General features: G+C 44.0%; 1 protein-coding gene across 2 annotated transcripts; it reads left to right on the top strand.

Annotated features, from left to right (window-relative positions):
• Positions 1–64,716: 64,716 nt before the first annotated feature.
• On the top strand, positions 64,717–125,494 carry cdh11 (cadherin 11, type 2, OB-cadherin (osteoblast)). Of its 2 annotated transcripts, none has more exons than XM_035419993.1 (12): positions 64,717–65,171; positions 105,260–105,742; positions 106,562–106,856; positions 107,927–108,046; positions 109,769–109,936; positions 113,335–113,522; positions 117,305–117,558; positions 118,152–118,288; positions 119,467–119,588; positions 120,327–120,444; positions 123,366–123,617; positions 124,949–125,494. In XM_035419993.1, exons 2-12 carry the CDS (start codon positions 105,512–105,514, stop codon positions 125,446–125,448), a joined length of 2,385 nt encoding a protein of 794 aa, XP_035275884.1. In that variant the 5' UTR covers positions 64,717–65,171; positions 105,260–105,511; the 3' UTR covers positions 125,449–125,494. The 2 variants fall into 2 exon arrangements, with proteins under 2 accessions (XP_035275884.1, XP_035275885.1); XM_035419994.1 differs by lacking the exon at positions 64,717–65,171 and adding an exon at positions 95,922–95,942.
• The last annotated feature ends 18,685 nt before the right edge of the window (positions 125,495–144,179 follow it).

Raw genomic sequence — 144,179 nt, 5'->3', positions numbered from 1 at the left:
AGTCAGTTTTTGGTGTTTAGTTTGTGTTAGTTTGTTTATTTTCTCCAGATCAGACTTGTGGAAAATTGTGGAAAAAATGCAACTATTTACAAGTCAAGGTTGAATAGAAATGTTGACTGGATCCACGCCTCTGTGTGACAAAATATTTCCTGTAATGAGTGGAAAATGTGCCTCCCAGTGCGTAGAACAAGGAAACTGCGCATTAATCTGAGTTCATGAGCTGCATTCCGACAGCATTGCAAGCTGCGTTTGCCACACAGCTCAATACATTATTCCTGCCGTTTGATTCTGGTGCACTTCTGGGGTTCGGCTCCAAAGGCCAAGGGCGGACCTGCTCTGTCTGGGCCAGTTTCTTCCTCTTTCTCATTCAGTCTCATTTTACTTTCTCCGGGTCTCTTCAGAGCGAAGTCTGAAGCCATCTAACGTGAGACGGGCTGGACTGCCTTGGCGTAAGAGTGAAGGATCCATCGTGCTTATTGTTCGTTAATGTGGAGAATAATGAATCCTCGCAGATTACGGTGGATGCCAGCTCTCACTTCCGTAGGCGGCGAGCACTTCCTCCCCCCCTCCCCGATGCGCTCATTTACTTTCTACTACCAAAAAATTAATAAAAACACATACGTCCCTTCTGAGAGTGCTAGCTTTCCCGAGCACTCCTGTGATTAACTACCTGAAGTAAACAGGAGGTATGGAGTTAACGAGAAGTTAATTAGGGCCATGTTTCTTAATTAGTATTCTCTTTTTTTTTATCAACTGACTCTAATTGAATGGGGGACTTTGGACCGCTCACCTGTCATTTAACGGAGGTCCAAACGGACCACGAGGTCTTATTTGTTGTTAGTTTCCCCCCCCCGTCCCCTGTTGACAGTGGTCCAAACTCTAAAGCCCTTCAGAGGGCTGCAGAGGGTGCGATTACTCCCCGTTTTAATTATGACACAGTTAATCTTGAAGGAAAAGACGAGGCTTAGCCCTCAGAATATCCTCAGCTATCCCCCCTCAGCATGAAAGCTAAGCAAAAAATAAAATGGCTGCTGGCCTGAGTAGGTTTAAATAAACGCTTTCATGAAGAGCCAACAGCTGTTCAATAAGATGTTTCTTTTTTAGAGCGTTTTACCACCAAACTATGCTCTGCATGGCAACAGTTCTTTTCAAAGAGAGCAGCAGGACAAAAAAAAACAGTACATGCAAGTCCTGTGAGGCAGGCAGTTCAAATGTAAAAAAAAAAAAAAAAAAAGAAAAGTAAAAAAAAGAAATGTTGGTTATGAAACAGCGAGAGCTTCCTATGCTTGTCATCTGCATTTGTCTTTGAGTCTCCGTTTCCAGCGGGCTGTGCTTGTGCGGCGGGCTTACCGAGCCTCTCCCACAGGCAGCCTGGCAGGACGGCAGCCTTCCCGGGATTGCAGACGAGCGCACTGCGGAAGTCTTGGCGCCCGTAAGCAGCCCTAACTCAAACAGATAGCTATCGGGTGGGCCCGCGCTCCGCTCAGGACCCCGACGGTGGCCCCTTCTCCCGGAGTCGCCAGCACCGGGGCCTTTAAAGCGGGACCGTCATCGGTCATTCTCTACCCCCCGGTCGTCTCCGAGCACAGCTTGAAGCAAATGCTCACCAACAGGCTTTGTTAAACTCTGCTTTCTTCTGCCCGGGCCTCACATGAAGACCCGACAAAAACAGTCGCAGTCATTACCCATCGCTGAATGGGTAGAAAATACACAGTGAGTGTGTACTGCCACGGTAAAAGTTTAAAGGCACAAGAATGAATGTGGGTTTCTACTTTGCATTTCGTGCAGGTGTATGACTATGGTAAATCAGAGCAAACACAAATGGACTAATTCTTTGGCACTCAAATTTTGCTAGGTGGCAGGTTATTGATTTGACTTAATTGTTTGGCAGTTTTTTTTCTGAAAATAGACACCACAGCCTTCTAGACATTGACTTATTACTGCCCATTGGACATCAATTACTGTTATAAAGCGACCATGGACTTGTTTTTCAGAGCTTGTCCTAACATCAATTATAAAGACTGGGCAATTTCAAGACAGCACAATTTTAAGACTGGCAGCGCAGCAAGCATTTTAACAATGTATGAATTAATGAAAGGTAGCAGAATATAAAGTATTATTTACATACTTGACATAAGCAGGAAGATTACTAGGGCCTTTTACAGATGGAAATGAGTAAGCTCGGCTGAAATAATAAACTAAAAAACTGCATTGCGTGGGAAGCATACTGAATTGAAAAATAGCTTTGGGTTTAGCTAGAAACAGGATGTTTCTGTACTGGATGAAGTAACTCAAACAGAGACAGATAGAAAGGGGAGGGGGAGGTGGGGGGGTAATAATAAGACCTTGGGGCGCAGCCTGCCACAATAATCAGAAATGCAGACGGTGAGATTAACCGAATTTTAAGCCGGGATACCCAGTGCTCCAGGTTTAATACAGGCGTAAAAACAGCTGGACACAGCATTAATAAGGCTCATACAGTGAACACGCAGTGAACATCTCACATATCAAACACACAAGAAAACAAAGTAAGCACAGTCGCGATGGGGACTTCAGTTTATAGTAATACCATTTATAGCCTTTGAAACTAAGACCTCAGCCAATGGTGGTGTAAATTCAGGGTGTGTATTCTGTTTTCCCTCTGCAGAATGTTCGGCAGCGTAACTGGCACCATAAACAAAAACCTACTTGTTCATGCAATGACGGGTAAAGTGGTTCACTGTCTTTAAAAAAAAAAAATCAGGCTAATTACTACCTAAGTAAATTTATACCAAATCCATTACACCGTAGTTTCTTTTTCCAGATTACTTAGCATTGTAATGCAGCCTCCTTGGCTAAATGGAAACTGTTATTCTTCAGCTTAATTGACCTTTATAAAAAATAAATCAGCCAGCATGTTTCCGTAAAGCAATACATGGAGCCTTAATATACAAAGTGTATTTCCATGAAAGTGGAGGTATGTATGAATAAATAATCAGCTAACCTCCAGGATTTGCCACGGATTATGAGTGTGTATGCGTGGGCAGGGATTTAGCAATTATATTTAAGCTGACACCCCTCCCCCCCCCCAACCCCCTCAGCACCCAAAAAAAATATAAATAAATAAAATAAGTACATTTTAAAAAGTGAAAAATGAAATGAAGGATTTAGTATTGCAGAGACACGATGTGGACCGGCTCTGGAAATGACCTGCGCCAGGCTGTGAGGATGGAGGAATGGCTCCTTTAAAAAGCGCTCCAGTGGATGGATTCTCCGCGGATGCTGTGGGTCGGACACCGATAGGCCGATTCCAGGCCTGTGAGAAGGCGCTCAGATAAGGAGCCCGAGGCCGGAGGCACAGCGGGGCGGCGCCTTTTCAGCCAGAGCTTCGCCGCTTTTAACCCAGCGCTGGGAAGTCTGAATCCTGCGCGGGGCCTGCTTTCTGAACACCGCAGAAAGGCTTTGCTCTCTTCGGTATGCACCTGTGAATGGGTATAGAGGCATAGAGATCTAAGGTTTGTGAGTTACCCATAAACAGGTAAGGGTTTTTTGTAATTAAGAAATATAGAACGAAAGCAAGCACTTCTTGCTTGTGCCCCGTAAGCAAGGGCTTCCTCAGAAGAAGGTATTGTGGAGATAAAATGACACAACATGACGTACAGTATGCAGAGAAACATTACTCACTATACATATATAAATATAAATATGTAATACGTAAGTACGTTTCCAAGAACATATCAGCATTCATCATTTTGGCAACGGTGCCAGTTTTCATTCTATATTTGCTAATGCGACACTGTGACTCCATATTTAAGAGAGCACTGTGACACCCTAAGAGTTTCCAGAGCATGGATGTTTTTCCTCATACTTTCTACAAATACGAAATGAGAAGACATTGACTTAAGAACTAAGGGGAAAGGTGGTCAAACCCAACATTTTTCTGGGGGGGCATACGTGTACTACATCAGCGTGTATTTAAACGATTTTTTTTTTTTGGTTGTTCCGCTAATAAACTGCCTCAGGAGGCTTTGTCTGTTCTGTGGGCCGTCCTGCTGTCTGCAGACATTGCACCTCTCTGCAGCGTTAAAAAGTGGCTGGAACGGGCCGGCTTCTTAAAAGCCATTTCAGAGCTAAAGCAGACAGACAGCTCCTTTTTTCCCTTCTTCTTTCTTTCTTTCTTTCTTTCATTCTAAGGGCCACAGGAGGGGAGAAAATGCACTGGGAGCACTGCCTACTGCGTTCTATCACTAACGCCACGAGCTCCCCGGGCCCGCCAGAGAGAGCGGCGTGCCGCGATGTTCTGATGAGATTTTTTTGCGCGGAGCCTTTCAAGTGACTGATCTTGTTTTTCATCGCCAAAAATCGGGGCCAAGAGCCGTCGCCGCGGAGACGATGACACCGCGCCGCGCGCTCGCGGAGCGAAGGCGGCCGAGCTCGCGCGCGCGCGCCCGCGTCCGTTTCCACGGCCACGTGACTCGCCGGCGTTATATAAATACGCTGCGTGAATCATCGAGCGAGAAGTGTGATATCATGCCTCCGTCGTGAAGTTTGCATGAAACGCGGCTTTTTCTCCTGCGAAGGAGTGCGCAAGGCTGAAAAACACGAGGGTGTGAATTGGTGCAGGGCTGGAAATGCGTGTGAATTTTAGTCTCACGTTCATTGTCTCATCTGAGGTGTGAGCTCGAAGCAATAAATCTGAAGCAAAATACCTCAGAACTGAGTGTTCTTCGTCTAAAAACCAAGATAATCACAGAGCAACGAATGTGCTGACGCATTTCCTTGCCAATGTATGCTGTTGTCAGAGCATTTGTGCACAGAAATAGTTTTTTTTTTTTTTTTTTTTGCTTTCGTCATGTCAATTTATAATTTTCATTTTTTTTCTAGAAAAGTCCCGGTAAACCGAGTGAAACCAAACGGGGCTGTGCAAATAGGCCGGCGCATTTTTTTCCTCATTTCCCCTTCCTTTTGTTATTCTGCTTCAAGGCATCTCTTCATTGCTAGCACTTTTCTCTGCTGCATCTGTGACTGACTAAATCCCAAAAAAGCCTCAACTCTCTAATTGAGTGGAAAGTGCTTTCTGTCAGGCTGACTGACGTGAAGTCCTGGGATCAGCTTTTAAGTTTTGATCGATCGAGACTGTCAAACCGAAGCCTTAGTCACAGTGTGGGAGGGGGGAAGGGGGGAAGGGGGGAAGGGGGGGGAAGGGGGGGTGGTGGCAGTGGTTGGCAGAGACCAGAGGAAAGGAAAGAGATACTGAACTACGCGTACAAACCTACCTCCAAAGTCACTAATTAACAAAGGTGTGACAAGCTTGTCACGGATTCCGTTCCAGTGTTCTTTTTGTAACAACCTGTCAATGCTATTGGTGGGATTTTGCGAGGATAATGTTCAGTCCTTCTTCCTGTTCAGAAGGAAAGTGATGTGCCACTGATGTATAATGAGTAAAGGTGTAAGGGTTTTTTTTATGTGGAGCAAAGAGTAGAATTTCAGGTCTTTAATTCAGATGAGATTCACATGCTGGATTCAGCAAGAAACTGTCGAGAGTATTGTTTAATTTTATTTTTGAAACACAATTTTAATATATTTAAATATAAAAAGCAGAAAGGGGAAAGGTGCATATGTTTCAGTCTAAAGCAGTCGCTCTGTTTGATGGTTTTTGATAAAACCTTAAGTGCAATTCCAGGAGTATCAAAAGCTGTTAATTGTTCTTAACGAGAAGCTTTTAAGTTTATTGAATAATTTACCTTCTGAATGACACAGCATGTCACACACACACACACACACACACATTTAATTTAACAAAGAAAATTCCATATTAATATATGTTAAAGACAATCAGTCAGATAAATTCTCAGACAGCTAATGCTTTTGCTTTCTATAATGCGCTATGGCAAATTATTTATCTTGTAAGAATTTACATTTTGTATCGATTTCACAATTTATGGACCCACATGTGACGTCCTTAATGCTGAATATCTTGGATGCCTGATCACTGCAAAACTACAACCATATATTTGGAAAGCCTAGAACTCAAGGACAAAGCAAATGTTAATGAGCCGAGCCAAAATTGTGTTAAAGTCTTTTTAAGTGTAACATTACGGACCACATGCTGTCAGTAAGCTTGTTGTGGCACAGCTGTTATAACCCCCAGAGCTAACTTAATGTGATGTATCTCCACCTGATTTTCACCATCACAATTATTCAACTGCAAAAAAAAAAAAAGAAAAAAAAAAAGCTTGCACGTGTATGTATATACATTCACTGCATTGTTCTGTAAGATTTTTAACAAGCTGTTTAATTACAGGCTAATTGAGGTGAATCCATCATGGACTTCTGACTGCTGCTAGTGGAAATGAATGCAGCCTCTATTCCCTCCTCTACTCATTATTTAAATCGAATCCTTTAAGGTTGGTTAACAGAAAAGTCCATATTGTGGAGTTTTTTCTTGGAAAAGCGTTTAGGTGTTATTTCTTTCCTTTTATATTCATGTCACGGGCAAGAGAAAATGATTTCTTTCTTTCAGAAACACAAAGGTAGACCGCTAGGCTTTAATTATGTGCTCAATGTGGTACAGTATACTTCGCCCCCTATTTTGTGTCATGCCAGGCCGACTGACCTTTCTCCAAGTTCACACTTGACACTTCATGTGGTAAAGAAGTTGGGTTACTAGTTGGGTTATTTCCTCCGTAAAATATTCTTTGATGCTAGCATTTTACTTGCCTACAACCTCAGTGCTATATGACTGTACATATTTATTTGTATTTCTTATTATTTTTATACCTTTTCAAGTATTAGGCCTATATTTTACCTTACTTTTGCTGTTGTTGCTACTTTCATGTTATGTCTTTATTCATTCCTTTGAATTGTGTCTGTTGCTCCCTGTTTCTTTAAGGAGCTCACTTTAAACACACGATATGTGCAAGTAAACGCTATTAATCTGAACAGATGTAGCAAAAACATTAACTGACAGGTACAGTACTGTACACCAGCTTTTCATATGAATGATATGCACAAACGAAGCACGTCTGAAGTGAGTTCAGGTGTTCAGCAACCAGATTTGAAATATTGAAATATTTAAAAATATATATTTTGAGCAAGAGTGGAGACAGGACGTCTTTCTGCCATTTGCATGCATTGGTATGGTCATGGAAAATCGCAAATTGACAGAATTGAAGTATGGGATTTTCTCTGCACTCAGAAAGTGTCATTATTTTTTTGGTTTCTTTCCGTAATTATGTCCCTTATGTAATCTTGCCACAGAAACCCACACACATAGTTATGACTAGGCATGGCAGTTTATCAAGACTTGCTTGGCAACTCATCAAAATGTAGAATCAGTCAATTATAAGGATGCACTCTCACTTACAAGCATAAATCAAGTGAACAGGACAGCCAGTATACAATCAATTTTCCTTTTGGCACTGGAAACACAGTCCAATTTGTTGTGATCAGGTAGTCATTTGTGGAGCGACCAACCAACCATGTTGCTTGGAAAGAAAGTACTGCAATTGACTTGACTTAGCATGCATAGTGGAAGCAATACTTGTCACTGTCTACAGTACTATTACTGAAATCAAAAAAGCACAGGTCCAATTTGAGTAAGGGGCACTATTGCGCGCCTGTGCAAATAACCTTAAAATTCTGATTTATTTGTAATTTTACAGATGGTACGTGAAATGTAAGGTTTCTTAGTCACCCTGATATTCACTCCAACATGACTCATTGATTTGAGCTTAAACGAAGAAGCAGAAATGTAAAAAAAATGAGTTTGTAGATTGTAGATTTGAATGCATCTTTCATGGATTCCATGAATTGATTGTAGTGACAGCACTCCATTGCACTGCAGGAGAAACAGTGAAATTTCATCTGTCTTTTGTTTCCACCTGAGAGATTTGATTAGTCTCTTGGCCTGGAAGTTGTCGAGAGGGCAGGGTTCGCTAGCTGTCTGAAGGATGTGTGGAGTCTGGCCTCACATCACACAGTGAAGCCCAGAGCCCCAAAGACAGATCCTAGCTGCCCCCCCGATCTTCTTTAAAGAATAAAGGCTCTTAGCGCTGGGGGGGGCGGTGAAAGGCGGACTTCAGAGAAAGGGTAGAGGTGAGAGAGGGGATCCAGGTTGTAGACCAGGTATGATCATCTTGGGTTTAGACCATGATCACTTAAATTCATCAGAATATATTGTGTAAACCGGTACCTATTTAATGGATCAGATTTACATATAATGCACAAAAACCTCACAAGTGTACCTCATATAGGCCTACCACTTATTACGAGTTGCAACAGAACAGGGAACGGGGAATCATATCGCAGGGTCAGTTTAACATTGTTTCAGTAGAAATGTGTTCCTGACATTGTTATTTATATCCAGAGCTGGCTGCTGGCATAAGCACATATGTGATTGTTTCAGAACCACGCCCACGGATGGGCCACGCTATTCAGGTTTGAAATGTTTTTTGAAAGACATTTTAATTGCGCAGTATTCAGAAGATGCAAATAGCTTTTTCCAGAGCTATTGTTCTTGCGCCCGTTCCCCGGGCCTGCCATCACGGATAAATCCCCAAATCCCGTACCTGCCCTCCCAGCCCATCCGTGACCGCTTCGGCGACCCCGCCCCCTCCCCTCTGGTACGTGATTGGCTGCGCCAGGTTACTTCTTGTTTAGGGCCACAGAAACATGGTGCCTGCTCAGTTTACATCCCATGAATGCTAAAGAGGGGCTACTGAATGTCAACGTAATCGTTTAGAAAATGAATAGGAAAATACTTCGATAAGTTATAAAAATTTTAGATTATTCCAGCTTTCATAAACTGTCTCCCCCCTCCCCCCCCAAAAAAAAGTTTTCCTCTCCTTTTCCTTTCAGTTTTCTAAAACTTTCCTTCTTGCCACTTTTTATCTCCAGACTCAAGCGCATACAGGGAAGTCTTTTTAGTTTCTGAAATTTAGCATCGGCACCACCAGGTTTTAACTCTACCTAACAGTGTAGAAGAGTGTGCGCAAAAAAAGGCTGCCAGCTTTTCCATTTCAAGGTTCAAATTTAAATAAATAAATAAATAAATACAAAGAATTCTCATGCCTTATGTGAAACCACTTGTAGTCTAACGTGTGTGTGTGTGTATGTGTGTGTGTGCGTGCACGCGCACGTTCCGGTGTGTTCGTCTGTCTGTCTGTGTAATAAATAGGCAGATAGACAGACCATCCCCGTCTGTGATGTCATCCCTTTGTTCTCAGGTACATGACATCATTCATCTGGGAAGAGACAGCCGTGAGATGAGAACTGCAGAAGCAGGCACATTGGTCATCCCAGGCTTGTCTGACCGCTGGCTCTCAGCAGGGCAGCCGTAGACTTAGTCCCCATCACCTCCCTGAATGGATGGGGGTGCCGTGTGTTTGAGCAGTCAGTGGAGTTGCGCCCCTCATTCCTCCACGCTGTTGGCATTTCTTTCTTCCTCCGCTTCTGAGGCGCCGGGTGTTCATTTCTCAGCCTTTAACCTGCCCCTAGTTAACTAAGGATGGGTCAAATGCAGAGGACAAATTACCCCACGGGGTTCAATAAAGTGTATCTTCTTCTTCTTCTTCTTCTTCTTCTTCTTCTTCTTCTTCTTCTTCTTCTTCTTCTTCTTCTTCTTCTTCTTCTTCTTCTTCTTCTTCTTCTTCTTCTTCTTCTTCTTCTTCTTCTTCTTCTTCTTCTTCTTCTTCTTCTTCTTCTTCTTCTTCTTCTTCTTCTTCTTCTTCTTCTTCTTCTTCTTCTTCTTCTTCTTCTTCTTCTTCTTCTTCTTCTTCTTCTTCTTCTTCTTCTTCTTCTTCTTCTTCTTCTTCTTCTTCTTCTTCTTCTTCTTCTTCTTCTTCTTCTTCTTCTTCTTCTTCTTCTTCTTCTTCTTCTTCTTCTTCTTCTTCTTCTTCTTCTACTTCTTCTACTACTACTACTACTACTACTACTACTACTACTACTACTACTACTAGCAGGGCGGAGCTCCGTGTTGTTTTCGCGAGACCGCCCCATCCAGCCAAAATAAAGCTGTGTCGCAAACGCCCTTCTTTGAAGAATCAGAGTCATTTTGCTCTCTCTGACGCATCTGATTCTGCTGCAGTTCTTACTGGCGGCAGGCAGTGGGGTGCAGAGAGGCCTGTAGCCACTCAGCACACAGACGTGCTGTTCTGACCCCGAGAACCGTTAGCCTCCTTCACTGTTAGCGTTCTCGTGAGATCTGCTGCGGCGTGCGTCTCGTAGTGTTGTATCTGTGATGCAATGCAAATTCGCAGGCTCTCGACCAGAAAGAAGAAAAAATACAGCACTCTGTGAAAAAGGAGATGGTGGATGTGATAAGAATCTGTCAAGAAGCAAAGGTCGGGCAATGTTTTGCATCTCCTCGGGGCTATCACCTTGAGGAAACTAGCGAATACATATGAGAATGCACGGCTTCTTTTCACACATGCATGCACACACAAGCACACGCGTCAAAACTGAATTAAGGAAAAGAGGAAAAGAGATTTTTTTTCTAACATAAAACCAAATGCTTGGTTTGGTCATGCGCTCGTTTTCATCCTTCGTTGCTGTTTGGGCATCGGATGGGTGCGCTATATTTGGCCGCGCGGTTGATATTTCTCAGATGCCCTCTCTGACGTGCGTTCCCCATGGGACCGGGCCGTCAGAAACCATCCAGCGGCTGGGCGCTTCTCACGCCGGTGATCAAATGGGCGGGTTTCCGCTCCGGTGCGCAGAGTGAAGGAAATCGTACTGATTGTTGGGAATGAGGTCAGGAACGCGGGGCCGGCACTTATTCGCGTACGCCGTGTGTGCGCTCGATCATAAGCGTTAAATAAAAACAAACACGCAAAATCAATTTCGCGAGATTTTTTTTTTTTTTTTTTGCGGGTTTCCCGATGTGTCCAGCGTTGCATATGAGGATTATAGCAGGGAGATGAAGGAAGTGCTTTATCACGTAAACCCCGGCCACTTATTTTGTGCAACACAAATTTGGTTTGACAGGCCCTGGTTTCCCTGGAGTGGTTACGGATAACATACCACCTTACGTTCAGTGGAGGGAAATCCTTTGTGTTTTCAGGGGAGTGAGATAGATGTTTTCGATGGATGGGTAATTGCGAGTTCCTCTGTCAAAATAATGAACTAAAAAAAAGTAATAACTTATCTAACATAGCACTTTAGTTATTGGGTTTATGAAACTTAAAAAACAGAGTGGCTGTTCCAATGTACTAAAATGCTCAAGACAACACCTATCTGCTTGGTAACATTTTATAGTATACTAAGATGTCATTCAGTACTCATTATTTAACACCAAACCTTAATAAAAACATTATTTGTTACAGAGCCAATGTACACACCACTTCACCATTACAAATGACTTTAGGGCAAGCACTGCAAAACAATTCAATTCAACAAGTAATAACCTGCTGTACAGACTAATTGATGTTTGAAGCATTTACAAGTCATTTTTAAGGTTGAGTAGTTTGCTTTAGGACAGGAACGTCAAAACAATGAATAATGGTTAATGCCATTAATAGAAATTAATGTTTCATGAATGTATTAATTAAAGGTTAATTAACAGGGATTTAACTTAAAATATTATCATATGTTGGAACCTCACATAAAAATTAGTAGAATAAAAGTGGCTGCCGTTTAATCAGAAAAAAGCCATTTTGTGAATAGTGTGTGCCAGACTAAAGACCCTGATATTACGGATGAAATACCATACAAACGAGCCAGGTTTATGGGTGTGTCGATGCCTAATGGCACTGATCATCTTTGTAGTCTCATTCGTAGTTCTTAAACGTGTCAAGCCGCTGTTCATATCCATTCAGTTCTGTCGTCCATGCATTATTGCAAAGAAATCACAGTGGAATTATTGATCTGATTCAGCAGCACATATTATTACCTGTGTTACTGTGCATTATGGGTAGAATATAACCTGAGGCCTTATCTCTATATGTCAAAAGTGTAATAGCACACAGAGACAACTGCGGTGTCGGTGGCACTGTAAATGAACCCATCTTTCTTTTCTTTAGGCCAGAGAAGGGGGCTTGTGACTGTGCTTGTGGGTAGATTCAGCACCCCCCCCCCCGCCCCCCCAAACACGCACACATACACACACACACACACATGCCCACACACACACACACATAAACATAATTCATACCCCCGCAGCCATAAATAAGAAACATCAATTTAGCTGAAATAAATTGACCTTATAAAAAACCCACTTGTGTACGTGGGGCACCAAATCAATATAGTGAGAAATTGACTGCATCGCTCACGTCACTTATCCTCCAATCCACGACTCTCTTCTTCCGCTAAGAAAAGAAGGACAAAGAAAATGATTCACGTCTACAATTCAACCAGCTGCATGTTTGGGTGGGGGGGGGCTGGGGGTTGGGGCAAGAGCAAATTAATCTTTAATCGCTGATTCGATGTTGGACAAACACACAAGCACGTAATTAAATGTATATGCACAAACAGACAATATAAATGAAAGGTTTGCTTGTGAATGAATAATTAGTCCTTAAATAGCCCACCGTTTCCATTTATTTTCACTTACTTAATTGACACACATCTGTTTAGAATTATTTAATTATTTTGAATGTGATAAATCATTTATAATGGAAATGTTTGGTCAATACAGGATTGAAAATAGCCACAAACAGGGGCCTTTTTCCAGACTTCCTACATTATTTCTATCCATTGTGTACCTATCCATTGCTCTTTTACCTGTTGGTTGATCATATTGTAATAGCCAAACGTGCATGGTGGACACGTTCAGATTTCACATTAAACCCATTAATATGTCACCAATCTCTCATGATCTCCTTCCCAACATCATTTCAAATAATTCCAGCTGACCTTTTCTCCACATTTGCAGAAACTCTGCATTCTGGAATTCAATACGTTTGTGCTTATGTGCCTGATTCGGTTTGTCAGAATATTCCATTGAATTTGGCTCTGCATAAGGCATTGATCATTTCCAGTCCGGTTCATAAATCATTAATGTCAGTTAATTAACTGATGTCTTTCAGAAGAGGCATTGTAATGAGATCAGTTAAGGTTTGTAAGGGGTTTTGTTTGATGTCTCGTCCCTAAGGTAAACTCGGGAAAAAATGATTATAGCTGCAGTTTCATTTGAAAAATTGACAAAAAAAAAATAAAAAAGATATTTGTCGATACAGCACATAAAGACGGGATGTGGCCAAAAAAAAAAAAAAGATCAAAGATGGCGCTTGGGAAGATGATGCATTTGAGCATGCTCAGTACAGAGCACCTCGGTCGCAGCTCCCGCGCATCCCCCCCGGCGCATCGCCTTGTCCCCAGACCACCCATGCATGCATGCGTGGCATGACACAGCAGTTCCTCAGCCGCGCCCCCCCCCCCCCCCCCCCCCAAGGCCTCCCTCGTACCGGGATCATCTCTGCGAGTTCAGAGGAGAGAGGACCGCGCCCACGTGCGCCAAACCGGTCCGTGCGCGTCCGCTTAAAGCGCCAAAACGCCGCGCTGGGTTTTTTTTTTACATTCATCTAGAAGGCTGCGAGCTCACAGGCTATCCCCCCCCCCCCGCCCCCCAACGGGTGGTGGAAAATGCGCTTGTGCGCTGGTGACCGCGTACGCTCCCGGGCCCGTGGCCTGCCCACTCGAGGGGCCTGAGAGGGCATTCGTCAGGTAAATAAGCTGTTCACACGGGCGGCTCCACGCCCCCCCTCTCGAATGCCGTTTGCGGGACGTGGGGGCGTGCGGGACGGCTCGCGTTTACGGCCTCGTTCTCTGGGAGGCAGCAGGTGTACGGGCCGATGCCGGGATATTGCTGCGTGAAATTGATGCTCCAATACTATTTATAGTCTTTTTTTTTTGCAAATATATTCTCGCATATTTTTTGAAGGAAACTAGAACAGACCTCCTGAAATATACATTAGCTGGCCAGGCAGGTTTTGCCAAATTAAGCGGAGGTAAGCGGGCGGATTGATTGATTATGCCGGCTTGAGTTGGTACAGAAAATGGCATTACAAACCGTGATTTACTTAGCTTGCATTTTTATGTGTCATCAATTTTCATAGCTGGATATGTATCAATCATTCCTGGAGCGCTTTTCTGATGCATATTTACACAAATAAGTTGGGCTAAGCGCTTTGATCGGGGGTGTATTTGGTAAAGACTCCCCTTGGGAATTGATTCCACCACCTTTGGGTTGCAATCCCAGATCCTGTCGCCGGTCCTTTCCAATGAATCGACCCTGCCTGTGAGCTGAGCACCTGGGGCACACCGTCATTCCCAGGTCCGAGGATGGAGCAGACTGGATGATAAATAACCCAGCATGTGTGTCCGCAGGGCCTCGCTGCGGCCTCTGTCCGTCACACGTGCGGCGGAGAATCTGTTGTCGAAGCTGGCCTGTCACGTTGCATCACCACTGCTCTTTACGGACAGAGCGGATCTTCAAAGCCCGGCGCCAGGGAGAAGTCACGCCGTTGTGACTTCTCAAATGTTTATGAAAGGGTTCGAAAAGTCCAACGGATGTCCACTTATGCAGGCTATTCAAACTGACGTTGTGCACATTTACATGTGTTGTACATGTGCCCTATTTTATGGCCAGTGCACGGAGGTTACAGCCCATGTGAATTATCTTGATTATTGAGGACATAGAAGTTTGCAATCTACCAGAATCTCATTGTTCATGTGTTCAGCAGATGATTCGTGCAAAAGTTGAAAAGAAAAACTAATTAGTGGGAAAAAAAAAACTTTCTGATCAAATGAAATCATCTGCAAGGTCAGATATCCAAAATTATGCATGCATTTCCGCCTCTGGTTAAATATAGTTATCTAAAATTGCTCTTCTGCGATAGTGCAAGATTTCTTTTAATTATTAGTTGTCCGCCTTATTTTTTGGCCACTTTGGGATTACCAGGTGCATTCTGGGTAACCGCTGTGTCACACAGACCAATGCGAGGATCACTGCTGCTGATGCATTGCTTTCCCACAAGCTAGTGAGGACCGTGGCCTACAGGTCACACAGTACTACAGGAGGGGCATATCTTACACTGAGAATAATTGGACCAGTCATGAGGTTTAAACGAAGGAATGCAGCAGTAACACAAGAAACCCTGGCTGGCTTAAACATAAAACCCAATCACAAGTACAGGACTCTGGGTAATAGTTGGCTAAAGATAGCTCAGACGTGTAATTACGCCAGGCTGCATTCGTGGTGAAATGCCTTTTATGGACTAAGCCATTTCAGTCCATAAAAGGCAACTATAAGCCCGAAGTGTGCCTTGGATGGGTTCGGCTGTACGGCGCATAGACTGTAGCTAGATTACCACTTAATTCTTCAAGCATAGAATGACGGGCTGAAAGGACGTTTCTGGGACGCTTTTTATTCGATGTTCACTGAATGCGCAGGGCCACAGAAAATGTGAGTGGTTTATGCTGAACTTGCCTTTGTGGACGCTGAGCGGGCGCGGGCAGCAGCTGCGATTCAGAAGGATTCTTTGTGCCGAAATAATTGTGCCTCTCAAGGAACGGAACATGCCATTCGGTTTAATGCCTGGTAATAATTCTTCATTTGCAGTTGGTAGCACAGACAGGGAAGTAAGGATGAAGACTTCTAATGAGACATTAAAGGGAAGAATGGGGCTGCTTGCATCTACTGTACCGTATCCAAGCAATTTGGCCTTTTCATTGCTTTGATATTCTTCAAGGGAGTCTCAGTACTACTGAGCATCCCCCCCCCCCCCCCCCCCCCACCCCACCCCTGTTCCTCTAAAGTATCTGAATCAGACAGATAGCGGAGTCAGTCACCTTTTGTTTAACACACAGGGAAAGTGAGGGGCGCTTTGTTATGTCAAGAGGTGGCTTCGCTGACACGTTAACACTGCGACTGCGCTGTACGCTGCACTGCCCGTGACAGCAGAGTACCCGCTGCTTATTTTTAGTGCCAGGTGCAGTAAAAATAGGGCTCTGTGTTTATGGCTGACGCTGGCTGGCATGGGGATCCTCACGAAGAGGAGCAGGTCACAGGCCCCGTGATCCCCCTGCAGACTGTGGGACACGTCCGATAAAGCCGCGATTACGGACGAACACAGGTCCTTTTGTTCACCGCGTTCCTGGTGCCCCCTCCCCTCCCCCGCCCTCCCCTCCTCACCCCCCCCCCCCCCCCCCCCCCCCCCCCCCACACACCGGGGGTTCAGGTCGACGAACACAGCCTCATAGTCTTCTGCCGGTAACAGGGAACACGTTCTTATTTAATTGACCGGTCCCCTGAGACGTGAAAGGAATACTCGGCTCATTTAATCGACCCTTCAACGTTCAGCACTGTTTAATGCGAACATTTTTTTTTCTTCCTCTTTTTTTTTTTTTTTTTACCCCTTTCTGCATGCCCCTGTTGATTTTTTATTTCTTTTGCAATTCTGTGTAGAATAATTAGGTGCATTTATGTTGTTCTATGGCAGTTTTAATCATCTAAGAACTTTTTAATCTCGCTTTGCATAAAAACAAAAAAGAAGAAATAAAAAGAAGTAGTGATCAAAAAAAGAGGGCAGAGATATATTCGGAAAATAAATATGCTCTTAGTAATTTTTTAGTTTTATGTTCTTATTAATTTTACTGTTTGGCCACTACCCAATAGTGTGTAGTATGGGCATACTTTAAAATGTCCGTATGAGCAAACTTTTCTGTAATGGAAAACTTTGTAAATTATATGGTCATTTGCTAATGTACATCATTTTGACACCAGTGTTTATTATTGTTATTATTGTCTTATGATATTAACACATGTAAGAGTAACCATATAACAACAATATCCAACAGGTTATATCGATAATATATTCTAATTTATACATGGGTTTCTACTGATTCTTCAATTAAAAAAAAAAAAAGGAATGCATTAATTATTCACAGTTTTAATTTGTAAAATGGCTTAATGAATGGGCAAGGAGACAGTAAAGGTAAGCAAATTTTCAATAATGAAGCCATTAATATGACGGTTATGACCTCAGGCGATGGGACCACAGGGACGGTAATGTCTGGCTGGGACACGTTCACGTCACAGAGCTAATATACCTCTGTTCCCATAAAGCCTGCTTTAAACCCCATCTGGAGCAAAAACACCCCCCATTGTCCCCTCCGTCTGATGGAACCCTGCCAATGTCTGCTGGCAGTATATGGCGCAATTATAAATGCTTAATAAAGTATTATATACCGTCAGAGTGGTCTGTTGGTGGTTATCCAGACATTAATAAACGTTAGAAAATACGTTGGGATTTAAGGAGATTTGGCAGCTTGGCGGTTCATTTGGGATGGGGGCAGTGACAGTGGCTGGAGCAACTTCTTGCATTGAAGAAAAAATGCCCTCCTTCACCTAACAGCTGATTAACTGCAAATGAATCTATTATGCCTCACCATGAATAAATCATATGCTAAATTAGGCCTGGTGTCACCTTACAGTTAAGTAACCTCTCGTTTCACTTCCGTAAGCGTTTGATTATGTACGTCTCGTGAGCAAGGCTGACTTGTTGTGTCCGCACGCAGCGTACGCGTTGCACAGGTTATTCATTATTACTAATCATTTGGCCTGTTCTTTTTCATTTGTTGTAATGTGGTTTGACATTATGCAGCCACATGCCTAAACTGGCACGCACAGCTTAATAAATATTGTAGCTAGCCAGCTACCGAGTGCAGGATTACAGGGATAGCCGGGCGAATCAAACGTTAGCCTTGGGGGCCAGTCTGCTTAAGATTCCAGACAACAACGCTGCCAAGCCAAACCAATGGTTATGTAGGGACACCTCGGCAGCCTAGAACTCAGACTAGAACCCAGGGCTAGATAATTGAGACAACAATTGTGCCAGCTGCGGATATTATTAAAATGATGTACTGTTTTTGAAATGGCCTTTCATTCTGTGCAAGGATTTCATTTGATTGTATTTATTTCTTTTTTTTTTTTTTTTACATTAGATTTACACTTACATCTGGCTTTTTTTCACAGTCCCCGTTGTTACAGACATGCATAAAACACTAGCTTGAATAATATATAAACAAACATACAGCGTATAAATCCTGGACTGAACACCAGTAATGTTCTTTTTCATGAGGCTTATCTGAGTTTCTAATGCTTTATTTGGCATTTCTACTTGCATTGTATTGTAAAGTGCTTACAGTCTTAATTTTGGAGACACGCACTTTAACGGAAAGCCTGAAGTGGCACTGAACGTGGTGGTAAACTGGACGCTCCTGAAGGTAGCTGATGTGCTGTGCGGCTTGTGGGGTTATCGTGGGGAAAGATTCATCTTGAGAACACACAGCACAAACGAAGTGCTGACTAAAAGTCTTTGGAGAACTTTAGCATAGAAACGGCTGTCAAGGTGAATGAAAAGAGGTAAGATTGCACCAGTAAAGCATAAACACCCGTGTCAGGGGTCACTGCCTTTCATTTCCCTGCGTGACCCATTCCTGCACTCATCTGTTTGTTCCCGAGAGTCTTTTTAAAATTATTATTTCTTTCTTTCTTTCAAATATAAGGGGGCTGAACATCTGTCAGTTCAGCAAATCTGCTTGCTGGGTAATGGCCTGGATTCAATCAACTGTTGGCTTCAATCAGTGTTTGCTTAATTTTCTTCACAATGACAGTTTGAGAACTTCAGTGATCACCAAAATGTATTTTAAAAGTGGTTGCATAGAGTGTTGCTTTTTACGTCATTTTAATACAGTATGTAACTTCTGAATTCGGTATGTGAGTCATGTAGCTCTTGATAGCATGACAAAAAGCAACTGACCTTGCTTTTTTTCCTGGAAATATCAAGCTCTTTTTTTTTCTTTCTCATTAGCTTATATTGAAGATTTTGCTCGAGAAAAGAAACACAGCAACAGAATGTATTTCTTTTAGCTACAACAACTTTGCCACTTGCCCTGACGCCTATTTCTTCAGTAAAGTTCTGTGGGAGCCAGTCAATCAGGTAGTGAGTAAATAAAGAACACTGACATTACTGCGACTCCCTGTTTTTCTTACCAAGAAGCAGAAAAGACCCTGACATGTGGGATTAATATCAACATACAAATCGCATCTGAGAACAGAGTGACGAGAACTCCCCATTGGAACAGGCCTATCTAGGTGTTTTTTTTTCTTCATTGATGCTGAGCAACAGAAAATAGAAAACAAGCCCTCACACCTCTCGACACCAGAGAACCGCCTTCTCAGTAGACTCTCTACTGCTTATCATACCCGTCAGTCGTCAGTTTAATTTGAATAAAAGGTGCCACGAAGTACAGATTACCATAATAAATACAGAACTTTCTTTCTTAGGAGAATCTTTTACCACTGATTTTTTAAATACAAAAATGCTTTTGAATACCTGGCTTGAAATCTTCGCCTGACTTCATGTACAGAAGCATGTGCGAAGCATTGCCTGTGTAGACGTATGGATTTGCATGAAATGTTTTGTGAAAGGACCAATAAATGGTTTCCACATTGTTTTCATGATGGCGTGACAGCGAACATCTCGCCATCTTCATCCAAGGCAGAATAAATTAATTATTTTCTGGAGCATTCATGTAAGTGTGGGGGTTCAATTCTTTTCAGTCGCATTTTTGAATCTGCACCCCATGACTTTCTTGTTGGTGTGCATGTGATTTTTCTTTTGGACATTAGTGCAGGTACATTAAAGTGCACAAAAATTTCATAAGTAAACCAAAACAGGCACCCAGGTTATCCTTTGGAGTCCTGATTCACTGTGTAGTTCAGTAAAGATCATATGGCACTGGTCGATGACATAGAGACCAGTGTTTCCAGCGTCCTAGTAAAATGCGCTGACTTTCTCACTCTTGCCTTTTAAAAAACAAGTTTTCAGTTTTAATTGAGGTTTATACAGCAGTTATACCTGCCCACTGCGTGGAGTGCCACTTCTAGTATGTGCAAAACATAAAACAGAGAAGGCACAGATTATATTGTTGTGTGTTGTTGTGAATGGAGTGCCCTTGTGTTCCAGTCAGATCAAGGCCAGTGGTCCCACCCACAAGGACAACTAGTGTGCACATGCCTCACATCTGCATATTATAACTGCATTTTTTTTTTCAACAGTTTTCGTTCCCACGGCATGGCAATATATTTTTTTCAGGCAGGTTTGTAACCCCACCTGAATTATGTCAATAAATCACAATGAAATTTCACGTTGCCAAAGAGAGATCTGTACCCCAGTGAAACACCTGGTTTGTATTCTTATGAAATGGCCAGGGCTTCAAGTTAAAATTACATTCAAAGGTCATTCCCTAACAAGAGACTTATTCAAACCCGAGCTCCATTATTGTCCTCCTTTATCCTCCAATAAATTTCACCTTGTCTCAATTTAGCTGGATAATAATAACAAATTGCACGGGGGAAATTCACCTGGATTTGCTGAAATTCCTTTGAATGTCATCCTTGTTGCCATTTTTGTAATCAGAAATGAGCCACAGTTTTATGATGAAAAAAGAGGGATCGCGGTCTGTTTCATCTACGACTGCCAGAGCAGGTTAGTCATCATATTTTTATTTTTATTCGTTCATTAATTTATTTATTTATCCGACGGATAGCGGTTACCTTATACAGACAGGTTTAGTCATGCCCTGATTCATCGTTTATGCGTGAAAACACAATTTTCCTTGAGCCCTTAAATATTATTATGTCAGCTGTTACACCTATATGCCCACAGACATTTTCTGATTTTCATTTTCTTTTTTTTTGCTACATTTTGAAAATCATTTTATACCCTTTGTTCAGGGCGATGGTTTAAAATTATTACAGGGGCTGTCACCCTATCCCCTCTCTAAGGTTTTAGGCTAGCCATATAAACTGATGGATGGAGGTTGCACTGAGCATTCAATATGTTCAACCAATTTTGTGTCCCCAAATATGTATGACTTGGTAATTTAATACCCAATGGACACATAGTTCAGGGTGTCCAATGCTACTGTAATTGTAGAACCCTTTTATTGCCCTCAAGTGAATTTATGGGTTGACCATTTTCCTGGAGAACCTTTTCTCCTATTTTCAATGTAAAAAATACATATTTTCTCAGGAATGCTTGAAATTAGAGATCAAAGGTTGATTTACACAGTCTCAGTTTATTTAAAAATGATCTCACTATATGAAATCTGAATGTATCATTATATACTGGTAATGAAATTCTATATTATTTTAAAAAAAATATTCAGCTTTGCACGTCTGTGTTTTCACACAAAAGCACTCAACATTTTAATGAAAGAACAGAAGAGAGAATAAAATTTAGAGAATAAAAGACTAGAAATTTTGAGGTACGGTTTGTATTGTTGTAGTAATCATGGGCAAGGACTGAGAGCTATGATCGATGTCAGAGCCGGGCCTTGTACACTTTGTCACTGGGGTCATATATATCCTGCCTGGGTAAATCAGTGGCTGACAATTGCAAATTAATAATGGACCTTAAATGTGTTTGGAGAGTGAATTACGGCTCTTGAGATGAATAAGTAAGCAATGTAACCAGTGTAAGAAACTGAACAACATCTCACGTAATCTGTTTGATCCAGAGCTGGAAGGGACTGTGCCCGCACTGAGGATGTGATTTCCTGGAGGTTAGGGGAGATAACCTCAATGAATAATTTAACCAAGAAGCAAGGAACATACGGTATGCGGTGGAGAGGGGAAACATTTAAGTGTGTGTGTGTGTGTGCGTTTGTCTGCAGGTAATGGGACGGGCTGGCGGGGTTTACAAAAGCAGTTGACCCAGTTTCATTTGCGCAGCAGATGAGGAAGATGGAAAAAGCAGTGCGGGCGACGGCGTACATCCGAATCCAATCTGGAGCCGACTCCAAACAAACGCGCGACTCGAGCGGAGCAGCTGAACCGAGACGGAAGAGAGGAGGCGTCCGGGCCCCGGTGGGACGGTCGCCGGAGGACACGAAAAGGGGAGGTCGGGTCAGGCGGAGGAGCAGACACCCGCCGCGCTGTGCCACGCCTCCTCCTCCTCCTTCTCCTCCTCCCCCCCCCCCCTCTCCGAACGGCGCTCCGTCAGACTCTCCGTCAGCACGTCTGGCTGATTTGGCGGGGGAGGCAATCACCGTCTATTCTCTCGAACCCGCTGGAGCGCGAGCCGCAGGTGCGCGGATATAAATGCGGCGAATCGGCAACTCCGCGTCGGGCGCGGGGCCCGGGCCGCGCCCCGCCCCGTGCTCCCGCCGATCCTATCTGACGTCCGCACGCCTGGGCCTAATTGCTCAGGCCGAGCACGCCGCTCTTGGTTTTGTTTGGCTTCGATAAGCGCCCGGATGAGCACCTTAAAAAGGCCTCCGGGGGCGGGCTCTGCGAGTGTCAGCAGAGCAGAAGCGGTGTCGGCCCTCAGACGCGGCCGCCACTCGTACATCAAGCCCTTCCTGTTATCAGCCAACCACAGTGAGTCAGGATTATCCATGTGTGAATGTTTGGTGCGCCTAAATGGATATTTCCCAGGGCTCGGTAAATTTTTAATGATTTAATTTTTTTCCACGAAAGCTGCTGTTCCTCTTAGATGCAGATTCCATTTAGATGCAGACGTTAAGACGTTGTGCAATAAACGATCGTTGATAATCCAGTCTCAAATGTCTGAAAAAAAATAATTATATATATATTTATATGTTTTCACATAAAAATGCTAGCTTTCCGTCTCTACCCTCATTCTGTAACCTGCTAACGTGCGACTGTATGAGGTTACCACCGCAGGCGAAACGCAGAGCCTCTGAGCATCACCGTGTAACGGTTACTGACCCCCGTCTTGCGAACCAGACAGACTGCGCTCTTTATTGTACACACAGATCCCCGCAGAGAGCAGACTACAGATACCCGACTTTGGAAATCTGTTCAGACAGAGGAATTTGAGGAAGCCGAGAGGGTCACGCGGTGCGTGGCGGCTAGCTGTCAGTTAGCATAACATTCCTTTGCCCGGCGCTCGGAACAAATTCCGCTTGGTGTTAAGTGCCATGTCTAGCTTATCAACACCTGATTTCTCAACAGTATACCTCGGAGGACCTTTTTCAAGCGGCAGAGGAACGCAAGGTTGATGGTACGGCAGGTTTTTTTTGGCCACATTTAGCCCATTGCCGTGCTTTAATGTGGTGATGTGTTAAGACTGCGGCTGTTTAAAATAGCAGCGGGACAGACAAAGCAAAGCCAGGGCTCTTTGGTTTCTCAGGAACTGGGCATTGCTGGAAGTGAGTGATGTTTAAAACATAGCTTTAAATCTGCGAGGACTACAGATATGGAATCCAGACAGTTTATGATTCATTTATCCGAATCCATTTTTCATGTCGTGACTTGAGAGAGGTCAAAAAATGATCCTGCGCTTACGGCTGCCAGACCCCGCCCCTTCCCACAGCCCCGCCATCTTTTATTAAACGCTCTTTTACGGCTCAGCTGCTTTTCAATGGCCGCTCCTAAGCACCGTGTTTTCGTGAAGGCATCTGGTGGCGGCATATTGGCGGGAAAAAAGGCCTGTCGAAATGGAACGGTGAGTAATGCAGCCCACCCCGCCCGTCTGTCCGTGTGGCGGCCTGGCACCAGCCTTCTCAAGAGAGATTTGGGAGCGGGGAGCGGGGAGCGGGGGGCGGGAGGGAGGGGGGGTGCGGAAGGAGGGGGGGGGGAGACCAGAGCTGGAGACAGGCTGGAGGCGGGGGATAATTGAGCAGAACATGGCTGTGTGTGACAATGTGGCTTCCTGCAGGGGAGAGGGAGCTAATCCCTCTCTCGGCGGAGGGGTTTGGGGGGGTCACTGTCTCCGACTCGGCTGGAGATCCGACGCATGCGGGCGGCTCAGGACCTGGGCTGACCGCCCCCCCCCCTGACCAGCCCTCTGGCCAAACGCACGGACACCCTCCCCCTGTCGCTCGATACAGATTAATGAAGCGATCTTTGAGCCTTAAAGACAATACCTCCCGACAGACAGTTGACGCTACTGGCCATCGGAGTTCGGGGGAGTCTTTAGGTTGAAGACAATTTAGAGATTTAGACTGCAGTTCCCTGGCTTGCTTGTTTGTGGGGAAGAACAGGTTCTCTGATAGATTGGGGGTGGGGGTGGGGAATGGGTACAGAAACAAAGTATTTTTCTCTCGTCTTTGTAATTAGGAAACTCAGTCTTCAATAGAAGATAGAGTTTCCTAATCACATCCAGGGTCAAGGGTCAATTTGGATATTGGCTGAAAACAATACAACACAGTGCATTTGACAACCCTTTTAATGAGATCTCAAAAGGACATGCTTATCAACACACAGTAACGATAGCCTTATTATGTATACAATCCAGGTCTCTGCACTCTGAGGTTATGAGAGGAAAATGACCAATTCCCTGGACTTAACACAATTCTAACAACATTTAAGATGGGTTCAGACAGCCTGAGTAGAAATTAAATCAGGTTTCCTAAATGATCGTTTCTGACATATGTGTCATGCTGGTCCTTAAAAAAGATAATCATTTCTTGCCTGTGAAAAAAAAAAACTATAAAAATATGTATAAATGCGACAGAAGCTGTCACAATTGCTATATGTGTTCACAGACACTGAGCTGGTTTCTGCAAGTGGCACTGAGATGATCTTCCTGCTAATGAGTTCAATGACATCCTATCTCCCGTTGTTTCTTTAGCATGCACACTTCTATGTGGAAGACCTGGTTTAGTCTTAATTGGCATCCAGATTGGCTGGAAAATCTGAAAATTGATTGGGCAGGAATGGGTATTGAATGTACAATACAGTACTCTGTGTGTGTGCGTGTGTGTGCTGTGTGCACGAAATAAATGACTATCCTCTGTCATTCTCACCATGGTTATGATGGCTTTGAATTTTAAACACACTAGATGACTGGCAGCTCTCTCTTTCTCTGTCACTCAAATATTATCTTTCTCTGTACCACTCTGTAGTTACTCTGTAGGAGCTGCACTTGCATTTATTAGTAAATCATAGTTAGGAATAAGCAGGGATAAATGTTGATTGTGATCAAGGCCTAAATCTTAAGATTTTTTCCACATATGGCTTCCATATCTAGGCTTCTTTTTGGGTGAATAAATAATGACAAAGTAAAAAATGCAAGAATTGTGAGTCAGATGAGGCCAGATTTGTCTACTGTTAGGACTTAGTGAGGTCTAGATTAGGGTTATGGCCTAATATTTAAAACGATGCAATTTAAAGAGGGTGAACTCTCTTTTTCAAATCTCTATATATACATTTAACAGAATTTGTATGCTTATTAAAAGCTGTGCTGCTAGATGTTCTTGTCAGAAAAAGTATGGCCTTATCAGCACCCTCCCAGTAGTGAGATGGCTTACAAGTATATGTTTTTTTTTTTTTTAAATAAGTAAAACAATCCCTTTTGTTCTTATTTATTTTTCCACTCATGCATACCCTAATGTTCCAAATCTTTTAATTTAATATATGTATTTGTATCACAGCTTTCCAGCAGTACAGCATAGAATGTTTTGCAAAAAAATGTCATTGTCAACCTCTGCTGTAATGCTGCTTATTACCTAATGTTATTACCTTATCTCATCTAAAGGAACCTGTGAAAATGAACTTCTGGATGAAAGGGTTTTATCATCAACATTTCCTCAGAAAGTGCGATGCCAAGAATGCAAAGTTTTTACTTCATTTTGCATTTTATGCCACCTTGGGCCTCAGTCTCAGCTTAAGAGCCGAGTTGAGGAATACATTTACACCTGCATGTTTGTTTTCCTTTTCATAAAGAAATATTCAGGCACAACCAACACAGCTTTCATTAATCTCCAGTGATAAACAAGAGGAAAAATGAATGAATAAAACTTTGTCCGTCGAGGGAAAACCAATTTGCGGCGAGGTGGGGGGATGCGTAAGATCTGCATGTCTCTCCTTAATGGCGGCTCTCTTCTTCTGTTACCGACCTGCTGAGATGCCTGAAGAAAGCCTGTGAGATGCATGCATGCAGCGGTCCTGCCATCAAAGGATTCCCCGAAAATAATCTCCAATCTCATCAAGTGCTCAGACAGTGGCAGGGAACCACCACTGTGAAGGCATTGTGCACTTGCGAGAAGTTTAAAAGCGTGCAGGGAGATTTTAAACGAGCTTAGATTTAAAAAAAAAAAAAATTTTTAACGAGTACCTAGGATCCCTCTTGGACTCATATGAACTGTGTCACTGTGAACTCAAGGGCCCGCGGTTTGAGACTATAGCCAGTTCGGCAACTGCCTTGTTCAGATATTATATGAGAATTACTCATTAAGATCTGCATTTTGCATCTTGGTCTGTAACAAATCATTGGTCACATGGCTCAGTATGTGTGTGTGTGTGTGTGTAATGCAAAAGTATTCTGTAGTAGTGACACAATTATGGCGGTAGGAATTGCAGCCCTTTTAGGGGACCAAAAATAACTGGACAGTTGGCTGATCAGCTGTTTCTTGGCCAGCCGTGTGTCGATCATCCATCATGCGTAATTAAGCTAACAAAAGGAGTTTATTCTAGGTGTGGCATATGCATATAGAGTCTGTTGCTGTTGTCTCTCAACAAGAGGATCAAAGAAGTGTCAATGCCAGTAAAGCAGACAGATTGCGCACAAAATTTAAAAACAGGCCACATTCATCATCTCATACACATAGGATATGTACAAAAACAAACGTTTTCACATGTGACATGGATCTCATATTGTTTTTTCATCTGACCATTTTTAAAGACAAAATTAAGAATAATTTAAGAAAGGTTTTGTGAATGAGGCCCTTTGAGTGTGTCAAATTCAACAGTTTGATACATTGTTAATAGCAAGAATGCGCTGGTGAGCTCAGCGATAGCAAACTACCTGGCAGACCACAGAAGGACATTGTAGTGGATAGAATACTTTCAATTGTGAAGAAAAAACCCCTTTTCAGCTGTCAAACAGATCAAAAATACTCTCCAGGATGTAGGCATAAATGTGTCAAAAACTACCATAAATAGAAAACTGTAACAACATAACCTCAGAGGGTTCCAGATGCAAACCAGTGGTAAGCCTCAAGAACAGAGTGGTCAGATTATAGTTCGCTAAAAAGTACATTTTAAAAAAAGTCCTGGAACAAAGATTTATGGACAGATCAGATGAGTGTGGAAATAAGAAAGGAAGTGCTCATGATCCAAAATACCACCGCTCCCTTCCCCCCTCCCCCCCTCATCTGCGAAACATGATGGAGGCGGTGTTATGGCTTGAGCATGTATGGCCGCTACTGGAACTGGCTCACATCTCTTTGCTGATGATGTTACTGCTCATGGCAGCAGCAGGATGTATTATAAAGTGGATTTGGATTTGGGCCACAGCCTTAGAAGATGTGAAACAGAGGTTCTCTGTCGTCACTGAAGACTTGATTCTCAGGTTTAACTGCCTGCATAATCAAGGAAAAAGAAAAAGTTCTTTTTTCTTGTTTGAATGTAACGACTTTTCCAATTTTGTGTTTGTTTTTTTTTCTTCTGTAAACCTTGGCAGCACGCCTGAATTCTTCCGTGGAGACGGAACTGCCAACCAGTCTCTGCGATGTACTGTACCTCTTTCCTCCTCAGCAGTGCTCATTTCATGCATAGAATTTCAACTCAAAATTCAACACTGCTGAGTTATTTATTAGTAGTTACTTTATTTTTACTATGACTACTTAAGCATTCAGAAATTGCAGTTATTACTGAGAGCATATATATATATATATATATATATGCATATATATGCATGCAATTGTTTCTCCTGCAGATAGGTATTCACACCTGCAGATAGATCTCACATCTGTTTACAGGAGTGAGAACCTGTAATTAATCAAACTGGATGTGTAACAAATATAATTCTGGCAGATTCACCGCCTGAAAGATGCCAAAGTTTATATCAGAGAGAAAAACTATGAGAGCTCGCAATTACGTGTTCTATAAGCAGGTCTTAAAATATAACGATACAACACATTTACGAGGTAATTATATTATGTGACATAATTTGAGTATAAATGATGCTCTCGGTAACGTAATTTAGGTTTCTGACTGGCTCGGCTCGTGAAATCACCACAGATGCATGCTGGGCCGTACAGTCTAGACATCACAGGTTTGAGCCTGTGCTGTGTCACGGGGGTGAGTGAGGCACGGCAGCGACTGGAAGGGCACACTTACTTCAAAGCTGAAGAGAAAAATGGGAAAATTGAATTTGAAATGAGAAAATTGTACAAGGGTATACTGTACTGATGTGCCTCAGGGGTGCATTGCCTTTTTGGAAGGGGGCTGGGGGGAAAGGAGGGATGGCATTGCAGATTTGTTAAGAAAGCATTTCTGCACAAAAATTCTATAGTATATAGCACTGTTTTATATTTAATAGGAGATTCTAGTCCACAGGTAAAGTGATGCATTCATGTTTTTTTTTTTTTGGGTAAGCCTTTTTCCTTATTATGCTTGTGTACTGCATGTGCTCCCACTCTCTACTTTAAAGTGGGCTACATAATTTCATCTCTTAAATAACATGGATGGATATAGAAATAACAAAATTTCCATCTCCTTCCCTGAAACTGGCGAGAAACGTAACTTTCAGAATATGTGGTTTGAGTTTAAATGGGTCAAAGCCATGAAAAGTCATGATGTTGCTTTGATGGTAACTACAGTTAGCCAACTGCAGGGCTCTGTTATCCCTAACCCCCTCTTGACAGTGGAAATCAAGTGACTTCACCATACAGTATTTGATTACTCTCCACACCATGTGACACAAAACAAGGCAGAGCATTCATCTGCTATTCTAGGGCACGGTTTCCTTCCCCATAGCTAGAAACAGGAAGATAACATAAAGGGAAGTATTTGGCCAATGAGACAGCTCTAGCTCCTTTTTCCATTCGAGTACAACAGAATGGTCGGTCACCTCCCTTCTGTCACCTCAATCATCTTGACAGCTCTTCCCACCCACATTGACCGAGATAAGGGGACCACTGCAAGCTCTCTCTCTTTCATGCACACACACACGCACACACATGCACACACACACACACATACACACATATATGCACACACATGCACACACGCACAAACACATATATGGACACACATGCACACACACACACACACACAGTTATATTCAGTCCTTAAAGCTGTCAGCTAGACATCAGTAGGCTTCAGAAAGAAGGGCTATATTTAGCTTCTCCTCTCCATCGCCTCCTGTCTTCTTTTTTCTGATACATCTGAGATTTCAGTTCAACACATCTGTAACCTGCCCACCAGCCGGCCCGTCGTCACCCCGAGCCCACGCTCGTCTAGACGGGAAACGCGCATCAAACCCCGAGCGTAAATATATTAAATAAGCTTCGCTCTCATTTCTGAATCGTAAGAGCTTTGTTACTCTGCTCTTCATTACAGCGTTCAACATTTGCATATATCACTGCCTTTTTTCTTTAACCTTGCCTGTCTCGCACTCAAAGCAAACAACTTGATCAGTGAGGTGTTTCGCATTGTTGAAAAGGCAATTGTGAAGACCTCTCCCAGATGCATAGCCTGGAATACAAAAAAACAAAAAACAAAACAAAGTTTATTTGAAAATTCCATTGAGTGACTCCATATTTTCCCACTTGCAGTTAGCAGTCAAACAGCTTTGGGCTGCTGGGTGGCTCATTCTGTTATAGCACCGTGCAGTGGTGCAAAGGTGATCATGCCAGTGTCATCTGTGGCCGGTAGTTCCATAGGGCGATGTAAAACTGGTGACTGCATCGCCCAGGGTAGGGGAGGGCTTAGCCAGTTTGAGGTCTGTGTTTCATTGCTGATCAGTAGCCACTGCTGGTCAGTCGGTCGCCCGTGGACTGCTTGCTGAAGCCACATATGAAAGGTCTTCATTTGACTCCACTCTGTGAGAGTTTGCAGTGCGAAAAGAAGCAGCTGGCATTCGCATTGCAAGGCAGCCGCAGTTATGGTTGCAGATCTTTGGACAAGTGGGAATTTGCTGTGTTGTGCTCCACATTGGGGGCTGAATTTATACTGTATACATGTAATTACTGTGAAAAGTCAAACAGCTTTAACACTGTGCCCTTAACCCCCGTAGGCCACTTCCTGTTTGCAAATAATGCACGCAGTCATGACAAGACCTAAGTACGCTCAAGGACAACACTTACAACGGAAACCGTAGTAACCTCATCGTTCATAATCATACACTTCAATTTCTTTTTGGATAGGAATGATATTGAAATTTGTCATAATCAAGGTTGTAATAAGAAAACCATCGTACGGAAAAAGGCAAAAGAGTCAACTCTGCTCATCTGGGAGATGTTATTTTTAAAACAAGAAGAAAATGATATAGTTAACAGGGAGCTGAAAACCATTCTGGTGTTGATTTATTATGCATTGTACATGTTCTGTCCTTCCAAGTAGTATCCGTTTGGGGATTCCACAGGAAGCGGTGGCTGGCGGATGTTTCTCAGTATGTCAGCTTGATTGAGCTTGGCTGTTTAGTAACATTTGACAAAGACGAGAGACAAATTGGTCGTCCAACGGGCCCATCTGTGCCTGCCTCTCTTCTTCCGCCGAGCCACATTTGCTGAGCCTATAACATTCATTACATTTACAGATTAGGGTTGGAGTTGTTCAGCACATGACTGGAAGAGCCAGAAGAAGAAGAAGGATAAGAAGAAGAAGAAGAAGAAATAAATGACTCAGAACTGTGCAGATTCTTCATTTCCATCCTTGGGAATAATGTCTGTAAATGCAATCACTGCATCATGGCAGAGTGCACATTATTAAGGGAACGCCAATTGTTTTTTTTTGTACGTCGGGGATTGAGTCTGAATGCAGCGCGGCATTAATTTATGCTTCTTATCCTTATTTTTATTTTGTAGTCATTACGCGATAAAGCCGGGCTCCTTTGTTTTCCTTGCCAACAGACGAGTCACTTTTAAAACAACTGAGCGCCCTGAGACGGCGGGGAGCCGAGGGCAGCTCTAGTCTGCGGCAGTTTGTATTTTAATATGAATAAAAGCCCTTTTAAGAGCGCGCGGATGCGGAGCATTAAAATAAATGACAGAGGTAATGACTCAGTTGATCTGCATAAGCGCGCGAGGCCGATGCCAGGGGAACCCGGGATCGGTACCCGGGGCTCATTACCGAGAAGGTAATGCAAGAAAAGACCTTTTCTTCCGCGGGTCAGAGTCCCGGGCGCCGCTGGAAGAGAAAGCATCCGGGCGCACGTCTTCATTTGGCTTCACGCTCGGTCACGCCGGGTCTTATCTTCAGACAACATACTTGCGGAAATAAAAGGGCTTGCTCTCGCGCCGCCTTTCAGCTGCCCGCGCTGGGGCGAAGGGAGGTTTGTTTTTTTATTTTTTTGTCGGAGACGGCGTGCATATCTCCCGAGTTTCCCGTAGTTCTGCGCAGCGATTTCCACTCTCTGAAGTGTCTCCGCTTTCTGCACTCCAAAGAGGAAAAAAATAAAATAAAAATACCACCACCCCCACCCCGGCTGTCACTGTCCCCCATCTCCCATCTCTCCACATAGACGCACATCAAGAGCAGCTGTGCATCAAACGTCTCGATAGCACAAGCTAAATGCCACCATCAGATTTCACTCCCACCAAATCCAGACAGAATCTTCCTAACGTGGGATTTTTCTTCGTGAGAAAGGCGGCTAATGCTCTTGCAAATCACACTTTTAAACGGCTCACATTTCGAATGAGAGACAAGCAAGGTAAGACAGAATGGGAGGAGGGAGGGAGGACAGGGGGAAAACACAAATATGTTGGGGGGGGGGGCACAGATCCCTCAGCTTAGCACGAGATTCTGGGAATAAAACTCATCCCCTAACTCGTCGGTTTCCCGCTTTTGTGATAAGCATTTTGAGCGTGACAACAAGTGCATAGAATCCCAGGACTTGACCTTTTCGCCAGCCTTTGAGACAGAGTGTTTAGGAACGTGTCTGTGATTTTTCATGGATGTGTCAGCTCAAGTGTCTCCCAGATGAAATGTTAAACCAAGGTCCTGACTCACTCTGGTCATTAATGGCACCAATTTGCACAGAGTAGAAGAGGCTCCCTGGCGTCCTGTCCTCAACCGACTCTCTCCGAAACTGGCCACCAACTGTAACCTCCCTCGTTTAACCGGCTCGATAAATCCCTCCCTCTCCCCCTCAGCCAATGGGCGGCGAGTGTTCTGGTGCAAAACAGCTGCCATACATCACCCAAGTGGCTCCTACACATTAGTGGATGCTGTGTCGGGCTTCCCACAGCCACCGTACCAAGACTTTGATTGTGAAAGGCGCTATATAAATGAAACCTGGCGTGTAGCTGTCATTGTTATCCAGGGCTGTGGAAGAGGGATGGGGCAGAGGAGGGGTCGACAGTCCAACAGACAAACATTATTAAAATACATCTCACCTGTCGCAGGGTTATCGGGTTATGATCTGTCACATACCTTCAGCACAGGACAGTTAAATGAACTGAAATTTATGTGATTACAAGGCTTGTCATATGAAGTAATATCATAACCCCCCCCCCCACAATGCCATGCTGCCAAACTGTTATTATGCCCAAAAATAACACATACCTGGAAATTCCTCAAGGGTGACAGTACATAATGCAATGCACATTATGTGATTTAATAAAAGTGTCACCACATTATTTTAAATAATCATTTTTTCCAATCTGACATTTAATATTCATGCGATGTGGCTTATTATTCATTTTCACTCACTCACACTGAACCCGTCTAACCCCTTAGCAGTCTCTGTGTCTGTATGCATGTGCAGTACAAAAGGATCTTTAATCGACATTCATATTTCTATATCTATTTATCCAAATGCCAGTCCATTAATCTAGTTACCGTGTAAAGACACTGCACCTACAGAGTGTACATCACAGAAGGGAGGTGACCGACCATTCTGTTGCACTTGAATGTAAAATGGAGCTGGAGCTGTCTCATCGGCCAAATACTTCCCTTTATGTTATCTTCCTGTTTCTAGCTATGGGGAAGGGAAACCGTGCCCTAGAATAGCAGATGAATGCTCTGCCTTGTTTTGTGTCACATGGTGTGGAGAGTAATCAAATACTGTATGGTGAAGTCATTTGATTAAATTATTCAAACGTGCTTAAGCAAGCTTGTTGACTGCTTCTTAACCTCGCACATTTCAAGTATGGCTTTTAAATAATTCATAAACACACTTACATTTTCTTTCATGTCTTTTTCATTGTGGATTTTAAAAGGCTACCATATGGTGACAGTATTATAATGCACATACAACACAACATGCCCTGATGTGTAGCGTTGCTTGATTTGCCAGAGACGCCCGGGTGGGATGATACGGATGAGGACGTGACCGGGAGAATATCACATGCAAATCATTTCCTGCAGCGGTCTCTCTCTCTCTCTCTCACACACACACACACACACACAAACACAACGTTCAGTGGGCACAGTGATTTGTACTTTGGCCTAAAATTATCCCTTGGACATGAGCACAGCTGTCATTTTTGAATAAATCCTACGTGTCCTCAAAGATCTCGCGGGAGCCTAACCAAAGAGGCGTAAGCGGGCCTTCTTTGGCCACGGGGGCATAATTGCAGCGAGCCCGGGACGGTAGCGAGACTCGATTGTACGTTTAGGAAGGCGTTCCGCGGAGACCGGCCCTGTAATTTTGAGAGTTTCGCTCATTTTTTTTTGTGTGCTGTTCTCCACGTTAAAAAAAAAGGGGGGGGAGAGGGCCGCGTTTGAAAGGCAGACCGGCGATCCAGAGACGGATATAACAGCGGGAGGAATTACACGCTGGAGAACTCGGAATAACATCCCGGGCAGCTTCGGTAATTACGCAGAAATGAGACGCTCCACCGTCAGATACGCGCCGCGGCACCCGCCAAGCAGCACCGCCAAGCGCCACGTCGGTCGCCGCCGGCCCGGGCGGTCACCCGGGGACCTCGGCCTCCTCTCGGGCGAGCAAAGCTCGGCTTCCCGTCCCGGACTCCAAAACATTTTAAGGTTCTCGAAATGGACCCCAGAACCCCAAGCACACTGGACACCCGGCCTGCCAGTTAGGCTCCCGTGACGTGTTTTGGTCCCTCCATTTCTTTGTGTGTCACTGACAGATAACTCTATGGACTTAACTCTATGGATCTTAAAAATGGCAAGCTAATTATATGCAGGTGACCTTATTACACAAAGTCTTAATTAAGGCAGTTGCATAATTTGTGCGAGAACGTTTCAGTACTTTCAGTCTTGCTGAAGCTTATACATTTGTAAAGAATGGATCGCTACACTTTATTATTATTTTTTTTTTTGATATAGCACATGAGCCTTGGTGTATTTCTGTGGGGAAAAACAGCATGGAGCACAAGGTCTTACTCCAAACACCACAGCAGCCTGTCACAAGGTCACTGAGCCCATCCATCTCTGTGATGCTGAAAGCCAGGCAGCTCTTGTTATCGGCTTTGGCATGACAGGGAGCCTGATCCCAAAACCTACCGGTGCCAGGGACGTCAGTGTGGAGGACCATCTACTCCAATCAGAAGACTACAAAAATGAAATATATATATATTTGAAGGAGTAAATACATACATTATTGGCTTGTGATGTTATAAATACCATATGGATTGTGAAGCTCCGAAATACTTCTAAGAATACCCATGTTCCAAATGCAGCTGACGAATGCGTCTTTCATCTGAAAATAATATATTTTCTGATGTAGTTTATAAATACCGCTAATGTGCTTCGGCTCTCGCGTCTTCAGGAGATGCTTCTATCGCCGGCTCTCCTTCCCCTGAATTAATTTTTCATCTCAAACCAAGAGAATGCTTTTTTCCATGACGTACATATCTTATTCATGCCAGGCTTTCAAAACATAATCTAAATTATCAAAACATCCAATGTTCACCCTCCTCCCTTCTAATGCTAGCATTCCGATTAACTATAGTTCATCCCTTGTAAATAACTAATCATGCCTGTGCCACATGTGGATGAATTTTGAAGAGCCACATCCATTTTGTAATTTTGGGATACATACTGATGAATAGACATTTTGTCTCCGTCTCAGTACTGTGCAAATTATCTGGAACTGAGCATTGTCTTCCCTCTTTGTTTTTCTCACTGCTGTAGCTGTAAAATTTAGAACTGAGCGCCCAAGCAGCAATTAGCATATCAGTCTGCAGAAACCCTGTAAACAGAAGGTTGTGGGGTTACATCCCAGATGGGGCACTGCTGTTGTAAACAGTGAGGTACTTAAACTGAATGGCTACCCAACTCTAAGACTGGATAATAAGGAAACACATAAGCTCCTTTAGTTTGCTGTAGCGGTGCCTGCTGAACAAACTAATTAAAGCAAAGTGAAAATCATCATTAGTTTTCAGTCCTTTTTCTGGATCCGCTAGCTGATTAAACCTTACACATTTAATAATTTATTTTCTTTATACGTATGCATGGTCAAAAAGCAATAGAAACAGTCTATCGATGAACACCTACGCTGATTCCACATCTACGGATTAACAAATAAAAATGTGTGCTCTTGAAATCACCATTCAGACGAAGACGACATGTCCGTACCATCTGTGCAAGTTCACAGACGAATAAAGTAAGCCTGACAGCACAATTTCTTTCCATCAGTGTTTTCAGTTCGTTACATCGATGTGGCCTTGTGACACAGAGGGCTGTGGAGTCTTCGGGGAGGAGACATCAGGACTTCATTTCCGATCTTCACCCCAGGCAAAAATCTACACTTTATAAAAACACCCAGAGGAAAAAAAAAACAATAACAAAAAAAACCTTTTGAGCCCAGAAAGCTCATGAAAGCGGTGAAGATTTGGACGATTTGTCACCGTCTCTCCAGCTGCATCCGCTGTGGCACGTTCCCCTGCCCCTGGAACACAGTGCAAAGGGGGGGCCATTTCTTAGAATGCGTCTCTGTCCAAAGAAAGTCAGGCAGCAGTCCCATGACTAAAACTAAGTGGACACAGCATGTCCAAAATCAAATAAGCTTAATGCATTCACCAAAGAGCTTCTTCTCCAGGATCTCTCTCTGGCTAAAACCATTTCTCTATATGTGGCCAGTGTCCTTCTTGAAAACTTGTAACAGGGATCACATGTGGAATTGTTCTGTGGGAAAGAAAGAGGAGCTGTTACTTTGAAATAATAACCAATATATCTTCAGGTCCCCTAACACTGCCTTATGCAGTAGAGACAGGGACATGGTTTCCCTTGTTCCTGTCACCTGAGGCATAGCCCGATCACATATATCTCCTGGCTCACTGTGGTGAAATCATTTTCCTCAAAAAAAAAAAAAAAAGTATTGTGCAAGAAAGGGTTCTGTGTTTCTGGTTTAATGTTTTTTTTCTTCTGAATTTTCATTCAAGATCTCATCACAGTACTGTCTGTAAAACGCCAGTCAAAATCCTGAAAGTAGGTTAGGAAATGGAGTTGGAAGGTCTTCGCTCCAAGTTTTCATTAACTATGGTCTATAAACTCAGTATATAAGCATGAATTATGAATATGTAATGGTGTTCACATGACGGGTACAAACACACACACGTCTGAGCTGAGATCGAATGTCGATTGAATCCAAAGGTATGTTCATTACTGTAAGAGTTGTTATGCTATGTATACACCTATATACACTACATGCTGTGGGAGTGGTGGGTTTTCACAATGCCATCCTGGCATAGTCACAGCATGCAAAGCAAAGGTCATGTCAGCGTAGCTGAAGAATGAAAATAAAATCCGCTCTACCTGGCGGTGGGCTTCGCAGACGCTTTTCGGATTTTTGTCAAACGTCGGGGAAAACCGTGGCATTTAAACCGTGTCCGACAGCGCGCCCCCAGCACGTGCGGAATACCAGATTTCTCCGGCGTAGCCAGGCCCCTGGGTTTGCTGCACCCAACGATCTGAATTCGGGGAGATCGGAGGGCGGTCGCTACCCGCTGCAGAGGTGTCTGGGCATGCAGCTGGCCCCCCAATCAGGTGATTCACCGAATCACTAACTCTTGACGGGTACAGAAATAAAGTCTTACCATGTTTGTTGGTGTCATTCTCTTGTTCTCCCATTAGCATCGACTGCTAATGTTGCGCATGTCTATACGTGTCTATGGAAGTTTTGCTACTTTCTGAAATGTTCTTGACCAGGTTTGCAAACAGTGGTGGGTCTTAAATGGTGGATTTGGCTCTTGTGCAAGCTTTTACCAACATGTTGCGTCAGTGTTATCAGTGTTTGGCACACATAGGGCATCAAAGTTTGTGCTGAGAACACAAAAGGTTTTGAATAATTGCTATAATGGCAAATGGGAAGTGGGGGGGGGGGGTATCTGACAATTAATTATTAACCACGAGGGATAGGGAGAATATAATTGGATTCACTATGATGAATAATACTAATAACTGCTCAGTCAGGAGAAATGTTGTGGTAAATTATTTATGCTGTAGTGCTAGAGGTGGAAAATCTCAGAAGCTTTTGGCCTTGTCTGTACTCCGGGATGCGGGGAACCTTGAGCCTACATGTCTCGAAGCCGAATGGCAAGCCCCAGGCATGAGAAACAGGCTGACGTAGACACTCACGACATGGCCTAGAAGCCGGGAAAAGAAAAGGGGAGGGAAAGAAGTTGGGGGGAGGGGTGGGGGTTAGGGTCAGAGGTCAGTGAGCTGAAAGAGCGGCACCGTTCACCGTAATGTCTCAGTGCACTCTCGAATGAGCCCCGATTTCCTCCTTCAGCAGCTCTGATTTGAGTTTCGCGCGGGACGTGCCATTTTGTCTGTCACGTCGGACGATCGCGTGCTTCGTTACGGGCGCTGCTACGCATGTGACATCAGGTCCGCATAAATGCTGTCGAAAACAGCCAAGGGAGCACCAGGCTGAGAGCCCAGTGAGGGGTTACACGTCGTTTAAATCTCCAGAGCCCCAGAGGCTGACAATCGGGTGATGGATTCTTATGGAAAATACGGCTACGAAGTGATGTGAGCGACCGTAGCCGAGGTTGTGTGCCACTAAGCGGCAGAAGGGCATGTTTCTTGTACTGCGTGCTTATGCATGTCACAGTTCAATGACTAACAGAATGAGATTTTGCATTTCTTAGAAGCCCTCTCTTGTTCTATGCACAATTTCTGCAAAGTCAGTTTTGGTCAGTATAACTACCGAGAAGAAAAAAAGCAGAGCATTGCCAGTGTGCTTTCGTTTTGTTATCTCACAATGTTATCTCACAATGACCCCGTTTTGCAGAGTATGTCCACAAAAGTAAAAAAGAAACTGAACAGTGAAAATGGGCTGATATCCACAGTGATGCAACACAATTGATGTCATCTAGTAATAGGTAGGGTTCCTTTGATAGCTCCTACCACATATGTGCCAGGTACCGACAGCTTAAAATTGTCTATCAGTGAAATTCCTGACTTCTCCTCCTGTTATACTTGAGGCCTACAGTGTGGATACTGGTCCTTGGCTCATGGGATAGTGTCGGGAGTAAACTTCACCTGTGCATGGGTGTGGGTGATACAATCATGAAACAACACACTTGCTAATTTCAACTTCAGGGGAAAAAAAAAAACAGTACTGCTGCAAAGATCGAATGACCTTTTCTCATCTTCTCAGTCTTCTTCTTCTTCCTCTTCTAGCCATGGCTTTTCTGTTGTATTAGATTTGTGCTGACTACTGAGTCTAGTGAAAAATGTGAAACCCTTGAAAACACTTTTCCCAAGGGGTTCAAAAGCAAAATATTAAGCCTCACGCTGTATACGGCATATGCTTTCTGTCAGATTTCACCATGCATTTTTCATATTTTTAAATAGCACTGGCAGCACTGATCACCGTTTCCTCGCTGGACACTGGGGATTCGCCAAATCCATTAAATATGCATCTTCTGTCGTGGTTCTGCTCTGTTTTCAGAGCAGAACAGACGCTCAACCAGAATAAGCTCTGTGTTTCATTTGTTTACTTTCCCTTCAAACGTGAAGCGACGGAGGATGAGAAGATTGAAGAAAGTAGCCGTACAGAAAATTTCACCCAAAGGAGCGAGGAATTTTTTTTTAGGGCCCCCATCCCTCTCATTAAAAAGTACGTATGAGGAAGCTTCACAGGCACCTACCCAGAGTACAGGCTCTTTGGTTAAATGTAGATAGCTCCTACAGTAATTACGCCGTTTCAAAACAAGTGCCTAAAAGAGTAGTGAGCCAGAATTTCTTTCCCTCTGGGGCAATGGATTATGTATATTTCATTTCCTTTAAGATTAAAGGGGAAAGGCAGTACTAAAACAGCCCGCGGCAATCATTTTTTCATGGGACTACGTCAGATTAAAAGTACGTTTGGACTGCATGAAAGGTGCAGGTTTGGTTAAAAAAATTGTTATCCGTGCGCCAACCATCTTTGGAGGAGCGTGGTGAAAAATATTAGCCGGACCCGAGACGTCTTCTTTTAGCTGCGTAAGCTATGAGTAAGCTATTTCTTATCCCCCGAATATTCATCTGCACACAGAGCAACATTGGTCTGCTAACAATCGGCATTAGGTTACCATGAATCTTTTTTTGTGTGGCACTGACAAATGACTGTGTGCTTTAAATAAGTTTGACCAAACCTTTACAATATTGCTCTGAGGCATTACCTCTCGAACGACTTGTCAACCGAACAATTACCCTCCCAAGCGGCCGATTGTGCTGTTCCATATATTACCCTGAAACATGACCGCGCACGCACAGGGCAATACATCCGAGCGCCTTTTTTCTACGCGTCCCCGTTTCCCCTCCTCGGTAGGGGCCTGGCGTTCGCGGCGCGATGGCGCATGAGTCTTCGCGCGGCGCGTTCGTTGATCACCCGAGCCCCCCCGGGCGGTGCGAGAGACCTCCATCCGTCTCCCGTCTCGTTCCCCCCCCCCCCGCCCCCCCCGGGCGCCTTCACCGAGCTCTGACGCGGCTGAGCTGGGATTCGCCGGCACGCGCCCCCATATGTCAGTCCCCGCGCCACCGGCTAACGCCATAAAGCAGGTTCGCCATTTACGCCAAAGTACTTTATCGCTCTTGATTTGGGATGTTGTTCGCACGGCCTGTACAGAAAAAAAAAAAAAAAAAGAAAGACAGAGCAGGTAATGGCGAATCAGTGAGCGGTTGACCTTTCCTAACTGTAAAGCTTTTTGAGGCCGTTAAAAGGGGTGAAAGGTGCTATAAAAGTAATTCACTATCATTATTAAAAGATAACAGAAGCAAACAACACACTTTTAGTAGAAAAAGGGATTTTCTTTCCATTGTGAATGTTTCTGGGAGTTGGGATGAAAAGAAAAAGGACACTTTCTTTTTGCTTTCTTTGCAGTTCTTAAGCAGAACCCATTCGTTTAAATAACTTAAAGTAACAGTCAAAATATAGCCTTTCAAAAATATGCAGACAATAACAGAATGCAAAGATACAGTATGATTGCAAACAATAATTCAACACCCAGAGGATGACACATTTAATGCGCTCTGCTTCATAAGATAGTGGTTGCAAAATGTCAACAAATTACTAAAGAAAATTCAGTTTATTAGTAAAAGTATATGTATATCAACTTTCAAACCCTTGACAACTTTCTTTTGTCTTTGAGATTTCAAAATCAATCACATATGCCTGTGCAGGCACTTATCTTCTGTCAGTCAGTGGAACTGGCATGTCAATATGATATTCCTATCTTTTAAACTTTATTTTGAAAGACAGTATACCCAGCCATTTCTGTGTTTCTTTCACCTCAAGCTCCCATATCAATGCAAACCATTGTCAATGACGTCTATGAGATGTTGGTGTAATACATAAAGGCAGCTGTATGATAAAAATGTTTGATATAAAGCCCGTAAAAACTACGCAAAATATATTTTGTACATATTAGTGCCACACAACAATTAACATAAGTAACAAATTATATATAAATTGAAATGAGAAAATGTGAACATTAGTGTCCAGTTCAACAATAAAGAGCAACAATAATAACAATAAGAAGCTACTGGAACTTTGCAGTGCCAAATACTCATTCTACTTAATGCCAGTTCACCAATTTTCTAGGAATTAGATGCATAATGTTTAATTATTTATTGATTAATAATTTGCTGCCTTGCAGTCTATGGTACAAGGGAAATGTAAAAATCATTTGGCATGCTCCATTTTTGAAGTGACTAATTCTTTGTTCATGTATAAATGCAGCTAAAACCTTCTTAACTGCAAACGTAAATAATGGCAGTGGTGTGTTGGAATGGAATCATTTTGCATTCTGGTGAACATTTTTAGTTTGGGAGTCTATTATGCCCCGAGCCCTATCCCCTTAGCGGGCGTGGGACTCATCATTATCTTTTCGACAGGAAAAAAATAAAATAAAAAAGAGGAAGCCGCAACTCCCTCACACAAACTCCCACATGCTGAGGCAAAGCACTCAAATTTGACTGAGTCAAATAAGACTCTCTGAAGTGACTTTCTGCGAGTATCTGCCTGTCACTGTTCATTTCTATCCAAACTGATGAGAAGCCTTGAACGGATTCTCCGGAAGCATTTTCTGTCTTTCAAGACCGGTGACAAATAGTCCCTGGCGATTAACATTAACTGGCACATTCTGTGGAGGAAACGATGCGCGTGTCGTCCTCAGCTGTGCTTCGTTCCCACCCACTGGCGTTGCTAGGCGAGGCACTGTTGACATGCAAACAAAGTTGCATCAAATAAAGAGACACAACTCAAGCTGACAGTCATCTTTCAGGGGATTCTCTGCTGCCTGTTTACTTATTTAACTTTTTTTTTCCCCCTGCATGGTTGTTCATCTATTCTTTATTTGATCTGTACACCCTTAGCATTTGTTAGGGAATTTTTTTTCCTTTTGAGCAAATAAAGCTTTACACTCAATAAAGATCACTTCAAAAATCTGTCATTCCCATGAATTTCAGATCAGAGGTTGGTTGGAATAAGCCAGTCTTATATATGCCATATCATGAATTGCATTATGCACACACACACACATGCACGCACACACACACGCACACACAGACATATATATATACATATCATATACATACTGTATATACATATGTAATATACATATAAATATACAGTGAGCTCTGTTTTTTTTTTATTTGGCTCTGTACCGCACACTATTAGTTTTGAAATCAATCAATTCACAAGTGTATTTTAACAGACAGATCATAAATATTCTTCAGGAGGCAGGCATGGATGTGTCAGTGACTACTATCTACAGACTACTGACTTCGTGAACAGAACTACAAGAGGCTGCAAGATACAAGATACAAACCACAAAAACAGGATGGTAAGGTTACTGTTTGCTAAGTAAGAATATAAAAGAGCCTGCAGAGTTCTGGAAAAAGATCTTGTGGACAGATGAGACCAAGATTCACTTGTTTCAAAGTAATTGCAAAGTATGGAGGCCCGAAGGATCTGCCCAAGATCCAAAGTTAAGCCCCCCCCCCCCCCCCCCCCCACCCCACCCCACCCCACCCCATCATGCTTGCAGTAGTTTGGGCATGCATGGCTGCCACAGGTACTGGTTCACTTGTCTTCATTAATGATATAACTGCTGATAGCATCTTATCTGCTCAGATTCAAGCAAATGCCTCCAATCTCTTTGGACAGTGCTTCATCGTAAAGCAGATGGAGTATAGAGCCAAATCAAGAAAAAAAAATGTCTTTGTCACAAACATGATGGAGCTTACTGTGTGTGTGTGTGTATATATATATATATATATTCCTTTTACTAGCAACTTGAAGCTTTCAAACCAAAGTAGCATTTGAACACGATGAAGTTTTTGGAGGTGATGTGAGGTGAAAATTAAAGAAATAATACAAAGGAATGACAGAGACTACGAATTTCTCCCAAGAGTCTGAGGTTTGTTGCTATTTGAGAGTCGGAGTTATATCTCGGATAACTCAAAGAAATAACTTTGAGTCATCAAAAACGCGGAGGGGGAAGGGGGGCGCGCGAGAGTTGGGATAGGGGAAGCCGTGACTGCTGATAGGCTGTGGGAACGTCTGTCCTTAAGGGGGTGATTAGGACCTTCTTCGGGGCTGAGAGATATGGACGTTCAGCTGACACTGTTCCTGTAGCAGCAAAAAGAAGCAAGCAGCCACCAGGGAGGTTAAAAGGAAACTCCGCCACAAAACAACAACAGAAACAACTGCGGTGAGAAACAACGCCGTTCCGGCATGCTCTGAACATGGTGTGCCAGTATCCACACGCATCTCTGGTGTGCCTAGGGCCTAGGCTGAATCAATATTTGTCCTTAATCTTGGATTACAATTTTTTTTTTCCAATGCAATGCAATCAAACTGTGTCCATAATGAAAATAACAAGGCCCTGCAAAGTGTTTTTATTTATTTATTTATTTATTTATTTAACAATTAGAAAAGCCTCCATGTCAGCAAAAAGAAAAAAGAAAACGCCCCAGAACCAGCACCTTTCAAATGGCATTATATTAGACATATAAACTGACGTGTATTACAAAATGCACCCGTGTTAATATAATTCATATAATTTATTCACTTCACAAAATGTTCACATATATTTGCACAACAACATTCTGAGTGTTAATCCAACTCTAAGGCATTGTTTAGACAGGAAGTTTAATGACTCAAATCTGATTTTATTTTATTTGCAGATCTTGTATGCATCTTCCTTGAAGTATAAAAATAGAATAATTGCATGGAATCAAATATTTTGCATTTTTAGACTACATTTGTATATTTTACTTTTTATTGCTGCTAAAGGGGGTTCTATAAGCTACTAAATCACAAATTATCTGCATGTTAGTTTATTTTTGGTGAATAAATAATGACAAAGTAAAATCTGTTATGCAATAGTGAGGTTATATTTATTTACTGTTAGGTCTTGGTGATAACTTAGATGAGGGTTAGTTATGCCCTAATGTGAAAGCATAGAATTGAAATAAAGTGCATTTAATTTTTTTCCTCACCATTGCACAATAAAAAGGACTGGATCTCTATAGTGCTAATTTATGATGCCCATGAACAGGCTGTTTGTTTCTGGTGGGAAGAAAGCTTCTTAGGACATTCTGCATTTTCTTATTTAAGGTGAATATAATAGCACACCATAACAATGATATACCAAATGACTTTGCCTTTCAGATGAATGAAATGCGCGTCTAAAACTGTAAACGTGCAGGAGTCCTTCTCCCAGATTCAGTTCATTAAGTTTTGTTTCGAGACAGTATTAGTATTTGTTACTGGAAAACATTACGTTGTAAAATATCTAAACAGATTCTCTCAAGTTTAACTGCATTTGCTTTCCTGGGAAAACTTTGAGAAATTCTGCTGTCCTGGGAATGTTAAACAAAAGAAAATACTTTTTTTTAAAGCAAGCACATTTGAAATAGTGTGGATAACCAGAAGGCTTTGGAAGTCAGAAAACAATACATGTGGTTTGGTTTTTATACTTCATCATTAAATGATCTTTCTTACAATGAATTTTTGCACTGCAGTTTAATAATTAAATGTGTGGTAAACCAATCTGGGGCAAACAGTTCGCTAACTTTTTGTAAACAGTGCTGGCTTTCATTCTGTTTTTTCCTTTTTTTCAACAAATGAAAGAGAATACTTGATGAGTTTCTCTGATCCTTCAGTGAACAGAAATGCATACAATAATGAATCTCCTTGCTGAGTAGTAACCATGTAAACCAGAAGATCAACATGAACATATTCCTGAACGACCTATATCAGTTACAAAATCCTATGGTGTTAGTGCTCTTAGCATACTGATTCATCAGGGCATATCGACAGTGGGCATGGAGAAAGTCTTAGCTTTATGTTATAATGCAATCATGAAATATTGTGTTAAGTGAAATGTTGATTGTTGGTTGCTTCTGAATCCTGGTGTTTTGGGAGTCTTATCTCCAGGAAGGTTGCAGGTTTGATTCAAAGGTAGTGGTATTGCTTGCCTTGAGCAAGATAATTGATGCACAGACTTGCTTAAATTGCTTCAGCAAATATCCATCTGTAAATGTTGATAATGTGCCTGAGGAGCTGCACAAGTTAAAGATATCTTCAGAGAAAATAAATAATACAATGAATTTATTATTACTGTTTTTTAGGCTTTTGTGGCTATGTCTATACATATTGTCAGAACATTTAATCTGTTCTGATAGAAGGGGAAAAACACAGCACTCCCCTGACAAAATCGACTGAAACATTGTATGATGTGTTTTTCTGTTTTAAATATATTAATAAAGATCCAAACCACACCTGATAATCTTTTTTTGTGTAAGCCCCCTGCCCACTGCTAATAATATTAATATCTTTCACATTTGTGTTACATCTCCCTATTTATAATATGTATATATTTAGAGATATAATGAGGTATAGACACCACAAGAATCAATAGCTGTCAATAGTTTGCTTGCTTGCTGCAATTATTTCATATTTGTTTTTATTTATGGATGAATGTCATCGTTTTTGTTTTTGTTAGTTAGATATTCCTTATCATCATATTGCAATTATTACGGCACCTGACATTATTAAGCCACTCCAGAGGAAGCAGATATGTTGCCGTGTCTCCCTGCTGTGGCTAATTGAGCTGTTTTGTATCCGCGGCTGTTTATGCTCATATCCTGAGTGGCTGTCTGGGGAGGGACGCTCTCCCTTTCAGCATTAAGGCTTCAAAGGGGCTGAGTGATGTCTGAGAGGAGCGGGATCCATGGCGCACAATGGCCTCGCACAATTCCAGCGCTCAGCCTCTTCCCTGTTCAATTAATCATGTCTGACTCGCCTTGTACCTTGTCTGTGTGTGCACAGTGGTCCCACTGATAAAACATTTCCTTTCTACTTTCATTCTGCTATATTGCTGATTCGAAAAACAAAAGCACACAGGCAGACAAACACACACATTATGAACACCCTCCAACCCCCTCATTTCTTTGTTCAATTTCTTTGTGAATATTCTTTTTCTTGATGGTTTTTTATTTATTTATTTTACAGATAATCAATCTGAAGGGTTAGTCTGGTGATTTGTCCTATAAAACAATACCCCAGGTGTTACATTGACAACTTATTAAAAGCTGAGCAGGAACCCTTGAACCCTGACTATTGTTAGAGGGCTGAACTCAGGAGCAGACCGTTGAAGGATCAAATCTTTTGACAGGATTCTTCCACTGTACACATCAGCAACATATTTAAATACCTAAATTGCTTCAATGAGCATCCGCCTTTGTCTGTGTGTGATTACTTTGCCAAAGCAAACATCCAGATGTTTGAGGAGAGGGTGTAACTGTGGTATATGTTGGAATTTCTGTTAGCAGGTTTTTGTTTATAAAATGACATACAAACAGAATAGCGGTACTTGAATGCCAAATGGCAGCGATGCTGCTCTCTTTTTGACTGTTATTTGCGTGGGATCCAGGAAACACAGATGACGGAGCGGAAATGGCTCTCTCCAAATCAGTGAAATTGAAAATGAAACCTTCGTTTGGTGTTACGGCCGGCTCAAAGAGCAGCCACAAACAAAGCCCAAGTGTATCAAAACAGACATTTATTAATACAAATTACAAACTAAAACGCAAACCAAAAACAAACGAAAACCCACAAAGTCCACAAAACAAAAAGATCTCCACAAAAACCACAAACTACACATACAAAATATCCACACGACAGTCCTAAAGAAACTCCCCTCAGCCGCCTACAACAGGGCTAACATAGATGATCTCATGCAGGTGGATGCAATCAAGCAATTAAGCAATTTGGTAGTTAACTCCACCTGCGCTACCCAGGCAATCAGAGGCAGGGAACGTAACAGTCGGCTGTGCAGAATGAGCCCGGGAAGATGCACGGAACTCCTGTGGAAATTCAGGCAGAATTCGGAGAGGGGGAGCGGCGCGCAGAGCGATGGGGAGCGCTGGGCTCTCTCTGGTCGAGACCGAGCGATTTAAAGGCGTCGAGCTCGCGGGGGGCCGAGCCCGCGGCGTCCACTTCGCCCGGTGTCCCCCGCCGTCTGCGTCGCGGCAGGGAAGCGGCCGCCTGAGATCACAGCGGGCTGAGAGAGGCGCTGTCGTGACGTAGTCAGGCAGTTCAGTCCACCGGGCCCAGCGCTTTGGGTGGTGTACAACCCCACCCCCCAACCTCCCCCACCTTTCCCAAATATATCTATACAGTCACTTGCACGTCAGAAAAATGAGCTGCGATTGAGTGATAAAGCCACAGACTTGTGTGCCGTGATCTGCTTGTGTCTCCCCTCATTCGTACGTTTGTGTGGTCTGTGTTGGTGTTTCTTGGCCTGCTGTGCATTGTGCTGATAAGCTACATAGAGGGGTGGCAGTGAACAGAACCTTTGATTAATACTCTGAACCTGTTTTCACCTGTTTTGTCCAAATAATAAGCATGCCAATTTAAAAGAGCATTACCCTTTAGCAGTCAATACCTTTACATTTCTTTGTGCATAATGTGCTTAATTAAACTTTTGTTCACCTGAAGCATGAACATTGTTATAATGAAAGAAATCTAGTCTTGCGTTTAAAATGCTACAAGCTCCTTTAATACACTGTTTATGTATAAACACTTTATTAGGTACACCTGCTTGTCAACACAAATAGCCTGCTCTACCAAGCTGTGAATCATGGCTTCAGCTCAATATATATATCATGCAGACATGGTGAAGGGGTTTTGTTGTTGCTAAACCAAACATTAGAAATGGGAAAAACACATGATCTAAGTGACTTTGACCATGGTACGATTGTTAGTGCCAGGCAGGATAGTTCAAGCATCACAGAAACAGCTGCCCTCCTGGGATTTTAACACACTACGGTCTGATAAACAGAGAATGGTTTGATAAATAAATAAATAAATAAATAAAAACATCCAGTGAGCAACAGTTAAATGGGCAAAGGTACATTATTAATGAGAGAGGTCAGAGGAGAATGGGCAGATCTGTTACAGCTTACAGAAGGGTCACAAATCCTCGATTTCTGCAGTAAATGATCGAATCAGAATATGGGATAAATAGCGTGAATCCATGGCTCCATTATGCCTTGTGTCAACGGTGCAGACTAGAGGTTGTGGTGAAATGGTGTGGGGAATGGTTTTCTGGAACACATTAGGCCCCTGAATACCAATTGAGCATAATTTCAATGCCACATTATACCTAAGCATTGTTGCAGACCATGTGCATTCCTTTATGACCACAGTCTACCCTTTTTTTTTTAATTGATATCTCCAACAGGATAATGTGCCATGTCACAAAGCAAGCACCATCCCAGGCTGGTTCCAGAAACATGACAGTGACTTCAGTTTTCTCCAATAGCCCGCACAGTCCCCTGATATCAGTCCAAGTGCCTTTGGGATGAGGTGGAACAGGAGGTTCACAGCATGATAACGTGGCCCAAAAATTGAAAACTGAAACTGTGTGATTCTATGGAGTCCATAAGGACCAAACTCTCTGAGGAATGCTTCTGGCACCTTGTTGAATCCATGCCGTGGAGAATTCAGGCTGGACTGAAACTGGGTGCACATAGTACATTGTAAAAAAATCATTCTGTAGTAAAACTTAGTTTTTCATTAATATGTGTATAATTGAATACTTCTCTTGAAAGATTTTCTTTGTCATATCAATTCAATATTTTTGGTTAAGTTTTAATGAATTCTTTTGCGTTTTTTATTATTATTTTGATCTACTCATTTTTAATGGATAACTTTAAAGGGCCTCAATCAATTGTTATTAACTCAATAGCAAACATGGTTATACTTAATCAACTATATTACTTGTAATCTGTTGCCACAATTTTATTGAGTAGATATAGCGTATATATTTCATTTATGGACATTTATTTTTGACAGGCTGTGCCCTGCATGTGTAGTAACCTGTAGATTGGAGAGAGAGGAGCCATATCAGCTGGCAATGCCTACATGGGCACAATTTCCAAAAGACAGTTACAAGGCAGACAGAATAAATTTTACATGGGGCCTGCCCTTCTCCACCGTCAGAGGTGACACTGTTGATGAAGTGCTGTCCCACAGCGCACCCCCCCCCTTCCCCCCCCCCCCATCTTATTTAGCAGTAAACTGAACGCAGATGGAGGGTCCTGGTGCTTTGAAGTGACTGGACAAGCTCACAACACAAATGAAAGAATGTGAGGTCTGGGTAGTGGGGGTGGGGAGACATGATTAGTGATCCTGCTATACCCCGGTAGGGTCTGACCTTTCGTGGGCTGCGATGATTCCTGGCCTGAGTGCCAGATGAAGAAGGCTGCAGGCTGTGTCCGTGTCCACGCCACGTGTATCTGCTTTCCTGTCTTTCCCCAAGGGCCAACCAAGATGACGGCCTGTTGTCTCCCCCTGAATGGTGGCGGCAAGCGAGCCACAGATTGGGGGGGGGGGGGGGGGAACTGGCTTTGAAACGGATCATGGTCCAGAGACTGCTCTCTGTAATTAGCGAGCTTGCCAGTTTCAGTGATCACCCATCAGCATTAGACTGCTTTCTTTCTTAATGGAGCCAAATGTTGTTGCATTAACTTTGTGCCACTGTGCATTAAACAATTGTGACAAATAGCGATGGGCAATATATCGCAACGATAATTATCAATTGCAACAAATAGGGGTGGGAGAATATCGCAACGATTATTATCAAATGCAATAATGGTTGTAGCCCCTGTGCAGCGTGTTACTTTTCTTTTACTTTTTCTCTTTGATTATACCTGATGCAGTAGTAACAACCACACTTCAGAGGCTGCATGAAATGCTTCTGGAAAAAAAGGACTCGCAGCTTCCTGTGATTGGCAAAAACACATCACATGATCACATGGAAGCTGTACAACCCTGGAGTTGATTGGCTAAAGACCACAGCTGGCCTAATACTGTTTAGCCTATATATATCACATCATATATTGTATATCATGTGAGGGGCATCATTTCATAATATAAATGAGTCAAACATGCATGCAGATGGATGGCCAATATTTGACCACTTTTCCATTTGCACAGCAACACCCACAGAAAACACAACTTACCATCAAGGAGACATATGGCTCACCTCCAATGGCCACTATTGCCGGTAGTTGTGTGTAGATTGAAGGGTGCAAACTAGTCACTGGCTCATGGGTCAGAACATCTCTTCAGACTATACCTGAACTAACTTCCATCACTCTGTGTATCATTTCACTTTAAATCCCCCCCTTTCAAGACACTGATGTTACATGTACCCCCATTACAGCACTTTTTGGTAATTTGTATTTGTCCTAATACTGTAGCTTGTTCTTCTCCCTAGTTTGGTCAGAATAATGTTCACTGCGTGAACTGAACTGTGTTCTTGACTATGAATAGCTGTACGAAATTAATATTGCACCTTATTGAACCTGTGTTTTGTAGTTGTCCAATGACCATGATTTGCACTTTTTGTATGTCGCTTTGGATTTTTAGCGTCTGCTAAATAAATGTAATGCAATGTACATCAGAAGAGAAGTACTGATGTACACACAGTAAAATGTTTAGTGTTAAATCAACTCTTACAGAGTTTATTTGAGTACACCACAGCCATGTTGGACTCATATAAACTCTGCTGGAGTTTAATTAACACTGGACATTTTACTGTGTAGGTGTGGGTAGCACAGAGGAAACTTTAGACAGATAACCTATGATCGCAAATGATAGAGAAAAAAGGGGAAGGTGAGGGGAAGGGAAGAGAAATTATGATGACCAGGTGTTTCAATTTTGCCTGCTCTGAAAAAAAAGTGTTTTTTTGCCCATTGCAACACTAACAGGCATCATATCGTGTGATACGAGGCCATAGTCTTGCTCTCCCGACAGAAGTTCATATCAGGATTACTCACATCAATCAAGGTAATACAACAGCAGTAGGCAAGGTCTGGCATGAACAAGTGCTGTAATCTGTGGGTGCAAAATGGCTTGGATTTAATTTACTGCAGGACTAACAAAATATAAATCAATTATAAAGCTTGTATAGCTTTGAAGAAAAGCATGGTTGAATAAATTTACAATCACAAACTTTTATTTATTTATTTATTTTTAAGAAACAGAGGTACTATTTGAGTGCACTGGTTAGTCCATGGTAGACTACTACCATGTGCTATGGTCGATGGCTTGGTTCACATAAATTCTTATAGCACCTCTGGTGTGTCATTTTGTGTGTCATTTGTTTTTGTAATTTTGCATTTGTATGGTGTGAAACCACTGGAAAAAAGTTAGCAAATGAACTGCGATTTGCACTCAAACAAATTATCTAGGTGTGAAAGCCACTTACCAACTCACAGTCGGTATACAGACCAGGCTTCCATATCAACAGGTGAATGATATGCAAATTCAATTAAAATGCCTTATACATAAATGCATTAACACGTAAAGATATTCTGTTTTGTTTTCCCTAAATAAAAACTTTGTGTGTGCAATGTGCCATATGATAGCACAGGAATTTATGAGCTCTGCAGTCTTTTGAAGTTAGAAGTTACAGTTTTATACAAACAATAATGAAAGGACTGGAAACCCAATAAATCCTCACTGTTGGACACGTGTAATAAAAATGAAATGCTGCATATCATCTACAGTGACATCCATTCTTTTAGGTTAGGCTAGGAAAGTGGCTGCATTATGTACTACAATCTAAAGCATTGCCATAGTAGTACTAGTAGTAGAGGTACTTATAAGCAGAGGTACTTCAGCAGTATTATGCAGTTGTTTGCATCGGTAATTACCTATTGTTTTTTTTTTTTCTATCTAAAGAGGCTCCTGTCCTAAATTCAATTTCCTCATAAAATCACGTAACCTTTACTTCCACCTTACAAATAAGATCCATATGGTGTTTTACTTCAGGGCAAACATGGCTGAAAGGATGTGCGGACAGTTTCCCTTATCAGACGGATGCCTTCCCGAGCACAGCGAGAGCACATGACAATGATTAAGTCCTGGGCACACCACTGAATGCGACGGAGAATTCATAGATTGTGCAGTTCATAAAAAGTATTTACCAAGACACTGGCCTCACTGACCACGTCGGGCTCATAGCTGTGACTTGTCTTTCTCCAGTGAGGTATAACCCAACCAGACGACAGTTACTGCTCCTGACAAATCAGAAAATTGTGTAGGCTGGATTCCAACTGCTGCTGTTGTTTCAAAACCGGGACATTCTCTGGTGGTGCCTCAGTAAATTATGTACTGTTCACACTAGCCACACTTTTTGGGCACATCAGCAGGAATTTTGGGCCCCATGAAACATTCTCCCTTTGGGCCCCACCACCCCAGAAAATCCTGTGTTCTAATATTGTCTGAAGCCCCTGTCAATCAGGGCCCTTGGAATCATCCTAACTTTCCCCCAATTCGACGCCCCTGGGAGCACGTTGATCTAGCCACCATAACACGACTCACCTGCAAAAGGCAGTAGGATTACTCGGCTAGCTAAGTACAAAGAATTTCGGCTAACTTTTTAACTATTTAATCAAATCACCACTGTGTGAACTTCATCCAGAGCCATCCCATCCAAACGCCGCCGAAACAGCCCAGTTTGCTACAATTTATTCCAGTTTACTTTTTTCAGCTGAAACCCTTCCCCTTCACACACTTCACTCGCTCCCCTGTATGAGAAGATAATGAGCGTATGACTGAAATGATGGCATTCTCAGGGCATTGCTGCTTAATTAGCATACTCCATACCGTAGGCCAGGCTTAATAGACCACAGTTTCCGCTCACTGTCCTGTGAGCAGGCACGCAATAGTTTGGATTTGAAGCAACACTTTTCAGACAAAGACGCTGCAAAGTAAAATTGCAGCAGTAGACTTAAACCATTGTTTGAAACCTCCAGAATCGAAGTGCAAGGTTACTATTGTCCTCTGATGCTTTTTGTGCCAATTGGAAAAGTGGAGATTAATACAAAAGAATCCTGCTGGGGGTGGGGGAGGTGAGGGGGTTGGTGTGGGTATCAGTGTGTGTGTGTGTGTGTGGGCATGTATTACTATCTTTGTGAGAACCAAATGTCCCCACAAGGATAGAAAGATGAGGAAAATCACACAGAGGCTGTTTTAGGGTTAGGACTAGGGTTAGGGTTAGGGTTAAAATTAGGTTAAGGTTAGGGTTAAGGTTAGGCATGTAGTGGTTGGGGTTAGGGTTAGGGTTAGGGGTTACCGAATGAATGTAAGTCAATGGGAAGTCCTCACAAGTATAGCAATACAAACGTGTGTGTGTGTGTGTGTGTGTGTGTGTGAAATTAAAAACAAAACCAACTAAAACCATTAACAAAAATGTGTTGATTTCATTGCTTGTCCAGCAAAACCTGTGATGTGAAATATGAATCCATATGCAATTAATATTTACAATCATAAAAAAAACATCAATTAAAAAACAGGTCCTGGTACTTGTTGTTAAACTCACTTGTTTTAAGGGAGTCATGATTGCATACAAAGATTGATGCAGAGTGACCACATACAGTTTTAATGATACAATATTTTTCAGATTAGCCATTAGCCAAGTAATTACCCATACTGATTGTTTGTATGTATCTGAACACATATTTGGCAAGTTCATTATCATTTGTAAGTCGCTCTGGATAAGGATATGTGCTAAATGAAAGCAATTATATATTGTAATATAATTTTGTTTAGTATGCATTTTTCTCTGCTAAATGTTGTTGGTCATTTTTATTTGTAATGAAAGCTATGGTCCTGATTGATGCTAGAATTATTTTGGGATAAGACAGCTCAGTACTGAGTACATTTTAATGGCAGAGGTTGTTTGGAATATTTGAAGGTGATTTAATAATACACTAGTTTTAATAATTTCCATTCTTTATTGATTTCAATCCTTAATTAATGTAGTGACTATCATGATGTACCGACAAAATTCATTTCAAGACAACCAATAACAAAGCCAGCAGTATTCAGAATTTCATTATTACAAGAAACATGTTATGTTCTGAATGACACATATCCTTTTCATTGACCTGTGATCAAATACATGTTAGATCATTATTGCCAGTGGAACACAATGAAAAGCTTAGAAATACTTGACAATGTCCGTAAATCTTCTGGCTAATTCTGACCATTTATGTTCACTGTGGGGGCAGTCTGAATTAATTTCTGTACAATTGTAACCCTCGTCCAGTGAATGTGAAGTGTGCCTTTACCCAGCCATGCAAATAGGTCTGACTAATCCTCACTTGATCAGCCCACCTGCTAATGGTCTGCCTTTTGATATATTCACTATTACTGCTCACTTATTTGAATGCTAGCTCCAAGCAAATGTGCTTCAAATTATTTTACAGATCAAGCTTCAACCTTTTTTTTTCAAAGTACACTTTTGCTTTGGATGTGCGTAGCTGCTCCCAAGTTTCAAAATTGGCTATTTACCAGTTCAAGTCAGAGATCAATGGCCAATTTAACTTGGCCATGTGCATTTCAAGTCAGTTGGTTGCATCATGAGACAGAGCAACACTAGGAGGTCACAAACAGTCTGGCATGGCTGATAGACTGGATTGATTTGAGTCTGCCTGAAAGTAATTGAATGATCTAGTCGCTTGGTTTGGAGGCCTAAAGAAGGAGCCGGGAAAGAGGAGAAAAACATGATTTCTGCAGATTTTTTGCCACGTCCATCTCACCCCGAGCGTCACGGGGTAAGATTTTATATCGAGAGATCTACATAACGCAAAGCTGTGAACGGTGTCCTGTCGGTCCTCGGTGACATCTGGAACGCTGAATCGTGAAATTGAGCCTTTGGCCCTTTGTGCTGACAAATAAATGCAAGTAGTCATTTTTTGTTCACAACTTCACAAACAAAGTTTGTTTGAGTTCAGCAATCTCTCTGATTAAGCCTGTGAACCGTAGGCCTGTTTTCTAACAGAAAAGTTCCAAAAAAAAACAAACCATAATCAAAACACTCATGAATTATTTAAAGTTTAAACAAAATGTGATTGAATCACGGGCTTTGTCTTTGTGTATTCAAAGGTCTTTTCCGTCTCCTGAAAATACTAGGGGAGGAATATTCTGCGCTGTGCGACACCACGACTCCCATCATGCCCCTCTGTCACAAGCAGCTCATCACCTCTGTCCTTCCACCACATGGGTAACTTACAGGATACTGGACCTGCCGGCACCAGCTGTTTGGCACTGCAGTACTTTGGCGCTGTTTGCTACGGCTGTTTAGTATTGTTTGGTCTTCAGACGCCACCTCGACATGAGCGGCTATCAATGCACCGCTACCGTAATCGCCAGCACGCCATGGCTAAGGCTCCAAAATGCAGCGCATCTCTGAATGCTGCACCCGGACTTCCCTGTCATTGCCAAAATATTTGGGTTTTGGAAACTTTCCAGGTAGACTAGCACAAGGTCCAAATGTGCACAGGAGTAAATGAGGCACACACACACTTTGAAGTCTTCCATCAAAGGATGTTTCAGAGATAATTGCCGGCAAATAATCAAGCAAACTTCAAAACACTCATTGTGATTACAGGATCAGTTTAGCAGGTGACCATTAAAGAAATAGAACAAGAATCTCGCTATCAGCTTGCCTCCCCAGTAAGACCATCCTACTCGAGCGCTGACTGCCCTCTTTGATGAAACACAACTAAGAACACCAGTAAACTATTACACAGCCCTTGACTTTGATGTGCTCTGGGACAACTGAGGCTGTGTGTTGGGCTGAATTTTTGCCATTGCCCGTGTCATTAGGCCTTTCTTTTATTTTCCCATCTGGTTTACGTTAAGGGACCTTTCAACGATACCTTTATGTCTCTGTAGCGGAGGGGGGGGAGGACAGGACGCAGTTGTTTACGACTCAAGCTAAAGGGCTGTGCACACAGAGCTGAAGAATCAGAGGCAGAGTAGGACTCTTAAAATACTCTTCTGTAAACTTTCCGCAGCCTTTATATGAAGCTATGCCTGGGTGGCAAAAAAAAGTTTACCGTTCCTTTACGAGTGGATTCTGCAAGTTGTTTCCTCTGAATTTAATGCTCTGTTGTAAAGGTAAACACACGTTTAAAATTTCCTACTGGGAAACTGCGTGTGTTATAGGCTAATGCCATTTAGAAAAAATAAAATCCCTAGAACTGTAGTTGTACAGGCTAGAACACATCGCTGTAGTGAAAGAACTCTTTTTTTTCTTCTGGTGATGGCATCATGCATTTTGTTGAGATCCCTTTTGTGCAACTGCGCAATGCAGAAATGTAGGCTTTTCAAAAATGCAATTTGTGATTCAGCAGCTGTAGCCCTGCGCATTGCCATGCAAGCAGGGCGCCTGAATTGTTAACAAGGCCCCAAACGATGATCAGCGCCCATGAATTATTTAATAATTGTGGTGATTGTGTGTGCTGGGATCCAGGAACACTATGCAAACTCTCAGAATTTTTTTTTTTTTTTTGACATTGCTTCCTCACTGCCGACTGACAGTTTGGACTTCATGCATTACTTATATTTGGAGTTGCGTTTCACTATCTTCTAATCTTTATTGACTGGCTGAGAGGAATAAACCAAGAACTATCTTGTTATTTTATATTAACATCAAATATGTAGCGGTTTATTATCTTGGTTTGCAATGTCCTGTCTGCCCAGAAAATATACACTGCACCAGCGCACTCTGCTTCTACTACTTCAGGAAGACATAAAATTGATTCTCTTCCCCCTCTCCCACTCTCTCTTCCTGTCTGTCTCTAATCCCTGGTTGAAAGAACAAGGAGGGGACAGTTTGCAAGAGGAACAAGCCGGTTGTTGTTCGTTCTCTTGTCTCTGCCAATCAGTCAGCAATATTTCCTTCCAGCCATCTTTTTCATCCCCGCAATCCTACAAGCTTGCCAAGTGACATTTCCACTCCAGGAGCCCGACGGGACTCGCCAGTATATGAGCAGTGCTTTAATGAGCCCCTGCAAATGAAACAATGTCCAACCAGTGGCCCGTTCACGGGCTGGAGTTTCATGGGAAGAGAGACCGCATGCATGAGGCACTTCTAAAGCAACCTCGGGGCAAATAAATCACTCCCCCCCCCCCCCCCCCCCCCCCGCCCCCCTCCTCCCCCACGGAAACTGGAAAACAGGCTGCATTCAGACATTATCGATTGCGAGTCAAGGGGAGTAAAAGCTGTAAGGGGGGGAAAGCGTCATTCTGTCGTCACCGCTAGAACGTCTCCTGCCTGTGCCTGCCGATGCATTTTCAGCGGCTTGGAAGGAGTGGCGTGTGTTTGGAAGGGGTGGGAAGTGCATGTTTTCACCAGGCGAGCTGGGGGGTGCGTGGGGGGGGGGGGGGGGGGGGGCGGGGAGGCTTCGCCCTGCATCTGATGTTGGCACCCCCCGTTACCCATGGCAGTACGCCACGGTGCTGCGGTGGAGCTGCCCATCACTCACAACGTGCTCTCTACACCTCGCTGGCAAGGGGAGGGGGGGCGGGGAGGCGGGGGGTGTCGCCCCGAGCCAGCTGGCTGTCACCTCCCACCAGGGGGTTCAGTTTGGGACGCGGGCCGGCTCGAGTGCCGGCCTCCAGAATCTACGTTACTGTCGACTGATGCGCGAGATAAAGCGACAGAACGAAACAAAAAAAAAAAAAAAAAAATGAACAGATAAATCAAAAATGAAAAACAACAGATTAAGAGGAAATTTATGTCACGGCTCCACTGCCGCGCTAATCTGGCCGTCGCGCGGCGTCGTCCTCGGCAGAGGCGCTTGTGCCCGCCTATCGCGCCGAATAAATATTTACAAAGAGGTCATTAAATGCGTCTGCGATCCTGCGCCCGATGGGTTTTGATTTGCAACTCAAACAGCAGCGCCCCCCTCAACGGGAATGAATCATTTTCCACCCTTGCTCGGCTACTCGCTGCTTTAAGGAGGCGGTTGGGGGTGGGGGGGGGGGGTGGGGGGATGGGTGTTCATGCTGCAAAACCGGACGTGTTTCTTTCTTCGTGTAAATCAGTCTGACTGATGGGCGCTGCTAAGAGAGCACAGTCTGGACCTAGAATGGTTCAACGCAGCATTCCAAAACGCGGGGCAAGACGGGGGTTGGAGGTGGTGAACCCCTGTCATCACGCTGGGTTCGTGATTGAAATGCTGTTTTCCCCAGTGGAGATGCTCCTTCCGTCTCACGTGATTGAAGGATGCCATACGGCAGTGGCAGAAAAGCACACGCTAGCATCCCACAAAGCAACGTTATACTGACGTCAACCTGCTTGCCTTGCTTGTTCGGTCCGTCTTTCGGATGAGATGTCAGACCAAGGTCCTAACTCACTGTGGCGGTCATTGGTCACATGGTCATGAGAACCCATAACACCTGTAGTTGACTTTTCCTGCAGCGCTATCTGGCTATAGGCTAACTAAGCTGTCTAACTGAAAGCAGTTTGACGCATTCGACTCACTGTGTTTGTGCTCGGTCCATTGGTTGTGGAGGGTTCTCGTGGCTGGCTTGATGACACATAACAACAAAGTATGGCACCCAATGAGCAACTCTGAACTGTCAAGTGTCTCAGAATATGCTATCAAGCGCACACACACACACGCCACCGTGATGACTCCATGACACGGTCGAAAACGGTGCGCTTCCTCCCAATCAGGCACACTCCATACACGCAGGTGTGCACCTGTTATTACCTTGAAAGTGTATAGAGCGCCATCTATGGTGAGCATTTGAACTAAGAGTGCAGGTTAAGCGCAATGGTTCCAACAACACCGACTGAAAGAGTAGGGGGTTCCTTGGCATCCTGGCTAAATTCCCAACTTGGCTCTCAACTTGCTACCTAACCATCCCGCAGTTTAACTGGCAAAAATACATTGGGGTGAACGTTCTGGTCATCACCCAAGTGGTGATACAAGGCACCCAACACATTGGTGGTGGCTGAAGACAGTTTCCTCTCAATAATGTAAAGCCTTACAGTGTAAATGTAAAGAGCTTTGAGTGTGAGAAAAGCACTATATAAAAGCAAGGTATTATTATTATTACTATTATTATTATTATTATTACCTCCTTAGACACACACAATATAACCAATCAGTGGCCTTGCAAAATATCACTTCAGTGATTACCCCAGAATATAAAGCTGGCTGTAAAGAAAAGACATGGTTTATTGAGCATTAAGTGTCCATTTAAGCAGAAACCACAGAACACCTGTAAAAACAAACTCCATTACACAATGCCCATAGGTAATATGTTCATGAAACAATTTTATGCAGGAGCTCAGCATGAGTTGGGACTTGAGTACAAGTTGATACTTGAAATGATGTTGGGGGGGGGGGGGGGGGGGGGGGGGGCTGATCTGGCTCATTATGTTGAAAGACAAAAAAAAAAAGCTTTGGCTGTGGAAAAAAAAAAAAAGTCAGAACACAAAGTGGCAAAGCAACATTGATTGACAGGCAGGATGAGGTAACCATGGTAACCTTACAGTAAAACAGGCTGAAGAGGCAGGGGTGCTGTTTACGTGCCTGAGAGCCTGAGAATATTCTGCTGTTCCACACTGCACCAGAACTATATTTAAATAGCAGCTTTCAAAAAAGAATGTCTGTTGTATACCGTAGAAGTGTGTTAATGCTTCAATGAAGACTACATATTAGATCAAATTTAAGCCATGTTTACTTTTTTCCTTTTTTATGTAGTGCAGTTTTCTTATAGAATAAAATTAAACCACTTCTGAAATTATAATAAATATTATTATTAAATATGCATATTATTAATGATTAAATATGACCATAAGTAATGCTTCATTATAATTTGATTTTGGTAGAGCTACTAGTTGGCTTATCAGTGGACAAAAATGCTTCTTCATCCTTCTTTGAGAGATGGAGGGAATTGCTTTTTTATTCTTTTCTCTAAAAAAAATTAACATCAGAATTGATGTATTGCTTAACCACAGGGACCAGATGAGGTTGACCGAATGTGAATCTTTTTTTTTTTCTTTTTAATTATATATCTGATTGATTTTCATACTATTTCCTTGCCAGCACCAGAACCCGACAACACAAGGTGATACAGGCAGATGGTGGAAGCCACAGAGTTCAACCGCAGATCTTTCAGTGTTTAAAAGGTGGGTAGTAAGCAAGAATGCAATTATTGCTTACTTTCAGCTATATGCAAATGCACATATTGATTCAGATTTCATTACTAATAGCCTCTTCTGCTAGGTGAAAAAATAACAGTAGAAAAAGTCTAACAAATGTGCTTGTGTCTACACCAGACCTGGGACAAATGCATATTTGATATACAATAACCCTTTAGATGCTTGTAAAATAAAATAAAAAATTCTACTTACGACTGAAATTACCTGAGAATTTATTCACTTATTGAATAATTTTGCTTGGAATATTGGTGGGAAAATACATGCACACACACACACAAACACACACACACCTGGTAAAAGCCATACCAAAGGTGGCCTTTGTCTGTTGCCAGCTGTTAAAAACGATGGTGGATTGGACTTGCAACAGTATGTGTAGCCATCTCATGGGAGTCTTTACATATGATGATTGCTCTGCGTGGTTTTATAACGGCCAACCAATATGAAGCCATGTGCACCAGGTGCACCTTATGGTGAAAACACTGTTCGCTTATGATGTCTCTATATTCCAATAACGACACCCCCATAAAGGACACATTGGTAGAGAAACTAAACAAATTCATTCCATAGCCTCCACAATCACAAGATCTGAACATCCTCGAACATCATCATTTTTTGGAAGTTCTGGAGTGCATAGTGTGAAATAGATTTCCACCTCCATCACCCCTCAAGGAAACAGAAGCCTTCCTTGTGAAGTTCAGTTCAGACAGTGTGCAATGGAACATTGGACACACAGTAAATTTCACCTGTATGACAGCATTCCTAGAAGGAATGAAATTGTCCTGAATGTGAAGGGTGGGTGGTCCTACACCTCATTAGTTGCTTGATGTTCGTATATTGTTTGGTGGTTCCATTGTTTTGAGCCAGCCCCTGTGTACTGTATGTGTGAAACCCGCCTTGGCAGTCACCTGTTGCATGGCAGCCAACGTGTCCACGATGGTACTTTATGGTACTTTCACTTTTTTTCTATATATTATGTTTGCATCGCAGTCACCTGCAAAACGTGTTCGCCAGTCATGCTCTTGCTCTCCCAGAGGAGCTGCATCGATGCATGACAGCCACATGGTAAGGGCCGTGCCAACTCTTTTCAATGAATTGCATTATCTTCTTACGTTCTGGGTTTGTGCGTGTGTGTGTGTGTGTGTGTGTGTGCGCGCGTTTTTTTACTTGTTACAATGAAATCTGCTATGGCAGATTTAACTGCACACGACGGCCATTTTCCACTACTCCCCTTAGACAGATTTCACTGTATATATTTCCATTGATTTCATGTAAATGTGTCAGTGTACATGTGTTTAAAAAAACATGGGTATACATTACGCTGCTGCTGCTTTTTTTATTTATTTATCCATAACAGTTATGACCTTTGCCCTTTGAACCACTTTGAACTCACTTTTTTTTCATCCGACTGGATTATCACGTCTCGCTCGGCCAATGGGAGGCGAGGCATTAGGTGGGTACCCTTTCAAAGGAATCATTTTCGGGACTCGCCTGCCCCAATCCCTCGCCCCCCCCCCCCCCACCCCTTTTCCCCTCGGCCGACAGATCCCCGCAGGGCCCAATCCTATTTACGGGATATCACGGTCGCAGCAAGCCCCCTCCATATGGGCAGCGAGATTCACATTTCAGCCCAGCAGCCTGTTTCCTTTCCATTAGCCGGCGCGGCGCACCTCCGCGCGGGTTCATTCGATTACACCCTCTGTACCTGCCGGCGGCTACGCGCGCTTCCCGCTTTTCCCCCCCGCAGCACCGCGGCTGCTCTTTGGCTGGCCGGTTTTTACCAAGGCCGTTGCCTACAGCAGCCGCCGAACAGCAGCCGAGATGCCCAGGCTTCGGTGTCCGCGGCAATGAAGGAATGTTGTGTTCCGGTGACGGACGATCCTTGTTTACCTGTGCGCTGACGCAGTTAGGCTATGTGACACTTTTTTTATTTTTTTTTCCCCAGGACGTGTAGCCATTGTATTGGATCCATTTAATTGGTGTATCCCGGGTAAAATAATAGCATAAACACTGTCACAATACATTATATTTCTTGATGTATGGCAAAACACATGATGAGGGGAATAATGTTTGCCTTATTGATCTAATCATAAAATAACATTCCTTGTTTTACTTACAAATTCACTGAAAGGATTACCTTTCATGAATTATAGCTAATTGTATTCATTAATATTTATCATTTGTTTGTGCCATTCTGATGTCAAAGGAATGAACAAATACATATATAACCAACATGTAATTTTATTAATCTGCTTCTATACACAGTTGATCTTCCATTATTGCGAGAGGGCCATTGTGTTCTTCAGTAACATTTATAATTCAGAACACTAGTGCAAGACATCCAAGCCAGGTAGCAAAGATATTATTGAAAAACTGATACTTGCTAAAAATAAGATGCATACAAATAGATTCATCACAAACAGACTACCAATGTTCCAAGGGAACCAATATCTCCAACTGTTTAAGTGTACATTAATATCACAGGACACATTACTCTCTTCTGTGTCTTTGGGGTCATTTTGCTCTAATGCTTTTACATAGTCACATGCAAAGACAGAGCATTCAAGCTGGTAGCTTTTCGAACTTACCAGCAAGTTTCCAATTAATAGCAATATTGTACAAGAGAAACACTGACAGTGATTGTATAAAGAAATATATGAAAGGACGTCATCTTATACATTCAGTTTAACATGGGATTTTGAGACTGCAAGGGAACCCACCCCTGAGAAATTGCTTGGTTTATGAAAACAAAACAAAACAAAACAAAAAAAAACATGCCGTTTTCTAAAAGCCCTTGTCTCTTATCTTCGCAGATTGTTTTGTGTTTTGCCGCCGTCCCCTCTGCCCTGGCATGGAAGCCGACCATTCCTTATCTGAGAATAAAATGAAAAAATAAAATAAAACAAGATTTACCACCTCAAGCTGATATTGTTTCCCTCTGAGACGTGGGTCAGCCTGTCCGTGCGGCCGGCTGATCGCGAGCTTCGCTCTGCGCGGCGCGCGGCGGGCAAAGGTTCTTTTGACGCCGCCCCGGTCGGCCTCCGCGTGCTCGTGGCGCTCAAAAACAGTCAGGCCGGTCCGCGTCCCCCCAAAAAAACGTCTCGCCTTGGTTATTCGAGGAGGCACAAGAGGCAGAGGGAACGAATGCCAAACAACTCTGGTGTTCACTGACACTCGCGGTTACTGGGTCTCAAGGCCAAAACCCCTTCTGCATGCGACCGGCTACGAGGGCCAACGTGCAGTGCCTTGCTCAGCCACCCATGGACTGCACTGCCTGCGCCAGCCGAGTGTCCGGTTGTCTTTGCTGTTCGGCGTGGCAGACCTGCGGCCGATAACCAGGCAAACAGAAAAAAAACCGGAAAGAAAAAGCTTTGGGTCAGCAGCGTGGACGGACCACAAATCAGTCGGTGCCTCCACCTGATGCCTAATTTGTGCCTTAAATTGAGCTGATTAAAACCTTCCCCCGTATCGATTGCGGCACAGTCATTCTCTGTCACCTCGGATGCCGGCCCCCTTTATTTATTCCTTCATTCATAGGCGACTGCTGTTAAGCTAATATCAGTAAATCCATTACCCCAGCTACAATATTATTCAGGCGCTGAAGAGGGTAATAATCAGGTGGAATTGATTATTCACTTTTTTTTTTCGCCTGCCAAATGGACAATTAGTGGCGGATCCTGTACAAGATTATCTGGCTTTATGACAGCAATATCCCCCCAGGGATTAAATGTGAATTTTTGGCAAGCCCGGGCACATATCTCTTCCGGGTGAATGACAATGGGACTGTAATTCTTATGTGGCATGCTATTCTGGTGGAGAGGAGCAATGACAGCCCCCAACATGGATAAATTAAACGAAACATAAACACAAAATATACATTAGTACTTAACGAATCTGATACTTGAAAAACAAACATCATGCTTTATCAATTTATTTATGTGTACATTTTTCTTTTCATATGCTTATTCAAATATAATCCAGAAACAACCCAGCTCTATGTATTGTGAGGAGGGACTTGCCGTTTCAACTTCAGGTAAATGCGTTATAGCTAAAATAGCAAAACTGCTAAGAGATTTGCATGGCCATCACTAGCAGTAAGCTCTTGTTTTTACGTTCACGCCCCACTCAAAAATAGAAAAAAGGGGCTTGCTGTCTGCAAAGCATAATTATGCTCGTTGACAGGTTCACATCATAATTGCTTCTGCTGCATTTGGAACCGTAATTAGCTTACACAACACACAAAGACCAGTATTAAAGGGTTCACTAAGGTGACCTCGATATTAGTTTTCTTAAGATATACCCGATAACCCTGGGGAATTAGGAGCTAAAAAACATACCGGCTGACGTCTGGAGAAAAGTCAATGAGGCTGTGACAGGTATTCACTAGTGGGAATATTTAGCAGCTGATGAATCGGTGAAGATTAGTGAAGGATAGGCCTACTTTTGCACTCGCAAATTCAACAGATCTTTTACTTGGCAATTTGTGAAGCCTGCAGCAGCCACCACTTGATTTTCACAAACATCCCTGGCTCACTCCGTATTAGCTGCTTTGTGATATTCGTAGTGTATGATGAAGTGGGTTTGCTTTAAGGCGAAATGGGCTGATATCCACTCCTGATGTAAGAGCGAGCACATTCAGTTATCTTTTTACGTAAGTGGGAGCAATTTTATTGACATCACTCCAGAACTGGAGAGATGCGCTTCCCACGGACGCATTGAGAGGATAAGGAATTCATCCCGTATGGAATTGTGACAATTTCTCCCTTTGAGACGAGTCCCAAGCGGTGCCGCGTCTACTCGCCTATTTTGATTGGCCGGAGGTTTTTGAACCCAGTTTAACCATTCAAGCTATTACTTTGCACTTGCTGGGGCCGTGTGCCAAATGAGAAACGGCTTCCATCAAGAAACGTAAAAAAAAACAAAAAAAAAAAACGGGGCAGACTCTAGTTAGTCACCAGCGGCGAAGAAGAAGCGCCTGCCCAGCATGGCAATGAGCGTCATTTCGTTTCGCTGAGGAGGGAGAGAGGACGTGCGCTACAGAGCGGCTGCACCGGATTGATTGTGGGGGATGCTACAGTTTTATTCTTCTGTATAGTCTCGCTTCTAGCGCTTGGTCGCCTTGTCTTTATTTCACCCAACTCTGTATCAGTCTCATTTTGCTACTTAACTCAAGCGGAAGAGAAGCCTTTATTTGGAGTGTTCTTAAAGACTGATGGTGTGGAATGTTCTCCTGTCATAGAGAAACATACGCAGTATAGACGCTAATGGGACCGTTCGTTGGAACACTGAGGTGACGGAAGCATATCTGGCAGTCTGAAAAGGTAAGGGCTGTGTGCGTTTACATTAATCGTATTAATCATTTTCAATAGGCTACGCGTGCTGTGTATGAATATCGTTCATTATTTACGATGAAATCAGAAAATAATGATTCGCCACCACCTGAACAAACACAGTCTTGAGATGGAATGAGCGGAGTTTTGGGTCCTAGAAAAATGGGACTTGTCTCGCAAACTCAACGAGGATAACAGGCTTGTTACCCAGACAGGGCATCGAAACACGAACGTAGCTGTAATTGTTAGTGGAAACAGCCACTTAAATGAAATGTCACTTGAATTATATTCCGTCATAACGTGTTCGAGGAGACACTTTGTTAGAATTCTTAGGTTACTAAGCAAGAAGTGCCTGTGTCCTGAAGACAAAAGTGGCGTGTGTTTGAAGGCTACAGCTGCTAACAAAATTACGACTGCATTTACCTGTGTTTAATATAGCTATATTTTAGTTCTGTCCGATAGGATGGAACGCGCAAATATTAGACTATCAAACTGGAATATCACGTCATAACACGCGCCTTCAACCACTACACATTGCCTCCTTCTGTGCCAACCAGGTTGATGATTTTGCATTATTGTTATTTTTTTAATCGAATTTAATTAACAGCATTATTTATTTCAGTTTTCGGTAGAGAAAATGTTTTTCGTCAGCAGTTGAATCAATTTGGACAGTATGCAAATGAGCTGGTGAGGCATCGATGTGTTCAAACTTGTGGGGAAAAAAACCACTAACTGAAAATACAGCTGACTAGAATACAAGATTGGGTGAACGGGATCCCTAGCGATGGAGCAGTCTACTAATCATTGCTATGCAGAGAGTGATTTCGTCGTTCTTTCATGTTCGCTCTTCCATTCAAGTCGGTTATTCAGCTGTTGGTCAGCTGGTGATTTACATTTATGCCGATGCATGTAATTGCATTTTCCTCCACTTTAATAAAGATTATGATCACCATTAGACTACTTTACATTTGATCGAACATGCAAATGAATAAGGTCTTATTTGGTAAAATACAAAATGACAACATAATATTTACAACCATGTGAATAAAGGGTGAGTAGACAACGTGTGATGACTGTGCATAGCTGCTGTTATCGACTATTAAATGCTGAAAACAGTGTCACAAAGCAGTGGGCTGCATAGACTTAAAAATAAAACGGAATATAGATTATTCGCTGTAGTAACTCGGTCTGTCAATATGCCGTTGTTTTAAGCGAGGCATATGCCACCACTGAATTTTTACTTGTTTATTCAAACACTGCATTGATAAGACACAAGTGCCCGTAGTCGGTCATCTTGACCATCGTTTCAAGTTTATTCAGTATTCATGCCCACAGCTGAAGATAGCTTCTTTCAAGCTGGCGTAGATTCTCAGACCCCTCTCCTATCTTCACGGTACTGTTATGGGCTACCCAGCGAATGCATTCAGCCCATCCCCCATCCGCCCTTAGTTCTTTATCCCTCCGTGCGAATAATAATGGCATAAAATTGTTTTCTTTACCGTATATAGACGAATTCTGGGATGAAAAGGATATTTCAAATTTCCAAAACATACATTTAAAACTTTCTTCTTTTTTTTTGAGAGCGAGTTGTAGGTTAACTTTGTTAGTGTCCGAGGTTGACTATGGCAAGTTATTTTCCATTTACATTTCGTTATTGTAACATTTTTCCAGGTTGCACCTTTTACTTTTCAGACGAAAGGTTTATGTCTGGGCTTTAGCTTGCCTCCGATCTTTACTTGAATTTTATCCGCACATCGAAGATTATAACATAGCCTATTTTTAAGTCACCATGACTTTGACTCGTTAATATCTTCTATCACAACATAATGATACAAAAGACGTTATTTATATATTCACTTTTGTTGTAGGTACATGAGTGTGAAGTACACTGGTCAATACACCATGTTTAATTTTTAAGTTAATTCAACAACAATGTATCGGGCAATTATATTAGATGCTTATATTACAGGTAGCTGCAACACTCTGTTCTCCTAACGTTTGTTATAATAAATCCGAATGTATACCCGGCAATAGTTTACTTACATAAACAGTGGCGAAAGCAGTTTGATCAATTTTAAATGTGCCATCAGTTGCCCATTTAGCTGTCACTGGCCCATGTGCACGCTCCATTAAATTAATTCTTATATGCCTACAATAGCAGTAACAATTCAGATATACAAAAAAATTCTACTGTGCGGAGAAAAGCTAAGAAATGATACATTTTGGAGTACTCTGCAGCATTACCAGACGTCCTTGCAGACGGGACAAAACCCATAACAAATCAACCTCCCAGGTCAAACCACTGAATAACGTCGAGGCTAAAGGGGGAAGAAAAATTCCCCTGGACTATGTGCTGCATTTCAATAGAGGGTGCTGTTGTACTTTTGGAGGATTGAGAGCTCTGTTTGCAAGCAGGGTATCGTCTCTAAGGGGCATTCAAAAAGATGGAGCGCCACCACCGGCGTTACCCACGGTCCCAGGGGACGCAGAATTCAATCTCGCTGCGGCTCCGGTTAATGCTATGTCACTTTGTCAGGATTAACATCTTTCTAGTCAGTGGCTTCTGTTACCATCGGTGTCACATTACCACCTTGGAGTTCTAGAAAGTGAAAAAGAATGGAGCTCTCGTTTCTTGCTCCGTGCTACGCTCTTCCCATTTGCACATTGCTGCGGGTCGATGGAACTGATCAATCATTTTCAACAAATAAAAGCATTTGTTATTTCACTGCCGGATTTTCAAAGGAGCTTGTCCCCCCTGCTGGATTAAAAAGACGCGGGGACACGAAAAATTACCTTGAAATGAAAGTGGATCCATAGCTCTGTTGGATAGGTTTAAACTATTTTCCCCACGCGGAAGTCGGGTTGCGTAGCAGTCACACATTCATCCCCAAAATAATTATGTGTTGAGTTTTCTGGCATAATTTCCTTATGCCTTTGTGTGAACAGTGTAGGCCAACATTCAGTAATCCTGCTATTATCTACATCGATATTGCGGGATTCGGACTCCTATTAATTAGTCAATGGTGCAGCGCAAATGTCAGTTTTTCTGCCAATCCAGCGATCACATCATATTTGCGGGACACTGGACGTATTAGGTGTCATTCACTCCTCTGTGCTCCCATTTAAATGCACCGTCCGTAGATTCTTTGCAGTGGGTTTAGATGTTACAAAGTTGTGGGCGCGGTGATAATATAATCTAACTCTTTGAGGACAACGCCAAGGACAACGCCAGCGTCCCAGAACTTCTGACAACGGCACACTAATATTACGCCATGTCATTTCATAATTATAATTAGGCTGTCTATCTCCATCTGAATGTTCTGTCCGTGTTTTGTTAATTTGTTTTTACATCCAGTGAATTGGATAACACACTTCTAACTAACCCCCATTTAGGAGTTTTTACATACACATTTTGAGCACAATCTTCAAATCCTACTCCCTCTCTTCAAATCTTTGTTCCCCTCTCATTCCCACTCTACTTTTTTCTTTTTTTTGTTTCGTTTTTTTTTTTTTTTTTTCAGGTTATGGCCTTTTTATGGCTTTAGGTCATATTTGTTTATGGCTTTATGTTTGTTTTCTTCTTAGGGCTGGGTGTGGGTATAGTACATATATATCTATGCATTTATAATATGTGCTTTGCTTGTTGGTTAGCAAAGCTAATGGTGGTGGTTATTGGTAAATTATTCCTGAGCATAACAGCATGACTATTATTCTGTTCCCAGTTCATCACTAGGTTATACCTAGATGTAGCAGATTGGCATTAGGTGGTGGTAAATTATACTGTACCTCAGTTCAGTGGTTAGTTAATACCTGAACATAGCAGGGTGGCATTAGTCCTGACCTCAGTCTAGTGGAAAGTTATACCTCAGTTCTGCGGTTAGCTAATATCTGAGCGCAGCAGGGTGGTATTAGTCATAATCTCAGACTTAGTGTGAAATTATGCTCCAGTTCAGTGGTTAATCTGAGGGTAGAAGGGTGGTACTCCTTAGCCACCATCTCTGGACAGTCGGCAGCTTGCTGGGAGTTGTGGGAGATCAGACTATGTTGCTGTTAGCAGGCCCACAACAAACCGATTTCATGCAAATATTGATGTAATTTACAGAATAATTAACAGAATAAGTGAAGCAGTGGGCAAGAGGAAGACTCAACATTTTGGCAAGCTGTGCAAAGATGGGTGCAAATGGGGAATATCTGGTTTATTGTGGAGGGAAAAAATCGGAATAACTTTGCACATGAAACTATCTGTGCAACAGTGAATGAATTCCATTTCTGCGTTCATTTAATTACTTTAGGGTGATGCATCTTGTTTTGTGGTACTGCAGGATGGCAGTGAACGGTGAATAGAATGATATGCTCCATTCTTTTTGACAGAATGAAAATTAATGCTGCACTTGACCCCGGGACTGGAGAATCAGTTCTTTTATAAGGTGCAACCTTGGAGGGAATTGAAGAGCAGCATGTCTCTGAACACAGAATGGATGTTTTAAACGAACTCCACATGCCCTCGTGGAGTGAAAAAAAATGTGGGAGGAAGCAAATAGTATGGAAACGAAAAATGGAAAGAAGTCTAGCTGTAATTTAAGATCAAGAGTCCGCGACTTCATTATTTCACCAAAGGCATGCGATTTACTTATTGCTCTGCCACAGCACATCTTATCCGTGTCATTGCCAAAAAAGGGACTGCCGTCTCCTCCAACTAAGTTGCATCATCAATGTTTTGACTGAGCACGGAGAAGCAGGGGTTATTGACATGTCGGGGTTTATCAAAGCACACCCTTCCCTTCTTGGTTAATTCAGTGGACTGAATGGTGATGAAGGGATCTTACTCTTAACAGTCCCAGTTGGGGTTTTGTAGAACAATTTATTCTGCAGCAATGCATTTGCTTTTTTTTCTGGAATTGCATGACAACAGCATAATAATAATAATAATTATTATTATCAATAATAATAATAATAATAATAATAATAATATTCAGCAAACTATGCAACGTTACCATGGTATCTTGGTCCAGAATGGTATCCTGACTTTGCCTGTGGCCTACTGTGGTTGGGCATACCATTGCAGGTCATAGCCTACCTCACAACTGCTTGGGGAGGGACAGTATCAATTGGTCAGCTGGGCGCCTGCTGTCTGCATATGCTAGATACACACGAGGTGCAATCCGCCAGTGCAATGACTTCACGGCAGGGCTGCTGGGCCTGCTGCATATTTTACAGATGTTACGGATGTGCAGCTTTGAGGACTCATGCTAGTAGGCTAGTCCCCCTAATGTTGCTGTGGTTGGGACCATACCTTCAAAACAAATACGATTGGAGTGTGCTAAACCAGGGGGGAAATTATAAGCAAGGGACAAGCATTGGCAACAAATATAACCTTTCCCTCCATTTTAGTAACATGGAAATAAATTGTGAGCAAAGCTGTGTTTACATCCTCTTCAGATGGTTACCGAGCAGGCTGGAAAACTATGGGCAGCTGACGGAAACGCTTTCTCTTGAAGCAAGTGGTCGACTCAACGTGACTTACCGAAACGATTTAACGAAATTAGATTTTTCTGTGGACAGTGCAGTGCGGTGTGTGTGTGTGTGTGTGGGTTGATGTGATGCACAAAGAGGAGGGTATGAAAGGGTTTGGTTTGAAGTGAGGGCTTAGGTAAACCTCATTCACACGTTTGAAGGAGCGTGCCCGTGGCTGAATAGAAATGCGTGCTGATATGGGATTCGCGGGGGCGGCCTTTGTGTTCATATTCATGCTCTGCAAGTGCTGTCACATTTGCACTTTGATCAGCCCATGCATGGACATTTATAACGAAATGCTTTTTCTTTTAGCTATGTGGGCAGCCTATCGCGAATTACCAAAAACTCTGACTCTCATAATGTGTTTGGATTACCGCTCGGAAGGAGGAGGAGGCTGTCTGTCTCTGTTCCTGGAGCAGCTTAGGCTGTAAGCTCGCTGGGCCTGTTAAGCTTAGACCTCTCAGAATAGTCATGAATATGCATCTTACAAAGCTGTGACAAGGATCTGTGTGTAATTAAGGCATCATACTGTTGCCTTTTTCAGCACTTTGCCTACAGTCCTACACACCTTTGAATAGAAGTAACATTAATTATCAGGTAATAATAAGTGTATATATATAAAAAAAAAAAAAATAGAAAATGGCGGACCTCAACTGCCTCCTCTCATCGTCGCTTGCAAGTGATGTTTGGTTATGCTTGGAATGCACTTTATTGGCCTGGCCGCTGTTCAGGCCTTTCAGTGTCCCTTGGCTGTTGCTCCTGCTGCTTGTCCGGGCTCACTAATAATAACCCAGTAATTGCCCTTGTGAAAGCTCCTCTGATCAGCGAGAGGATATTGAGCAGATTCACCGATGCCTTTTTTTCCTCGCTGGGTTTCGGCGAACAGCGAGGAGCTCTCGACGGCCGGTGAAAAATAACCGTTTAATAACATAATGCGCCCGGTGGAAAACACAAGCTGGTTTCTGCTGCTTAGTGTTAGTTGCAGAACCGCAGTAAAAACAGCGAGGGTGCCACAGAATAATAAAGATCAAGGGAAAAAAATGCACTCCGTGTGCAGTAAAGAGGGCACTGAGCCGCGGTAGCTGTATGGTACTGCTAACACTGGAGACACAGGTGGGGATGAATGATGGGACAGTGGAACATTACCGGCGACCGGGGATCCTGCACTGCAGAGATACGCAAATCTGGCCCTGGAGTCCAGTTTTCTCTTTTCACCCGATAGTTAATGGATCGATTAATGCCACCGATTGGCCAGAGATTTAAATCACCTCGTGTCCCAGGTTTAAATCCGTCCTGATTAAAGGGGGGGTGGGGGTGGGGTGGGGGATGAAGACCAGTGGTACGACTTTCCTGGAGGGCCAGATTTGAGTGTCCCCTGCTTTACCGATTACTGAGCGCTTCATAGGCTAGCATCAGAGACTAGCGCATGAAAACTCAAATCTGGCCCTGAAATCCAATCAGGACCCCAGCTTTCTTTTCTCCCAGGAAAATGACTGTGCTATTAGTGCTACTAACTGGCCACGCTGTCTTCACACCTGACTCCCAGGTAACGAGAGGGTGGAAAAGCAGCGGTTCTTGGCCCTCGTGGACTGTGATTTGAGCAGCAGGGGACACGTGACTGGCACGGTGTGGCTACAGTGCGGTTGCCATGGCTTCAGTGGCGAAACATTCTGCAGTGTCCCGAACGGAATACTTCTGTCATCTTTACGTAAATCGAATGTAATACGCATATCGTTGTAGTATTTGTCACGATTACGATTTTAGCAGCTTTTTTTATTTGTTAATTTTCAGTCTCAAAGCACGTCATACCCAAGCACGCACACTCACACACCGACACACTCAAACAGAAACAAAATAAATAAATAAAATAGCCGTCTTGATTCTGGTCATAAGTTTATGGCACCTTTAGCCTGGAAGAAATTAGTAAGACTGCCACTGAGATTTAAAGTGCCTTTACTTTGCTAAATTTCCATATCCATACTCAAACTATTCAGACATGCTTTCACTGTCACTGACTTGTGCATGTATTGGATCTTTCCCATGTCTAAAAATACAAGTTTGTGTTGTGTGAATATGTAGGCCAGGCATGAAACTGTCTAAGATCAAGTCTAATTGAGCTATGTTAGGCTTCATCTTTTAATTGGACCTGAAACCTGCCCCTCATCTGATGACTGTGCTTGTTGTTCCCTTGCCAAATAAACAGGCTGGGAGATCTCACTTGGCATAGACAGAGATTTCTCTTGCTTATTTATGGAATCTGTATATTCCCTTGGAAATAACAGCGCAAACATGACATTTCTGATGGGGGTTTGTAGTTGGGAACATCTTCATTCTTCTTTCACAGTTTGGTTTAGTGTCAAAGAGCCTCTCTGCAAATTATGCCCAGCGCCTTTTTGTGCGACGTCAGCTTTGGAGGGAACATGTTAATTCAGGATTTGTTCCTGTGATGCAAAAAAGAAAAAAAAAAAGGAACTCGGTGACTCTACCCTGGCAAGCTTAGGACTGTCAGATAAATGTTCCTGTGGTGAGACAGCTCTCGGATGAAAATTTCCACATACAAGCATAGTCCCACAAAGCAACGTACTCCCCCCTACCCACACGCACACATGCACACACATACACGGACACGTGCAGGCAGACAAGATCTGGTGATCTTTTTTTGGTCTCATTCTTTTTTTTTTTAATAAATGAAGCGTAAGCACAGTTTGGCAACTGATCTTAAGATCAGGTATAAGTTTAAATCCAAGACTTAATAAAAAAACTTTTTATAAATGAAGCCCCAGCTCTTTAATTGCAGATCAGTTGCTGCTGTGTAGATGAACTGAGACACCAGATAAAGCGCCAAACCCTAACCAATGGCTAAGGTTGCCTAACTGGAAAAGCCCAAACTGCTTTCTTTGTTTTTGTTATGATACGGCACAATTCTCTATAGAACCTAACCGTGACACTGCAGAAACGTTACACTTTCAACTGCAGTATCTCAGAAAGTAGAGCATCGTTAGCGTGTTGTTTTTGCCGGATAAGTCCTGCCATTTGACCTGGATACACTCGTGCCTCTCTTTGGGCTTATGAAGGAGTGGCGAGAGAAGGGAATTGATTAGCAATAACATGCTCCATTACCTTTCTCCACATCTGCAGTCGTCCTAAATTGCAGATGTCAACCCCCTCCACTGTCCCAACCCCCCGTGTGTACCCCCACCCCCCACACACACAAGCACACACACACACGCACATGCACAGTCAGTTTAGAAAAAGAGTCTGCGTCAGAGGGAACAACGCAGCAGGGCAGTTATTTACACACCTTCCGTTGCGTACCCCTGCAAAACCCCCCGCATCCACCCGCACCCCGTAATCCGCAGCCCATGTCTTTTTCACTTACAGATCATCCTTTCACTGCGACCGGGCTGCTAGGCGCGCGCGGTTTGTTCATTATCAGGTAGCATATGGCGGAACTGCGCATTTGCATAATCAGCTAATGCTTATTTCGCCTCTCTCCTCTTTATCCTCGGCGTGCTATTGACGGTTTCGAGATTTGCCGCAATTAAACTTCTCCGAGAGATTTGTGTGTTCGCATTCAGCGGGCTAATGAAGACTCAGAGGATAATAAAAAAAAAAAACGGCGGGGGTAAACGCGACAAATCACAACCTGTTTGCTGTCCCAATTTGGATTGGGTGCGCGTTTCAAACGCTGAAAATATGAAAGGGGCCCATCTTAGCCGTGTGGTAATATTCTGTCTTCGAATATTTAATCGCTGGCTTTGCAGCTTAGGGGATGGGCTGAATGGAAGGGGGATTGCTAAGCAGAATAGCACAGCTTTACAGAATCTGAAACACTGTTTGCTGCGGCCTTATCTTTACATTTCAGCAGCTTCGTATCTAGCTTGTGGCTTTCCAAGGGTTTGCCACTTTACCAGCGTAGATTATACCGGTTAAATACCAGCACATCTGCATGAAATGCAGCTCCCTGCTACCTATGTTAAATCAACGCATACGGATGTTCGTTTTCTTCCTCGGTATTGTAAAAAGAATAAATAAATAAAAATTAAAAATAAATATATATATATATATATATATATATATAGGTCACATTGGACGGAATGCAGACCTATATTTGTTCACTGGAAATCAGCGGATTCTCATATTTCTGTGGGGACAGTGCAGTGGAGCTCCACTGTCTGAGGTGAGGTGTGTGGAAATGTGGAAGCCTCACGGATTGGTGCCGTCGTTTGGAGTGCAGCCCTCGCGAGTCAACAGACCTTCAGCAGCTTGACTTCCTTTACATTTTTAATGTGGCTGATGGTCTGCGGGGCTTGTAAGGAAGGGAAGGTCGAGGGGGGCGACCAGCGCCACCTCCAGAGCCAGGGTGCAAATGTTAAATGGGACGGTAATGGAGGACACTGAACTTTCATCATTCACCTTGCCGCCCTCCTCCCCCGACACACACATTTTTTCACCTCAGTTGGAGTTTATTACCAGAATACTGATATTATTTCATTCATTTCATTTTTGGCATCTAGCAGATGCTCTAATTCAGTGCCACTTAGACGCACAATCCATTTGCGCAGCCGGATTTTTAAATGAAGCAATTCAGGTTAAGTACCTTGCTGAAGGATACAAACGGTAGCGTCCCAGCTGGGGATCGAACCCTCAACTGCTGGGTTGCGAGCCCAGCTTAATGACTGCTACATTGTTAGAGTTGTCAAAGGCACTTCTGTTTTTAAAAAATAGCAACGAAAAAGATATTCTTGAATCAAACAACAGTGTGTGTGTGTGTGTGTGTGTGTGGGTTAAAGTTACACAATGCAGGTTTTTTGCGGCCCTTCTAGACTTTGGGTTTGTCTCCTCCTCCATCCTCAAACCCACCCACACCTCCGTTGAGGACGCACCCCCGAGCGCTAGAAGCAGAATGTCAAGTGAAGAGGTGAGGTGGTCAGAGATACTGAAAATCCCATTTTTAGCAATAGGAATGATTCCATATAGATGGTAACAGCAATTAGGCAGCGTTATAACAATTTTTACACTGAGTGCACCCCTTAATGTGCGAGAATATTGTATGTTTCCTCGTTTGGTATTTAGCTATTCTGGACATGTTAGACAAGTTAGAACTGGAACGTACACACGGAATCGTTACATTAGCAGGCCATAGGTACATTATTGCTAGCTAATACACTTACAAAGTGAGTGACTTTTTCTTTTACTAGTTATTTGTATCCTATTCAAATATTAGCCTCTTCATTTTCTCAAATACAGCATAATATGTATGTGTTCATGGCTACGGGTAACTGGTACTTTATGGGAATTGTAGCTACCTTATCTGACCTGTGCTCTGTAGTTCTTCCAAAGTCCAAGCAGACATTTTAACAGCATTTTTTAAAAAGCCATTGGCCGCTGCATGATAATCGGGGGGATAATCAGAGGGTGGTATTACCAAGGTCTGTGCCTTTTCTGTATTTTTCTTTAGCAAAATGATACTGCCTTTTATCATCCCATATCATCTCTGCCAGAAGAAAAGCAATGGATGAACTGTGTTGCTGCTGCATACGATGCTGAGTGCCGGTGGCTGTACCCTAGCCGTTGACTTTGTGTAACCTTTCCGCATTCCTCAGTTTTATACTCCTGACCACCATTTTCACCGCACAAAATCACAACACGACATACATTACGACTGTATTCAACATGTAAACAAACTATATTGCGATAGAACTATCTGGTGGCCCACTCGAATTGTTTCGACGGGCAAATCCCAACTGCCCTGCAGCCTCTGGCAGAGCTTAACGCCACAGCAAACGGACATTCTTTAGCAGCGCATATTTGTTTTCTGCTCATCAAAAGGATTTTGTGACAGTGTTTTCTTTTCTTTTTTTTTTACATTTTAGATTCTGTGCCTTTTTTGTGCATGCAGTTGAGCGCATGAATGAGGGCCTTAACGTAAGACCATCAAGCGAGGCGGAAAATCTTGTTTAGTTCTGCTTGTAGTAGTTTTTCTAATGGGGTGTTATTGGGCATGCATGTGCAAATGGGGTCTTGGCAATAAACCTTTGAGTAGACAACGACCGTTTTGTTTGACACAAGAATTCTATTGTGCGCTGTTGCAGTTGTCAAGTGCCCGGAGAAGGCGGTAAGCACGATGGCGGTACGGCGAGCTTTTCAGCCAAGGGCCTCGCAGGCTGTGAGATTGTGTCCAGCCTCTTTTCATAGGCCTTAAGCTCTTTATCAGTCTCCAACAATGATGAATTTAACACAGCTCTGCTTCTCCAAGGCCTGTCTTTTAGCGTGCTGGATTGGGGCAGGCCAGGCTGGGGGTTGGGTGGGGGGGGGATTGGGTTGGTGTGAGACTATTTTTGGGGTGAGAGGGGCGGGGTGAGCAGAGAAGAACTTACAACCACGGTTGACCGCTGACTACGTCAGGCTAGTGAGCAAGACTTTCAGAAATGTTCAAGGTCCTGTATGGGGCTTTTTTGAATGACTGTAGAAAGTGGAAGCTGTTAAAGGAAAGCAGAGGCACCGAAGGACGCTTGGTGGGGGCGAGGGGGGAAGAGAGGGCGCCAGAAAGACAAACTGCTTTAGAGTCTATCCCTACATCTGCTTTGGCAAAGTTTGTTTAGTGTGAACTGTCAAAGTCACTTCGCAACAGTGAGCCCATTCATGCCTTTGAAATGGGGAGCCATTAAAATGGCATTGATCTTCGCCACTGCGCCTGTTGAGAGCCATCTTGATTTTGGCAGCGGTGCTGTTCTCATTCTTATCTTACTGAGATTTCCATTATTCAGCACGTGGGGGATTTTTCTCTCTGCAAAATTGCATTCATTGAGGTATTTTAAGGCACTTGAAATGATGTGCTGCTGAGATACAGTTGTACATACATTATACATGTATTCGTATGTATGTAGAGAGGAAAAGAGAGAGAGAGAGAGAGAGAGGAGGAGGAAAGAGGGTCCGGCTCCTGTTTACTGTTGCGTAAAACTCTTGTCCTTTCATGGTCGCCTAAATGGTCAGTTCCTGTGGGTTTGTGCCCCGTTTCTACGCGATCCGTTCCTTCTTCACTCAGCCATTACGGCTCCCACTTGACTCTGAAAACCCAGATCCATCAACGCAGGCCTGGCAGCTGCCACCTTTCAAATCTGTTCTGATAGGGGGAAAAAAAAACAAGAGTTCATCTCCTTAGCAGGGCAGTGAAGATAATGCATTAGCAGGTCCCTTTCATTAAAGCCTTGTCAGTTTTCCCCCCACAGACAGGCTTTTAGTTGATAAAACGTAATGCTCATAAACCAATTTTAAGTTCTGAGTTAAAGCAACCATATGCAGTAGCTACATACTGTTTGTGCAGTGAAATATAAGGTGTATGCTTTATCGAATATCAACAAAATGGGGCTAATGCATCTTGGGGACTCATTAGCTTGCTGGACAATGGCTTGCTTATCATTTCTGTCAGCTAGTTGTCTCTACTTCAAACTATCTGAAGCCATGTCCTTAGAAGTTGCGGTGGTTACAATGTGGTGGCGGATATAGTTGTGAAACTACGCTCACTGTGTGTGCTGCTACACCTGCAGTCTCGGCTAGGTCTCACTTGTAATAGAGGTTATAATCTCAGGGTGTGACATTCAGGTGAAATTAAGACTGATGATGTCATGTGTGTGGTCGAAGCTGCTCTGTCCCCTGCTCTTATATCTTTGCACCAGTCAGGCATGCTGGGAACCACTGTATTTCCTTCTGGGTGTGAGTGACAAATTATACTTTGTATTTTCATATTTTAACATGAAAGCAACTCCCAAGTCTTCCTGACCCGCTTATTATGGCGAGGCATCACAACGCAGTGAAAGGAATGAGGTGAGTCCATTTTGGCAGTTCATAACAATTACAGGCCTCTGTCCATGTCCGCTCTTCGAGGGGAGGGTGTTCCTCTTTTGGTCTCTCGCGCCCCCCCCCCCCCCCCCCCCGCTCAGTTTCTTGCAGACTAAGTGTTCTGTCAGCGAACAAACGAGCGGACCGGACCGGACCGGCGCGCTGATTGGGCTCCTGGAAGGAGGCGCTGGGGTGCGGGCGCTGTGATTTGTGCTCGGTGGAAACGCTGACGTGTCGCGTACCCTCGTCCTTGGAGTCCCTTATCCGCGCCCATCTCCTGTTTGGGCTCGGCAGGTTGCCGTGGTAACTGCCAAAGGATAGATGAATTGGACTTTTCTATCGCCCTCTCTCTCTCTCTCTCTCTCTTTCTCTCTCTCTCTCTCTTTTTTTGCGGTAATGAAACACTCCAGCCTCGCGCTGCTAGAGAGGTAAACATCCCGAATACAATTCTCCGTAAGCAGCTAACGTGACTGTGCACCTGGTTAGAAGGCTGCTTTCTTAAACAGATACATTTAAAAAAAACATTTTTGAAGAATATTTTGTTGCTAACTTTGTTAACATTGTCAATCAGTTTTACACGGAACATTTTGACCTAATTAAATATCAGTGTTTTGAACATCAAACAACTACTGGCCATCAATATTGCTAGTCAGTTAGTGATGCACTATAAGCTGGAGGCGTAGCCTCTCTGCGTTTGCACCCGGCCAGGGAGCTCCTCAAAGACGTTCCAAAGATGTTGCGCTAAATAAATATTTTTTCTCACAGAAGTAGCGATCTGTACCCGTTTCTGCGTTTAGAAGCACATTTGCTGCGTAGGCTATAAATAAGATAAAACTAACGGAGGCCCAACGGTGGCCCGCCGACTATACCCTGTCACGAGGAAGCGGCAAACGAGCGGGCATCTGTCTGGAAAGGCTCGGAAACCCGCTAACTTTGCCTCCGGTGCGCCGCTTGTGGCCCGCTCGCTCTCTGCTACATGGTGCCATTAATTGAGCCGGCTGCCAGCTACTTCGAAAGGACGAACGACTGTTTAAGGGCGACGTTCGTTTTTATTTTTTTGAAGTTTCGTATTTACCGCACCGCACTGGCACCGAACCGCTGGGAGTAGGTGGATGTTCTATCACTTGCCCCCCCCCCCCCCCCCCCCCCCTCGCGCTACGTTGCACTGCACTTCCTGCATCAAGCAGGATGCTTGAAATCAGCACTTTGAATTTGGGAACCAAACGAGAAACCGAATCACCGCGTTGACGTGACGTTCTCTCCCTGAACTCGCGCGCTGTCAACCCGCGTTTCAAACCTGCGTCGTTCGTTCCCTTGCAGAAGGAAAAAAACAAAAAACACCAAAAAAAACGCTTGCAAATTAGTATCTCAAACTCCAGGTTTCCAAGAAGCTCCTGTGCCAGGCCTTCCGTGGGCTTTCAAAAGCAGGTCAGTTTTGTTTTCCAATCTTGTTGTTGAGGCTGCATTTGATTAAAGGGGGGAGGGGGTGGTAGTGGGGGGGTGGGGCAGAGGAGGGTGGTGGAGTCAGGATCAGCAGAGGTGGAAAAACTATGTGATGGGATCATGACAGTGTATGCAAATACAAGTACTTTTCACAGAAGTAACAATTTGTATCTTTCTGTGGTTAGAAATACATTTATTGTAGATGTAGAGATGGAGCCCATGTGTCAGCGTTTATAAATATTGGTTCTCTACATAGGCCGCATCCCGACCTCGGTTACTGACACCGATATGGTCCAAAAATGGAAATACCGGCCCAATATATTGGTCATCCAATATATCGGTCGGGCTTAAGTGCTGATGGGAAGTTGAGTTTCTGGGCTGTAATAGTGTGAACTGAAGGCTGGGTGTTTCCATTCACAGACATTGTAGACTGTGACTGGTTTACCCCAGAACACGGGCATTGACCCAGTCACGATGCCGGATGTTACTGCGCATGGATTCTGAGATTTTTAAATACATTTTTGTTTTCAGCCAAAGAGCGTGCCTGGCGATAAACAAAGACCCAGAGCTACTCCTGGATAATAATACATACATCTTTTGTTTTTTAATTTCCCAAGCTGTCCTTGCCGTGGTCTTCGCAGCCGGGTCTGCAAATGAATCAGATGCACGCTCCGCGGGGCTGGCTCCTGGTTTTACAGTTCCCGTGGAAACGATCTGCGGGGTTTGCAGGGGGAAATTTAAGCAGTGCGGGCCGGTGATAGCAGGCAGATGTGGCTGTTTATCACAGGCCTTTGCCTTGAAAGAAAATCAGCACCGGCGAGCTGCGGCAAAAGAGGGGGAAGAGGACCTGGAGACGGGGAGAGAGGGTGGGAGGAAGTAAACAGAAGTGAGAGCAGGTTTTTTTTTTGGGGGGTGTGGGGGTGGGGTGGGAGGCAGGGGCGAGGGTCAGAGAGAAGGGGGGAGGAGGAGGGCGGGCTTTAAACTCAGATTACAGAGTAGATTTGCTCAGACACAAAGAGCAGTTCTGACCCTAACCCCTCCCTTTTCTCCCTCCCCTCCCCTTCTCCATGGCCTGTCTTTGGCACATTTCCAAACTCATCACCGCACACCCCAGTGAATCTACTGCACGCTCACCCCCTCCCGCCCCGCTCTCAAAAGTCGCGCATCACAGGCAGCTGAATGGGTTCAGCGGGGCCAAATCTCTCCAATCCAATCGCACCAATTCTAAGTTGGGGAGTTCGGTCTCGGGCCTTGGAAAGGAGTTAAATGGAGTTGACCCTCACCTCTGAAGTATAACCCCCCCCCCCCCCCCCCAAAAAAAAACATAGCCGGTCACCCCTATTTTACTGTGAGACGGCTTTTCAATTACATACCGGGGCTGCAGGGAACGGGCGCTTGACAAAAGCTGTGACATAAAGCATTTGTGCTGCAGCTCCATCATAGCTCCCATTGCTAAAGCAGGCTGGACAGTCAATTTAAAAGAGAAATTAATCGAACATGGTTTCAGGGAAACAATAACAGATTATGGCTAGCCGGTGGCAGCTCACTAAATCCACGTGTTGGAACGTCAAAAATAAAAGGTTTGCCCGCGGTCTGGATGAATGGCCTGCCCAGAAAGTTTCTGAAATTTCTTTGAAGCGTCAGAACACACAGAAGAGTGTGTGTGTGTGTGTCTTTGTGCTTGTATGGATAGCATCTCATCAACATTGATTATATAATCACATCGATCAGTGTTTAAAGGGTAAGTTCGCTGTGGTATCTGCATATGAACTCAAGGCTTTTTTAAATTTATTTGTGTTTCATGCATGACTCTCGTGGTATGACTGACAGGATTTTATCACTTTTTTATGGGGGGGAGGCACTGGCCTGTCATGCGAAAGGGACCACTTTATAATTTGAAATGATGTTGTACTTCTTGACGCTCAGTGTTCTTGTAGGTGTTGGCCACATCCAATTAGCTGGCCTCCGGAACAGAAGGCGAGAGTGGCAATTATTTCTCCGAGTCATCGAAATTATTAATGAGATGATGTTCGGAAATGCATTTCCTCAATTTAGCGCGCAGCGAGGCCGTCCAGTTTCGGGGGGGAATTAATCTGAAACCAGAGGGCTCTGAGCATTAAGGGGATTGGATCGTGCATTATCCTTCCCCGGCAGGAAGTGGCTTGTAAGATCAGGCTGTTTTAGAAATAATTTTGCGGCAGTGCCTGCTCCATCAATCACAAGACGCGCGCTCGGAAGAGGAGTAATCAACGCAGAGGGCAACTCGGGGTGGGGGGGGGGGCGGGGGTGACAGGGGGTGGGGCATGCGCAGGGGCGGGGGGAGGGGGAGGAGGAGGGGGTGGTTAAGAAAGAGAGAGGAAAACGGTGAGTGAGGAAGAACAAGCGCGAGGGGCGCTCGGAGATTGTAGGTGGAGGGTTGTCGGGAAGCGAGAAGCTCATTTCACAGTGGATGTGTCGCTCCTGAACTAATCAGCCGCGATGGAGCGCTGAGCAGCGCTGGCCGGGAACATTCGCCGCGTCGAAGGTGACAGATTTAGTCATTAGCGCTGGAATGGTGTGCGGGGCGTAGATCCTTTGGCCTCCGAGCCAGTGGGTGGGTGTGGCCGCGTGTGGAGGGGTGTGTGCGGGGCCTGTTCGGCTGGCAGTCTGGAGGAACTGACCCTGAGTGGCGAAAATGATTGGTTTTTGAAGCTGGCTCATGAAACCATGGATACTATGATGAAAAAAAAAAGAACAATCAAACGCTTGTCCATCTTAATAGTAAAAGGAACAAATGAATTTAGCTGTACATGCAGAATGTACCTTCCAGCAGATGTAAATCATTTACATATAAAGGAGCCCCAGAGCTAAACGTCTTTCTCATTAGTTCTTCAAATGTCAGTTAAAGACAGACAGGCAGTTCAATACTTTAAGAACACAGTGACAGGTTGATACTTTTCAGAAGGCTTCACAAACCCCAAAATGGGTGGAGTCATCTTGTGTGAATCAGTGACTTGATGACAACCAACTGATTCTTTTTGTCAGCATCAGTGACCGTGGTCTTCTCAAAGCCTCATTTGCTCATCACAGTGCCCAGTTTAAACCCTCACCCATGAATAAGCTCTGTTAAATTATTCCCCGAGGGCTTCAGGTTATAGATTCTTCTCATAACTTTGGATTTAGAGCAATACCAGTGCCTGGTCAGATTATGAAAGATTAATCTGTGGGTAAGAGTCAGGGGTGGAAAGGGCGAGGGGGCAAGAGGGGAACCATTCGCTGAGCATGTTGTACCCCACCCTCCAGGCCAGTGTAATGGATGGTAGTGTCTGTTTGAATGTGGAAAGTAAGGCTAATGGAAAGACTTATTCATTGGACAGCATCCACCTGCACCCTGCACAACGTGCGTTCTTATCAAGATTGCAATTTGCCGATGTGGGTTCTCCTGATTGCGGAAATAAATACATAAATTATATAAATAAATAAATAATCGGTCACTGCAATAGGTCACTTCCATCGAGGGAAAAGGGGAAGAAATGGCACTTCCTTATCGTGTGTAGATGGAGGTTCCTTATCTTCTCAGGACGACGCCTTCGGCTTTCGGGGGGGAGAATCGCGGCTGGGTCGATGCTAATTATGTCCAAGCTATATATTGACGGTGACAATCAAGTACAGCGGAGTTCTTGGATGTTAAATCTGTCACGGGTTAAGAGGCTGGTCGGTCCTTTTAAAATGAGCCGTCTTTTCCTTAAAGAAAGCCTTAATTATTGGCCCATCTGAAGCTGCTCCGTGACTTACATTGCCTGCCCTCAGCAGAGCACTTTGTATCGCACTGCATATTCTCCACCAAACACAGCCTTGATAGAGAACCAAAATAAACCTCCACCTCAGCACCACTGTATAATCTTTATGGTTTGTTCTCATGCCTACTGAGTTTCGCAGACCTTGGCAATAAATTAATAAAATGGAGCTTCAGCAATATCAATCCAACTACAGTACAAATCTGTAATGTGAACCAAATAATTTGTGCTGAGAGGCTAAGAACATATACCACAGTGTTTTTTTTTCCCCCCCTTCTGTCCTCAAGTGGAACATTGTTTATATTGGGTATAAATCATGGAGAATCTGACACCCACGGCATCGGGGCTAAATGCATGTTAAAAGCATACTGAATTTCCCCCAGCGGTTGGCTTTCACGTCAGTAACACGATTCTCCCGCATCGGAGTGAACGGCAGTCTGGGAGATGGGTCTGTGCGGTTTCTCCCGGGGGCTGGTTGGGTGAGCCTGTGCCAAGGGAGGGCCCCCTGACCTCTATCCGGAGGAGTGAAGGACAGTCGCTCATAATCTGTCCGATACATATGCAAAAGCTTATCCATAAACATCACTCAGGGGAAGAAGGGAGACATTGCTCGGAATATAAATACTGAAAAAATGAAATTGGGGGTTGGGGGTTGGGGGGGGGGGGGGCGGGGGGAGGGGGCGAGTGGGATTTTAAAACCCCCCTCTCCCATCCATCTCCACCCAAATGTATTAGCCACGCAATCTTGCTTAACCCCTTCTACTGCGTTCTTACATAGGTGTCTTCACCCACCTCGGCTTGGTAATCTTCTCACCGGAAAAAAAATAAAAATGCTGAGTGTCCCCGATAAGCCTAAGAAAGGGGGGGGGGGGGGAGAAACTCATTACTCGGTGCACACCCTTTCCCAAGATCCATCTAAAAAAGATGCTTAGCCATTGGAAAAAAAAAAAGGAAGAAAGGAGAGATGGGGGGAACAGACTTGAATAATCTCATTTCTTTTTTATCAACAACTCAATGAATGTATTAGAGAGGGCAGGGAGAGGGGTCGTCCGCTGGCGGAGCCCGCGGTGTCTGAGAGAACGCGTCGCGCGTTTGTCAGAGCGGCCGTTCGGATCGCCGCTGAGCGGTGACCTTTCCGTTCGTTCCTCCTCGTTCTGGGGGGAGAGTTTCGTTCCCGGGGGCTTGGCCCGGTGATCTCGGGAACGTGCGACGGGACGGGTCCGTGCGCTTTGTGTTATTGCTTATTGTTTTTTTTTGTTTTTTTCCCGCCCATAACATTGCGGTGGGTGAAGCGTATGATCACTGGTATTTAAGCCTGCAAGTGTCAGATTCTCGCCTGTTCTGATGGAGGCGGGCAGTAGTGTTACATCACATTACATTACATTACAGGCATTTAGCAGACGCTCTTGTCCAGAGCGACGTACAACAAGTGCATAGGTTCAAAGTGCAGACGGCGCTCGTGTCATTAAGGCTTTCTCACGTTCTTAAGGAGCTTAAGGAGGCCTTCTTTTTATTGTTTTCTCCACGTGGCGCGAGGCGCAAACACAATAAAAAGACGGGCCTCCTTAAGCCGGAACTGGAACCCCGTGTGGATGTCCTCCCCCTTCAGTTTGTTTGCTTGTGTTTCGGTGGAAACAGGACGTCGGACCGCCAGTAGAGCTGTCTGCGGTGCTCCTACGCATTTACGTCCTCTGGGAGATGCACAGTTAAGATACGCATTTATTTAGATCGTACATTGACATGGGTATTTTAATAGCTTTGATATCTAAATTTACATTCTGCATATTCTCCCATGAAACCTAACCCGAACAGCTTTTTTTTGAATAAAACAATAAGCATAAATAATGTATTCTATTCAGGCACGTTTCCGTTCTGTCTATTATCGCATCGAGAACTATTTATTTTCTGCACTCGAGCTGTACAAAAGGTTAAACTGTGATAAGACATAAAACTGTTATATTCCAAGGAAATACATTTCAGATATAGTGCTTAAAAACAACACAAAAAAAACAGGAAGAAAAGAAATCATGGTTTAGAATGGAATATACTCATAATTTTTTTGGGAGTGCTGTATTACTTGGGAGAATATTATCTTTTTTAGATAAAATACCCTCGGCGAAAGAGTACTTTGAGGAAGGACCACCGTCTGACCAAAAACATTGACATTCACTCAGGACTACAGCTCCTTGGCTCAGTGCCCGTCCGTATTAAAGAGGTGTAGGCTTTTCGGCCTGGCGCCCTGAAGATTGTTTGGAATTGGGCCCCCCATACAAGATTGGTCTGCCACCTGGATTTTGTATTGCTGGGATATCATTACGCCACCCCCCCCCCCCCCCCCCCAGACAGCAAACAGCAGTCAGTCTGTACTGCCATGGCTTAATTACAGCCCCCTTCTGGCTGACTCTGGCTGTGGACATGTGGCGGGGAGGCAGGAGTTTCAGTTTCCGTGGACGGTTTTGTGTTGGCCGGCTATGGCCCACTTATTTCATCCTGTGAGTTAACTGGTCAATTTAGGAGCCCTATTTCCCTGACATGTCTCCCCAAACACTGCACATCGCCCCAAGTGCATTACCCCAGCTGATACAAGGGAGGGACAGTTTCCTCAAACGGCTCTTCTTTCACCTTCTTTTCTTACTCTCCATCCATCATGCAGTCCTGTGAGCTCAGACCTGTCTGCATTGCTGCACATTAAATCGTGTTTTCGTGGTCTGCTGGACATATTTTGGCAAAAATAGAGAACTTTTCCGTATGCTATCATCTTTAAAGTAGTACATTTTGGGTCCACAGCCTGCCTGTATATAAGTGTAAGACAGACAGAAGCTGGTGTTTCAGATTGTTTGCTTGTTGCCTGTGAGGTGCTGAAATGTTGCCACTTCTTCTATGAACAGGTAGCTCCGCATCTCCAAAGCACTATATATTTTGAAAATTGTATGAGTGGTGACAGCAGAAATGTCAAACTTGGAGCTTCTGTGACGCATGGGTTTTGAATATCGGAGACCTGAGTATGCCTCAACCGAAGGATTCGGTCGAAAAAATACGACTATAGATATCGCTGAACTAGCTTTTTTCTTGTTAACTTCCTCAGCATGATTAAGCTACACGACATAACTCGGGGACGCATAAAAACCCCCAACTGTTTTTTGCCTAGGCTTGTGGCTATCTCATTTATCGCGCTTCTGCTATTTTCTGTAGTCAAGTTTCTGCGGATGGATGAAAAAAAAATGCTCATACTCGCGCCGCAGCTCGGTCATCGCCTTAGCCCTCACAATACCGCCATTGTGTCTTTCTTTCTCCACAGTCCTCCCGCCATCCTGCTCATTGCTGTGGTTCTACAGAGAAACCGCTTGCCAAAAACGCTGCTGGCATGCTACACACTGAATTGAAATTTTCATTGGCTCTTGGCAGCCCTTGGCTTATGAAGTCTGACATCTCAACAAAATTTCATGACTTGTCTTGAAATTGAATAATAGCTGGAAGTTGCTTGAAAGAACAATTATTGTGGCTTGTGAGCACCTGGCACACTGCACTATCTACATCCACTGTAGGGGCTAAAGTTTATTAATAATCATAACAAACACATTTTGACTATAATAAGGTCTGCATTTTAAGCTTTGGAGACATGAATGGCTACAGATATTTCAAAATCATTTTTAAATAATTAAAGATGGAGATACTATGCTGTATGGGACACTGAGCTACACAAAGCAAGATGAAAAAGGATGGGTTCCTACTTTAAGGAAGCAGGAAGCATATAAATTGCTTCTTCATGGCCCCATACTGCATATGTTAGGATAGCATATTTCATTACAATTCGTATCATTGCTGAAGTAAAGATGCAGTACCTTTCATTCTGATGTGACCATTTTGAGCATCAACTTTGTTTTAAAAAAAAATAATATCCATTACCAGTCTTGAGGAGTTTTAGCATTGCGTGTTAAAGCTACGAAAAATGGAACAGGCACATATGTGTGTCAGCTTGCTGCGAATGTTTGAACTGGTTTTCCGAGGAAATATTTAAAGGTTTGATTTAGCAGGTCAAATCTCGCATTTAGTTTTTGTGTGCCCTGAAGCCCTGACTCGCTGTGGTCACATGGCATTTGATGAAAGGAGTGGAGGGGGTTCCCTGCGCAGCCTGGCCGCATTCCCAGACTGCATCTGATCATCCCCGGTGTAATTGGCTCCATAAATTCTGTATGCTGATGTGTGTTGTGTTGTTCGGGTGCAAAATGGCTGGCGTGTATCTACCCCGTTTGGTGCTACACATTGGTGGTGTTTGAGACGCAATCCACTACCGCTACCAACCCTCCCCCCTAGAATCCCAGCCTTTCCCTGTGAAGTGTCTTGAGATCCCTGCAATGGAAGTATGGCACTGTATGCTGTAAACGCAGTTAATTTGTTCATTCATTGGCCTCCGCTTATTGTGTGTTGCTTTTTTTACATTTTTTATTTTTTTTACCAAAGTCTCAAGGGTGGGCAGGAAACGCTCTTTATCTAAATAGAAGCTGGGACGCTAAATGCTTAGCCGGACTCCAGGGTCCTCCCGCAGTAATTATGGCAAAAAATAGGTCTGCTTCACTCTACCAGGCCAGAAGCATCTGATTTTCGTTAGCATTTGAGAAGCCAGAACAACTGAAGAGAATACGCTACGGTAATAAACGTGACTGAACTGCATTCAGAATTCTCAGTGGACCGCAGTGGGACCTATTAAACCATCTAATTTTTCACTCACGCTCTTCTTGATATGCCTTCCTGCCTGTTTTAATCACAATATTGTTCAGTTTGCCCTTAACCGGAATTTACTGGAAATATTTTGAAATACTCTACGCATTATAGTGGGAAATATGCTAATTATTGCTGCTTTAAGGTATTGCTAAATATTACGCTGCTGGAAAATAGATTTTTCATTAAACTTTCAAACATATGCACAAATTTTCAGTATATTGCTTTTAAAAAGCATAAATAAATTTAAAAAGCATATGGCGTATGGATACTAAATATAGTTCTTGGGTCAACAAAACTTGCAGGAATGAAATAATGGAAAATAGACACTGTGCTCTATAAATTAGGGTGGAATACTGCAGGTGCAGGGCAAAAAAAAAAAGGTCACAGAGGAGTTTGATCACACTGCACAAAAGAAGCCTTCATTAGAAACTCTCTCTCGCTCTCTCTCATGTGAATTGTATGATCACAAATATAAAATTCTGCAGAGGCGGATGCATATATATATGTGTGTGTGTGTGTGTGTGTGCGTGTGTGTGTGTATTCTTTATGTAAAATAGTGTTAAAACCCGGGATAGAAAATGTTGGTAAGGAACCATAAAAAAAGCATATCTTCAGCTCATTAAAACACCTATGGCAGCACGGTGTGTGTGTGTGTGTTTGTGCTCATTTGTGTGTGTGTGTGTGTGTCTGTGCTTTCATGTGTTCATGGTGTGCGTGTGTGCGTGCGTGTGTAGTAGTAGCTGTAGTAGTTCTGCCCTGATACATTAGCAGCACTGTATTTCACATGTATTACTGCTTTGCAATTATCAGGGCTTGGAGATTTATCTGTTGTGAACTATCTTTGAGATCATACACTGGAGTGCAGTCGTAATAACAGCCTCGCATGTAAATCATGACCATACCAGTAAATACAAGGGCTCTCTCTCAGAACCGCCCCAGTAATATGCCGGTCACGCAAAGCATGGGTAACTTGCATGCGCCTATGGCTGCAGGAATGGTGGGAGAAATGAACCCGCTGAATTTTCAGTTGAGTTGAAGGGGAGAATATAATAGAATTGGCAAGGTAGAACTGCCAATAGACGCCTTTGTGAAGAACGGAATTTTTTTCTCTGTGGAATGAATTGCCGAAAACTGGACAGACATTCCTAAAGCCTTCTTGCTTCCCAGTGTCCTCCAGGCTGGTCGTTCATTTCTGAAACACGAAATCATGAAAGAGCATGTCTCCATTCAAATGAACTGCTTTTCTGGAAAGTTCTAGGGGGCAGCCAGAAATGTTAAGTGCGCATTTTATTGCTGGTTTCTTTTTTTCTTTTTTGTCTTGAATTTCTTTTGTGAATCATGTGGCCTCATGAGTGCGTGATACCTTGTGCAAGTGTTGAGGTCATGAAGTGGCTAGTACGGTGTCTGTTTTGGGACAGACGGCTCCGTTCTCCTCACCTCTCCTCCACACGTGCCCTGTGTTGCTCACTGCGTAGCGGGTAGCCTAACTCCAAAGCAGAGAGTTTTCATTGGGGATGGTACTCCTTGGCGGATTCTCAAGCCAGCACTCCCATTCTTCATATTCATAACAGCCCCCGGGGGAATTGTCCTAATTAGCTGAAATGGGTGCAACGGCGGCCAAATATTTCCGCACGATTGAGACGTCTGACGAATACGCTCGTTTGTGCGAAGCGCAACGCACCTCGCGTTCCTCGCTCTTTCTGTGCGCGCTGCCGGTATTTTCTGTTTCCTCTTCCTGTTTCCACCGGTGCCGTAGTGACCGCAAAGCAAAAGAGGACACACAACAGGGGATTACTCACGCTGCATCTGCATAACATTGCGTAAGGCGGCTCAGTCACAACCAAAGGTAAGTGTTAAAGCAGCGCACTTATGTAATCATGGATAATAATTCCTAGTGCAGTTTCCCCACACTATTCAGTGGCAAGGCGTCCCGATGCGTGATACATCACTGTTTGGTTAGCGGCACCAAACCATGGCCAGCACCCTAGCGGGAGGGAGCAGAGGGCAACCGGATGTGAAATCAGTGAGCGGTGGAAAATATGGATGTTACGTAACCCCTCAGTTTTTCTGGCTCAGTTTGTCTGGTGGTGTAATCTGATTTTGTGCTTGGACGTGAGATGGAGATTATGCAACAGGGGGAAGTGCAGAGTGCAGACGGTCCAGCGTCCCTCTGTTTGGCACGCGCGCCTCAGAGCGAATCTCAAAAAAGCAGAACAGCAGACACCCCGAATCGCCCCTTCTGGTGTGTCATCTTGGCACGCAGGGCTGTGATTGGTTCTGCAAAGGCTGGCTGAGATTGATAAAAAAAAAAAACATAAAACACTAGAGTGCTTCTGGATATGTGTATTCCAGTTGCGCCTCACGGGTATTATTCTTTGCTCGAATGCTTATTTGCATCAGGGTCTTATTCCCGGAGTTTGTATGTGATAAAGTGTGACACGCCGTCTCTGAAATCCTGGGAAGGAAATGTTTCTTCTGCCACACTGGAGAAGGCAAGGCTGAAAGCAAATAAGTCAATAGGTTCTCATTAAACAAAAAGAATTAAGCAGGAACTGACAGTTGCGTGCGGTGCAGACTTTAAATAGAACATTTGTGAAGGTAGGGGAAGGTAAAATAACTGTAGATGTGCCAGCCGTTTTATGCTTCTTTGGTATCTCTGTGACTCTTGTCACTGAAAAGTTTGACTTTATTCCTTTAAATGAAAAATAAATAAATAAATAAAAATCAACTTTGAATGACCTGCTCAGAACTTTATCTTGTGTTGTGCAGGCCCACTTTATAAATGTCACTTTGTACGACAGCGCGGTATCAGAGCAATGGTAAAGCAAGTTGAGTTATAACAGACTTAATGGCTTTACAGTGGAGAATTGCACTTTGAGATCTCTTTTTTATTTATTTCTTTTGCTTTTTTTAAATCAAGCAGTCTGTAAATTGTTCCTGGCAAACTGTTCTGTGTTCAGGATTTAGAATCCACCGGAGTCTATTTTTTTTTTTTGTGTGTGGAGGAAATCAGAGAATACATAAAGCTCTCTGCCTCGCATTCCAGATGTGTGTCTGTGCATCCCGAGCGTGTAGAGGAAGCAGAGTGAGTACGTATGCGCGCGCTCGAAGGGCACATTCCAGCATAAACTGGGGGCTGCTCACGCGCGTGGAACGCACCATTTCCTTCTGATCCACCAATCAGTCAATCCGTCAGCGAGGAAGAAGGAAAAATATCAGCACAAATGAGGGAGGGAGAGGTAGAGAGAGTAAGAGAGAGAGAGAGAGAGAGAGAGAGGGGAAAAGTGAGTACATCTTGCTGGTGACCTCTGACCCGGCCTGTTAGCTGAATAAATCACAGTGTAATGGCGACGTTAACGGAGGCAGTAACCTCTCACATGGGCGAATGACCCTGTTGTCGCTGTCGATTTAGCCAAAGCGTGTGGCTTTGAGAACGGCCGCCAACAGAGCAGCTACTGTTGTTCAGCTCCAGATCGCAGGTCCACTCTGAGAGACGCGCTGGAATGGCTGGATTTATGGTCCGGTTGCCATGGTAGAGGGCTGACGTTTCTGCTAGCGCGGTAGTTGGGTTGTCACTGAAAACAGATAAACCACCTTTTCCTGATATCATGGGATGTGGTCCATCAGGGTCACCAGACCATCTCCAGGATAGAGAGGAGTTTTGTGCCTTTGTTACATCACAGATATGTGCTCACCATGGCTATCAAAAAGTTGTTTTTTTTTTTTTTGGGGGGGTTTTTTTGGTACGTCTAGCTAAAGAGCTGGTTTTCAGGATAGGGATGCACCCAGTTGTCTGGTCTTGAGTCCTGACCAATCAACACTGGCAAAAGTGCATCACCGTACAAGAGTGACCTCTCTGGTCTTGCAGTCTTCCAGTACAGTGACACACATCTCTGCAGGTGGACTGTAGGGAGAAAAGAATCGCTCGCCAGTTACACCGATTTCCTGTCACCCAATGCATGCTGGGATAGGCTCTGGCCCCCCTGTGACCCTGCCAAGGATAAGCGGGTATAGATATGGAATGGATGGATGGAAAATTTGTTAGGGAAGTATACTAGAGACGTAACAAATCACTGCTGTCAATACTGAAGTGCAGAAGCTCTGGTCCTGGGTGTGTTTGAGGACGTTGTCTTCATTTGGCTTCAGCTAAAGTTAGCTTTAAACTGCACGGCTTCTGGAGGCAGCCAAATCAAGGTTCAGCCGAGGCCTCAGCATGCATTTCACAAATCCCCGAAATCATCGCTGAAGAGGTCCGTGTTATATAAAATGCCGTCATTTACCCCTTTCGCTAAAATAACTAATGCTGCACTATTTTCACTGTTTTTGATGACTAATTCAAACATATTGTAAGGTCTGTAGTGGATACCCTGCCAGACTGAGGAAAACATAGAGAATATATGTCACTCCAGGGCTAGTCAATAGCGCTGAGCTTTATACTGCTGACTACTTGAGCACTGCTGGTGTGTCATGGTTTATATCTTACACATGCATACACATATTTACGCTAGTGGGGAGGCCTCCTGTCTAAAATCAATACATACTTTATTTACTCATGACTCAACCATATTTGTGTTTCTCTTTGTTTTCTTGTGCAAGAATGTTGATGAAAACCACACTGACTGTCCTTTCCATTCTTGTAATGCAATATTGAGGGGGTGCAGCATTAAATCGAGTTAGTCCTCCTTATGGATTTGCGTTCAAGAGGTTAGTGATATTGCAATTAGAAAACTAGACCCGCAACATCCCTGGCGCAGGTGTGCCAGCCATATAACACCTGAATCCAGTCAGGAAATAAACGTCTCTTCCGGTGGGATTACCGTGGCCCATAAACCCCCCCAAAAGAATCACATTGGAAGATACAGAAAACAATTGTAATCCCGCGAGGATTAACAATCTCATTTCTCCACCGACCGGAACACAGAAGAGGATTTCCCCTCCCCTCCTGGCCTCGTTTGATATATCTGTCGCATTAATATCTTATTAATTTCTGAGGGTTTTTCCGCGCGAACCGCCATACGGGGCGAGCACTTGAGCGCGTGCAGCTCGGATCCAGCTCGCCGCCGCTCCCTCATCCCGCCCGTTCTTTTGTGCGCTCCCGAAATGGCGGATTGGACTCACGCCGTGGCTGAAAGCCACAGCTACAACACGCATCCCCCACCCCCCTTTTTCCGAGTCTAAGAAAAGACCATTGTGTGTACTGTACATTAAGAAAGAGGTATAAGCCCGGGGCGCGAGACGCAACCCCCAAGTAATGCTGCATTAACTGCTTGGAACGGGCCCAGGGAAGATCTAGCCCAAGGCTCGCAGGCACCAGGAGACGAACCCAGCCATAAGCCGGCGTCCCCCGCTCTGCTCTTCGAGTCTGCAAGCCAAAGGTTACCCCTGTCATCAGTCTGGGAAATTACAAGCATTTTCATGGTTATAAAAGCAACCTTGTTTATTGGCTTTGGCAGGGGCCCTTATCCAGTGTGACTTACATAGCGCACGCATGATCCATTTAAACGCCCGGAGATTTACTGATGAAATTTAGATTAAGTACCTTGCCGAAGGTTACAGGGGTAATGCCTCACCTGGGAATTGAACCAGCAACCTTTTGGATATGCGCCCACTTCCCCGCTCAAGCTCTAAAACAGCCAGGATGTGTGTTGTTTACGTGTCGGAAAATAACAACGATAGCAAGGCAATTGTGCGTAAATATGTGCTAACTATGGTACCACTGGGCACGGTGCAGTCTTCTGATGATTCTTGAACAGCACTTTGCTTTATTGATTATGGCTATTACAAGCAGTATGCCAAGCGGTTTTGATGTAGCGCACTGCGGGAACCCACTGAGATTGTTAGCGTTTGCTTTGATCCCGCGGGATAACAGCAAATAGCGCTACTTCTTTAATGCACAGAAGCGGCCATTACTACGTTTCCAGCATCTCAGTCTTCGCAGCTCACAAAAAAAAAGACCACATTTAATGGCGAGCCAGAGCTTGAGGTTGATGAATACCCCTCATAACATCTACACACAAAGGAGCAAGAATCACTCCAGTGTTCCTTTCAAGAATCTTAGGAGACAAAGCCTTCTTTGGAGACCCAGCATGCAACAGCCCATCTTTCCATTCTACTTCCAATTAGTAACCACAATACCGCACTACAAAGAACAGAGTGATGGACAGTCTTCCCTCTGGGGACCGGTGAAGGTTCTGAGGTGGATGCAGTCGACTTTGTAATGAGGCTCATCAAGTCGCATCATCCGTTGAGCCGACGGCATGCGATTCACGTGATTCCTGTATGCAAACGGGTGTGTCAAGGCCCCCCCGATGCGGGGAATTAGGGGGACAGCTTATTACCTGTGGCGTCCTGAGAAAGCCAGGAACATCGACGGCGAGCGGCCCTCATCTCCTTGCTCTGTCATCTCGTCCCGCCGGCTGAGCCGTTCCGATGCGTCTCCGTCACCGCGCGTTTAACCGCCGATCCCGTGATCAAAGTACGCCGGGTTCCGGCCGCTGTGCATCAAAACCGTAGCCAGCTCAAAAAAAAAAAAGAGGAAAAAAAAAGCCTCCCATCATGCTGCAGTAGATAGTATCTTTGGAGGGTCAACTTGTCAACAGATGTTAGGGCTCAGACAGAGTGTCTTTGTTGAGCGTGCAGCCTCCCAGGCAAGGTTAGAACAATCCACACCCTGTTCAGCAAAAAGAAAAAACACTCACAATGGGCTTTTTAAGCCTTTGTAAGGTGGACGATAATTTGAAAAAGTGCCTTGCTGTGAGATACAGGCTTGTCCCTTCTAATGAAATGTTCTGGAAGCACGTTCAGTCTCTATCAGGAGACTGTGAAATCCTCCTTCCTTTACCGTTGGTTTGGAACGAACTGTTGATTTTTATTTCTCACCAACAGTGCGGTAATTTGGTTTATTTGATGTGCGATAGCGGCCTGGAGCAATTTGAAGAGCAGTTTTTTTTTTTTTTTTTTTTTTTTAAGAGACATGAGCGTAACTCTGCTTCTTGCTGTAGGCTAGGGGAGCATTTAATGCACAAGGAAGAGAACACTTGGCTGACTTACGCATTTCATAAGGAGACGTGATCTTTGGAAATGTGCGCTTTCTTTTTTTCTGCAACACCCACTCTGTCTTTTTCACTCTTTCTCCCTCTCTCTCCTTGCCTTGACATCCTCTTTGTGAGCTTAACGATCATAGAGATGGTTTTGAGCCCGTTTCACTCAACCACGAGTGAGATCAGTTCAGTGACTATGAAATTGCAAGTTTAGCGTATTCGTAATATGCTACTGGAAAAGCAAGATGAAGAGACAGATTGGTTTAGTTCTATTTTCTCCCCTTGCGGTGTGTGTGCAGGATGTTCGCTGGCGGTTCTCTGTTAAACCTAATAAAAGCATTCTTTTTTAAGGAACAGGATTTGGTTCCTGCTCGTGAGCACCATGGGCACAGGCTTGCTGGTTTGAAACACAGACTCCACTGGAGGTACCATTTTGCATAATCCAAACAATTGTTCTATTTCATGAATGCTTTTATGATACTTCATGTTATATATAAACCTAACTCAGTCAGTTTCACACGGTAATCTGTCAGTGGCACTATTCCAGTGGCAAGATTGAGTCTTTGGCCTCAGAACTTTTTGGCCTTAGTGTAATAAACATTTTCGTTTAGATTTATTACATCACTACCCTGAACTTTTTTGCTTGAAAATATTATGAAATACCTATGCTAAGGCATATCTATGATGCACTGGCAATCTCAGTCTTTATACACTTTAGCCAAATTTGTGCACCTGAGTTTGTTGTTCTAAAATGTGTTCTGGATGTTTCTGGGCGTGGTGCTCTTTTCTGTGTGGGGAGGGGTGGACGTGGCTATGGAGACTGTGGCAAGAAGTGCTTGGTAGCTGCTGCTAAAAGTTACCTTGGAATTACTTTTCCTGTGTAAAGATCATTAGAACACTGCCTAATTAATGTTAATACATTTTGCTAAAAATGGTATCTCAGACCACCATTTTTCTTGTAGCGTTCTAGGGTGTGTCCTCAACGGAGGTGTGGGTGGGGTTGAGGACGAAGGAGCAGACGGCTTTGTTTACATACACTGAGCCTACAAGGGCTGCAAAATCCTACATGGTATACCTTTATTATGCATTATGAATTTGCTGTTAATAATAACATGTAGTTCAACCAAAAATTTGAAAGAAACCAAAAAACTTCAAGCGCTTTGAAATGTAATTTAAAGAACGGTGTTGAAACCTGATTTTTAATATTTTAAGCTTTCACTTTATCATTCTCACCATGACAGTTATCATATTAAAATTGCACCTCAGATTTCATTTAGCAAGGTTTTGATGATTTAGAAGTAGACTGCCCCAGAGAGGGTCTGGTTGAATGGCTGTCAGAAAGAACATGTATCTGTTTTATTGTGTGATTTTATATCTGGCCCTTTCTTATTAAAAAATAAATAAAGAAATAAATTGAACAAAGGAGGTGTCAATCATTCAAGGTGGCCAGATTCATACTTGACAGAAATCTCACTAATGGAACACACACACACACACACACACACACACACATCCACACATGCACTCGCACAAACACGAACACACGCATACACACACACGCACATACGCACATGCACTCGCTCACACACACACACACACACACACACACATGTGCACATGCACACACATCTTATTTTATTACAGTTTAGAATGTGTACAATCGGAGAATATAAGTAATGTAGGTCAAGGAGACCTGTTCCTAATAATTCATCTTTTCTCTGTTTTTGCTTCTTCACCAGGTTCTAAAGTGTATTCTATCTCTGGGTTTAATCTTCATTTTAAACCTGTCATCCTTCCTTCCCTCTCATGGCTGCAGTCTGGGCTCTTTCGTCTCCAGTTCCCCGCTTCTAAGAATCCCAAGCATTTTATTTTTCCCTTCTTTTTCCTAAAATCAGTCCCAGACGTTGCGGTATCCTGCCCCCCCCCCCCCCCACCCCCTCCCCCGACTCACCCCCTTGTGTCCCAATGGGATGGGGTAGTCTGAAACTGGGGCCACTCCTCCTGGCTGCTCTTGACAGGGACCCAAAAAGATTCAGAGAGGGCGGGGGGTGGAGCGGTGGGGGATTTGGCGGTTTGGAGTCTTTGTACAGCTGGAAAATAGATGCAGTCACTTCCCCCCTTGTGTGAAAGGAATATTCTTAGCCTTTGTATTGGACAAAAAGGGAAGAGACGTGGCATTTATTAACCTCCCATGTTTAATTATAGATGAGGCTCCTTGCAGCTGATGGAAAAGCTGTAGACCTGCAGATGTCTTCAATGACTTTTTTTTTTTTTACATTTTTTATTGCCGGGTCGTTAACATTCTTGGATACACATCAAAAATCTGAAATGGTAATTAGAATGGTATAATAATTACAGCCCTAATTATGACGTTATTGATGTGTTCAAAAAATCGGTCTTTACAAATCGTGAGACACCCTGGCATTTTGGTGCGCAGCATGACTTCGTGAATGCGAGGCGCGGGGTGTATTCGCTGCCCTTGGTTCCCTTGAAGTAGGCCTTCTGTACTATAAATACAGAAAGAGAGATTTTGGTTAATGTCGGCGTTGCTCGGAATTAAAGCGCACTTCCTCATTTTCATTCAATTTGACCTTTTTTTAAAGAAAATGTTGCGCTGTATTGATCGTTTTAGCATTGGTTCTCATCCCGGTCAATTCTGTTTACTTCTGCTCCTCCGTTTGTAGAAACAATTATGGATTTCTCAAGAAGAGGGCCAAATTAATAAACCGAGGGAGCATAAAAAAACGTAAATTTATGTCTATAAATCGTTCATTTTGATAGATTGTTCGGTAGCTGGCCTATAAAATGTATGGCCGCTTACATTTTATGACCTGCTCCATTATCAAATCAATATCCTTTTTAGTCAAAACTGTTATTTTACCATCTTGTGTATTCAGCGGTCATCTGCTATATATTATCCTGAAATAAACCCTATAATCGCACCACATGCAGGTCGTTTGCTCTGCTGCTCTGCAGATATAGACATTCGCATTAACAAATGTGAGAATGGAGGAACATTCAGTGTAATATAATTTTCTTCATTTCTGATGGCGGCCGGTAAAAAATGGGGTACAAGACAATTGCCATTTTAAAGGTTTTTTTTTTTTTTGTTTACAGATTTTGAGTTTGCATATAGTCACCCCGCCTCTTTTTGTACTTTATTTAGCGCTCCAATGATTTAGACTTCATATGATTAAGTGATGAGTCAGCGTGTCATTATTACCTAATAACACGCTCACGCATAACTAAAACTTAAAGAAAAATGACTGAAGTTAGCTTCCACAGAAGCCTTAAGAAAGATGATATACCCTGATTATGTATTAAAATGTTATTAAGTTATAGTAAACATTTGATTAGCAAAATTTTCAGGTCAAATTTCGCTATATATGTTTTGCATAATAACCACTGTGTACAGCTCAGTAAGAAACAATCCAGTTTAACTGCCTTGATCGAGTGAACAAAAAAGTAAAGATCTAAAATTCGAACCTGCAACCTCCTGGTCACAAGGTAACCTCCACAACATCACACTGTTGCTTACTGCTGTTATTTTTCTGGCACCTGTTTTGTTTCTAATCCTTTCTTTCTTCTCTTTACTGTCCTTCATTGAAAGTTGCATCTTGCATTGAGGCTCGTTGACAAAAACAGGTCCTGCAGTAGTCGTCCTCTGGCAGGTTATTCAGGGTAAGCCAGCCGTTTTACTGAGCATTGTTCAGCACCATAAAACTTTGCTCTGTCAAAAAAGACTATGCTCCGTCGACGATGTGCAGCACGCACTGCCGCGGACGGGCCTAGCTCAAGCCTGTTGTGAAGTGCCGGAGCAGTCCTGGTCTGCCGGCATTTCCCTCTCTGCTGGTTATGCCCATCTCAGTGACTGCACCGGTGATGATGCTCCTGGCCTCGTGAATCAAGGCTTGTTCGGCTGGTTTTCTCGCCTGCCGTCCGCGACTGCCGTCGCCTCGTGCAGCACTGCCGTCCGTGCGCTACGGTGTGACAGCGGAGGCCGCCGCTCGCCGTTCGCCGTCGCCCAAACCTGTCATCGCCGCGGCGGAACGCGTCCGCGATTCCTCCTCCGCCCACTGCAGCCCGGGGGAAGAAAAGCGCCCCTGCTGTCAGTCACCTGTTTGAACACGAACCTGCCCGTCGCCGCTGGAAGACGATCAGCGCTGCTTTGCTGGCGGCGCGCGCGAACACCTACGCCGATTAGCCCCTCTAATTGAAAGGCAATTAAGCATCGGGTGGCAGTCGAGTGAGTGAGATCGCAGGGTTCTCGACTTTCCATTAAGGAGAGCAGGAAGCAGACAATGCTAATGAGCAGCTGAGTTCCTTTTCCCTCAGTGGGGCCGACGTTCTGCCACTGAAGGCCAGTTCCCTGTGATGTCACAAGGCAAACCTTTCTGTCACGGTTCAGGCATTTAGCAGTCACTCTTATCCAGAGTGACTTGCACAGCTGACAGATTCTTTGCACGCATTTCTTTCTTTCCATTTTGTGCAGCTGGATATTTACTCAAGCGGTTCAAACGAAATATCTTTCACAGTTGTACGATTATGGCAGTGACCCACCTGGGAATTAAACTTGTAGCTTTTGAATGACAACCTCAGTTCCTTAACGACTGCGCCACACTGCCACCCCCGTAAGATCCGTCGCCCCGTGACACAGTATCGGCATCCGTTTTTACTGCTGTATGTAAAGGAGCCTCCGTCTAGCTGCGTGTTACACGGAACAAGCTTCTTTTTTTTTTTTACGTGTGTCTCGCACAGAGCTTTTAATTACGACCCGAACGTGGCACGCCCAGAATTTATTCAAATTCGCCTGTGCTAAGTTGGCATCTCTTGACAGCGTGATTCATACTGTGAAGACATTGTTTTCCACGAGCGGAGCTGTGATTTATTTTCTTCTCTTTTCTCTTTTTTTTCTTTTCTTTTTTTTTGCCCACTGGGTTCTGGAGAGTTGTGCCGCTAGTCAAGGAGAGAAAACTGGAGTACAAAGAGCTTTCGGCTCTCAGAAGAGGTTTTTTTTTTCCCCATGAACGAGTGCAATTACCTGTCAAACTGCGAAACTGTGGCAGAGGGCAGGGGATTGCAGTCCTGAGCTTTGATCGCTTCACCCCAATTTGCTGGACTCCACATAACGGGGATGCGGCCGCGGTTTCATTAATACATTTATGCGGACGTAATGACGGCTCCATGCAAAGGTAGAGGAGGCAGAGAAACGCGAAAGAACAAATCTACCCTCTGGTCGTATGAAAAGGTCACGGAGGGAAACGCAAAAAAAAAAGTACAGAACTTCTTGGGAAAAAAATAGTTCTGAGAAAGATGGGGTCCAACAGAGAGGTGTTGTAACGCGCGCACACACACAGACAGGCAGAGGCACACCTGCTTTCTCTATCAAAGCGATGCGGAAGACCTCGGATCCCCGGGAAGAGACGACCGCAGGCCCGTCTTGTTCTTAAAGATGACGCTCAGCCAGCTTTTCTTCTCAAGGTCTTTAAAACAAAAAAGAAAAAAAGTTAAATCACAGACAAATTACTGAAAGATTGCTACCCCAACAGAATTATGCCAAGAAATGTATTTGCGTTGTGAATTAGTCCGTGCGTTATATTTGATTCAATTAGTGTTTCCTGTCTGATCTTTTTTTTCCCCCCACAGTTTTCTTCATCCTGAATAAATATGGCTGAATCTGAAAAGTTGTGTGGTTACAAAAAAAAAGATAATTAAGGGATAACAGCCTAATATTAAGATTCAGATTCAAAGCTGTGCTATTTTGAAGGCGACAAGGGGTGTTGCTTACAGAAATTAACCACTGCGATTTTCAGCTGTCATACCTGCCTCATCAAAACAACTATTGGCAACATTAAGTAAATGTAGATTATTAATTTTTTTAATACTTGGTCTAAGTATGTAATTATTGAGCAGTATATGTATTAATAAATACATATGGTGCTAAATTCACATTCTCATCCACAGCACTGCACTGGAACACTTGTTATGCGAGGTCCATCACGATAACAGGACAGGAAAGCAAATTAAATAGCTATTTCCCATATTATATTGAAATATTAACTGAAAAAAAAAACCATTCTATTATGAACCTGTTTACTAAGCTGAGAAAACTCAAGACAGATAATTATCTGGTAAAAGCCAAAACTTGAAAATGTGTGAAGAAACACAGGAGGAAAAATAATATTTTCCAATTCCCTGTCACACAAAAGCAATTTCATAGATAGTTGACTCAGAAAGGTTTCTTATATAAGTCAAACGATAATTAAAAAAGGGGGAAAAAAATGGCAACAGGATAAGTGTTTATTTACTGACTTCAAAATGGTTGTTTTCTGAAAATACTGGGACGTCAATGCCTTGCTGAGGAATTCCCATAGCTGTATTTTTTCCGGTTGAGATTTTGGTAGCGTATGAACAGATATGCGACTACAGACCCAGGAGCAATGCGGAGGAATCAAAGGTAGAATCTCTTTTCACGGCTGCTCGTGAAAAAAAAAGAAGAGTGTTCCCAAAACAATATAAGAGTGGGGAGGGGGGGGGTAAAAAAAAACCAGTAAATAAACAGCGACTACTCTGCCGTTGCAGAAACGGTCTCGACGGACTCTTCTTCAGCGGCTCCTTCCCGCTCTAAAACCTGGTTAGGAAGCCGAGAGGGCAGCGCCGCGACTCATGGAAAATTCATTTGGCTCTCTGTTGGCACGCCCGCCGGCGTTGCCCATCTGCGGAGGCAGGAAGTGCGTCCGCGAAACCCGCGGCGGCAGAAGGCAGATCCCTCTCGCGCGCCGCGGGGGGGTCCCGGGGCGACGGAGGCATGCATCATATTTACGCCGATGTGACTCAACTTTTATTGGCTGGAACGGGCCGCGTCCGACGCCTCCTCTGATTGCAAAGCAACAAGCCAGCAGGAATGTTGATGGTGAAAGAAAGTGGGGAAGGAGGCAGAGAGAGAGAGACAGAGAGAGTGAGAGAGAGAGACAGAGTGAGCGTTTTTTGACACTGAACTGTTCTGACTTTTTTTCTTTATTTGTTTGCTTCTTTCTTTCTGTCTTTCTTTTTTCTTTCTTTCTTTGTTTCTTTCTTTCATTCATTCAATACATAAATGATTTCTGTAATAACTTCCAGGGGGAGAATGGAAGAAGAAATAAATAAAAAAAACGTGTGTTCCACATGTGTGTTCAGGATTTTCTCATTCTGTAATCACCTCCAAAGCTGCAACAGAACTTTTGTTTTATCTTTTTTTTTATTTATTTTTTTATTTTTTTATAGCCTGCCCCACTTGGCTGTGGGAAAATATAATTAAAAAAACAAGATGATTGTCAGAATTTTAATGAGCTCCTACGCCCGTGCATATTAGAGCCCTTAGCCGGCGCTTAATGATGCAGTTTGTGGAATGTTTGATTGGTGAGAGTATTCCAGAGCTGCCGTCCGCCGAGACGCTCGCTCTCACGATGATTTATGAGCGTGGATGAAAAAAAAAAAAAACGCACGATGTATGGAGGGGATTACTCATAACGTTAGCATACTGATGTGTGTCCTGTTTAACATCCTTCAGTCTTACTCGTCCCCCCCCAAACTCCCATAAATGTGCTTCAGGAGGCACTTTAAAGCATTTCCGCACTTTATAGTCTGGTACGCAGCACGTTAAAATATGCAGGCATGGCCAGTGCAAGGACAAGCGGTAAAATGACCCAGCCATTTGGCTAACAGAGCAAGATTATTTTTCCGCCTCTTTCCACACAAGCTTACCCCCCGATTCTGTCTTTCCTTTGACTGGGTCGGTGAAAGGTTATCAGGGCCCCGGAGTGCTGGGTTGCAGGTTCAAACCACCAGAGAGGTTCTTTTAATTGTCCCCAGTTGTCAGTTTGCTATATTTCCCCACAGGCCGCTGTTCTCCCAGTGACAAATCCAGTTACAGATTAGCACTAGAGGAAGTGAATATGCTGCCTGACAGTCTTGCCTTTTGTGCTTTTGCATTTTACCTTATTTTTTTGAACAAGGACACTACTGTACTGCACTGTACACACATATATATATATATAACTTAAGCCTGCAAGTCAGATTAATCTGGGGTAATCCATTTGTTAGAGTCTGGACTTAATGTGGTAGTAAGTTGCGCTGCATAAATATCATACATTTTTTCATCAGATCCAGAGCCAGTCCTTGGTAAGGAAATATGTTGAAAGGGGTGAAGGGGCGAAGAACAGAAGTGTAAATTCCATAAGTGGACATTTTAAGGATAGATGAGTCAAGCCCCAGATGAGAGGCATGGTCTCTGAATCACAGGGCTTTTATTGCTCAGCAGATGCCAGATAGCTCTCTGTGACCTCACAAAGGAAGGTGCTCGGTGTGCGACTTGTTTGATGCCATCCTCTGTGTTTTCATTTGTCTCCCTTTTTCAACGAACTCGCCTTTCCTTTGCCAGACCGAGCGTCTGCTCCGACGGCCTCTATCCACAAAAACCAGATGTTGCGAGCGAAACAAAACATTGGCCCTCTGTGAAGCTTTTTCTTTTTCTTCGAGAGGAAATGCGCCACTCGAGATGCGGGCCAGAGGCAATATAAAAATAAAAATAAAAAAAAGCACTCCCACGCCAGGCCCCTGGATTTGACGTTTTGGTGGCCGCGTCGATAACGCGAGGGGGGAGAAATGTCTCCTTTTCAAAAACAGCTGCCAGTTTACTGCCAGGGACTTGGAGCGCGCGAGGCATTATCGGGCCTTCATTATGAGCGCTGACAGAGGGGGCCGGTGGGCTGAGTTAGGGCCGCCATTTCCCTACCGCACTGCCAGGCTCCTGTATGCCATCTGTATTTACTGCTCCTGCAGCGCACGACAGAGCGTTTGGCTCGCCGCGCTCGCTCTCGCCCTTTCTCTCATTGGACGATCGGGGATTGTCCCGGCGGGCTAATTTGTTCCTTCTGTCCGTCGCTGATTGGCCATGCAGAACGTGAATGGTTAAAAAAAAAAAAAAAAAAAAAAAGAAAAAAGCTATCGCTGGGTTGGTGTTGTTATCTCGTTGCGTTAATTTGTGATGTGTAACACGATATCCACTCACGCAGGACTGCACTTGTAATATCACCAAGGATGATTTGACACACCAGAGCGGTTATTTGATGTTTAACCACCTGTATAATCTGCATTACGCCATATGTGTGGGTAGCCATGCATGCTGATTGAGATGATGTGGACTAAATGAGAGGTATCTGTTGCATTGTCTTCGAGATGCACTGTTACAGCAACCCCCCCCCCATGCTTTACGATTGTATCCATAAAAATAGGGAGATGAAACCTTGAAGGTGTTTTTGAAATTCAGTTATTCAGGAGATTTTCCATAAGAAAAATGTCAGGGGATGATCATATGGAGCTCAGGGTGATATCTCCGGAATAATGTGCTCAGTACGTCCAGCTGGAAGACTGATCGCGAGAGAAAAGAAAAGCCTCTATCTTCCGTACTTTTAGCTCTGAAGACGAGGAAGCGCTTTTTGCGTGCACAGTGCTGGGAATAGGTAAATTCACATCTCAGGGCTTAACTGTTGTGATGTCAGATTAAATAACAATAAGTGGAGCTCATAACCTTGCTCTTTTAATTAGAGGATCGCGCCACAGATGAAATGGATTTGTGTGTTCATATTTTATGAAGTCAATTAAAATTCAGTTTGCAGAAAATTACACGTTTGCGTGCGGAGCTCCTTCTTCTTCTTCTTCTCCTTTCTGTGTGTCTGAGCACTTCCTGTTCTCTGCGTTTCAGAAACCCCGGGAGCCTGACGGCTGAGCGAGCAGGGCTGACATGGTGCACAGAGCCGACGGCGGAATTCGGGGGTGAAAGGGTCAAGGGTCAAGTGTCAAGGGTCAGCGCACCGGGCACTGCTTAGCGAGGCGTGTGGGGCCGATCGGAGGGCTCCGGCGGAGGGATACGTCCAGGGGCCACAGCGGAGGAGCGGCGCGGGAAGGGCCCGGGCGGACTACCGGTGACAGGCGGACGGGCGGCGGAAGAAGCAGGATGTGGGAGGGGCTTGTGCTGCAGGTGATTTTCGTGTGTTTGGGCGTGGCCCTGTGCAGCCACTCCCCTTCACTCCAGGACCACGCCCACCGGAGGCGACTGTCGCCGCACAGGCACAGGGAGCGGGGCAAGGAGGGCCAAGTCCTCCACCGCTCCAAGAGGGGCTGGGTCTGGAACCAGTTCTTCGTCATCGAGGAGTACACAGGGCCGGACCCCGTGCTGGTGGGGCGGGTGAGTGCGCTTTCAGCTGCTCTTTATTCCGTTTCATTTGATATTTTATTCCGCTTATTCTGTTTTATTTTATTTAATGTCTTTCACTGCGAATTCCTAATGAAGTCGCCTGCATTTCCATGACAAAGAAGGAAGTCCTTGCGCTGTATCATTCATCCATTTTGCTAAATGCAATCAGATCCCCCCCCCCCCAGTTGATTAAAGGTTATGAATTGGATTCCCTTTTTAATAATGCTCCATCTCCCAGAGACCCTGGGCCCTGGGAACCCGGTGATTTATGAGTCCTGAGAAATGACACTTATGAACATGGCTCCACTGTACATTTGTTTCCTTAAGTCCTCCAGGAGCCGGCTGGCACCTCCGGTTATTGGATGAAAGTACCCAGGGTCAAAAGTTTCAGCTCTTTTTATTGCGTCTTAAAAGTTCACAAGCAATTCTGGGCATCGATCAATAAACAATAATGAGCACGAGAATGAGTTATATATGCCAGGTTCTCCATTAATTGACAAATTGAATAGTTTTTTTTTTTTTGCGTTCTGCCCCTCCCGGGCATGATGAATCGATCGGGGAATAATTGTGCACTCTGGCATTTTCTGTTTTTCGACCTCATAAGCGAGGGTGACAGGTTCCATAGGACAGCGCGCTGCGTTCCGCCATTTGTTTTCTCCTGGAAGCCAATTACTCTCGCTTGTTTTTTTTCCCCCCAGACGATTCTGTCCTCGTGTCCCCGCAGTGCATGGCTGGTGTTTCCCGGCGTGTGTTCTGAAATGCGATTCCCCCTCCGCGTCCCTCCGTAGTGACTCGTTCTGTGTTCCCCAGCTTCATTCCGACGTCGACTCCGGCAACGGCAACATCAAGTACATCCTGTCCGGGGAGGGGGCGGGCACCATCTTCGTCATCGACGACAAGACGGGGAACATCCACGCCACGAAGACGCTGGACCGGGAGGAGCAGGCGCAGTACACGCTCACGGCGCAGGCCGTCGCCAGGGATACCAACAAGCCCCTGGAGCCGCCCTCGGAGTTCATTGTCAAGGTGCAGGACATCAACGACAACCCGCCCGAGTTCCTCCACGGCCCGTACTACGCCCGGGTGCCCGAGATGTCCAGTGTGGGTGAGTACGGCCAATAGCGGGGCGGCCCTCCCCCCACGTTTCCATAGCAGCATGTATTTAAGCAAAAGAAAAGAAATGTGCATGCTCTGCTAGTCCAGGTGTGTATTTTATTTTATGTCCTTGGACATTACAGTATGTGCCTTCATCAGGATAGTGGAACGTAATCGTCCAAACGTCCAAACACTGGTAAAATGAAATGTGTGGTTTGCCTAGTTTGAGGACCAGGGAAAATTATTTCTGTATCAAATTGATGGCAAAACAAGCCAGGGTTAAACTTGAGGAGGAGCTTTCTTTTCCTTGGCTTTTTTTGTTGTTGTTATCCTCTAAAAATGGCGCTGCGCACTGCTTGATGTGGCTTGTGTTAGGAAGTGAAAGAAACAGAATGTGAATTTCAGAAACCCATCATGGTCGCACACGCCCATCCTGTGTGCATGGGTATGGGCCAGACACCCAACCTGCTCCCCCAACGATTCATCATCTGTAATGCGGACCTGTCACTGGGTAACGATCTGTTACCGGGCGATTCTGCCAGCTGACAGCCTAAGCGATGCTGGCTGGGTGCGGGACGGGGCCCGGCGACGAGCCTCATTTCCAATGCTCAGAACTCCGATCGCGAGCACCGTCAGCGAATTGATTTGTATCGTTCAGACTCGCAGAATTAGTTCTGCTCCTTGAAATTCCGACCCCTCGCCGCTGACTGACAGCGAATAAATGGTTCGCCGTGTGCCAGAGAACTCCGCCAAACGACGGAGCCACGTGTCCGCGGGTTTTCGCCAACGACTGGTGGCGTCTTCGCCGCCCGAGATTTTCGGCGTGTTTTTTTTTTTTTTTTGCTCCCAGGCTCCCAGAGTGCAATGTGGGCGAATTAAGAGACTTTGGCTCGGGCCGGGGCGGACAGATTTTACTCGCCGCCGGTAATCCAGTCCTCGCCGCGGTGGATTTGTTCGTAATCGCGGCCGAGCGCTCGCTCGCCCTCCCCGCGAGCGCTGTGTAGCGGCAGCTGGAGCGGCGCACCGCTTTGGGAATCCGGGCCTCGCTCACGCCCCCCCGGTGCTCTGCCCCACGCGCAGGTACGTCGGTGATCCAGGTGACGGCCACGGACGCGGACGACCCCACCTACGGGAACAGCGCCAGGCTGGTGTACAGCATCCTGCAGGGGCAGCCGTACTTCTCGGTGGAACCGCAGACAGGTACGGAGCACGCAGACCGCACGCACCCCCCCTCCGCCCTCCGCCGGGGGCGGAGCCAACAGTGTGCCGTGAAGGTGGAAGATTTTTTTTATTTATTTCAAAGTTACACTCCAAAAAAAGTCTGTCTTAACAAGTGTTGTGATGAGGCTTGAAGTCTTGTGATGAGGCTTACGATCAAAATAATTAGAAAATATTACCTTGTGTTAAGTTATATTTTGGTTGTCAAGAGAAATTTTCTCACCCTTTAACAAATTTTGAAATTAATCTCTGTCTCGCCCCGCAGGGATTTTTCTCAGCAAAATTTGTTCCATAAAAAAGTAATATAAATAAGATTTTAAGACCGAATATAAAACTGACTTATTTTTGGTTTTTGAAGTGTATTCATTGTTAATGCATTGCTGTATTACATTATAAATTAATGCATCTTGCTGTGGGTGGTCATGTGGCCTCCTGGTTAGGGAGCTGTAAGGTTGCAGGTTTTAATCCCAGGCAGGACACACGGGACAGTCTTTGTCCATGAGATTTCACACGCATCGCTTAATATATGACTCTTTGAGGAGACCGTGTTTAGAATGTAAGCTGTGAAAGTTGGATAGGAGAATAGGTTAAGGAAATTCGTAATGGGGTTTACTGGCATAACTAAATCAGCACATTAGAGCCATCATTTATTGATGGTATGAAATGATACTGGATACATATATATAGCGCAGTGTATCTAGCTATTATATAAAGTGCTTCTTACTTCCTCTTTATACAGGCATGCTAAGCAGATCCTTCCCTGCATAGAGTGCATGCTTCTCATTGAAGCCTGAGAGCACCTCTCTCTTGCCAAACAGGCTTTACTTGCAACCAGATTGATGAAGCGATATCATAGGTTGGAGGCGAACGCTTTCCAATGCCAGCTTTCTGGATTGGTGCTGGGAGGGGGCTGGTGGTGAGAGGGAAGCGGGCGCTTCTAATAAAACCAGGGCTGGAGAGCGTCCAGGAATGCCATCGCTAATTCTTTTTTGGAACCATCTGCGATTCCCGCTCAAAAAAGGGGCCGGTTAAATATCGCTGCCGAGCGACCGTCTTCCCAGCGTCCTCTGCTGCGGCGGCGGCTGCCAGCTCCTCTCGAAGGGAGCGCCGCTCTGGGCTGACGGGTGGCTTTCGGCGCGGGAGAGCGGTTCCAATCATCCGCCTGAAAAAGCAAAAAGCCCCCGTGCTCCGCTGCACTTTTAGGCAATTTTTAGATCTCTGTTAGTAAGGTTCTTTTTTTTATTTATTTATTTATGTATTTATTTTTGCCCAGCTGTATCACAGAGGAGTGTGGCGTAAGGTGAGATTTTTCGCCCAGTTGAGCTGGCTCCCATTGCAGGGCTGTCCCCCACAGTTGGGCAGTGTTCCATTGACCTCATGCTCATTAGTTTAAGGTAGATTCCCTTAAACCCATTGGTTGGCCCTGGAAGGGGTTGGGTTAAGCCCAGTAGACACACTTCTAATGCTTGATGCACTATAATAGTTACAGTGTACGTTCAGTTGTTGTTTTAGAAAATATAAATGGTTTATATTGACAGGGACCCCGTGACCCAGCCCAGGGTAGGCTGGTAAGGATAATGGATGGATAGATGGATATCGAAAGGGTGGGGTCAGAGAAAATGCATTTGCTGAGAAAGTGTGGGGAGCGCTGGTTTGAGGTCATGTGGGGCATTGCCCGTCTGATGCAGTGCCACCTCTGTGCAGGGATCATTCGAACGGCCCTGCCCAACATGGACAGGGAGGCGCGGCAGGAGTACAACGTGGTCATCCAGGCCAAGGACATGGGGGGCCACATGGGGGGCCTGTCCGGGACCACGGAGGTGAAGATCACCCTGACGGATGTCAACGACAACCCTCCCAAATTCCCTCAGAGTGAGTACTGGAGTGCTGGACGCTGTTCTGGCTCGCTGGCCCTTCTTCATTAGCATGGATAACAGTACACCCCCACCACTACACACACCCACACACACACACACACCTCTCTGGATGAGCAGGTGTGCTGGGTCATAATCTGTTTTTGACCGTCCAGCGCTCTCTCAAGCCAAGTCTCAGAAGAGATATTAAAAGCTGGTTTCTCTCTTCAGAGACCTTGGAAGGTACTGTCCTTTCTCCTTAATATCTTTTTAAGGGAAATATCTTTTTAAAGCTGAATTATTCAGTGTTTTTTTTTATGCCGAGTCATCAGTATTGCAATGGCAGCGAATTCTCCCGTAGTGGAAATTCAGAAAAAAAGTAATTTTATAAAAAGTGTATAAGTGTGTGTGTGTGTGGGCGTGTATGTGTGTTTTGCATGTAGGTGAGCATCTGTGAGCTGAGTGTGCTCAAGTGTTAGTATGCATGCGTGAGTGTATGCATATGAGGAGGTGCAGATGCATGCTTGAGTAGACTTGTGCGTGTATGTTTGTGTGTTTGTGTGTGTGTGTGTGTGCATGAGGTGTGTGTATTTGTGTGTCTGCATGTGAATGTGTGAATGTATTTGCATGCGTGTTTTTGTATGTGTGTGCACGGACGGAGTACGTGCGCATATCTGCGGGCATCTGCGCTTGACTGTGTCCATCCCTGCAGTTAAACTGCAAAATCATCCCTCTGATTTTACTCCTCCCTCTGTTGCATAACAGGCCTGGTGAGTTTCGTTCCCCCCCAACACCCCGCCCCACCCATCATATTTGGGCAGAAATCGGCAGCTATCTGAGCTCTAGCGAGGCCTCTCCCTTCTGCCGTTTCAGCAGAAGTGGAACCAGAAATAAAAATGTAGCTTGAGCGCAGCGGGTCAGTTTATTAGAGGATGAAATTTTATGGGCAGGCCTGGGGGGACCCTCGTCTCCCTCTCCCCAAAGTGCGCTGTGCACACCGGACATGTATCTCAGCGCAAATTTGGCAGGCGCAGCGGGGGCGCTGGAGCATCGCAGCTGCAATGCCACGTGAAATTCGTATGCGATTCCAGGACGTGATTCATCTCGCGGTGTTTCTAAGGGCGGGTTCATAATTCTGCGACCTCACCTGCACGGTCTTCCGGCAAACGTTGGCTGTTCGTAAAGCGCCCTTTTTGTCATCATCGTATCGCCTGTCTGCGGCGCGTTTGTTCCGGTAACTCTCCCATTTGGGTATCTCCTGCATCTATCGAGCCGCCTCCATTTCAAGGCCTCCGAGCGGCTCAAATGCACCCATCACTTCATTATCGCTGTCAAACACTCGCCCACTCAAGGACTGCGCCGTTTTTGGGAATAGATAAAAGAATCGTGACGCGCTTGCGCCTATAGACCGTAAAAATAAGCGGCCTGCTGGGAAGAAGCACTTCTGTGTTCTTTTCCTTTTTTTTAGTCCCTCATTTTCCATCCGCTTATTAGAAGTGACACTGTTTTCTAACATCGCTGCCCTGCCGCCTGTGCATGCGGTACTGCAGCTCAGCCACTCCCCTGATGCGTTCTCCCACGCGCCAGTGACTGTCGTACGCGCTGCATGCCGCACAATGTACCGCAGGAGAGCTGGCGTCAATCGGAGGCAGACCTGGGTCAAATACGTATTTGTTTTGGATTCAAATGCCTTTCTACGTTTTACTGATCTTGTCTGGTGTATTGGAACCAATGAAATACTCTCAAAAAAGTGCAAACCCTGCCTTCTGGTCAAATTGGCAGGCTCAATTACACCAGGCAAGATCAATAGAGCACAGAGAAGTATTCTGTATTTGACCCAGGTCTGATTGGAGATCAGGCAAATTCCTCACCTCTGATAGGTTAGCGCTTTTTCGGTCGTGACCCCAGGATCTATTGGGCGGAATTACGCTGACCCGTTCCAGACGGGAGGTAGCTAGCTGTGCTGCGCCACTGCGGGCTCCCAGTCAGTGTCCCAGCCTCAGCACAGTACAGCCCACTCAGAGCTAGTGCTATTACACCGAGCCATGAGAGGGGGGGGGGGGGGGAGCGTGGGCGGGGGTGGGGGGCAGGCAGGCAGGGGGGGGGCTCAGCAGGTATTTAATCACCGGCAGTGCTTTGCGTTTCCAGGTTAGGCCTTGTCAGCTTCCTCTCCGTTTTGAACCGAATACAAATGAAGGCATCGTTTTAGAAATGCGCCGCGGCACCCCCGGGATGGGCGATGGCTCCGATAAACAACGTGAAACGACAGAAGAAAGACAGTGATTGGCTGAGGCCGTGAACTGTTTAATCCCACCCTGGCAATGGACCACCGACACAGGTCCTGCCCCTCTGTCTCCTTGTATACAGATCCGTCAGCCCAAAGATAAACAGAGGAACATCAGAGCTCACTTCCCTGTAATATATATGACTGGCATATTTTCTATTTTCTATTTTTTAAAGTTTGTTATAGTTTTTTTTTTGTTTTTTTTTTAAAGAGTAAGGAAAGTGTGGTAAAATAAAAACAAAAAACTTTATATTACACTATTCTGTGTCACAGCACCTGTCTGGATGAGCGTTTTGTTTCCTGATCTGAAACATACCAATCTTAAAATGTTTTGACTTCATCATAAGTGAGTATAAATGTGAGAAACTGTAAAAAAAATAAAGTTAAAATTAAATAGTCAGCGTCATAGATGACCTTTTCTTAGCATTTACAGTACCAGAAATGTAGCTGAAACGGACATGACAGAAGGAAGGCGTACTCCAAATTCCCTGTGTTAAAAATGCAGCTCTTGTGCCCTGTCTGACTGAAGCAGGAGGCCATGCACACTGTCTGACCTTTTGAGAATGCTCTCCTGCCCGTGTCACAAGTATTTCCTAAATGAGGCCCGAGCCTTTGGCTGTAAGCCTTCTGATAGGCTGAGCTGGTGAGGCTCAGAGCTATGGGCCATTCCTGATTAGCCAAACCAGTGGGGGTTGGGGGGGTGTGTGGGGGCGGGGGGGTGGGAGGTTGGTTGATTTGGGGTGGGGAGGGTCTGTGGAGGTTGTCCACGACCTGACAGTGGTGTACCAGCATGCCGGCAGATCTGTGCTTTTCGTCATAGCCAGACTTTGCTGGAAAGGTCACTGAGCAGAATGTCCTCAGTGGAACCCTACATTCTCACTCACTGTGAGCTGAAATGAAGTCCCCAAACAATGACAACAATAGTATTAATAATGATGCTTTAAATATGTAATACTTTAACCTACTACTACTACTAGTACTACTACTACACTACCACCACCAGCACCACCACTACCACTACTACTAATAATAATTCAGAAATGGCCCAAATAACAAAGCCCAGTGTAACTGAAATCTGTTTTTGTGATTTCACAGTCAGTTGACTCTGACCCTGACCCCTCTCCCTCCCGCAGGTACCTACAGCATGTCCGTCTCGGAGGACAAGGAGGTGGGCGAGGAGGTGGGCCGGCTGAGGGCCAGGGACCCCGACCTGGGGGAGAACGGCCTGGTGTCCTACCGGCTGCTGGACGGGGACGGGATGGGCACGTTTGAGATACACACCGACTCGCACTCCCGCGAGGGCGTGGTCAAGCTCAAAAAGGTGAGGGGGGGGGGGTGGGGCGCCTGGCTTTAAAACGGAAGGCTGATACCTGACGCTCGCATTACCATGTCGAAATGGGCCCCTGGGAGGTTTGACCCGCTGAGAGACTGAAGTTGCGGTGTTTTGTCAGTGAATCCTGACCCTGCCGCTGCTCACAGAGCGAAGCTTGAGTGGTCACGCTCTTGCTGAGGGAGGGAGAGATTCGATATTTTTTTTCTTCGTCTCGGTGTGCAGATGGATTCAGTGTACAAGGTCAAGTGAGAGCAGTGTGAACCGGGATTGTAAGCAGGACGTTATAAGCAGGTTTGAGTCTTGGGAGGGATACTCAGGGTTTTTCCTTGCACGAAAATGGGCTTTGGCTCTCCCCGTAATTGGGCCAACATTAATTTGTGTGTCATTTGGATTTTATTGATTCCCATTCTGATTCTGATTGTGCCTTTTCAAATCTGGTTCTTAATGAATCCTATTTCTAATTTTCCACCTCAAATATTTTTTGAGGTGGAAAATAAACCCAAATGTTTCACGCAAAAGCTACCTTTATTTTTGGCAGATTTAGGCTGCTGCAAAATCTAAATGGTCAATAATTACATGATAAGGTGTTTTCTTTGATTTTGGTAAAAAAAGAGCAAAACACTAGCTGAATTTGGAGTGTTATGAGTGGAACAGGGGACATCAAAAATAGTGCAACGCTGAAGGTTTACAATACGCTGCAGTAAATGTTTCGACACCCCTTACATGAAATTAATTTACCACAGTGGTTACATTTTGCCCTATCTGTATTGCTACTTTCTCAGGTGAAGCATAGCTGCACTTTAGACCATTTACTCCAGTCAGTCGTGTTGTAAACAAGTCTTACCTGCTGTGACATAAAAAGATTTCTCTATGCAGGGAAAACCTTGGACACTGTTTTTGTGCCTTTGAATGAGGGTAGTTAACCGGCATAAAAGATGTAATATACCGGTCGTATACCTATCATGGAAGCAATACCGTCTTCATGTGTGTGTGTGAATCATTCTGTCACATCTCAAATCGGGGTTAGGTCTCGCAAATTTCCTGGCAGATCAAAACATCTATGTGTGCATGTGTGTGTGTGTGTGTGTGTGTGTGTAAATGTGTGAGTGATGCCACCTTTCTTTTTATGTGTGGCATAAGCATCACATTTCATACCCGGCTCTCTCTCTCCAGGAGAGTGCTGTCATCCCAGCAGTCTGGTCTGTAGCCAGATTTCCCGAAGCACCTCCACCCCTCCTGAACCCCCCCACCCCCGCCCCCCCCACCGCCACCCCTCCACCCGCCGCGGTGACTCGGAGTCACGACTTGGCTCGGGGGCTGCTAGTGATTGACAGGCGTTAACCTGCTGAGTGCAGAGATTACGGCACCTCCCCCCCTCCCCCCCCCCCAGACACAGCAGGACGGCCCCTGCTGACGCAGCGCCCCCCCCTGGAGGAGCCCTTTCATTTAAGCGCCACCCCCAAACCCAAACCCCCAACCCCTCAACCCCCAACCCCCACCTCAATCCCCTTTGCCATGCGTGAGCTGAAGATCCCAGAGCCCTCGATCTCTCTCCTGCCTCCTCCACCCTCGGCTCCTCCAGTTAGCGGTGCTCGCTGCTCGGCTGAGCTACGCCGTACGGCGCGATCAAAGATGGAGCTGTTGACGTTGCTCTGCCCGCGCTTAGCCCGACTCAAAAAGGGCCCTGCTGCTGTGGAGGAGCGGGATGGGTTTTTGCTGCAAAGCTGAAGTCAGGGGCTGAGGTGTGGGGCCTGGCGGACTCAAGCAGAGCCGCGCGTAGCTCGCACACGCCCCTGCGGCTCCCATTAAAGACAGGCAAAACGATGCTAACGGCTCTCGCAGATGACAAATTATGTATGGAAAATGCGGGCTGGGGGAGCGGGAGGCTTGAGTCGTGAAAAGAACTTATTTCATTCTGACTCCGAAGGCGGGAGGGGGGAGGTGTATTCAAGGGGCTCCGTTAACAGTCGCTGCCTTGCTCCACCGATGAGGAGTGCGTGAGTGTGTGTGTGCGTGTGTGTGTCTGTACGTTGGGGGGTGGGGGAGGGCAAGGTCAACACAGGCGATGCAGGATCCTGGCAACAATCGCATCGACGACGGTCTGTTTCGTTCGGTATCCTAACTCCTCCCCCCGACACAGCACACCTCTCGGGAAATCATCACCTTTTGCTCTTCAAAGCCTGTTGGAAATTAAAGGTGAAATCAGTGACAGAATTCGCCGTGGTTTTTTAATCAAGTATTCCGTTTCAAACGCGGGCAGGCCGCACCGGCTGCATGCTGAGATTCGGCCCCGGCATTGTTGCGCATATTATTCGCCGCTGATTAGTTTCAGCTTCCCAGTCATCCGGTGCCAAAATAAAGAATAGGCGAGGGGGGGGGGGGGGGGGGGAGTCGGTTGTCGCCGGGTGAAAATAGTTTGGTTACACTTGTTTTTCAGGTGTCGGCAGCTTCATTTCACAGACTATAAATGAAGAAAGAAAAAAAAAACTAACTGAAGGAATCTAATTCTGAACAATCACAAAGGATAATGTATCCCCCCCCCCCACCCCCACACTCCTCTCCCTCTTAAAAGCGGAATTGTGCGTGTTGTAATTAGCAAACTGAGAGGCCTGAGGAGTGACAGAGCTTTAAATTGGTTATTTTGGAAACCTCGCTACGTGGGCAGAGGTTGCCTTCACTCAAAACGTCCGCTCTTTGTGCCGGAAGACGGCTATTTTTGTTTTATCCGGTGGGTTTTCCTCCTTGCATGTAAATGAGTTTTCAAAACTGGACGGATGTTGCAAAGTCTTCTTGACAAGCGGTATTGGCAGAATTTGTATAATCGCCCCTCCCATTTAAATGTATGTATTTGCCTGTAGTGCGGTAAAGAGCCCAGCGATTGAAATAAACAATGCGATTACTATTGTTTAAAGCAATTATGGTCACACACATCTCTAAAGACGGCCTCACTGCAACGGAAACGTTTGTGTTGGTCACGTCTGCTGCGTCTGGCCGCTTCCTAATATCTGCAGCAACAGTGCCCTCTAGCTTTTTGCCTCAGTAATAAATGTATTAACGGGAAATGATATGGATGATGTTGCATGAATGAAGCGGTCCATGCTTCGTTGTCACTGCAGCTGTTTCATATTCCTTTACAATCCATGCTGTGGAAGATGGGTTTGAACCCGATGGGTATTTATTAGCAAGTCTGGGAGCAAAATCAGCATGACACACAAATTGCCCAATCCCTGTCATGCTAATAACATTATGTTCTCCTCTGGGTTTGAAAAGAAAATTCTAAGAGACTTATCTGTTATTGTGTTGATTGCTGGTATCAGTGGGCAGAACCCCTACAGAAATATTTATGCATTTAACATTACAGAAATATTTTGGTTATTGGACCATAAAAACATAAAATTGGAACATAAAAAAATACACATAAAAATTGTTTATCTCAGAAGCCTTGACCTCATGACCATATTCTCATTATACATTTACTGAACATTGCTTTTTGTCAATCTGGTAAGATTGACATAAATTCCTACAGCCAGAAGCCTGCTACTGCTTCATGTTGCATGAGGTGTTTACAAAACAGTTTGGTAAATGACAAACATATACTCTAATTAAGGTAAAGCAGTTTCAGCAGCATTTCTTTCTCCATTCAGTATAATAATAATTATTATTATTATTTTTGGTTGTGTATGTAAATATATTCATGTATGTATACTAGTTAGTATACATAGTAGTAATGGATAAGTATGCTGGCTGACCCGATGCCGATCCCTCCGCAGGCGGTCGACTTTGAGACGAAGCGTGCGTACTCGCTCAAGGTGGAGGCGTCCAACACGCACGTGGACCCCCGCTTTATCGCCTGGGGGCCCTACAAGGACACGGCCACCGTCAGGATCGCGGTGGAGGACGCGGACGAGCCGCCCGCCTTCACCGCGCCCAGCTACGGCTTCGAGGTGGAGGAGAACGCGCCCGACGGCACGTCGGTGGGACGGGTGCACGCCAAGGACACCGACGTGGCCAACAGCCCCATCAGGTGCGAACGGAACCCCCCTGCTCCATCCCCTCCCAAAATCCCCCCCCCCTCCCAAACCGGACTCCGAGGTCCTGAAACCCGGCTCCGGTACAAACTGTCCGTGGTGCAGAAACCATGACAACAAGGATGCTAGTCTCCACAGATCAAGTCCTGCAGTAGGATTCTGGCAGATGCTGTCTCGCTTATGTCTGTTTATACGTTCAGCCCTGTGTCCACTGATTCTGTGCCCAGTCAGACCATCACGGAGTGTATTTCCATGAGGAGATGAAAATCCACGCTGCCGTTGTTTGTTTCGGTAAAATGAAAGTGTAGATTGTATCGGAGAAAATTTATACATAAATATATGAAAATGAATATATAATATATTTTGCAAAAATTGTGAAGAGAAAAAGGGGTAAAATTCACGTAAAGGTTTCTGGCCGTCATCACAAGACTGTACAGTCAAAGTGCATCTTAAAACTGCCACCATCCCCCCACGCCCCAGAGAACTTCATATTTCAAGTTGCGTTAATATAAATATTTAGAAAGGTTATTTAGTTTATTTTAAGAACAGCCCCTAAGAGTGCCCTTACGCGAGTGCACTCCTTCTCCAGGTACATGATCCCTCGCTACACTGACCTGGAGCAGTTCTTCAGCATCGGCCTGGAGGACGGGGTCATCAGAACCACCCGACCGCTGGACCGCGAGGCGCAGGCCTGGCACAACATCTCCGTCAGCGCCACGGAGATCAGTAAGGCCTCGCTCACGCTCGCGTCCGGTCCAGCGCAGTTTGCAAACCCAGCCGTGTACCACGGGACACCCAACGCGTTTCTGCACACGTTCCGTAACTCTCAGTACAATAGCTAATTAGCAGAATAATAAATACTAGTAGGTGTAACATTGTTTTGTGCGATTACATTTTATTTACCCCGCCAAATTATTTAGCATTTTGTGCAGGGTGTCAGACCATCAGAATTAGTGGATCAATCTTCTCTTTGAGCCAGAATGAATGAAATATTGTCTGAAAAAAATCATATCCATCAGTTTAATATTTTGTCGGTCCTACAGTTGAAAAACCACCAAAATCTTCACTGAATTGAAGTTTGGTGCAGGCTGCTCTGAGCTAGCACTCTATACAGTTAATGAAGGGATTTAAGTTAAAAGGGCGGCTTGCTCTTTGAAATGATTCAGTTGATTTTAGTTTTTAATGAAACCGTTCGTCATTATTCTCATTTTATAATGAGTCTTGAAGGAAGACTATGTTATAACAAGAGACACTATTAAGAGAGCTTTATAATAGCTTAACAGGGGATTATTTAAATAGTTGGCATACTTGTTAATCAAGAAAAATAACTGAAAAAGGTTGATTGCCAATGATCGGTTTAAACGTAATGTTTTAAAAGGGCCAGTCAAAGATCCGTTGGTATACTATTAGAAAAATCTGATTTCTGGATCTGAAATATGCAGATGTGGGATCACACTTGATTTTGTAGGAATTCCATTCGTTTAACCTGGGTTTTTATCTCCTGTATTGTGGGACATTAAGTGTCAGTAACATGTTGGTGACAAGAGAAAATGCTGTCTTTACATTTGGACCATTGGCTAGCATGTCACAATAGATTAAAGTCATCATATCAGGAGGCAGAAGAGCAGTACTGGGTACAGCAATAACACAGTAAATGAACATAAAGCTGAGAAGTGACTGCAAGCACACATCTGTCATCAGTCATAAGTACAACATAATATATGTAACTGTACCATAACCACATGCTAATTGAGCTTGACAGTTTGTTTCCATCATTTGTCTTTTTCTTCATTGTGTTGTTCAGTGTTCAAGACAGTGCAGGTTGTGACTGGAATAAATGCAGTGTTGACACCACAGCTCAATTAGGATTATGACTGTTCACAATTCCCCGTCATCCTCCGCAGGTGGGCATCACCAAGATGCCAAAGTCCGCGTCAACATCAAAGTCAAAGACGTGAACGATAACGCCCCGGAATTCGCCACGCAAAATGAAGTGCTCGTGTGTGAAAACGTAGCGCACGGCAAGGTAAGTCTCCTTCAGATGATTGCGATCCACTTTAGAGACGTAAAAGGGACTTAAAATACCAGAAGGTTGCAGATTCAAATTCCATGTGGAGCAACTGTTGTTGCTCTCATTGGTAAGGTATTAAAATGTGGGCTCCTAACTAAATTGCTTCAATAAAAATCCGACCGCATAAAAGGCTAATAGATAAATTTTGAGGTCTTTTATTTGGTCAATAATGTAATGGAACAAAAATATGATACCAGACAGTACTGATTTGAACTAAATTTATGAGATTTAAGTCTGAATTTAATCAGCAGTTACACTTAACTTTTTGAAAAATATACTATAAATTGGCTATAAACTGAAGCAACTCTTAAACCGAAAGATTATTTTATGCCTTTTTAAACTTTTTGTTTGCAGCTACCAAGAATGCGAAGGCATAGTATATGTTGTAATCTGTTTCTAACCACTAGAGCAATGAAAAATTCGGTTCTTAAAAATTAGAATTTTTTGTCAAGGTTATTTGAACAGACAGAGGCAATCCCACAACACCAGATTAGAAATAACAGTATTTTTAAAAAAGCAATTCAACCCGTGTTGTATAAAAACCTTTGTATCAACACAGGTTCGTTCCAAAAGAATTCAGAGAAAAAAAGGCTTTGTTTATTTTCTCGTTTTCGCCGAGCGAGTCTGGCGCATGCTGTTTGTGTGTGGTTGCCATGGCGGTCTCTCTGACACCTTCCCTGCCCTGTGCTTCAGCTCATCGAGACGGTCAGCGCGGTCGACAAAGACGAGATGGCCCACCGCCAGCACTTCCGATTCAGCCTGGCCCCGGAGGTCGCCAGCAACCACAACTTCTCGCTCAAGGACAACAGAGGTCAGCAGACACCCGGACACCGCACCCGCTCTACCACATTTTACCTGCAGGGGGCGGCAAAGTGGAAACGCCTAATTTCGGGATGGCAAGGCTTCGTGAACCCCAAAGTGGGAACAGCTGCCATATGCTATTTATTGGTGACTAACTGTCTGACTTACGCCAATTTTTGAGGTTTTTACTGTAGAGAACAAAACCTTTGGCTTATTCAATAGGTAGAACTTACTATTATGTTTCAAATGTACCGTCTAATGAAAAGGAAGTTCACTCTAAATGGTTTTCTGTGTTTTGTGACACTCCTCAGGGTATGTGTTCTCAATAATAACTGCTTGTGGGGCAACAGATTTTTCAAAAAGCCAAAGTGTGTAATTGGCCATATATTGGAGTTTAAAGGCTGCACTCTGTCTCGCCTGCGTCATTCTGCAACCTCAGTTCAGTTCAGTCTCGTTTTTCTTTCACACAACGATTTGACGGCCCTGAATATGCCCCTTGCGCATTGTTCAAGCAAGTGAGTGATTGTGATTGTCGCCAGAATGCAACCCTCTCTGTCCAGTTCAAGAATCTTTTTTTGCTAGACACAGACTGCCTGGGATCCGCATTATCCCTTAAATCCAGTGTTAAGGTCTCTCCTCTCTTGGTACTTCTCCCCTGCCTCGAACCCTGTTCCGTAGCACCCGATCTGCGATTTCCTCCAGCGTGTAATTGTAAATTCCACTGCCGGTCTTGAACATTAGGCAGCCGACTGAATCCAATAGTCCTCCTTTCATATTGATGGTGCCATTTTCTGCTTATTTTCTTAGAAGACACCTTCGCCCCGGGAGACTTACTCGGCATACATTTCACATATTAACCATTTATGTGACTAGATAATTACAGAACTAATTAAGGCTATGTTTAATGTACTAATTAAGTACTTTGCTCAAGGGTACAACAGCAGTGCCCTCTATTGAGCGCAGCTCTGTCAAGGTAATCTGTCTCGGTGATCAGTTATGATTGAAAGAAGCTGCTCAAAGATGACGGATATTGCATGACTGAACACATGAATATTCAGCAGAAAACAAACTTCAACAACATTCCTATGATTATTCTGGGAGATTATGATGATTACCTTCGGGTTAATCCATTCTATGCTTTAAATTGCAATATAAGCACGCCAGGTATTTCAAAATCGGCTTCGATTCAATACAAAAGGTATCCTTAAATTACTGCAGAAATCAATGCCAGTGCTTTCTTAGTACATTTTGTTGAGTTACTGACCCGCTGAGCATTACAGACTACGCGAAGGAGAACAAAAAAATGAACAATTGCCTTTATTATTGCCTGTGAATCAAAGTTAAGGACAAATATCGATTGAAAACAGGCCAACGTCTGTATTTTTGGAGTGAACAAGGGCCGCGTCTATTATATTATAACGTACTGTATGTTCTGGGTCTCTATTCATTTGCTCAGTGTTTTGGATGTTATACCAGTAGGAATCGCCTCTGGCTACATGGAGTGATTAGAGATTACTGTCAAGAAATCATTGTTTGTATTAATACTGGAGGCTGTGTGATCTAATGCATGAACAGGATTACATGTGTCCTGGGGAAACAGGCATTCCCATTTGGGAGAAAAATTCATTAAATTGTTTGACGTGTTTCATACCCACCCCGCGTAATTGGTGCGGAATCCAGACATAATTCATCTGCAGTTTCCAGGATGAATGCTCTTCTGTTCTTTCCAAAAGTGACTGAGGCAATTAATCGGCACTGTTAACTGTCACTGAGAGGATTTAGGTGTCGTCATTGTTAGTCTGGTCAGTACAGTGCACGCAGTCTTTTAGCAAGCGTCCAATGAATGTATGTTCTAAAAAAAAATTGGACTTGGAATGCATTACAGACCAGTGTTGCCTCATGGGAATGAGGGAATCATGTTCATTCCAGTCTGAGATGATGTGTTTGGAAAATCAAGCTTTTCCGAGTTATGTGGTCTTCCTCATTTAACGGGAAATGGAAATTAGCACGTTTCAGGGGTGACTATAACGGTTGAAAAATGTAAATAAGAAAGGTGTCTTGAAACAGATGAATTTAGCTTCATTCTGATTTCCAAAGAGAATTATGTTTTATGTACTGTATGTCTTAAAGAAAGCAATTCAGATCAGCCTATAGTGTTTCTATTGATCATCGCTGATCTTAGACTAACACAAGTTGAATGCTTCATGCTGAAAATGGGCAAAAGTTGATTTCTGTTCTTATTTTTCCTCGTCCCAGTGGTTTTGAAAAGAGCACAGAGAATAATCTGATGAGAGTCAAATCCACCTGTTTCGCTCCACTAATTGTTGAAATGCATTCATGACAAGAAAGGATTTGTACATACCCCTTACACTCATAAATTTGAGATATGAAAGTTGTTTTAGTTAAAATTGCACTCTAAATCAGCAATGCATTGGCCTGTTGCCCTTGTACAGGTATTGAAAACATGCAACGCTTCAAATGAAACAGACTAGGTAAAAGCAAATGTTTGAATTCATGTCTGTGTGTATGGACAGTTAGAGAAATCACTGTATCTGTAACTGTCTTAACAGGAGATGGTTCATATCATCAGTGGAAGGATAATGGATTATACCGGATGACTGACAGTTAATCAGCCAAGGGTCTTCTGTTGCCCCCAAGACAAACACACAAACACATACACACACACACACACACACACATATATACATCATACGTAAACAGACATATTGAACCCAGTTGTAACAGAATTTGATCCATCTTCTTTTATATCCCCGCCACTCTGTTGTGGTTATTATCGGGCTGTCTCTTTCTCGGTCTCTCTCTTGCTCTATCCCTCTGGGTCTGCCTGTCCTTTGCACGTCTAACTCTACCACTTCTTCCTGTTTCCCTCTCTCTCTCTCTCTCTCTCTCTCTCTCTCTCTCTCTCTGCAGACAGCACGGCTGGCATCTACGTGACCCGGAAGGGCTTCAGCCGGATGACCCAGGACATCTACCTCCTGCCCATCGAGATCAACGACGGGGGCAGCCCGCCCATGAGCAGCACCAACACGCTGACCATCCGCGTGTGCAGCTGCGACAGCAAGGACACCATCCTGTCCTGCAACGTGGAGCCCTACGTCCTGCCCGCCGGCCTCAGCACGGGCGCCCTCATCGCCATCCTGGCCTGCATCATCATCCTGCTGGGTGAGGGTCCAAACTCTGCCTCTCCCTCTATCTCTCTCCACTCAGCTCTCCCTGTTTCCCCTGTCTCTCTCTCCCTGTTTCCCCAGTCTCTCTCTCCCTGTTTCTCCTGTCTCTCTCTCCCTGGGTCCCCAGTCTCTCTCCCTGTTTCTCCTGTCTCTCTCTCCCTGGGTCCCCAGTCTCTCTCCCTGTGTCTCCTGTCTCTCTCCCTGTGTCTCCTGTCTCTCTCCCTGTGTCTCCTGTCTCTCTCCCTGTTTCTCCTGTCTCTCTCCCTGTGTCCCCTGTCTCTCTCCCTGTGTCCCCCGTCTCTCTCCCTGTTTCTCCCGTCTCTTTCCCTGCTTCTCCTGTCTCTCTCCCCGTTTCTCCTGTCTCTCTCCCTGTGTCTCCTGTCTCTCTCCCCGTTTCTCCTGTCTCTCTCCCTGTGTCTCCTGTCTCTCTCCCTGTGTCCCCTGTCTCTCTCCCTGTTTCTCCCGTCACTCTCCCTGTGTCTCCAGTCTCTCTCCCTGTCTCCTGTCTCTCTCCCTGTGTCTCCTGTCTCTCTCCTTGTTTCTCCCGTCTCTCTCCCTGTGTCTCCAGTCTCACTTCCTGTTTCTCCTAACTCCTTCCCCATGTTGTCTAGCCCAGTTCACTCTGTCGCCTAGCTATCTCATTCCTTGTCCTCAGTCCCTGAAATTTCCCTTTCCCTTGCTCAATGATACTTGGTACTCCTAATTCAATCTGACTCAAGCAACTGCAAGAATTCACTGAAATCACAACTTAATTTAGGAAAAAAATGAGACTCAGGCTATTAATGGGTAGCAAGAACAACAGTGATAATAACATATTCATCACAATAATAACCACCATTGATCAGGATGCTTCCCAGTTAATAAAAAGCCCTAAGACAATACAGGCCTCCAACAACAGGGCTGTGGAATCCAACATTTGTTGAGTTGGCAGCAGCATATACTTGAAACAAGGCCTTGTGCTTATTTTTTTATTACCTTGGGTACTGAACATGTAGGGTTATCCCACTTAATTTCAGTTAGGGCTGAACTCACCAAACTGTTTTACAAAAAAAGCATTAAAAATAAAATTTAATTGCAAGTCAGTGAAGGACAGATGATGATTAAATCTAGGCCATAATATACTAATTACTGTGTGATTTTTTAGTGAAATAATTGAGTGTTTTCACAAGGTTCAGTGAGAAAGTGGCATCCTGTTACACAGTAAAGTAGCGGCAGGTTTGGGGTTCTGCTGTTGTAACTGAAGTGTGCCCCCCCCCACCCACACCCCCCCCCCCCCCCCCCCCCCCCCCCCCCCCCCCCCCCCCCCCCCCCCCCTTTCCTGTGCAGCGATCGTGGTGCTGTTCGTGGCCCTGCGGCGGCAGAAGAAGGAGCCGCTCATCGTGTTCGAGGAGGAGGACATCCGGGAGAACATCATCACCTACGACGACGAGGGCGGGGGCGAGGAGGACACGGAGGCCTTCGACATCGCCACGCTGCAGAACCCCGACGGCGCCAGCGGCTTCCTGCCGCGGAAGGACATCAAGCCGGAGCTGCAGTACGCGCACCACCCCGGGGGGGTGCGGCCGGCCGCCAGCAGCGTGGACGTGGACGACTTCATCAAGACGCGCGTGGTGGACGCCGACAGCGACCCCACGGCGCCGCCCTACGACTCCATCCAGATCTACGGCTACGAGGGGCGGGGCTCCATCGCCGGCTCGCTCAGCTCCCTGGAGACGGTAACCACGGACTCGGACCTGGACTACGACTACCTCCAAAGCTGGGGCCCGCGCTTCAAGAAGCTGGCCGACCTCTACGGCACCAAAGACTCCGCCGACGACAACTCCTAACACCCGGGAGATTTCCGTTCAAACGCCCCCCCCCATACCCCCCAACCCCCCCCCCCCCCCCCCCCCCCCCAACCCCCCCCCGTCCCACCATCGCCCCTGCCCTTCCCACCACACCCTCCCGCCTCTACCCTGTCCCCTATACCGACATTTAGTGTGTGAAGTTTACTATAAGAGTTTCATTCCACATAAAGAAGACCATCTATTTATAGTAAACTTTTCTGCTTGTTTGTTTTAAAGTATACTTAGAGTGTGATCAGTCTCAGTCTAGGGGTTGAATCTGGACCAAGTGGAAATAAGGAGGAAGGCGGAAGCTGAAGCGAAGACACCTCAATGGGATTTACCGGCGTGTCAATCAAACGTACCGTTGACGTGGCGACGAAAGAGATAAAAGAACATTCGGCATTTTGCTTTTGCCTGCCGGACGGCTAGTACAGCTTTGACTTTACAGCAGTTTGCCAGGACAGGGACTTACATCCAGAAGAGACATGAACCTGGAGCTACTGATACTGTGAAAATGCTCACCATGAAAAAAAAACAACAAAAACGAGACAAAAAAAGCCGTTGCCTTATTAAAAAAAAAAAAGATTTAAAAAACACAAAAAAATTCACAAAATAACATCAAACTGAGATTGAACGCTTCTAGAGCACGTCCATCTTGCAGATTTTTTTGTCCTGACTAGGGTTTTTTTCTAGATTTAAAAATGACAGAGACTTTTCTGTGTTTTTTCAGACTCAAAGAAATTCCAACTTCCGCCAAATGAAGTATCAATCACAAAAAAATAAACAAGCTGTGAGCTAAAAATGGCCTTAAATAATGGACACTCTTAAGACACAGTGCATTTTTTTTGTAACTTGAAAAATATATATCGTAAAGCTAAAATCCATTTAACGTATGTACAGTACGATGTGCAAATATGTCTCTTGAGGATCAAAACTTGCGCCGTCTTATTCTTTACACTTTTTTTTAGTATTATATGATTACTATTATTATTATTATTGTTATTTTTGGTTCTCCTTTCTTATTTTCTTTATTGGCAAATTGTATTCTCCTTTCCGTAAATACCAATCTGTCCTGTCGCGGTGAAAGATGCCTAATTTCTAATGTCAATTTATGGTATCTATTTGTACAATTTTAAAGGTTCTTATTTTAGTATACATGCAGATATCAGTATTTCAACATGTAAGAAAATGTTACCACATCGCTCATATTTTATGAACATTGTACTGTCGCTTTACTACGTGCTTCGGTCTGAGAAGCGGAGATCTTTGAAATAAATGCTCTTTTTATAAAAAGACCGATGGCGGTGGTAAATCTGTAATGGCGCAATACGGTTAGAGTGGCCCTGCTCGCTCCCCGCTGCTGTATAGCGCCTTGAGAGCCGCGTGCGTGTGTTCGTGCAGGGCCTGGCGCGGCGCGGCATTAGCCCCAGCGGTTAGTCTTTCCATGACTCGTTTCCTGCGAGAAAGCCATCGAGTTTCTCCGCGGATTTGCTCGCAGCTTGAGGTCACCGCGCACTTTAAAAGGGAGAGGAAAGAAACGGGGGGGGGGGGGGGGGGGGGGGACAGTGCTGGAATCTGACAGGGCTGGACGGAGGCAAACGCAGAGAAATAACTCTCCACCGCTGTGTCTAAAAAAAAACAAAACAATGAAAGCCTGTTTTGTCTTTTGTAAAGACAGTACGTTCTAATATACATCAAGCATGTCAAGATTTAGGACAATGGCACCGATTGGTTAGGCCTGGGCAATGCTGCTTTTATTTTATTGTTTCTAAATTGTCTCCCTCCTAGTGTCTCCTGCTGATGTCAAAAATAAGACAACGGGAGACTAATCTGAAAAGGAACAAGCGGCGTTCTGGGGCTGGGATGTTTACAGATCTTGAGTTATCTCTGCCGAAAGAAATGATTTGCTCCTCGAGCCGTCGGACCTGCGGCAATCTTTTATTTTCACACCACACCTGCTAATCGCTGCTCTGTCTTTACCTTCCAGAAAAAGAGTCTGATTATCTTTTTTTTTTTTTTAAATAAGGCTTTGAGTTCACAGACTGTCTCTGCTGTGGCTTAGTGTGCCGCCTACAGTCGGAATCAATGGGGACTTGGGACTGACAGATCAGCGGTATGTGGGCGTAGTGGGGGAAAGAGAGAGAGAGAGGAGGAGAGAGGGAGAGAGAGAGAGGGAGAGAGAGAGGGGGAGAGAGAGAGAGAGAGTGCCATATAATACCCACTACTTGGCAATGGGGACATAAAAAAAGATGGATCGTTCTTTTATAACCAGGTACTGTTCATATTTGACTGGATCAGGCCAAGACTGGATCAGGTCCAGCAGCACTGCCAATAAACTAGAAGCAGATTATATGAATCTAATGAATAAATAAATGTGGAATGCTTTTCTCCTGGATTGGAATTTTTGATAAATTGGGTCTTTCCTGTTATTATTCTAAAATTATCCTAATTCCAAAGAATGGAAAGTCGGAATATCCATGCATAAGTAGTCACAGGCCTGGATTCAGCGTATGTATGATGACGACGACGATGAATACTTGCTAACTTACTGGTAGCCTCTTGGCCACATGCTGGATAACTGCAAATGAATCACAATGCTTATTCTCTGTGACCTGCTGCTATTAAAGTCAAGGAGCTGGTAGCTCACTGGCATTTCAACATGAAAATGCTTTCTTTACAATGTGTTTGTATCCCCCGAGGCTCATTTTGCAGAGCTCAGGGAATCTCCTCTGTTTTACAAGGAACAACGGACCAAGCCACCCACTATAAACCGGTTTGCCCTGGGAGTCCACTGGCCTGATGATGTTGAAGGTCAATTTATTTGAACTTTGAGTGCATAAACTTGTTCACAGCCCACCGAGTACGTAGGTGTGTAAATCAGCATAATAAATGCCTCCATTGAAACAATATAGCTCTCCATGCATTGTAGCATTTTGCCATTATAATGTGAAAGCTGCTTGAAATTGTATGAGATCCCTCAGTAACACAGTAATATGTTGTCCTCATTCCAGTATAACAACATGGCTTAATAGCACCTTATTATATCAAAACCACTGAGAACCAAATACGGATTTGTAGTTTGTGTAATTACACTTAATGGTTACTCTAACTCCATGCTCGACTTTTTGTCTTAATCCAAGTGAGACCCATATACTTACCTCGGCCACAAATGAGCCTGAACTTTTTTTTTTTCTGTGTAATTGTACACCTCGCGGAGCGATGTAAAACTGCACGGCAGTTTTAGCAGCATTACCCCGTAATTGCAGCTTGCGCAGTTGGTTCCACTCCAGGCTTCCTCCCTGTCATCGTGTCACGGGGCGGTCCCACCGCGGTTGGCCTACATTCTACGCCAGCCCTCGGTGGCCTGGCCTGCTGTGCATTAGGGCTGTTCCCCCGTTTTTATTCACAGAGCTGTGCTGGAGAAGGATTACTGGGCCCCCAAAAGGTCCCCCCCCGTGCGCCCCAGGGCCTCTGTCATGCTTGTGGACTCTGTCCACTCTCAGCAGGGCAGGCCCATGGACTGCGGGCTGTCTCTCTCCTCCATCATCAGTAAAGAGAGCTGTCAGAGTCCGCTGCTGGAGAGCCTGAATCGATATCTTTGAGCTGACAGCCCCCAGTGGCAGACACAAGCCAGGGGAGACGGTGCTGAGAGAACCGTGCAGATGGAGGGCGAGAGATCGAGGGGAGGACCAGGGAGAGCAGCCATGGTGGGACAGCCCAGTGGCAAGGTTTTATGGTGGTTTGCGGTTCCTGATTATTTACCTGTGTGTGCGTGTGTGTGTGTGTCTAGGGGAGGGTTGAGTATATGTGTGGCTTTGTTTATGAGTTTTTTGCTGGGTACTAGTACATTTGAACATCTGGACAATGCTGGGTGTGCCATAGATGCATTTAAATTTATAATTTCTGAAGTGGGCATTGGTAGTTCCCTAAAAACAGGAATGGTGACACATTCAGATTTAAAAGAATACTGTAAGCACTATATCGACAAGCTGCTTAATCTAATACATGTGAAAAAATGTGTGTGTGTGTACAATCGCACATAATCTCCACACTCAATCAGAACTGCTGGAAGAGAGGGGTGTGCCTCTGTCCCAGTGAGAGGACATCCAACCGCATGAGGGCGGATCCACCGTGTGACCTCACAACGCTGACATCACAATGCATATGCAAATGAAGCATGGGAAATTAGCAGCAAGTATGCGAAAGCCTTGGTTATTCTTCACTCTGCGTCGAGTTTCTTATTCAGGGAGAGGGATTCAGAACAGAGGGATGCGGTGGTCCGTGTGGGAGTCACTGGGGTTCCAGAAACAACTTTCCACATCGACGGCCGCGGCGCTTGCCGGCAGCACCCCGCTTAGGCCCGCTGCCGGATCGCAGGACAGGAGAACATTTATCTCGCCATCTTGCTGCGCGCTGGCATGAGATTTGCACTGTAAATTATGCAGGGGAAGCACGACAGGGACACGAAACTCAATCAAGTCACAAACGACTCCTGCTAACTGACGCTTGTAATTGGATCATATTCATCACATGCTATCGCCGGAAAACCCTTAGGTTTAAAAAATGGCGATTGTCTGTTGTTGTTTTTTTTTCTTTCTTTCTTTCTTTCACAAGGCATCGTCGCTCTCTGTCGCCACCTCTAGGCCAAGCTGGTCGGCTCACACATGAGAGAAATACAGGCCATTTTTCAGCCAGCACTTATTTATATATTTAAACCAAATACTCAACATCTGACAGCTTATTTCCAATTTTGTATGTTGAAGCTTTAAGGCATATTGCTAATTAACTACTCATGCCAATCAAATTTTTCACTTTTTTTCGGGACATTCTTTCCAAGTCTGAAATAAGCATGACTGGTGGGAACAGGGAGATCAAAACACAGATGAATATTTCTGAAAAGTGTGGAGAGAAGGGTAATTTATATCTCTCCGCACCTCTCCACATGGGTATGGAAAATCAACACTGTTTTTCTAACATGACATTTTGGTGCTACTCATTGTGCTGGAGTGTCTTGAATCAATTGTTCGAATGCAATTAACTTCACAGAATGCCGCACAAATAACCGGCCTCCACAACAATGGTCATCATTTTACCAGTGTCACTGGTAATAGAGTCATATAACTCTAACCACTTCTGTATCGGTTCTTAACAGTATGAATTGTTGTAGATAGAGGCACTTTCAGTCCTTACAATTTTTTCATGACCACATTTCAATGACCACAGAGCTACTGTATTAACACAATATAAATAAATTAGGTGAACGTATTTAAATTTTAAATGTTATTTTAAATTAATAACAGGGTTATATTAAGGTTAGTGTGAAAAGTGACCTTGTTTGATGGCTTTCAAGTTTGATTAAATAGAGAAGCCTTACTTGCATAATGCAGCTCTCAGTGAAACATTAATTTGCTACTGATAGCAAATCTTCAAGGGAATTCAGACATGGGAAATATAATCCATTGTAACATAAAGAATCTCCACATATTACCCCTTCTCCCCTTTTTAGAATATGTATCCTAAAAAGCAAAGGTTTTATACAGTAAATGACTAATTTCTTTTCTGATGTGTATGGTTTTTATGTGACAGCACTTATTTGATGTACATGTTCATCCAAATGTACATCCATTACAGTTGGCTACACAAAATGGCTCATATCTAACCTTTAGAATTTTACTCAGACAATAGGCTTAAGAGGAACCCCAAAGCAGCAGTCCCTTATAAGGGCTTCAGACATTCTGCCCATTTAGCCATTAGAAAATATAACCCCTCCACTCCCCACTCTCATCTCATAAAGGAGAGTTGGGGTTAGTCAGCCATTGCCGTCTTCGAGAGCGCCTGACTAAAATAATGACAAGTAAATAAAAGGCTTCCTTTATCGGTCATGATGGATATTTGTGCTTAATGTCGTCTTGTTTAGCTTTTGTGTGGGGATGGCATTGTACAGGAAATCCTCTTGCTCAACTGGAGAAGTCTGCATAGGAAGATTAATTCTCATGATCCCATGAGTGCAAGGCTAAGCCATCATTTCCCCTTCTCTGTTATCCGCAACAGCAAAGCTCGCAATTTAGATATTCTGCCTGTCCTTATTGAACCGAGCAGGGAGCTTTCTTCATCGCAGTTTGCAAAATTATTGTGGCTTTCAGTTCTGACATTCAGCTAATGATATTTGGTCTATGTTGGGGAGCCATCAAATTTCTGTGTGAGGCTGAAAAATGGAAAGGTCTCCTTTGTTGTAAATACAAGAGGCTGACCTTGGATTTTATTTGCCTGTAAAAAACTGAAATCGACTCTTTTTTAAAATATCTAACTCATACCATAACAATGTTAATTAAGGACATGAACTTGTAATCAGTAGATTTCACGTGTCCTGGATGGGTCAGTACCGTCCAGCTGCCATGTGGCAAAATGAAAAAAATAAAAAATAAAAAGCACACACACACATACACAAGCACACACACACACACACACACACACAATGTCTCGCCTCTCACAATCCACACCCTTGGCTACATTGATGGGTGCAAGTGTAAGCCTTTTCTCACAGGCTGATCAATCCTATTTTTAGAAAACAATGTTAATATACCCTGCTTTCAGTCATTGATCTGAAATATGAATACTTGGAGCATGTCCACTCTGTTCTCTTTCATTAGGAATCACACTAGTCTTTATTTTGTGTTCATGAACCTCAAACATTGAACTAACCATACTGCATAATGCAATTCTGAGCAGAATGTTTGAATGCAACATTGGGTATGAAGCTGGATTTCATTGATATTTAGTTGCAAAACTAAAATAAAAGAGGCAAATGTTAAAAAAGGTACTATTAGATACTATTATATTTTTTCATATTTTTTTTCAACCAGTTGTTGGTCCCCATACTTATATATTTTTTTCAATTCATTTTGAACAATATGTTTTATCCCTGGAAAGTTCTTTGTCAATCCATAAACAGAGAAGCATGAACGTGCTTCTGTCTGACTATTGCTTCTTCTACTCTACAATTCATCAGCTGACCTGTGCAACCATTTGGCCAGAGAACTACAAACTGTACAGTGGGCCCCAAAATGACCTTTTTTTGGCAAGGGGACATCCCTCCCGAAGTAGCACCACAACCAATAGGGCTACAGTCAGCACCGGCGTGGTCAGGATCCGTGACCAAGCTGCAAACCATCACACGAAGGTCTGGATTCGATCAACGTTTGCCCTCAACTTTGATTTACAAACAAACGCAAGCCTAACCACTTTTTTTTTTTCTCTCTCTTTCCAGACGCACTTTGTCGAGTTAACTAGATTTCTGAGCGCTCAAAAACCGAAGAAAATCGCAGCGGCTATAATATAGATGTGCGTCAAAATGAAGGACAAACGTTGATGAAACGAGGGCCTGGGGGTAACAGATGGGAACGTGCCACGGCTTTTTTGGAAACGCCTGCATCAGCAGGAGCGTTGTGGGGGTTCAGGGACTCAAGGCGCGGGGGGACTCAAGGACTCGCAAGGCTTAGGCGGACATTTTGTGCACGACGAAGTCTCGTGTCTCTCTCCACCCCGTTCATCCTCCCGCCGCTGTTGTTGAGACCGCTGGAGGAAAGAGAGGAAAATAGTAAAAAAAAAAAAGAAAAGAAAAAAAGGACTCATCTTGTGATTTATGGCATGTCGGCAGTAAATAGCCGAGAGGTGGCCTCCATAATTCACAGCCGGTCCCTCAGAAAGCTTTGGGGCACCGTTGCTTTTCCTTGTCCGTGTCCCTCACTCTTGAAAACAGGGGTGTAAATCCTTCACTGGCTGCAGTGGTGCAAAACATCCCCTCAAATCCTGTCCACACCTGTGCCAGGCTCTGAAAACAAGGTGGGGGGGGGGGAATGGTGCATTCCATCAGAAAAGAGAGGGATACAACGAGATATTAAAGATGATCCTACCTGTAGTACTGATAGTCTGGATGCACTTCCTGGTGATGTCATTTGGGGGATTGTAGTTTTTATAGTGCTGGGGACCTGTGTAAACCAAGCAACTTCATGGACATGGATGTACTGGTACACTGTATTACCAAATTCTGGAGATGTATGGTAAATGTGGTGCTCAAAGACTAAGGACCAGTTTCACAGACACAGATTAAGCCTAGTCCTAGACTAAATTCAATTTTAAATGGAGATTCACCATACAAAACTCAATTTAGTCCAGGACTAAGTGTAATCTGTGTCTGTGAAACCCGAGCCTGTACGTACAGTCTTTTGGTTTCTAAGTGTAGGATGATTCGGTTTCTGACATGCATAGCAAAATCTTCGGCGTTAGATCAATCTCGGATATATTTTCCCAATTGAACTTGAATAAACACAGCTAGAGTTTAATTAACACTGACCATTTTACTGTGTTGCTAATGCATACTCAATAAGGGGATTTTGCTTCAATCGCATCAGCCCAATATCCAGCTGCATAATTGAACATTGCATGTAAAGAAAGCAATGAAAGTTGCCCTGGACAAGGACACATGTTAATCAAATAAATAATGTTGGAATGTAATGAACCACAATGAAAATTTAATTCAGGGATGGCAAATTTAATTAATATCAAGGAAAATGTAATTATGCCGTTGAAGAGCTAAGGGAACATTTTGTGAAGTGACCTCAAATATACCATTTAAGCCGCATTCTCTTTTGGCCTTAAAATAAAGAATTCAAGCATGCTGCTTTCATTGTGTAAGCAGTCATTTAGATTGGTGAAAAAATGTTGTGGGAGCTGGAGGCCTGCTTTGTTTCAATGGGTTACACTGAATCTAAGCCTCTCTCTCTCTTTCTCTCTCTCTCTCTCAGAAAGCACTGCAACTAAATGAATACATGATTTATAAAACACAAAACATGCAGGCACATATGTGCACATGTCAATCCATCTCACTTTCTTTCTTTCTTTCTTGGAAAACATCGCGACTGAAGGGATATATGAGTCCTGAATTAGTGAATGCTCGTAGGACCAAATGAGGAGGCACAAATGAGGAGGGTTTTCCATCGCGAATCACGACATGGAGGAAAATCACTAAGATGTCAAAGAGACAGAGCTTCAGAAGTGAAACTGGTTTCTGGTTCAGCTGCTGTCCTAGCTGAGAGCTGACTAATTTAAATTAAATTTACCTTTAAAACTGAAATCTCTCAACCACTGTGAAAATAATTCCTGACTTTTAAAATGTATTTAATACCCTCTTCATCGGCAGAAAAGCACTAAAAAACACAATCAAATCCTATTTACACTGCCATTCAACCTGTCTGAAATTCATTCACTGATTGCTCTCCTTCTAATCATCCATTACAATAAATTAATGAGACTTAGTGTGAGGCTCAACAAGCGTTTTATTTTGAGCAATAAAATGAGTCATCGCCCTTTGACTTTTTTGATTACGTTTATCAACTACATTTTGCGATTATCATGAAGCACTAGTATAAGCTGCATCTCGCCAATCAGTAAAACAATAGCATCGGCTGATTTCCCGAGACTTTAACAAAATCACTGATGGAGACGTGTAGTGTGTCAGAGAACTTAATTTCACTTGTAAAAAGGTATAATGAAATACCATTTTTCTGCATTGAAGATGCTTAATTAATAATTGAATGAACATAATTGAATGAATGAAAATGAATTATGGAACACAAGGTTAGTCAAACGGGTAGTTGAATATAAACAATGTCAAGTAGGAAAGGCATCTAAAACAGAATGCTTGATTTCTGAAATCAATTTTCAAGACAAGCACTTAGTTAATGTACTGCATATAATATAAACGGAACCCCTTATTTCTGAAATCAATTTTCAAGACTAGCATGTGGTAAATGTGTAAAAGTGTAGCCATAAGATGAGAGTTAAAACAACTCAGTTCCATTATTTTGGTGCATAAAAACGGAAAGCGGCCTCCCCTCCATGTTTAACAGTAAGAATAACTAATGGATTAGTGCTTGCAGAGCGGAGAGCTCACTGAGGCTGGTGCATGGTCAAACAGCCATTAATGTATTTATATGCTAAACCATTAAGAGCTTTAAACATCAATGGAAGAACTTTAAAATCAATTCTAAAAGACACGGGTAGCCAAAGCAGAGAAGTTTCTTCGTAGCCTATTTGTTTGACGCCACATCAAACTACCAGTAAATGCTAGGACCCGGATTTTTTCATAGTCCTGAAGCTTTCAAAACCCAATGTTTTGTCTGTTTTCCCAAATTTTTCACTATTTATAGCAGTGGACAATTTGAGAAAACACACAAAACATTTAGAATTGTTTTAACAAACAATAGTTTTCTCTCTTGCCCCCAACCAACCAGAAGCAGAACCAAACGACCCCCCGAAGAGCCCCCCCCCCCCCACCTCCCCTCCCCCCCCCCCCGCCACCCCCACCCGGGCAATGCCATGGTTAATTATTCATTGTTCTGTGGGACATCAAGTCACACTCGGCACTGGTGCAGTCACATTTGGTTCTGAACCGCTGGGCACATCACTGCATTAAAAACAGAACCCCCCGGATGGATAGACCGTCCAGGAGCTGCTGTTTTTAAATAAAGTTGTTGTTGCTTGCTTCAAAGCGGTTTCACATTTGCATTTACTTCAAATGTTTTCTTTTTAAAAAAATCAATATTTACATTTTTTTTTATTTCTTTGCCAAATAAGATGGAAAACCTCCTCAATTAATATTTCATTTTTTATTTAAAAGTCTTTGTTTTACAGGTCTCCTGGCAGGTATGTTGATGCTGGTATTGATCTGATTGCAGCGCTACTGATCTGTAGCTCTAGTCGTGGTTTTGTGGTTTCTCAGCCGTGTTAAATGCACCTTCTATAAGTACCTCTGGCTGAAAGTGTTTAAATGCACAATATGACCAAAAGTAACTGAACCCCCCTCGACCTGGGGCCGTTGCAGTGAAGGCAAATCTTAATGACGGGGAAACGCTAATGGGGAAGGCCCTTTCCTATTTAAGCATGACAATCAATTATTTTTTTAAATTATTATTATTATTTTATTTTTTTTTTTTTGATATTGGCCTAAAAAAAGATGAGACGAATGACTTGATAGGGGCATTTTTTTCCCAAATCACTAATGCTCTTCTGGCTGAATGGAAGCAAATCCCTGCAGCGATGCACCAACATCTAGTATAGCATATATGTATGCAGCAATGTACCAGCCTCCACAGAAGAGTGGAGGTTGTTATAGCAGAAACTATTGTGGACCAAATCCATATTAATGCCCATTATCTTGGATGAGATGTTGGTTGTCAGGTGTCCACATACTTTTGGCCATATAGAGTACCTACAATGTAAATTAGGTCTGATGTATTTGAATAGCTGGGGGGGTGTCAGGACATTTGTATTGAGGCTTAGGGCCTGTATTTTCAGAAGATCCCTGTTTTTGCTTCTATTCTTTCCATATGGGCACATACTGTTCCCTTTTTTGTCTCTCGCCAAAGCAAGAGGCACAGAGATCAGTCACTTGATAGATGTTTCTGGGTTCAAGCAGAGAACTGTGGAGCTTTTTGCCAGTTGGTATTCATTCTGTTTAAACAGAGACGGCTCTCCACAGTGAGCTCCGACAATGCACATTCTCTGGGTGCGATATTACTGCTTCAGGTTTTTTTTTTTTTTTTTACAGCTTTTTTATTTATCTTATTACATTTTTCCCCTTTTCATCCCTCATTTGGAATTGCCATCTGAGCCTCGCCAGTCTCTGCTGTGCTGCTCTCACCCTCGCAAGGAGCTTCGGAGCCAAAGAGTGTGCATCCCTCTGATACAGTTGCCTGCGAGCTACAATTTTCCACACTGCAGGATGTCCAGTGGTACAGGAGAGCACATTCTGATTAAAAAACGGACGCGTCCCACAGACAACAGCTGGAGAAACCAGTGGGCACCCAGCACGTCGTGGGGAGGTGGGAACGCTAACGCTAATCCGAGCGCCGCAGCCGACGCCGTCCCATCGCGCCGCTCGCTGAACGCAGACAATCGCCTCTCGCTGTCGTCTGGTGGCGCGGCCCGAGCTCCAGTGTAGCGATGTTTGGGAAAATCACTCGGGAGGCCCATCGCCTCAGGTTGTGAAGGAAGGTTGGGCGCCAGAGCAAAGCGGGGTCCCACCAAAACCATTCCTTTGGAGGCAGCACGGGAGATAACATTACAATAGAGGAACATTTCCAGAGCAAGGCCTCGTTTACCAAAATCACTTCAAGCCATGGCTGATCATAGAAGTAATCTTTTGAAGCAGCTTTCATTCATGAGGTGTTTCCCTACTGCTTCGTAACTAAAGATGGTTTTAGAAATTATTGTAGATTAGGGAGTGCCTCAGAGCACTCGTAGAAAGCTAAGCACGTCTTTAGGGGAAACCTGTTGATGCTGACTAAAAGAGTTTCTGATCGATGGATGTAAAATATCACCACTTACGTACATAATGTTGATAATTAAACATTAAAACAGAGAGCTGTTGACACCATTATTGTTTTATGTCAGAAAACCATCTGTTAAAATAAGTTATTGTTGATGCAATGGGGTGGCGGGTAGGGCCGGGTAGGGCCGGGAAGGCATGAATGTATACATAGGGCTAATTTCATGGTTTAGATAGACTGAAGCAGGAAACTGGAGTGGCAAACTTCGGTGAATATTAATAAAAAATAAAAAAAAACTTTTTAATAAAAGCAAGAAAAAATGAAACAAAATACAAATGGCAAGCGCTGACTGGTGCAGAGGTGTGAGCTTTGGGGAGAAGAGAAGCTAAATAAAGTAAAACACTTTTTTGTTTGGAAGACTTCCAAATCACGACCTAGGTCTTAAATGCAGACGTTCATTTGCAGACAGCAATAGCACCTAGCAGCGTTTGTTTATTTGTTCTGCACCCTTTTCTTGGTGCAAGATTTGCAAAGGCATGAATGTGACCCAGAGTCATGTTTTGTTTAGACTGATGACGTTCTTGTTCAGAATGCTGGCGTCTGCCTTGGGATTATAAAACTAGTGCATTCACATTAAGCCACATTATTGAAGGTCAGTCAAAATTAGACCATGTGGAAACAATGTTGATGTAACACTAATTCTTCTGTTTTGTTTATACAAATATTATATGTTGTCCACATTTAAAAAAAAAATTGGTTTAACAGACAAGTGCAAAAATGAACAAACATCCTCAAGAAAACAGTCTTTACTTCAAAAATCATTCGGTAACAGGAAACGATGCCCCGATCAAGCCATTCATCTCATCTTTTTTCTACGCTGATATCGAAAAATATTTATGTAATTATGTAAATCAATTAATTAGACAAAAATTATAAGAGAATAGACAATAGTAAAGGACCTAAATTTAATTGCAGTGATAAAAATAACAAACAAGGTTACATACAGTAGGGCGTGCAGTAGCAACCTGGGTTAAGCAGACAATCCCCTTGTCTAACTTCATCTATCTCTATTTTATTTCTCTATCTTTCCCTCTTGCTATCTCTTTCTCCCCGCAAATTTTCCTTCTCCCTGTTCATGCAGCACCCCTCGACTCACCCCTCCTAATGGCTGTACCACAGCCCCATAGCGCTTCCACCCTGTGCCTAGTGCTCGGCTTGATTAGTGATTGCTGCTAAGGTTGAGCCATCTTACACACACACACACACACACACACACACACACACACACAATAGATCCACGGACAGTGTTGAGCTTGCAGATAAATTAGCCAACATTAGAGGTCATGTCCGGGCAGAGACATCGAGTCCCCGGGTAACAAAATGTTTGCCAGAGACAAACGTGCATCACTCTGTGCAACCTTATTGACTGCTTGTGTATCCTGTAATAAATGCATATATACATATATTGGATACTCCAGCTTCCCCTGCTAAGTAAACTAAGATATCTGTTGTCCTATAGTATTAAGATAATGGCATGGGAATAATTCCAGTCACAGCTCAGAGCAGAAGGATATTTTGGTCTCTTATCAGTTTCCAGGGAATGATTAATTATCGGGTCTTCCAGCCTGACTGGCTCAGAAGGCTTGACCATGATTGCATCTGATTTGAAATTTCCCTGTAACACACAGGCAATTTACTCAACATACTGCTTGGAAAGCTGCATATGAGAGATTTATTATTTTTTTTGCTTGCCATTTTGAAGATTTTCATATCTACCCCCATGCACTGAGGCAAACTCTCACAGATTAAATGTGACTCCTAGATCATGTTCATTCCGGAATAAGAAATAAGGTTTGTCTATGAAAATAAGCAATATTTGATGGCACTATTTGGCTCATCAGTTTCCATTTAATGTTTTATAATATTCACGCAAAGTTTAGTTTAAAGTAATGGGTTTTTCCCTCAAAATATATATATATTTTTATACATATATATACATTTATATATACAATACAGTTTAAAGGCCTTTACCAGCACCCCCTATTGTTCATTAAGATCCTATAATAACGGGAAATTAAAAATTGTTTGGATTTAAAGTATGTTAAGCATTCTGCATTTATTTATTTACATATATATGCAGGCAGAATGTGATTTTTATAAGATATGACACTGACCCTGGCTTGGCTTTCTTTGAAAAAACACAATAAATCAATCCACACCTTGGAGGAAATGAATGTTTGTGCTCTAATAAATAATTGAATTAAGGCTGCCACAGTTCAGTCCTCAGAAATGAAAGATTCCCACTATCACTAACTTCCCATCAACAGGCTGGGAGTGGCTAGAAAATCACTGCTATATGCTAAAAGAAATCTATTTGAAGAAGCTATGCAAATAAAACCAGATCAGAGGCAGCACTGAATGTCCAACATCAACCCAGTAAGTAAATTATGTCAATTCTACTACTTGTACTATTGCTATAATTAATATTTTTATTGCTCATCATCATTAATAACAACAACAACAACAATAATAATAATAATAATAATAATAATAATAATAATAATAATAATAATAATAATATCAGTTTGGATCTGACTGCTGTCAGAATGCAGTCACACGACCATTTGCTCAATTTTGCGGCGAGCCGGGCCGTCTTGACCTCAATAACGATTCTGGCCGGCTCTCCAGTCTGGGAGCTCAGGTCCGCCCGTGCTCATGCCAGGAAGGGGACCTGCCGCACAGAGATGAATTTAGGCAGGAATAAACAGCGGTGGCGAGCGCCTCGACGGCCGGGCGGCGGAAGGTCGCGCTCGTAGGCAAACCCGACGCACGAGGTGACGGAGACCCGGATTATTAAGGGTTATTTTTGGCACCGGTGAAGTAGGGCTGGTGTGAAAACAATTAGGGCTCCCCCCCCTTCCCCCCTTACCCCTCCTTCTTTAATTAAAATTTGACTTAATGTTATTGTCTCACAGGTCTAATTCACCAGAGCCGTTCCTAATTAAAACATATATCCTTCCAGCTCTCTTAATAAGTAGGTGTTACTTGAGAGGTCGAGGGGAGCTGCGGAGGCTGATGGAGTAGATACAGCCCTTTCTGGTTCCTGACACTCTGATTTAATTAGAGCGGGGCTCCGTGATTGGAAAGCAGCTGCGGCGGAGGGAGGGAGGAACAGAGCCGCCCGCCGCACCCCGGTGCAACGCGTCTCTCCCCGCTCTTCTCCGAGAGCGAGCGCCTCTAATTGCCTCGGAATGCATGTGTGAGGTGTGGTTCTTTCTTTTTTCTTTTCCCAAGGCTAACAATTAAAAATCCTCCAAGATTAAAATAAAAAAAAGTTGTACATCGTGATGTTCGGGTATGTGACCTTTAGCCGGAATTAATACAGATTTGTGGGGTTAGAGTAAAGATGAGCAATAAGGTTAGCGATAGAGTTAGTAAATGTGTGTCAATATGATACCAACGATGCCAACCTGAGGGACAGCATAGAAAATGGCTCGGACCCTAACCTAAAAGTGTTTCATTTTGTGTTTTAATTTAGTACTTCAAGGTGATCTCTCGCAAAGGCAGCCTGTGTCACTATACTTCAGCGTTTAACTAGGATATGAACCCTAACCCAGTCAGAGCACGAATTTCACTTTTTTATCTTATTTATCTTATCTTATTTTTCAGTCCATCAGGATTGGTCAGAGGCTTTTGGCACCACCTTAAGAAAAAAGAAAACATTCCACTCGTGATAACAGCCAGGGAATGCAGAAGACCCAGCTGCATAAACACTGAAGGCTGGAAACCCTTGGCGGAGGAGGCCATCACGGTGGGCGATCGTGCCTCAGATACTTTGCTCTTTGTCTGAAGTGAGTGTTGGTGGAGGAGCTGGCGGCCATGATAAGTGGGTGTGGCCAATGCTCACTGAAGTGCTCTCGTTTATACGGGCATTTTAGCAGACGCTCTTATCCAGGGCGACTTACATTGTATCCAATTATACATCTGGGTATATGCTGGAGCGATGCAGGTTAAGCACCTCGCTCAAGGGGTACAACGGCAGTGTCCTACCGGGGAATCGGACCTGCGACCTTTAGGTTACAAGACCAGCTCCTTAGCCGTTATGCTACACTGCGGCCTATCGGGCGGCACATGGTGAGGAAGCCGCGTTCAGTGTCCAGTTGCGCCACCGGTGCGTGTGCGGTCACTCTGACCAGAAGCACGGTTTAATTCTGTTCTGCTCATGTTCGGCGGTTATTCCAATGCAGGAAAGGCATGGGAAAGGGCTTCTCACTGAGGCACAGCAAGTGCTACCGTGTGACACTGAAAACAAGCAAAGAAGATTCTACAGCTGGAGGTTTCTATCTAGTTTAAAGAGACAGATAAAACTGTGTGGACAAACAGCTTACCCATGGTTCATTTAAAGGCAAGCTGAAACATTTGATCATCATAAAATTGCAGACAGTCCGAGCACACAGACACACCGCATGCTTCCCGAATGGATCAACCGCTGATAATGGTCTCCGCGAAGGCCGAAGAATTCTCCCGCAATTCTGACTGCGAGAAAATGTTTTTCTCTTTCAAACTCTTATTTAATTTCACGGTGCGATTTCCATTTCTGAGGGCCGCAAACTGAATTCTGCTCGTTGTGATTACATCGACGCGCGATCCCTCGCCCGATGTACCTGGCCCTCCGGCTTCTCGTTATGTCGCATACATGCTTGTGCCGCCATTCGCTTGATCGAGATTGTACATCTGCACTTTGCAAGCGAATGCGAGAGGGACAGATGTGCGCAGCCACAATGATGAACATTTTAAACATATTGATCTGACTGCCACGCTTTTCAGGTGCTCTCTACCAATTCACCGGAGACATTAAAAAAAACAACAAAAAAAACAGTTTCCAGCTTAATAAGTAATTCATTTCTGAAAACATCAGAAACCATTAAAATAGAATCCGCTCTCCTGAGCACTGCAGATACAAGCTATATTTACTTCTCAGCGTGGGAGGAATTAAGAATGCATCTGTCAGAATATGGAATAAATATTACCACAGCATAAAAGGTTCCATCTGTTATGTTTGTATTAATTCATCAAAACAACCACTTGGTGTTTAGTTTACATACTTGTGATTCTGTGCTGCTTCAAGATAAATTTTTTTTTTTTTCTGTGTGATACGGGCTTGGATTTTCAGCATTGTTGAGTTCTCAGTCAGGCAGTTGATCGCACCCACGGTGTCTTTTTGAAATGCTTGATTTCCGCCATGCCCTCCTTAAATGAGCAGTCATCTGTGGAGGACCACAAGGTCGCGCTGGTGACGGTCCTGTCCTTGCGCACCGAGGCCTGCATTACCGTGCGACCGCTTAGCCTGATTTCAGGCTTAGCTGTCGAACGTTTCGCACCGAGCAAATCGATTCCAAACGCTGAGGGAGCCGGGATCACACTTGCTTGGCTCTGCTCCAAAATGGCGGTGGGACTCTGAACAGCGGGAACCAGTGGGGGGGTGGGGGGTGGGTGGGTAGGGGTTTGGCTTTTTTGATGTTCCTCCTACACTCGACTGCTTTTCCCATAAATAAGAAATTAGGACCATAACTCGAAAAGTACTCTTCAATTTGCACATGTGGTAATTACAAACCCTCTGAGGGGATGCCTGCATGTCAAGTTATGCAGTGATCCAGGGTGCCTTGAAAACAAAGGGCGCTTTGACTTTTTGTTGGGGTTCAGCTTAAAATAAAAGGAACATCAAAAACACAGAACAAAGCGTCCTACTGTTTTTTTGCCTGGTAGGTAAGGTGTCTTGCTGTCAGAGACAGCAGTCTTAGGCCTCAAAGTAATCACTCCGGAAGGGAGCCTATGTCCCTGTACTTCAGCGTCTTGTACAAGGGCCAGTGTTCACACCGCAGAGGGCTTATGGACTGACAGCTAAAGAAAATAATGTTTTTAAATTATCTCTATAGCTAGCTAGGTAGCTACACTGTTTTGGCAAAAATAAATAATTATAACTGTTTTGGTAAAACTCCATGATAATTTTCAATACATTGAGCCCACACAGTTCAGGGGGCTTGTAATTATGGCAATTGGCTATCCAACCTATTACTCAAATTATAATAAAAAAAAAATATATAATAAAACATATCATGTTTTACACATAACCCCAAGTGTCTTTGCCCAATCATGGCAGTGATACAAGCTGCCATTATTTAAAAAAAATTACATGTTGAAACTCATCATAAAGATACATTTGATGCTTCTTCAAATTTGAGCAAATTAAGGCATCTTGTAAGCATTATTCTGTGATCAGACCAGTACTTAAAATGATGATCTTCATTTCTGGGCCTTAAAATGGTGTCTTACAGTATATTCCATAATTTTTGGTGAAAAGAGCACAGCCAATAAGTTCTCTATGCTTTATTATTTATGTAA

This window comes from Anguilla anguilla, chromosome 5, assembly GCF_013347855.1.
Source record: "Anguilla anguilla isolate fAngAng1 chromosome 5, fAngAng1.pri, whole genome shotgun sequence".
NCBI lineage: Eukaryota > Metazoa > Chordata > Actinopteri > Anguilliformes > Anguillidae > Anguilla > Anguilla anguilla.
The sequence above is the reverse complement of the archived record's forward strand: the minus strand, read 5'-3'. Positions and strand labels throughout refer to the sequence as shown.

What these genes read in the sequence shown, in the direction of transcription:
- cdh11 (XM_035419993.1), top strand. Translation starts at nt 105,512, where the DNA reads ATGTGGGAGGGGCTTGTGCTGCAGGTGATTTTCGTGTGTTTGGGCGTG. An exon ending in GTGGCCAACAGCCCCATCAG is followed by an intron (nt 117,559 to 118,151) that starts GTGCGAACGGAA and finishes CTCCTTCTCCAG; the next exon opens with GTACATGATCCCTCGCTACA. An exon ending in CTCGCTCAAGGACAACAGAG is followed by an intron (nt 120,445 to 123,365) that starts GTCAGCAGACAC and finishes CTCTCTCTGCAG; the next exon opens with ACAGCACGGCTGGCATCTAC.